This window comes from Pholis gunnellus (genome assembly GCF_910591455.1).
Source record: "Pholis gunnellus genome assembly, chromosome: 6".
In the NCBI taxonomy this organism is placed as follows: Eukaryota; Metazoa; Chordata; class Actinopteri; order Perciformes; family Pholidae; genus Pholis; species Pholis gunnellus.
This window is the reverse complement of record NC_136532.1, coordinates 22,518,966-22,663,144: the sequence shown is the minus strand read 5'-3', so window position 1 is coordinate 22,663,144 and position 144,179 is coordinate 22,518,966. Positions and strand designations below refer to the sequence as shown.

The window sequence follows — 144,179 nt, the reverse complement described above, 5'->3', positions numbered from 1 at the left end:
AGACGAGTGAGAGCAAGAAAAGCAGAGACCCCGTTCACAAGGGAGATCTACTCCCACACCAGGCTGTTCACTCCACGCCAGCAGTCAGAGAGTCAGTGATCCGGGCACCAGCTGCTTGTTGCTTCCTCGTCCTGCTCCCTCTCCTCTCTGCCAAGGAGGTCTGGACTGATAGGCCACCAGACTCGAGACCTCCACGCCCCCCATGCTCCTCTGCTCATGCAGTACAGGCCAGGTGCGTTCCTGCAAAGGGGCTTCAAAGGAGCGAGGGGGGGGCAGTACCAGCAGAGATGGGCAAAAATACATCAAAATGTATTTTGATACAAAATACCCCCAAATAAATGTATTACAACGAAATACAAAATACAAAATACTGGTGCCAGAAAATGTAACAAAATACATGTATTTTGTATTTAAAATATAGCAAATACTTTTTTCTGGATTTTCTGTTTTCTCACAATTTGGTATAGCAGAGCATTCAGGTTTATATAATGTACACAAAGCTCTGGTGAACCCCACAAAAAGGAAGAACAGTCACAGAATGTCAGTGTCACTAGCAAAGCTATTAAAAGACAACAACTTGATTGATTATGTATATATATATTTTTATTAATGGGACTTAACAGCCCATAAACTTTGGCTTTGTATCAACAAGAAAATATTCATCACATATGACATACAAGCTCCCAATCTTCCTCTTCCTATAGCTAGCTACTCGACTGATAAGTTAACTTGCTAAACACTGGCTATGCACTGGCCTAGACAGCATGCTAGCGTCATTAGCATGTTGGCATCGATCGCTAGCATGTTAGCATCGATCGTTAGCTTGATATTATAACCATCACCATGTATATACAATAGGCTATGTAGCCAGACCCAGACATAAGTTATACATCAAGCTAGTTGACATCTGTCACACTCAGATAAAATATTTAACTTGACAGACAATCCATTGAACTTGATGATCTGAAGACTGAACTCGTGAACTGTTTTTTGATTCGTGGAGAAAGTATTTTGAGTATTTTAAATACAAAATTACTCCACTCTGAAGTATTTTGTTACAAATTACGTTAGATTTTTAATCAGCCCTATCAAATACAAATGACAAAATACTCAAAAGTAATTTAAATACATATTTCAAATACAAGTAATAGAAATACTGCCCATCTCTGAGTACCAGGAATGGTGGGGAGGAACTGCAGGTTATGTAAGGACAGGCTGGAATTAAAGTGAGGCTTCATCTCTCCTCAAGGTATTTTCCTGATTCAAATTGTGCTTCTAAGCATGGAAATTAATTTAGCAAGAGGGAAATTATTCTTAAGGTATAATGCAAGTAGGGAAAAGGCATAAACTAATTATATCAAACTGATGGAAACATACCTCCTGTATAACAAACAGGAGGTTGTAGTATAAGGCAATACTGTAGCCACGCTGCAAACATTGTGATGCGTATTGAACTCTGGTAATTTTCACAACCTTTAGCTGCTACAAATCAATATTATTATATTTACGATGGATCACATTGATAAGCTTTATGCGAAAGGGTCAGTTGTAGTGATGAACCCACAGAGGATCATAACTCTGCGCTACCCCTTTATAGCATTTTGTAGGTCATTGTTCTTGCTTTAAGGGCTGCAACGTTTCTGCTGCAGGCAGCGGCTTTCATAAAGAAAACTCTATAACCTTACAGTATGCTACCTCCTCAGCACCAAACAGCAGAGACTTTGGCTGTCTTTTCAATGCCAGGAAGCATTAACTATCAAGTCTGTACGCTCCAAGATCGGCTCTAGCTTGCATTGAGATCCAATCAGCTAGACCACATGACGAGATGGTCTGGCTCGCACTGAGTTCGGATCTCGGTGAGGTGTGGACAGCATGTGGGCACAGTCCGGACAAGTTATCAAACGTATAGGTCTCCATCATCTTCCCCCCCACAAAGTAGTCCCACTCCCGAGGACAAGAGGAAAACTGAGGCTGAAGCACAACTGAGACCCGCGGTCTGATTCATGTTATTACTGCTGATTAAAACCCATTTCCTGACTCTGCTGCTTTAAAATAAAAGCTTTTCAAATAACAGGGGCATTTTATTGTGAAGAATGTATAGGAACATGTGTTTATCACCGAATTAGTGGAGCTTTGTTTTCTGCTATTCTTCAATAAAACAATTACTAGGGAGGAAGAGAGGAAGAGTAAGCGGCAGAAACAACAAATACTTAAAGTTTAGAGGAAATACAGCCGCTCCTTTAACCATGAAATATATATGAATGTACGTATATATATATATATATATATATATATATATATATATATATATATATATATATATATATATGTGTGGACACACAGCTGCGAACACAGCTGAGTTCCAATCTGACGCATATGATCACAAAAGAAAATGGAAAAGGCAAGAATAAGCACGACCAGAGTTGGTGAACACAGTTGAGCATTGAGCTGCCAAAGAACCAGACATTTCCCTCAGGAGTTGGTGGAGACCAAAACCAGAGCCAATTAGAGAGCGTAGGCTGTTTGACTTGTATTCATCGTGTTTAAATATATAACTAAACATAACTCTTAATGAATGCTAATGCTGCTGTGTTTCTGCTGAGTGTTTAATGAGCAGATGCTTGCTAGGTTCACCCATATCAACTTAAAAAGGAGATATGTCAAGTGTTTCCACTGCTCCCAAGTGACCAACACATATTTTATTGCATGTCTAAATCTGCACTCTTATTCTACTTTTATAGACCAAAAAAAAAAAGATATATCACTGAGAGTAAAAGTTCAATCTTGAGCTTGGAACAGTAGGTGGACCTTGAGTTTAGATTTTGTTGGTTATTTAATTACTTCATTTGGAAATATGTTTCTGTCCACAGTTTGAGTGAAAGCAAAATTGCCTGTAATTGTAGCTCTGTTTTGGTGCCAGGCTGGGGAAAAGTGCCTGTTGTGTGTGTGCTTCTCTTTCATTTTTTTCTCTCTCTCCCTGCCCTGGTTTCTCTCCAGGTGCTAACAAAATGATTGTTTTACACCTGTGCAGTCCGGTCATGCTGCTCATTGGTTCCCTCAGACTTCAAGCTGGCCAGTCATCCTTCGGGACTCTCGGTAAAAGGAGCACGCCCTAAGAGTTCTTATCTTTTGTTCTCTGCTCTTAGCCTGTCTGAGCTGTTGATGCCCTGTTTGAGCAAACTTGTTACAGAAGTATTTCACTTGAAAGATGGTCTTTTCCTAAAACTGGCTGCATATTCAGTAGAGAAGTATTTTTGAAATTGGTGCTACTACAAGACCAGAGAAAAAGGGCTGTGGTACAACACCCAGAATGCCCTGGGTTTGTTGCTGACACTGTCAAAGAACAATGTTATTTTTACTGATAAAACCGCACTCAGCTGTCCATATGTGGCCCAAAGCTTTTTTTTGTTTGGCATGACCACTTTGCCCCTCACATTTTGAGAACCTTGTTATATTTGCAACTATTCTGATGATCTTGAAATAAATCTCTTTCATTTTCACCTCTACACCGACTGCTTCAAATTCTCTGGGTGTCATGTTATCATCTCCGTTTCCCCCCATATTTTCAAAAAGGGAACGTAACAGTCTCTATTATCTGGCTCTGCAGCTGCTAGATGTTTGACTTCATCCACCAGCTAGTCACTACTTTTTCTGTCATTTCGGTAGAGCGGCTGAAGGAGATTATTTGCTGCGCGCTGCCTGCTGGAAATGGGGTTGATAAGAGTCAAGCCTGTGGGTCATAAAACCAAAAATCAACTGGCTAAAAGAGGTTAAAAAAAACTCAGTGGCGCTGCAGAGGTAGGGGACCTTCTAGTCTCAGCCGGGTCATCACCACGTTTGCCTCCAGTAAGAGTATATGATCCATCGAATACAGAAACAAATTACTCGTGGAGCTTAAATATACAAATATTAAATATAGTGGTGTTGTATACATATACTGTAGGAGGCAGAAGCATAACGATAGCATTGTAAGCTTCACAGAGGTGCAGGTTTATTGCACTGCTGCTGTAGTGAATTGAATTAAACTGAGCAGATGTTCATGACCAACATGGTTGGTTTGGCCAGATGCTGCGAGTCTTGTGCTTCACATTGTAGGTGTTGCAAAACATGGCTGTAACGCAGCTTTTCGGACAAGCGTGCCATGCTCGTGGCATTTTAACAAGAGCAAGGTAAGAGGTAGACACACATGTCAAATCAGCTCTGTTGGAAAACCACAGGAATTGAAAGCTTCAGTGCTTCTGCAGAGTCGTTGCTATTATTATTTTTAGGGTAAAATTTGATAGCGGCAGGATTAGAAGACAATCTTTTGTTCCTTTTTCCTTTTTGACAAAACTCGCTCCAATTTCTGCAGCTGTCTCTCAAGATACGCACTTCACTCACATACACAGGATTATTATAGGGAGCTGTCAGCACGGAGGATTATGTTAACAGCTTAATTAGACGGTTGCTTTGCCATTTTGATAATACTTGGTGTGCGTATGTAATTGTGGCCAATGATCAATTAAATCATCTATTATGTTGTGAAATTGAATTACACTAACCAATCTGTATTTATTAGAAATGAGGATACTCCCAATCGCAGGTGTGTTAATAATATAATTTCTATCACATCAGATACGACTAACTGCATTACATTACCTCATTACATTACCTCATTTTCCAACAAATGAACGCAATACGGACTGTGGAGGGTTTACGGACAGGTGGGGACAAAGAGACGGGCTGAGACAGCAAGCCCAGCATCGAGTCTTGCAAGTGAAGCTCCATCTTGCCTCATGGTCGCATGCAACCATCAATCAGTGCTTGTCCACACTGTCACATCAAGAACACAACAGCGCAGTACCTGACACCAGAGCAGCTAATAATGAATGACGTGCTAAATGAACAATGGTTCAGTAATTCTCCCAGTGTGATTTTAATAGATTAAATTAAAATAAATACAACTATGTATAAATATTATTCTCCATTCATGCCATGTGAGAGAGAGGAATAAGAATCACATCTTGCAACAGAGAGGTTCAGCTATTTCATTTGAACACCCAAGATGGGGACAGTAAGGTCAGTTGTTGTTGACAAACTAGATTAAAAATGAGCTGCAACAGATAGCAGTCGATTTCAATAAGGGCGCGTGATTGAATTAACAGATTATTTTCGTTTTCATTGCCTTGGATGGCTGTCATCAGTGAGACACAGAATGACCCCCCATCAGCACAATTACAATAATAGAAATGAAGAATAAAGACAGATTGATCATGCAGAGGACACATATTGCTTGAAGAAGACCACCAATACATCTTGTAAAAACGCTCTCATGTACCAAAAACATATATCTACCCACACATCTTTGGTCCCTGCGGTGTTCCCGCTTTGGCTTATACAGGCATACTAGAGATGCCTGGACCCCCACAGAGGATAGATGGAAGCAAATGACATTTCCTGTCAACAGAGTAACACATGTCACAGTGTCGGTAGAGGATGTCAGCAGTCTCAGGGTGCTCTGATGAGTGTCAGAGGACTTGCAAAATATTGTCAAGGGTGTTCTCACTCTCTGCATGCCTTAACAACCAACAGCGCTGTTATTTTGCACAACGAAATAACGACGCTATAAAAGAGTCTTTTCACTCCCATGCAGGAGCCTTCTTAAATGGAAATAAGACTCATTTTGAGAATTCATGTGTGTTATTCGTTCGGCCCTGGAAAGTTTACGCAGGGTTTTGGAAAAACTTTCCTCCAAAGCTTCAAAACTGGAGTGCTGAGACTCTAATCTGCATTGTCACATCGATGTACAGCCTGGAGCTGCTCTATTAACTATGATAACAGGGAGGAACCAGCTCTTTTCTCTTGTTTCTGTCTGTGGCAGACAGCACTCACTGTTCACTAATACAGGCTGAACTCTCCTAGGGCAACAAGATGAGACATTTCAAGCCTCAATACAGTGGTTCTCCAATTTCTATTCCCACCACCTCCTAAGGCTTTCACATTTCCACCATGGAAAGGTATTATTCTAAAACAAGGCTGACATTTCCAAGGCAAGAAATTTTAAGGAATGCTTCTTTTTTTTTTTTTTTTTTTCGTGATTCTTTAATATGCATGATTCAAAGTAAACTCCCAAACCCAGCGAGCCTCACTGGGAGCTTCCACAGTAAGATCGAGTATCTAACGTATCTAACTGAAATTCTCTGTCCCAGTGGCTCCTCGGAGAGGACGACTCAGCAACGCAACCCTTCCCTCAACTCTCTCGTAATATCTTTTATCTACCGTCGTAGGCACGAGTCATTAGACATTTTTTTTCTGTTTAATTATTAACTGCAAGTGAATATGGCGCAATGTAGTGTTTAAAAAAAGAATCTATAAATCAAAAATCGAAAAATCTATAAAAAAAGATAAAAATCATATATCGTAACATGTTACAAACTTCGTGAAAACCAACACTGAACATATGAGAATCATGTTTTCATCAAAATCCTGTGTCAAACATTCCAGCTAGTTTATACATTCTCCATGTGTGTGTGTTTTTTCTCCCTTTCCTCTGTCTAACTCCTTCCCATCTCCTCTTCCTCCGACATCTATATCTCCCGGCTTGTTGTGCTGTTTCCCACTGCTCAGGCCTGCTCTCTCTTTCCCTCCTTCTGGCTCTCTTTTGTCTCTTATCTTCCACTGTCTCCTCCCCTTTCCCTTCACCTCTACCGCTCCCTCCCTCTTTTAAGTCTTAAGCAAAAAAAAAAATCCTGGCTCCCATCTTATCTCCAGCCTCCATAGCGACGCCAACCATGACCAAAAACACAGCGAGGACTTACATTTCCTTGGCTGGCTGCCGTCTTCTCTGCCTCCCTCCTTCCCCACAGCTACGGCGGGGTCATGTATCTGCCTGCCAGCGAGCGGAGAGTTGCCGGAGGGATACAAAAAAAGAAAAACAGGCAAACGTTGTGCTTTGCTTCGCCTTGAGTTGGCAGATTAGCACCTTCGACACCTTATCTCGGCCGAAGTTTAAGCAGACGGCTCAGCTATCACGCATGTGTACGTGTCTGTGTACAGCGAGTGAAGATTTGTATAGAAATGGAAAACTCGGTTTTTGAGTGACCTGAGGACAGAATCCCAAAAAGTATTTTAAGTTACCCTCAGGAGTTCTTCGAAATAGCCCTAAAACATTAAAAAGAAAGATATTTCTCTCAGCACTGCTTGTAATATGCAATATGGTCAGAGTGAGCGGTTGATAGGGGGACCAGCAGTGGGATTTATCAGGCGAGACACAATGTGTCGTGTGTAATGGTACTATATCTACCAATAAGAGTCTACGGCCACGCTCACGGCTCTCTAAGCCTGGGCTTAACACAGGGGTATGCTCGAAATCGACTAGTTTGTGTGTCGTTCAATCACATCTGAAGCCAAAGTTATTGCACTTGGCTGTACACACACAAAGTGACAGAAGTAATTGTGCTGGAGAAAGATCAAACCCCGACTACCTGCACCACACGACGCCTCGCCAATCACTGCGTGCAGCGGCCGTGAGTGGAGGTTTCGGGAAGAAAACGGTGAAAGCAGCCCTACCCCCCCAATTCCCACATATTTAAGAATTAGAAATTATGCGGTTTTAGACCACCTGACGAGCACTCTGGCATACTGACACCTGCAGGGCCTGGAGCTAAATGCTAATGTCAGCGTGGTAGCTTGCTAATATTTGCTTGTTAGCACAGAACTCCAAGTACAGCTGATGCCATTAGTTCGGCAATGTTTTGCTACAAATTGAAGTACTGGGAAATACAATTCGGCATAAATGTGTCCTGGTAGTGGTGCTGGATGAAAAGTCAATCTTGAATACATGTTAAAAATGTCATGGCAGTTCAGAGATATTTCACTCAAAACCAAAAAATGTGTACCTCACGGTAGCACTAGAGGAAAAGTCAGAATCACTGAAGTCAGTAAGATTTATCCTCTGAGGACCATTAATGCCTGTACAGAATATGAATGCAATCCATTCAGTAATTATTGAGTTTAGTCTGGACCAACCAACTAACATCACCATCCCTAGAGCCACGTCGATAGCATGGCTAAAACAAATGCTAATTGAAACAGGAGAATAGCCAAAAATGTGAGTATTTAAATTACAACATAGTATGAAATAGTAACTAGTTAGCCAAATTTTGAAACACTTTCCCAGCAATAGCCATGTTGGGGATATTTTAGGCGTCAATCTCAGTTGTTTTTTTGATTGCTTTAGACTTTTCACAGATTAGGGAACTAAACGTCAGGAACTTCAATTACTTCCAGACCAAAAACATAAGCCATCTGGACGAACTGATTTTCTTCCAAATCAACCAGTTAGTTACTTTAATCTTTTAAGAATTTCACAGAGAAAAAAATGTTCTAGCCAGACTGAAAGCTAACACAAAGCCTCTTAGCTCTGACGATGGTTCCTAAGATGGAACACTTGTTAAGAGTAGGGAGAAGGATTCTTATGGAGCTTTAGAGCTTTTTAAGCAAATGTCTACAGGCAGCAGAGACGGGAGGAAAGTACTACAAACTCCTAACAACTGCAAGTTTAGAGACGTCATTAGAGATGTATTTGGGTTATACTTTGTCAACGGAATAATTCATCTTGTCATGGATGTTATTTCAACCTCGGTTTCACCTGATGTGTGCAAGCCAACAAATGAGTATTAGTGGATACACGGTACGTCCCTGCAGCGCTGTTATGTTGCGGGGGGTCACGGATGGGACGCATTTGCATCACGGCTAGCCTGCTTCCATTTAACAACCCTGCTCGCTACGGCTGAGAACCATGTTCGCTCCATTCCAAATATTTAATCATCCTAAATATTTGATGAAGATGGGATTTTTCTTTTCTGAGGGAATGACAAAACCACAATTCAATAAAGACTAAGATGTGTTGTAATGGATTCATGTGAGCGTTCATGAATGACTGTTGATCAAGAAATCTGCACGGCTCCTTCAGAGACTGAAAAAGAACAAAACGCCTCCTCAATTGAATAAATTGTGTTGCTATTTTGCTCCGAGACACTGTGATAACGTTCCTAAATCACTCCTAAGCTGAGACACCTTGCATTTGTATTTGTTAGGCAATGTCGTGAGCTCTTTGCACGTTTTCTCATGTTTCTTGAGTAAGAAAAGAAATCCTCATCATATTCATAACCGTGAGAAACATTCCTCATGTTGTGTGTAAATATCATAAATCGCTGCGTGTGCCCTGAAGATCCGTGGTGGGATGCGATGATCAATAAATGCATTTACCATGGGTGCTGAGTGACTCATAATTTCAACATAGATATAGAGAGTCACTTGCCAAAGTCAACATGTTATTATGAATAATTCTTTGTTTGGGAAGCATGAATGAATGAGGCAAAATGAACTGTTACCGTGGTGGACTGTGGGAACAAGTTGAAATGATAAATTGACAGATATCCATTCCAGGCCACAGGCAGACAGACATAGTATTTGAAAATCATGTTATTGGTGAAATGATGCAGTCCGCAGACGCCGGCTATCAGTGCCAAGACACAAGGCAAACAAATGTCTGACTCGGCAGCCCTGGGTACTGCAACACACGGCCAATACCTTCTTTTTTTTCCTGTGTGTTTGTGGCAGAACATAATTATGACACCCACGCAGTGACATTATTGCTACCCGGCTTTCTATTCTACCCAAACATTGTGAGCCTCGGCATAATAAACAAAACTGGGAGGAAAAAAGAGGAGACATAGAAAAGCCAAACCATATTTGCACTGGAAATGATGAATAATTGAATCTGGGAGGCATACACACAGACCTGCTTGCGTGCACACACGCACACACATTCACTTTCACACGCACACAAGCTCCAACGACACACGCACACACACACACACACACACAAAGGGAAAGAGTCCACTGGGTCTCCAGTGCCATCTAGAGTTGGTTTGCAGAGATGTGCATAATACATGCTAATAGTAGGATAATGATTTCATGAGGTTTTGTGGTCATGGTGGCTCAAAGCAAGAAAGAAGGCGTTTGCATGCTTTCACCAAGTTCATGTTTTTCCTCCCGCAGCTCAAAAGGCATGCAACTGTCAATAAGCGACAATCTATCGCACTGATAAACTGATATCACTCTGAAAGGTAAATAACTGAATATCTCTTTTGGGCATTGAAGCTTGTAATGGGGAAATCTTAGACGAGTATGTTGCACTCAAGAAGTGGCCGTGCTTTTTGCTCGCCCTCAGCTGTGGCACAGCAAACAGCAGAGCCTTCACCCTGTGTCCCTGTGTCCGGCAGCTGTGTGGTCTCCCCATATGTTCCCCACAGTAATGAGTAGATATGTCGCTCCTGCAGCTGGCCGCTCCTGACAATGTGGGAAGCCATGCGTGAATTTTTTTTTTTTTTATCAGCTTGTCGACGCCAGCACAGTGATTAGCCCTCAGTACATTGCTGTTGTTACATGGATTGACTTTTTCTGCATTTTTTTGAGGATGTTAACAGCTTCCACCACCATCAGTTGATGCTGACTGCAGGGGTTCTCCTGACTGTTTCACACTCCTCTGTGCCAAAACCGTTCGCTCCCTCCTCAATGTGTTTTTTCTCATCAAAAGGGATTAGTGACATATTCTATTTTCTACCAAACTGTACTTCAAATATTATTTCATTGTAAGATAATACGGATCACGTTCTTTTCGATTTTTAAATTGCCTACTACAGTTAAAAATAACCCTTTCTCCTGCAAAATTACATTCCCATTCAACTGCACTCTCAATAATGTTTTGAGGGAAACAACTTTACTCCCAGATTAAGGTTTGAAGCAGTTTGAAACACACGGTTAACCTTGTAAACGAAAACAAAACAAAACTTAAACGCAACAGCACTACTTTGTTAGATTTAGACAAAAACTCTACTACTTTTAACAACGACATTTATGATTTATATTTATTAAAGGACCCAACAATATATATATATTATATAATCAGCTCCACTTTGACTATAACATCAAGACGCTGCATTGCTTTTGTAGGGATAAAATTGAATAATAAAAAATGCTCATGGACTGTTCTGCATTGAGACCACTTTTACTTGATACTTGACTATACTTTCACTTGTAGTGGAGTACATACTGGTACCTTTCTACCACGGCTGTTTTAGAACGTTATTTTCTGCAACCAGTAGCCAACTGGAACATGCACAAACATACTTTCCAGGAACTTTAAGAAACACACATCACATCTACCGACCTTTTTCCCTATGGACGCTGGCACGAGAACACACAACGTAAGCAGCTGTTGTTACCGCCGTTATAGACGTTAATGTCGAGTTTCCCATTGGCAGCGCTTCAGATGCCATTGGCAGAACCTGCGCTCTGAACATGGCACCGCTCCAGAGGCTTTCCATCCCTTTGCCATTTAGTGGCTCTGCCTGCCCTCGCAGGTTGGGGTCATTTGTCCCTCGCAAGAGATCGACTACGCTGGGTAAGAGTAGAAAAAGGCACGGCAGGGCACTTTTAGTTGGTTATAAAAAATCACTGATGCTGTGCTTTGGATGCTCTCTCTCTTTTTCTTTCTTTTTTTCTTGCACAGTAGAGTTGGAACTGAAAAAAGAACAGCCGAACTGAGAGGCAAAGAGGTTGAAAGGAAACTTTTAATTGGCTGCACAGCTGTGTTTTGTTGTCGTCCCCCAAATTCCATTTGTCAGAAGTGCAGAGCACTGTAATAGGGAGGCAGCACCTGAAACTAATACTTACTGTAAACAACGGTGACAGGATTTATAGAGGGGCGGTCACCTTCCAGAGTCATCCATCCGATTTCCTGTGCAAGCTAACTAACCAATACAACAATACGAAAGCGGTTATTCAACTTGTTAACTGTCGCATTTTTGTAAAAATGACAAGGGACATGAAACTACTGAATGTTTGAAGGAGGCATGCATCTGACCCAAAAAATATCTGCACAGGCAGCGATCCAGTGTAACATTTACTTTGATATGTTTTATTCATTCTCCTCGCCTCCAGAGTGGGGAGGAGGGGAGGCGAGGTTGGGAATCAGACCGTGTTTCCAATCAACGACAGCGTTGCCTCATTTCACTAATCATCATTCAAATGAGATTGATTTGCTTCCCCACCCCTGCGCCGTTTCCGTGTAAAACAGTTTACAGCGGAGGGATTTGCATCGTACCCCACTCTCTGCTGAAATGCAGTTGAATGGTCCCCAAGTTCCTCACAATAAGCTCATGAATACTGGAGTAGTATTTTATTTTGCTCTGCCTGGCTCCATCCTATTCACTGTCACAAAAGAAAAGGAATCCACTTGAAAAGGGGAGGCGTTTTGGATCATTTGCATGCAAGCTTGGCCCAGTAATGGAATGAAATATGACACACCAATTTAATTCCTCCTTTAGAATCGTCTCGCCTCACAGTATAAATATTGATTCAGCCCCCCCCCCCCATTCTCTCTCTCTCTCTCTCTCTCTCTCCTTGGATTCCCTTTCACTTCTTCATCCGCTGCTTCCATCTTTCTCAAAAAGTATTCCGATCTCTTTCTTTCCAAAGCACTCCCTCCCTTTTCTCTCCGTGACACACACTCAGTGCTGCTGCCTCCTCCTCAATTTTTTTTTCCTTTTAGTCCATCCACCTCTCATCTGCCTCCCCCCTGCTACCGCCCGCTCCCCGGTCTGTCCATTTCTTATTCTGCTAGCATCAGTTGATGCATGTCAGGTTGTATGGGCAAAGGAGCGACGGATATGAGACTCTGCCCTGGGTGCTCTTCTGCTCCAAGTGTGATGATAGCGGCGGTCTATATGCGTGCCTGCACTCTCAACCGTTAACGGCCCCTGAAATTACACGCAATTTTCATAGCAATGGGCTTTATAGAAGGAAGATGGTTCCCTGGGGGGGCCTCGGACACGCCTTTACAGCACAGCGCAGGGCAGGGAAAGAGAAGATAGGCAGAGTGTACCGAAGCACAGAGGAGGAGTATTCCCCCCCCCCCCAGGCGACTTTCATAAACTCTTTGGCCCCACCTCTTATCCTCGAGTGTGTGATGGGTCAGCCTCATGGCAACGTACCTCAGCTCTTCGCCGGGAGGGATACCAGCCCAGAGATGTGGCCCTGACAGTGAATTCATTAGCTGTGTTGTGGCTGTCTGCCCGGCCAGCCGCTGCCACAAGGCAGCAGAAGAATGAGGTAGAAAAAGCTGGTAGAGTCAAACAAACAGAAAAAGCTGTCGGGAATTAAACGCATTGAGTTAAAGTTGCCCTTTTTAAGCATCTAAATGGAGAAGATCATCGGAGCATCATCGGTAAAAGCCCAGGCGTTTTTGTAAACAACAGATCCGTCCTCTCAAGGACTAAGTGTTTCTTATGTTTTCACAGAGCTCTTAACAGGCTGAATGCCTAACAGGGGTGTCCAAACAAGAGATGGAGAATTGAATCTCTTGTCGGAGGCTTTATCCACGAAACGCAAAGCATCGGCATCCTCCTAACAGCTTTTGTCTCATTTGTGTTAAATGGATTACAATTTTACAAGTCCCACCAGACATGAACTTTTTAATAAGTTTTAATGAAGCCAAGAAACAATTAAGAAGATGGATCTGTCAATGTGTCTGCCTCATACACACATAGAGATGCTATGTGGGCTATTAGGCTGCCTGCCTTTCAGAAAGCCTGCACTTTCAACCCACTCGCTTTCCTCCTCACAGGGTCATGAAAACATCCAATTTCTTAATGGCTCACTCATGTGAATCATCGCAATGTAGCCTAAGGAAATGGTGACAGTGCTGCCCGGGCTGACGCATCGTTAACACTGTGTAGCCGGAGCAAAAGGGAAGGCAGAGACATGACCTGCCGGCAGATTAATCCACCAAACAATGAATATGAGGTCAGCGCTGCAGCCACGGACACCGGCGCAATACAGCAGTAATCACCAACGCTGTGAGGCAGACAAAAATAATGTGACTAAATTTTTGGGGATGTGTCGAGAACGCAAGAGGTGTGGAAACGGGGATAAGGCCGTGAAGGGAAATTAGATGTTGGGTTCATGTGATTAAACACCTCAGGATGCAGGGTTCTCACCAGCAAAGATGCGACAACTGCAGTCTCTGATTTTTGTGTCTGTGTCAGCTTAAAAAGGTCTCATGTTGCCTTGATGCATTTGATCAATTAGCTTTTGCAGATCTGTACGATTTTAATTTGTACATAAAAGGATCATTTTTGGGAGGCAAATCTGATCAATCACAAATGTCCTTGCAGTCCAATTAGAAATAACTTGCATTTGCATTTGTGTGTAATGCTAGTAATTAAACAAAAACATCTCACATCTCAGCCAGCGACGTTGAGAATTTTGGATGGACGGAAAAGACTTCCAAGCTCACGACAAAACAGGGCGACTCATAAGAGACCCCCAACTATCCCTTTAAGGGGGCAATAACCATGTTTTTTTACTGCCCCATAGCACAAAACGACCATAATATATTTGCAGAGCAATGACGGGGTTATGCTTTAAAAACTCCTTTTCTGCCTCATACTCGGTTTTAAAGCAAAAACTTTAAATCCTCCCAAAGGCCACTGGCATTTCAAGACACTGAAGACATCATGAAGTTTATTCTTTATTCTGTAGCTCTCAATGACAAAGCACTATATAGATATATTAGTTATTAATACAATTTCCATTAGGCTATATTTCTGTGGGATATCTGCTTTAATTACCAGGCTTACCTATCTATAATGGGAAAATGTGACTTAATTGTTTTTCTATTCCCAGCCCCGTCTCTGAAAAATGATGTTCCCAAGAACGAAATTACATTTGCCAGTACGTTTGCTTTTGACGTATCACAAATAAGTCTCAGGTAAGAGGTAAGGGTGGTGGATGTGTAAAAAACAGAGCTTTAACCCAGGTATGTTGCCTAATTATTACCAAGAAGTTGGCCTACTTTAGTTGCTTTTTGCTTTGTTTCAATTTCATAGTTATTTTAAGCCTAGTCATCATGTTTTTTACTAAACCTAATGAAGTCGTTTTTCTGCCTATAGACAAAACAAAGTAGTTTTTGTTGTGTGTTTTGTTTTGCTTCAATTTACAATGTTAACCATGTCTCTCAAACTGAGAAAATGTCTTCCCCTCAAAACATAATGGAGAATGGAGTTTAGTTGTATGAGAAAGTCGTTGTGACGGTCCCTACAGAGTTTGGGATGGGTTTCGGGTGGGCTGTGCTGCTGAGATTCTTCAGTGATGCTAACACTGCTCGTCTCCACAGGTGGATTTATGGTTAATTTCTTCGACTACAAGATGCACCAGTTGTCAAGCGGCTTTTGGGGTCTGATGAAATCGTGTTTGGAACAGGAAGCCAATCAAATTTCCATCAACCCGCGACTGTGCTATTAACACTTGTTTGGCATGTGCAAGCGCAGATGGAAAGAGTTTGTTACAAATGCTGCCCCAGAGATCTCATCAATCTCACTGTGTGAGGAAATGTTGAAATTTAACAGAACCAATTAGACCGTGCCCCAAACCTTCTGTGACTCCACTCTTAAAAACAACCACGTGAACAGGGGTCTTGTAAATCTGCTGGCCAGCGATTAGTCAGGCCATTAGAAATGTGTGGGTCCCTGTGCATCTACTGCCCTCGATTATGTTAGTTGTTACAGAATGTAAAACCTAAATGAAAGCAATTACATGATAATTGAACGTGTGTAATTGTGCAATACAATTGAAGGCCTCTGCCCCATTTGCAGAGAGAGAATCCTTGTATGTGCTTTCCATACATGTGAAAGTCCATTGGGATGAAATGAATAAAGATGTGTTTGATCATTTTAAATCTTAACAGAGCGTAGGTGGGAGCTTGCGTCATTTAGTTTACAGTCCCAGAGCAGCCAAAAGAGCGGAGAGCAAACATTTTCAGTCCATAAACTGGAACAAATTGAATTCTCTTGCATTCTCACATTGAGACACACAGCCCCATAACCTTGATAAATATTTAATTTTTCTATTCAGATATATTGGAACTTGGTGTGCTACTTGGTGTGCTACAACTTGCCCTTGCGTGGTTGCAAAATATAGAAAACAAGTCGATCTGTTAGGGGTTGGAAAAAGAGAAAGGAACAGTTCATGTGCCTCAGTATTTTCATATGCACTCTGATGATTATGCTGCAAAATTGGACAACTTGTAGGTGGAATTAGTAATAACCTACTAGTGCATTTGGAGTGACAACATACACATTGGAAATAAATCTTGCAGTATATGGAATATCGGGTCATTTTATTACATTTCATAAGATCTACTCAGCATGTTTCAAAGAGTCTGAAGACAGAGCGACCGATCCACCGGATCCTCATCCTGATACAGTAAACAGTATAAAATAGTTCTTAAATGTCACAGTTTTGACTTTGTAGCCTATCTCTCAGCTGGGCGACATATATTGTATGCATGTATTCATGCCTACATTTTGGACGAGGCATCCCAACATATCTTGTTTGACAAAGTTTTCTTCATATTCCAAGCAACCAAAGCTTCAATTTATTGGAATCCCTGTTAGGTGTCGTGAAGACAGCTGTGTTTCTCCGAGGTCAAGCCAGTTTGTCACATTTCGCAGTTCTTGTACGTTTTCACACCTGGACGAACCAACTCTCTATCTCCATCCCTTTTTAAATACACGTGGGCAATGGGCAGAAAATATATTTTGGCCAGCGAGTCAGAAAGCTTGTCCGGGACATGATGAAGCAGGCAACATCCTTAAGCCTCCCAGTTACCAGCGCAGAGCATTTCTCTCTATCCGAGCAGCATGTTGTCCGAAGCAGACTAATGTCAACTCAGCTGTTACATCTGCCCAGGCCCTCCAAATCTCCTCCTTAATTCCTCCAGCAGGCAGCTGGAGTCAGCCGAGGGGACGCGCCAGAGATGGAGAAGCAGAAGCAGGTGGCAGCCGTTCACAACTCTCTTGTATATTTACAAAAAGTTACCAGTCTGGAAATAAAAGCTTTTCTGTCATTCTTTTATTCATCAAGTGTTCTCTTCAGAGCAGTAATGTATAACAGGTCGCTATCAGTGATTTCAATGGTTACGCAAGAATGTGTGAATGATATGCTTGCATTTGCTCTGCCAGACTAACCACTGTTAGAAAGTGGAACATTTAAGAGATTTCAGGCAGAGCTGTGAAGATAAGTGTAATGGCTGTAATAGTACCCAAATCTAATTACAGCTATTCCATTACATTAAATTACAAAATGTCCCTTAAATAAGGTATTGTCATGGGAGGGGGTCACGGTGAGGCCGGGTTCCCATGGCTACAGTCCCACAGACACCCACAGATAAATTAGATATCAAGTGGAATATAACACCCACGTGCACCGCACCGCTTCAAGAGTTCAAAATATTCCCCCCATCAGCTGGCAGGTATTTGTCAGGCGGAGAAAAACAGATGGAGCCACACTAGGCAAACCCACAATGCGAGTTCATGTAATTGACGCGATACGTGGAGGGTGAAATCTGTCTAAACAGGCGGGCAGCAAATGTACAGGTAAGATAAAAGAAATGAGCATTTTTTTCTGCAGAGAGAGAGAGAGAGAGAGAGAGAGAGAGAGAGAGAGAGAGAGAGAGATGGGAAAAGATCCATACTGATAAGCCAGATGAGACCATCTGCTCGGGAAAAATCATGACCCGCACTGTCAAAAGAGGCGACTGAGATCACACATAGGACCCAATGGAATGACACTGACAAACACGTCCGATAGCTCGGCTGTTTACACAAAGACCAGCATTGTTTCTTTTCATTCCCTGTAACATGAATGACTTCCATTTAGCAGTATCTGTGTGTCCAGTCCAAAGCAATCCTACCACATTACTCTTTGAGACCAATTATATTTGACAGTTTGCTAACATTGAGCGTATTACATTATTACATTTGACAAGGGGCCCAAAGAGGGTTTGTTTTTTGTTATTATTCTAATGGGGTTTTTTTAATCTGCGGTATTTTGGACAGTAATTGTGACCAAAAAACAACAATTAATTCAGAATACCAATTAAATGTAGCAGTGTTGGCAATTTTTCATCTTGACATATGGCTGAATTAAAATGATAACGCCAGTGATTCTCAAATTAAGATTACAGTGTTTCCCACTAATAGATTCAATTGTGTGGAAGATAACAGTCATTAATTTCCATTTAGCTTGGAAAAGTGTTGTGTGGACATCTGTGCAAAAGACCAAAACCCAGGAAAGCGGGACTGCCTTCTGAGCTGTCAAATGAAAAAGAATAAGATATCCTAAGAGTGTTGTTTACTTTTCAGGCAAGCCCCTCGAGAGGTCTTGAAGTAAACATCAAGTTCGTCCAGAAAAAAACAAATCAAGGGGAGGTGGCGATGTGCCGAACGACACCTGCTGAATAAGCTTCTTTTTTTTTTTCCCCGCTGCAAGTTTGACAAAATATCACGATGTTGTCTCTTCCCGTCTGAAACCTTTTTGGATGCTCGCTGGAATGAACTTTGTTAGCTTGAGATGTGTCAACAGTTTTGCTTAAGCAGCATGAAGCTGATCTGAGGACACGGTGAGCCGGCGTCTGCAAACAATCTTCAGTACTGCTGCTCCATAACGAGCCTGAAGTCGGCTGCAACTTCCTGACAACTCTGCGGATGCAGGCAGCAACCCCCCCCCCCCCCCCCCCCCACACACACACACACACACACACACACACACACACACACACACACACACACACACACACGCTTACACGATGAGTCAAAAATATCATCACATTTAGGTGTGTGCCTAATCACTGGAAGGATTGGGGACCACGGAATTACAGGATACAAGCATCATCAATCTGTCACTGTCTCTGAACTCGTGCTCTCCTGGCAGAGATTCAGGCAGTGAATTAATCAAAGGAACCGTTATTGCCAAATTACTGACATGGGTTCAAAGATAAATGTCTCCTGGCTGACGCCAACTGACAGCCCAGAGAGTGATTAATTTCTCCCTACTCTGGTGATTGGCAAGAGACTCAAACTGAGGGATGGTGCATCCTAATCGTGCCACGCGTCGTCTCACGTCGGGGTCTGGATTACAGCGCCGGTGCCCCGTTACTTTGCGAGCCGGGGAGCTGTGTTGAGATGGACAACATATTCTTGGGTGCTTTTTAGTTGAGGAGGCGCAGAGTGAAGCCCGAGGGTCAGTGGCACAGCACACTTTCTCAAAGGCCTCAATTTGAGCCGGAGACAGGATTGAGTTATGTGGTCCCTGTCCTGTCAAATGCAATAAGGAAAGCGAGGCAGAGAAAAGCCCAAGGTTTGCTTCCTTGCGACCGGAGCTTCATATAACACACAGAGCCAATAGCTGCTGCCGGCAATAATGCAGCCATGTTTTCCATAATATGGAAAGACAGGTCTGCAACTTTTCCTTAGAAGGAGATTAACCTGGATATTAGCACGGGGTCGAACGTGACCTCCCTGCAAAAACTCCACGTTGTAATACAAACTCAAAACAATACGCCAGTTTTTAGAAATCCAGTCTTAATTCTAACACAGAAATATTCAACTGTGCCTCATTTGTAAGCGGCGCAAAATCATTATCACCTTTTGATCTTTGCCTGTGAGCCTAAACACCCCCTATCAGTCTCTATCAATTCCCCGTGGTGAGAAGCAAGATCAATCAAATCCCCTTTTTCCAGCTTTTGTGTTTATCACGCTTTAAAGTTGCAGCAGGGGCTCGCGTTGTCATAGAAACAGCTGCAGTAGAAAAAAGGTTAGTTTGTTGTTGAACTTGGTAGGATGCATGGAGTAACGAGAGTCATCATTACGTGAGATCTCAGCAGCAGAAGCGGAGAGGGGACCGCTTCTTTTGTTTGCCTGAAAAGCAAGGCCTTACAAATGAATGTGCGCCGGTGACTGCAAGAATATGTTGAGGCTCACGGACAATATTGGGTAATATACTGCCACAGGTGCAGGGATTTGGCTGAATTCCTGCATAGTAATAAATCTCAATGATAGAATTTTGTTTTGAGAGCTCAGAATTGGTTTGTACTCGCACCACAATGCAATCATCTTGTCTGGTCTTCCTTCAGAAATGAATCCTGTCTGGCCCACCTGCAGTAAAGCTGAGGCACGGTGTGATATCTCTTTACTTTAAGATTGCGCATTAGCATTCACACCAACTGGTGAGCTGGCTGTGCGTCCCCGATACTGCTTACAATCTCTAAGACGTTTGTAACCACTGTTTGCTCTGCGATTCAATTTCACAAAGATGTGAGAGCGAGAGATCTGTGATGCGACGAGTCATTTTCACACATGGACGCCACATTACTGCCTGCTACGTTGATCCCGGTAGGGGAGGACACTTTGTATTTGATGCCAAAATCATCTCAAGTTCTTGTTTCCACACAAGTTTGGTTTTTTTGTGCTGGTTTTGGGGTTAAAGCTGCTATATTAATGTTTTAATAATAACAACAGATCAAACAATTATGTGATTGTGACGAACCCACAAGAGAGTCATTACCTGATTCCCTTCAGCTCTATGGAGCGTTTTAGTGTCTTTCAGCTCATTGTTTTCGTTTTACAGCCTGCAATTCCCCTTTTTCGCTCTCACCGCTCTCACCATCGTCCCATTCAGCCAAAGCAAGCAGCTGATTTTAGGCAAAAACAAAAGCTACCTGTTTTTGTACACCATGGTAACACACGGCTCGGCTCAAAGCGTCAGTGACATTACACGTAGACAAACATCGGGATAACGATAAAACATTCCACGATATAGGGGCAACGTGACGAAAAACGTCTGTTTCTTCCATCTGAATCACAGTTTGCGCTTGGTGTTGATGGCAGTTGATACCGTCAATTCGTAGTGACCGTGCAGACAGACCACAGGGTCGCTAAGCTGGTAGCGTAGCAATCTACCGCGCATTTGAAGAGCGCGTCCTCCAAGCGTACAGTATAAACAAAAACTAGCCTACTATGCCTTGACCAATTTGGGGGCCTAGACAAGATTTTAGCTGGTGCACCTGGCATCGCAGTCAATTCCACCGCCAATCATTGTGATCGTACACTCACACAGAGCTTGCTTAGCTTTATGTCTTTGACATTAAGCTTTGTAGTTCCCACAAAATCATGTTGTAGTTATTCCCCATACACCTGCATAGTCTTTACAACTTACAATGATTTTAAGGTGGAAGTAACCGACGTTAACTCCAGCTAGTTATTAGCTGTTAGGGTAATGTGCTAGGATGATGCTGCGGGCAACCCAGAAAATAGGTCTTTTATATTTGAATAGGCTACATAGTTATGTTATTGTGAGCTTTTTTTTGTCAAAACAATCCAAATGAATTTGTGTTAGTGTTAGCCTACATTTTGCATTCATTTGGGGCTCCCCTAGCATTCCCCTAAACTGTCTTTGCCTATGGCTCTGGTGTTCACCTTCATTTGGGAGTCAAATCGAAGCAAGGAATACTCAAAGTTTCTGGAGCTTTGTAAAAGTTTTTGCCTTTCGCCACTTGAGAGCCACGATGTCGGAGTGGAATTCAGTGATTCAATGCTGTGCAGGTTATTCAGATGAGATGTGAAACAAGGCCAGATCTGAACCTTGGACAATGAGATTGCTGCGAGATAGGCAGCGGGGAGTATCCGCAGCACAGAGGAGGAGATAAGGTGAGGAGTGCGATCTCACCAGAGGCGAGTGGTTTGCACTCGACTGAGCTGAAAGTGAATGACTGATCTGTTTCCACACGCATACACCTTGTTTAAAACCACTGATTCTTCCCCTTCAAAGGCTTTCCAAACTCAAGAACCACAAAGGAGCCTTTTGAAGCAATCTCTCCCGGTGTTTCAAGGGGACAGCCAAGTGCTCCCAAAAAATCCCTCTTAACTTGCAGATCCACCCGCAACCTGCTGCTTCATAGATGTTTCATTTAAACTGGACCCTTCTTTTTCCATGGAGATTAAGCTCCCCAGAACTTGTTGTAAACATTTCAGATAAATGATATTATGCTTTTGTGGGCTATTTGACTTTGTAGATGCAAAAAAAACATCAATTTGCATTCATCAGGTCTCCAGTCTTTGCATATAGCCCCACCATATAGGTAAAAGAACTGCAGCTGTAAACTATGTAATATGAAGACCCTATAGCTGGATCTTGGATTTGATTTGTGTGCAGTGTGAAACCTATATGCACACTTCTGCACTATTCTCAGCTATGAAAAGAGGTACCTTTTTTAAAAACCTGCAACCTTCTGTTAATCCTGGAATATACGCTAACATGTGGGCTACTAGACATGAATGCTACACAACAGAAGATGTGTTTGATTGGTGCAGCGTACCAGATCAAATTCATTATAATTTGGAGGAATACATGTGACAAGAGCTTCAGGAAAAGCCTATTGATATGGGGATTACTTGACAACTGTGCATTTGAAAATACGCCGGCTCTCGATTCTGGTCTGTGCAAACACATACAACCACTTGTGCACAAACACAAAAACATGTCGTGTTTAGATGAACCGGCTTTTTGCCTCATATTGCTGCGGAGAGCAGAGATTCCCCCAGAAATCTCTCAGCGTAGCCTATATCAAAAGCTTAGAGGAGCGGCTCGCCTGCTGCAGTAAGGATCACCTCTGGGAATTCTCCCTGCAAACATGCAGCCGAGAAGAAAGGCAGTTATGGTCGAAGTCTGTTCTGATTTGACTTATAATTACATTCAATTAGGATAAAACAAAGCAAAATCTGGAGTGCGTGAGATATCGCATCTATGCTTTTAATGACCTGATCCCCCATGAAAGTCGGAGATAAGATGTTAACATAAAGCAGAAGGTGGAGAGAATATTCAGAGAAAATGAATACTCACCTGCATGTTTGAAGCGCAAAAAGGGAAGAATAGTCGTATTTTATGATGCCAGCTTCTATTTTCCGATTTGCTCACTGTATAATATCACATTAGCAGACATATGAGACATGCTGGGTGTTGTGTTGTGTTATCACCAACAGCAGACAGTGTAAATAGCAGATTGCTACAAGTGCTCTTGATCTTTGTGAAGACTGTCACATCCCTCTGTCGACACAAATCAGTGTCAAAAAGTTCCAACGGGAGGATTCAGACTGAAAACCCAAATCGAGATGTGCACACTCAAAGAAATATTCAGAGAGCACATTTTTCGTCGAGTAACGGGCTTCAAAGTAGTAGTTTAGGAGCTTTGTGGGGAGGACACGACACGGCTTGGTGAAGAGACGAGGAAAACAACATAAAAACGCGGATTAAGGGCGGGAAGAAAGCCTAATAGTGGTAGATTATAATGGCATTACTACCCGGTGAGACACAAGCACACACAGCAGGCTCGAGGTATCTGTGAGATGATGGGGCCGACACTCAACGGCTGAGTCACACAGCAGCTGAGCAGAGGGGCGAGGATCATAAAGACAGAGACAGAGTTCAGTGAGTCATCCTCCACTGGTTTAGACTTTTGTCAATCAGACCTTTCATTGGCTGCTGTTCTGTATCCATAGCTGAAGGTTTCTATATAGTGCAGTCGTGTCTGTACTTCATCATCATAAGTCAAACAGTCTATAATGAGGAATTTTCCCATTAGGTTTCTGTCAGGAGTACTGCAATTGTGTTTCAGTGGCCCACCAACACTTCAGTGTTAATGTGATTAAGAGAACATTATGATTAAGACACGGGTCACGGGGACACATTAATCTTATTATGATATTTAAGTTAAGGCCATACGGAGATGATTAATACTCACGTTGTTGGAGGCTTATTTAGACGCCATAATCCATGCAGGTAAAATTGCTCTCCAGGGATTTTCCAAGTTACAGCACTTGTGCCTGGAATCATTTGTCACAGGCGCTACACATGGTGATATGCAGCCATGAAATGAGACTCCATTTGGAAACAACATCCCGAATACAAAGGTTTGTTGACGGTATGAAAACTGAAACGCAAAATAAGCCTCACTTATGACATAATTCCAAATTGATGAAAGGAAATATTTTGGTATTACTGCATGTAGACAGCCTCATTATTACTTCCACAGTGTTAAAGGAACGGTTTGGGAAACGCTTATTTGCTTTCTTGCCGAGGGTTATACATAAACATTACCACTCTGAGCTTCTGATGGTTAGCTTAGCTTAGCATTATGACTGTAAACAAGGGGACACAGCTTGGGTCTGTCCAAAGTTAATAAAAGTCACAGTGCGCCCGGCTAAGAAAACGTACAGCACATAACCCTCCCTGATACTGCAAATCGTTGCTTTTGCACTCTGGCTTTATACGGATTAAAGCAATGAGATATAAAGTAAATCTTAATAAGTAATCTTAATGCTTAGAGAACCAGCTGCAGTTTGATATTCATTGGACAGATGCGAGTGGCATACATTTTTTCATCTAAACTTCAATAAAATGTCAAATTGGTGCAATAGGACTTCTATAACTGGGTCATGTAGGCCTTTACAGAGTATTTGAATCAACCCAGTGCACCATGACCAGCGTATAGTGATCACATGTACATGTTCATCTTGCCATCCAACTCAATTTCACAGCCCAGCTGTAGTCGGTCTTTTTTTCTCCCCTTTCGTCTCTTTCAAACTCCATTTTAAAGAGTTGTGGGAGACAGCAGTGGCCACGGTGTTGGTCGATCACATTTTCTCATTAATTCAAAGGTGCCGTAGATGCTTTCCGATTACGACCTGAATAATAAATAGGCCTGTTAGTCTCCTTGTGGTGGGCACTGTTTAATTCAATGTCCATCCATGTGTATTAAGGAAACTGCCTCTCCGTGGTAAAACAGCCCGAGACAAATGACATTGTGGTTCCAGACTTAATAAACAACCAGTCACAATGTGTTACAGTGGGATGGTCCAGTGGGACACGGGAAAAACAGTGTCAGTGTAAAACCACTAATACATACTAAATGGTTTAGGTTGTCACGCTAGTGTGTGTCAAATAACATTTTTCATATGACATGTGATCCGATGGTTCCCTTTCTGCCATCAGATTAAGTGACGACCCCGCTATTCTCAGCGTGATTGCACCTGTATCGGTTTCTCGGATCAAAAGCCTCGATGTGACTGGAGCTCCAATTTGCAAAGCAATTACAGATTATAAATGTACGGTGTTTAAAAAAAAAAAAATGAAATGAGAGAGATGGTGGATTAATTTACATTCTGATGCACCTATTGGTGTGCTGCAGGCATAGGTGTGCAGGGTCAATGTGCATCAATTTATGAGCTAGAACTTTACACAGATCACAGATCTTTGGCTCATCGAGTCATCGTCATTCAGTGGTGTCTTCCATGATCATAGCGGCAATGCGAAGCCACCATGAATAATTCAACAGGTTGTCTACCCCAATACAGCACTTCGTCCTAGTTTCTTATCCAGTGTGTACAACATGCGCCTCAGCATGACGATTGTCAAGGTGTTATGTCTCCACCTAAAGGCACCCTGAGGAACTGTTCCTGCGTGCTGGATTGATAGGCAGGATAATCATATAAACACTGAGCAGAACATTTAATCAGTGCCAATTATAGATCTCTGTCATATTTAATGATATATTAGGTACAAGTGGATATGATTAGGCTCGTGAAATTAGTGGAATTCAAGGGAGATACTGCATGCATCCAATTACACCCTTGTATCTGTACAGTTTTTAATAAAAATAAATAGCAGATTAAGTACAAATCACCATTAATTCAGTTTTGTAAGATGCATTACAAGTAGTTTTATTATTCAACTTCAACAATATGTTTATATAATCTCAAGACAAATGTGCAATAATTTGTGTGCTTCTGTACAAAACTGTTTTTTTTAAACAGTAACTACAAATATTAAATAAAGTGACACTAAGGGGGAAATGACATGAATTCAGAAAGTTTTTCCTTTACTTTCTCTTCGATGTTCGCGTAGTATTTCATTTGGGCAAGCAGTGCTTTGGCGGCTTGAAGCTCTCCTGATAAAAAAAAAGAAAGAAAGTGAAAGAGAGTGCACAAGGAAGTTCAATCACTGACTCACTCGGTGACTTAAAGGAAAGCTGCGGCAGAGGTTTCAAAACAAAGGAATGAGTGGGAGGAACTAGAAAATGCTTCAATGCAACGTCTGACTATAATACCTTCAAGAAGGGCAGCGTCTATCGCCTCCGTCAAGACTGCCAGTTTCCCTGCAAGTGAGGAGGAGACAAGTTCCAGTTCTGCACGTGTTAACAGGACATGGCACATACAGTGCTTTTTATAGACGCTCATAAGCACACTCGCCCCTGAGAGTAGCTGCTTGATGTGAAGTTACACAAAGCTCATGGATACAATGAATTATTTAAGTTTACAAAATGGGACACAAATTGAACAGATCACGTAAAGCATGTCATGTCATGTATGCATCATTCATTGGTCAGAAATTGTCAACGTTGTTGTGCATTGGTTATTAACGGTAGGCGATCATATCCCATATTTGATACTATGGGCGCATTTTTTATGAATTAGCCATTCAGTGGTTCTCTAATTATCTTTCTATATGGTCGTTTGCATCGTGAGTGGCGGAGTCCGCCATTGCTGGCTTGGATTCATATTGCCTACTCATCATGCGGCAGAGTATATCGTTTTTTTTTTTTATCATTATCGCGACGTCAACTTATTCGATAAACACATTGCAAAAGTCTGATATCGCACTCTGGGATCAGTAGAAAATGGCACCTAAACATTTAACCATTTTTCTTTTTTTATTGGTGCCTTTTGTGTTCAGTTCAAATTAAGTATAGAAATAATTTCCTTTCTTTTTTTTTAATTCAAGGAGCAATTCATTGTATTTTAGCACTGACTCAGTACACCGTAATATCTATTTATTTATCGCAAGGAATATCGTTATCGCGATATTCAGCAACGTTATCGCATATTTCCCACATGTCGTGCAGCCCTGGCATGCATTCTAACAACGTGAGTTTTTTTCAGTTGCACTGTAAACCGATGCATCAATTGTTCTCGGAGCGCTGGCTTTAGTATCGAACCACACTTGCTGTTACCATGGTAATTACAGATGTCACCAAATGGACCAGAACTGAAAATCTTAAAAGATTACAACTTTAACCCTGAGAATAAAGAATGTCTCAGCCCAGTGAGCAGCCAAGACTTTTTGAGGCATGGAGGTAAAACTAGTCTGAAATATGAAATAGCTACATATCTGAAGTGTCAGTGTCAATTCTCCAGGTATATCTTCTCTCCCACCTGTTCTAATTCACGATCAACGCTCGGCTCAAATCGATCCGCCAGACTTTCACTCAACAAATAAAAACGGGCATATCTGTTTACCTTTTGTGTCCTGGCCGATCTTATTGGCGTCCTCTGGAGTCCGTGCTTCATCAACAGCTTCATTGATCTCCATCAGCTCCATCAGGAACCCGGAATCGGCCCCGGAGTCGGTGCCCTCTTCTGTATGCACCCCCTCCAGCTCCAGCTGAAATATAGGATGGAAGTTCATCAAACTCAACTGCACCTTTTTTTTTAATGCATGTTACTACTTTTGACTGACAGATGGTGGAGATGGTTCTTTAGAGCAAGCGATCAGACCAGACAGAGCTTGCAGTTATGAAAATAAACTATTCATTAGAAGTGAAGTCAGAGATTTCAAACTCACCATATAAAGACCACGACTCAAAGGCTTAAGCAGAGTCTGGTATGCTTTGTTCACGAGAGCCGAGTGGCTTTCTGAATACTCCTGTTCTTTCTGCAAAAAAGAGGATTCTGTTATGTTTGCTTCTAATGATGTTCAGTCCACATTCATTCATTTAAAAAAAAAAAAGAGGAAAGGAACTGTGTTGCTGTGAATTTTAACCAACATGCTGTGCATTTGTATATTCATATTATCCAGAGCTACACATCAAGCTGTCACAAATTGGAATTATATCTGTGCTATTTTACACCTTGTCATCCCAATCTATACCACTGTCAACTCTTCAAACACAAAATCCTTGGTGATGCTGACAATAAGATGTATGACATACAGCTCCTCTTTTGTTGTCGAGCGGTTTGGGACCCTTCAAGGGATCCAGGTGGAAGTTTGACACGACAGACGTGTGGAAACAAGACGGGGAGGAAAATATCTTGGAAATGGTTGGCAGATCTGAGTACAGTTTGCAGCTATCAGGTCTGTCAGCTCTTGTGAAAATCAATAGTCTCGAGCTCTGGCCCATGGGCCCGTCGTTTGGAGCTGTTTCTCTAATAACAACCAGTGCAGTAGGTGGCTGCCTTGTAGCCTTGTATAAGTAATGAGTTTTCTATACATGATGAAGACCCCTGAGGCGGGAAGATGTCTAATTAAGAAAAAATGGCCAGAGGTGCCTGGTAAATAAAACAGAGTCAGTACAATATTGGACAGGTCGTTTCGTGAAGAAACCATTTAGGCTACCCCGCCTCTCTCGCATGCTGCTGAATAGGAGTCGAGCTTTCATATCATGTCACGACAACATTCCGCATTTTGCTTTTGCACCTGGGTGTACAGAATAAATTACATGCGATGCATCACCCCTCCTCCCCTCCTTAGTACGCATGAAATTTCCAAACTGCCAGGCATCTTTATTAATGATCCACGAGGGGCTAACAACTGTTTACTACTTTATAAAATAACCTATAAAGACCTTCAACTTTAAACTACTCGGCTGCATTTTAATTGTTTTCCTTTCTGTGAAAGAAAATGAATAGCTGCACCCATCAAGGTTTTTATGTAAAACTGCACTTTGGGCTTAATGTAATTTACCTAGTTAGTGCTTTTTTTTCTCCTCACAGTATTCTGATGTATAAGGTACACTTGTCTGTGACAAATCAAGAGTTGTCACAGACAAGGAAGGGAATTTAATTGATTTGATAAACAGCAGTGAGTGATTGCTCCATCCACCAAAATTAGACCTGTTTCCTGTCTTTCCCCTTTAGTGTCTACCAGTATAAAGCGTCACCATGAGTTTGCTGTGTGCCTGTTGTTTCTTACTCAAAGCAGCAGAAGCTGAGATACCCTTAACTTGTAGTCCCGGTTACGGGTCAAGCGGCCAAAACACTTCATCCTATATTTCCCATGAAGCAACTTGATAGCACCTTATTTCCTTAGATCCTTCCTGCCAAGTGAAGAGCCATGTCTTTAAACTCCACTTCCTAGTTTGTAACACAGGCTTTCTGTTGGAAATCTGTAGTCTCATAACCAAAGCTGAAGTAACCCTGATGACATCACTGTGACATAATCGGGGTCATTTTATCCCACTTGACAAATTCAAGACTTTAGAGAACAGTTTTCACATTACTTGTAACTGATCTTTTAAGTGGAAATCAGTGGATGCTGGGTAATATAGCATCTCTCAGCGCTGTTAGCGCTGTTAGTAGACATGGAGGCAATAGATATGCTCTGAACCTTTTGAATTTATTTATTTGGGGTGACATTTTTTTCCTCCTCTGACCAAATATGCTAAAAACTGTTGAAAGGAATTAAGCTAATAATACCACTGGTCCATTCAAGCAGGAGTATGAAGAATAGAGAGGCGTCCACATATGTCAGACAATTCACATCTTTCGACGAACCTTCTCTTACTTAACATTGACTTTACTTGTATGCTTGTGCTTTCTAGTGTTTTTAAAAGTAATTATATCTTTGATCGTACTTTATTCTTTATCATTGAAATGGATGTCATTCTTGAATTTGGTCATTTATAAAGATATTTGATATATATATATATATATATACACAGTACATCTAACTGTGCTTAAGAGTTCACAGCAATAAAAAACATGACACGTCACACTGTGTTTTGTCACTGTTAGCATAGCAAACGTTCCCTCGGATGCAGTGACACAAAATAGATTGTTTTTTTAATTAAAAAGTGATGCTGGAGAAATCCCTGCCTTCAGGCCAACAGAGTCCCCTGTGCAAAGAAAAACATCGCAAGAACATTGTTTTGTTCGCTGTTGCCATGAAACATCTTATTAATCAGTAAGGACAGCCACTTATTGAAGCCGGCTTGCTACCTCAGCACATTTTTTAATCTATTTATTTAACCTTGATTCAGTCCCCATCATCTGGTGCTCCTATTAGTATAATATATAACATATTAATAGCTTCTATTCTGTGTTGGTTTTTTTTGTAAATGTGTACTGTCTGGATGAGATATGATGTGTTTTAATGTACCTTTGTTAATACCAGATTTTGCAAATGCAAACTTAAGCCAAATGTTTGCCTTTTTGCACGCAAAAAGTAGACAATAAAGTACTTTCTATTCTATTCTTTTACTTGTTCTCTTTCTGAGAGTTTTGGTAAACCAGGTACCAACCTGGTATTTCTACTATATTTCTTTGCAAGTTGTCCTCCTTTCTGTCTTAAAGCAATGCTTTCATCTTCTTAGTTGTTTAATTTTTTGATTCCTTGAACTTAAATGCCTGGTAGCTAAATATAGGGAAAGCTGCCTTACATGGCCTAAATTTGTCAATGTCCTTTAAGAAGCACATCTTCAACTTTTCACAGACCAAATCACAAAAAAAAAAAATCTTACTGACAAAACAAAAATGCACAGTTATGTGGTCTAATAGGGACAAAGGGTCAAACCCAATTTCCAGTGTCATACTTGTACTAAAAGATAGGCACCCATGTTACTGGACTGATCTATATTCAGGTTCCCCTCACGTCCCCCTGCCTACCACAGATTTCTGGCTGAAGTTGTCTGGATGTAGCGACCGCTGGAGCTGCAAGTATCTTTTCTGCAGCTTTTGCGTGTCCAGTGTGAATGTGAAGTCACTGCAAAGAGGCAACACATGGTGACATGAGATGTTGTTGCTCACAGACGGACTTGATGAATAAAACAGTAATGGATAGATGACAGTGAGAAATTATAACTAGGACATGATACTTACCAATCCATAATTTTAAAGTAGGATGCATCTTCTTCCGGGGGCTGAATGACTTTGCATGACATACAGAAGAATGCAGGAGTTTTATCAAGAGGCTGTTTGCAATTCCAGCAGTTCAGTTTGACTTGACCTGTGCAGTATTTCCTGATTGAACTGGCTGGATAAGTCGAATAAATAGGTTTTTTTTCTTTTCCCAGTGCGTTGATGTCCTTGTTGCTGTGCCATGTGTCCTTCTTGGGGAAGCTGGTGAACATGCAATGTGCTGCACGTGTAACAGTTGTATAAACGGACTGTCGCTTCGTCATAAGCCAGCTGTGGTGCAGTAAAGCCCGGGATGTGCACAAAATCCGCAAAGTGTTCAATGACAACATTTTCAAAAAAGTCAAACTTGGGGCTGTAATGCAGTCCCAATGCAAACACAAGATATTTTCCTTGCTGTCAAAATGTGAAATTTCTCTCTTCCAGAATCTGAGAGGAAGTGCATTCTTCTTCTGCGCGTGTTCACAGCACCACACTGCCACCCGTCGTCATGGCGGTGTAGCGGGGGAACCGTCCGATGTGCTGGGGAAAACAACAGCTAGCAAGCGGAGCCAACGCACTTATTTAGCAAACTATTTATATCAAAGTAGCGTTGGATTTGATTGCATCACAACAAAAGTAGTAAGTTGAACACCATAGTGTCTTTAATACATGTTAGAAATGTGTCACTGTCATATCAACCACAGCGTTTTGAGAGGATGTAAACTTCCGATGGGTAGTATGTTGCTAGGTTAGCTCACGAGCTAACAGCAGCCTAGCTTAATTTGCTAATGTGTTTTAACAGCAGCGATTTTATTTGTTTGTGGTCACTGCTGATAATTAGCTAGTTGTCAGATACCAGAGTACTTCCCCCAAAGATGGTCTCTCGCATCATTTAATACAATGTATGGAAATGAAACACTCGGCTTTAACTTTCTGTTAAGAAGTGCTTGCTCAGCTAACTGACCTAGCTAGATAACAAAGACGTCACATGCTAACGTAACCGGCTCTAAAGTCCATTTCAGTTAGCCAGCTGGTAGCCTGACGTTTTATGTAACGTTATCTGACGACACGGTCATGACTGCCACGATATGTTACACCATCGTTATGAAGAGCCCGTAAAGCCACAGACCTTTTATCGTAAAAATATTAGTGTTTAAACACAACTTGGATCAGTTAGCTGTTACACGCATGCATGCTTTAACGCTTTCTGTTAAAGCATGTGTCTCCCAAGTGTGTTAGGAAACAGCTGGAACCTCATTAACATCTCTTTTTTCTTGTTCGTGTCTTCTGTTTAACCCTATGGCGATGACAAAGGCAATGGTCGATGAAGAGGTATGGTTACACACAGAGTGGCTTGTCCACCAGGGTCTTCATCAAGCACTGGAACCCAGATAACGCCTCCAAACCGGTGAGTACTTAATTTACTGAGTGTGCTTGTTGTTGTGCGGCAGCATCATCATCTGCTCTTACCAGGCCACCTCCCTTGAATAGTTATGTATGCAGAAGTTTCTCTGATCTGGGGCCAGTGTAAATATGCTCATTTGGTCAAGGGTCAGACTTGGCGTCTTCAGTCCTCGTCTTTGCAGTTTCCTAACAAAGGACAAGCTCTGATGAATGCCAAGTCCCGATCCACGTTGTGTATTTGTAGGTGTGTGTGTGTTTTGGGGGTTGATAAGAGTGCAAAAGGTGACGGTGGAGTATTCCAGAGAGACACTGGTTGGAGACAGCAGTTTCTATAAGGTAAACAGGATCTGGTCCTGAAGGTCGAGGGAGGTGCTTCTCAAGGCCCCCGCAGACAATACTCTGGGTATTATTATCGGAAACGGCTAAGAATAGAGAGCACGGGAGCAAGGTGGCTCCTCTGGCGGTCATGTTGTTTGGGTTAAACGAGCCAAAACGGAACATCATCTTTTAGAAGAGTGACTTCTCAAGCTGACATGCTGGGTGTGTCACACTCACACAGGGCTGAAAGGTTGATTTGCTTTATCTCGCTCTGATGTGCAGCAGCAGCAGCAGCAAAGGAGTAGTCGTGGTTCACTCTTCACCGCTTATGTATGGAGTTATTGCGCTTCATGTTTCGGATTTGTAAGTAGAACCATTTCCAAGTGTGTTTTGAGCAGTTTGGGTTATATTTTCTGGAACATAAATTGATTAAAAGATCAAATATCCACATGGAAATATGATTATTATGCCAACCTCTAATCATAGTTAGTAGTCGTTCTCGATGCAATATACGGTTACAAGGTTTTTGTAACGAAATTTAGATTGTAGTTCAATTTGCTACAAAAAAAACTAAAAGACAATATTATGTATGGAGTGTGGAGGATGAATTCAGGAGTCTCACAGCCAGAGGAAAGAAGCCGTTTTAAAGTGTGGTGGTTCGGCAGCTGATGCTTGAATCTCTTCCCAGATGGCAACAGGATGAACAGGTTGTGCCTGGGTTGGGTATTTCCTTTTAATAATGTCACAGGCTTATTTCAGCTTTCCCTAATTAAATAAACACTAAGTATCGGAGTACTTTACACAGTTTGAATCACTTAGTTTAGGTGTCGTAATCGGCATCAGAAAAGAACAGGTGGGCTCTCTGCATCCCTGTTAATTAGGGTGCCCTCCCTGATAAAAATCAGACACAGAGGTTTTTCTTGATTAAGCCAATCTGAAAGGATTGTTCTGTTTGTTTTTTTACTGATTTATGATATGCATAGCTTGCATAAACTCTCTGCCAGTGTGTTATTTTTCTTCATGTAGACAACCCATTTAATAAGTCCGAAAGGGATTAAATCAAATCAACTTATTTTTTTATCAATTTGGCCACAACATTTTAAATGCCATGTCCAGTAGGACAAACAAGATTAATCGTGTCTGTGTAACAATAGTTCAGTCAATAGCACAGTAAAGTCAATCAGGCAATTCCTTGTCACAGCAAGCGTGAATCTCTATTTTATTACTCCTGGCAGCAATTATCCTTTTTTGTTAGCAGTGTAGTATTGATTTTTGGGTTTCGTATTGTGTTGTGGTTCAGGTGAAGGCTGTTCAGGCATTTGAAGAAGAATTTGTCTTTTTCATTTTGATATAATTAATATCTGTAGTGTGTTGATGTTTAACACGGCTCTATAATTCAGTACGTCACTGTCCTCCGTTATCAACATGTCGTCCTCTCTATTTGTTCCCCACAGATAAACCATGATCCCCATCACTGAGCTGCGGTACTTTGTAGACACACAGCCGGCGTACCGCATCCTGAAACCATGGTGGGACGTGTTCACCGACTACATCTCCATCGTTATGCTTATGATCTCTGTGTTTGGGGGCACACTGCAGGTCACTCAGGACAAGATGATCTGCCTGCCCTGCAAATGGGTGGTCAACGAGACCTGCAAGAAGAACTTCAATTCCACCCTCGCCGCGTCGTTGTTCTCGGAGCCCAGAGGGATCCAGTATGATCTGGACCGCCACCAGTACAACTACGTGGATGCTGTGTGCTATGAGAATAGATTGCACTGGTTTGCCAAGTATTTTCCTTACCTAGTATTACTTCACACCCTCATTTTCCTAGCCTGCAGCAACTTTTGGTTTAAGTTCCCACGGACAAGTTCCAAACTAGAGCACTTTGTATCCATCCTGCTGAAATGCTTCGACTCCCCGTGGACAACTAGGGCACTGTCGGAGACGGTGGTTGAAGAGAGCGACCCGAAACCAATGAAGATGAACGGCTCAATGGACCACAAGGCGTCCGTTATCAGTGAGGATGTTGAAGCAAGTGTTCCGATGCTCCAAAGGACAAAGACGCGCTTCGAGCAGGGCATCGTAGATAGAACAGAAACGGGGGTTTTGGACAAGAAAGAGGGCGAGCAGGCCAAAGCCCTGTTTGAAAAAGTCAAGAAGTTCCGCATACATGTTGAAGAAGGAGACATTGTGTACAGGCTGTACATCCGTCAGACTATTATCAAAGTCATCAAGTTTATTTTTATAATCTGCTACACAGGGTATTACGTGCATGATATTAAATTCAGCGTCGACTGTTCGGTGAATATAGAGAGCCTGACGGGTTACAGCGTGTACCGCTGTGCTCACCCGCTGGCTACCCTGTTTAAGATCTTAGCCTGTTTCTACATTAGCTTAGTAATGGTGTATGGTTTGATCTGCATGTACACGCTTTGCTGGATGCTTCGGCGCTCTCTAAAGAAGTACTCCTTCGAGTCGATACGGGAGGAGAGCAGCTACAGTGACATCCCCGATGTGAAGAATGACTTTGCGTTCATGATGCACATGATAGATCAGTATGACCCTCTGTACTCCAAACGCTTCGCCGTGTTCCTCTCGGAAGTCAGCGAAAATAAGCTGAGGCAGCTCAACCTCAACAATGAGTGGACACTGGACAAGCTCCGGCAGAGGATTACCAAGAACTCTCAGGAGAAGTTGGAGTTGCACCTTTTCATGCTGAGTGGCATTCCGGACACAGTATTTGACCTGATGGAGCTGGAGGTTCTGAAACTGGAGCTCATTCCGGATATCACCATTCCGCCGATCATCGCCCAGCTGGTCAACCTGCGAGAGATGTGGCTTTACCACACGCCGGCCAAAATCGAAGCTCCCGCATTGGCTTTTTTGCGCGAGAACCTGAAGTCTCTGCACATCAAGTTCACGGACATCAAAGAGATTCCCTTATGGATCTACAGTCTGAAGAATCTGAGTGAGCTTCATCTGACCGGGAACCTCAGTGCGGAGAACAACCGCTACATTGTCATCGATGGGCTCCGGGAGCTCAAGAGGCTCAAAGTTCTTCGCCTGAAGAGCAATCTCACCAAGCTACCTCAGGTGGTGACCGATGTGGGCATGCACCTCCAGAAGCTCTCCGTCAATAACGAAGGCACCAAGCTGATGGTGCTCAACAGCCTGAAGAAGATGGTGAACCTGACTGAGCTGGAGCTCATTCGCTGTGATCTAGAACGCATACCTCACTCGATCTTCAGCTTGCACAACTTGCAGGAGATCGACCTGAAGGACAACAACCTGAAGACCATCGAGGAGATCATCAGCTTCCAGCACCTTCATCGGCTGGTCTGCCTTAAGCTCTGGTACAACCAGATCGCCTATATTCCCATGCAGATTGGCACACTGACCAACCTGGAGAAACTGTACCTGAACAGAAACAAGATCGAGAAGATGCCCGGCCAGTTGTTTTATTGCCGCAAGCTGCGCTTCCTGGATCTGAGCCATAACAACCTGACCTGTATCCCTACAGACATTGGCTTCCTCCAGAATCTTCAGTACCTGGCTGTTACAGCCAACAGGGTGAGTACTTGGGTTATGTTTTCCATCATTTTAATCTTTTTTTTGAATATACACTGGTTTCAAAGTCCTTCATGGTTTGTTTGCAACAATTGAAGTTACAAATTCTAACACCGCTGTGTTTCTCTCCCATCATCCAACACCCTCCCCATCTCGAAACATAGATTGAGAGTCTGCCCAACGAGCTGTTCCAGTGCAAGAAGCTCCGCACTTTGAACTTGGGCAACAACTGCCTGCAGTCTCTGCCATCGCGGTTTGGAGAGCTGACCGGGCTTACACAGCTAGAGCTGAGAGGGAACCGTCTGGAGTGTCTGCCCGTGGAGCTGGGCGAGTGCCGACAGCTAAAGAGGACCGGTCTCGTGGTGGAGGAGGACCTCTTCAACACCCTGCCCTCGGAGGTCAAGGACCAGTTGTGGAAAACGGACAAGGAACAGCCTTGAAGAGGTCTGTGGCCCCGAGTGAAAACAGATGCTGACCAACAGGACCCTGGCACAGGAGGAACGCCTCTACTCTCCCACGGGGCTTGTTGAAGCAGGCGGTAGTCCCGCTGCAGTGTACTGCCAGTAAGGTTGGGTATCAAGTGCCAGTTGGGCACAATCAAATTACTGAAAGCTTCTGGTCGGTCTCTTAATTCATAACTGTGCAGTTGGTTGTCCCTTTCTTTTGCAAACAACTCCTCAGACCTTTCCAGTACAACCCAGTGATGATGCTTTTTTTTTTTTTAGCAATAATGTAGCAGTGCCATTGTGATCAGCCGCGTGGGGGGTTTCATGTCATGCTTCTCAGTAGCTGTACAGAAGTTTAAGTATGCAAAACTGTACGCCAACTTCGCTAAAGACAGAAAAATAACTTGAACACACTTTCTTGTCTAATCCAGATAGAATACATTATTGAAATAATCTGTCCAGTGTTGTTAGTTTCACACATGAGATAGCAAGCTGATCACTAAAACCTCTGCCTCATAACATGCAACGGGATTAATCATAAATCATGACTGGCTACAGGCTGTAACTCTTGTTTTTTATAATAATAATAATGCAGATAAGATCACAAAATAAGATATTGATATGTTTTATTATTATGATTATGACACCAATCACATGCAAACAGTCAAGTTAGCAATCCTATCCGTTTTAGTCAGAATAATTGTAGTCCATGCCTTTTATAACTATTGTTTTTCGGGCCCTCAAATCCCTTCATTTGTGCTTAGTTTGAAATGGATCTGAAAATGATGAACATATGACATGAAAACCACAAATCAAACGCTGAGTCGTGTCAAGAAAGGTAATGTGAGATCCTTGTGTTTGAGAGGAGACTGGTGAGTTCCCATTGGTTGGCCTGAGTCTCGGTAGCGGTACAGCATGTGGTGTTGGACTCTAGAGTGGAGGGTTGATGGCTTCTTCCTCTTTAAAGATGTGTAGTGTGTTTGACTGAGTGCTGGGAGAAGCAATCACTCTACTGAATGCTTACCCAGTGGACTATTAATCCAAAATATTCCCCCCCATACAATGAAGTTAGTGGAGCATGTTATCAGCAAGCAGATACCCAACCATTACTGCCAGTACACTATTCAGTGGGGATTTAGCAACATCGCTGTCATGCTGCATTCACACTGTTTGTATGTAATGAGCTGCACAAATCAAATGAAGGTTTTGGATGAGATGAGTCACGTCGGCATCAAAAGCATTGAATTGAAGTTCATACAGGATAACACAATGGTTGGTGACATTGAAATGGATCGTCAGTAATATGTTTGAAACACTAGATTGCTTTATTCTCATCTGGCCTCAGTTTGTTAGTAGTTTTGTTTCTGTTTAAATCATGCTGAACTGCATTAGTCAAAATATGGTGCAATTTTCAGTGTAGATGCTGAACTGTGCGTGAGATTACGGCCATCTTTAATCGTAAACTATTCACTTCCTGTATTGGAGTCACTAAGGTGAGGTCAATGTGGATACGTTTTTTTCTCGGAGAAAGAACAATGCAATAAGGTGCAACATTTCTGAAGCTTCATCGTCGTGAAAAACTAGTTACCTTAACAACACCTACACTACACTTAATGTACGGACAAATTGTAATTCCTACAAATTCTTTTCTCATTGGCAAAGAGAGATTTTTTTTTTTTTAAAGAGCCATGGCTAGCAGATCAGTTGCCTTAACTTTGATTCACTCCTGTGTTATGTATCATTTCTGTTACTTCTGTTGTGGAGTTGAAAACAAATGATTGTTTTCTTCACCGTGTTTGGATGCAGATAATTCTCCTTAAAGCTGCACTAGACTATCCACGCCCAGCTGATAATGGGAGTTGGAAACAAACAGGACAGGTTTGTTTGCTTTAAATGTGTCATTCATAACTTCCTGTGGACTCCTCGCATACCTGACACCAGTAACCAACGAGGGCCAATAAAAGATCCATATGGTGTCTCAACAGTGATTAATGACATTGTTTTCTGTTGCCTCACCTCGCCACATTGACTGCTGACTCTATTTCTCCTGCCATAGCGTCAGAAGGGCATTAGCATTATGATTTTTAATTATCCAGTGTATTTTCTACCGCTCTTTATTTGTCAAAGTGATGTAGAAATGTAGAAGTTGGGGTTAGATTTTTGGAAAACGTTGGTTGACGTTTATTGTGTAAAGGATTATTCTGTGCCAGATATACTCTCCTCTTATGGAAACACATTCCTCTTTTCTTTTTTATCACAAAATCAAAATGACAAAAGTCATATATTTTGTTTTATTACATAGCAAGCAGGTCCTGGGTTCATGCACACGGCAGTGTACATGTCTTAGTTTCTCTTTTTATTCATAATTGTGGGAGATATTTATTTTGTTGTGATTGGGCCTCCGTACTTTTTCCAGGTCCGGTCATCTTATTGTCATTTATTTCTCTGGTTTCAACGTGTGTTCATTTGTAGAGAAAAGTGTAAACGTGTTTGCCTGAGAGTAACTTTTCTGCACTTGTGTTTTGCCACAGTAAGCAGCACCATGCTAAAAATACATAATTCTGGATCAATGCACAGCTCTGACACAGCACAACACCTAACAGGCGCTCTTGTGTTTACCCAGAGAACAAAGTCATCAGTTTATGTTTTAATAAACCTAACCGCAAAGAAAACTTATAGACAGTAGCAATAGACAATACAGTGACTCGGTTAAAAAGCGTAGGAACAGTTTGAGACGTGTACATTTATTTCAGTAACATGTTTAACTATGCTATCTTGTGCAATATTGCCTTTATTTCCACTATGTAAAGGTTTGATGTAGTTTTCACATGTGCACGGGCATTCTTTTGGTCGCATTCGTTTTACTGCGGTGATGGTGAGAAGTTGAAGTTGAGAGAATGCTTTTGCACCTGTCCCACAAGTTACATTTAGGTAAACGCAAATAATAATACAATTTCATGAATATAACAAATGTTTTGTATGTATTCAGTATGAGAAGGTTTGACTGAGTGACTGCCAGCCGTGAGATTAAATTCAATATCAGGTATTTATGTTTTTCTCTGTTTCAGAACTACTCGTAGAAAGACAAATTATTTACCTGCAAGTCCCAAGTGGAGCGTTTTAAATGACATCCAGAACACCTCAGCAATACACCGCAGATTACGACAATCAGCTATTCTCAATAAGACTGACGGCAGAGAACCTTTAGTCAAATGTAAAGTGTTTCACATGCACTGCGAGTAAACGGTCACTACGGTAAACATGCATTGTGTAGGTTGCTAGTAAAATGGTATGAAATAGATTAGTTTTTGCGTTTATAGTTGTCAATATTTTTGTTCTGTTTGCCCTTTTTTTTTATAATTATGATTTTTTTTTATTTTGACACTTGGTATTATTACAATATAACTAAATTACTCAGGAAACCAGCTAGTACTCACTCCTTGTTTGAGTTGATTGCCTTTTTTTTTTTTTATTACACCTGTTTTTTATTAATTTAAACAATTGTTTTATACAGTTAGTTTTATATGCATTTCTATACATTCTTTCTAGTTTGGTGTATTTAATATGGACTGCTGGTTTAAAACTAAATGTGTTTGTGTTTTTAAAGAAACCTCTTGGTTTAACATTGATTCTGCGTTTTCCTCAATGACCATGTACAAATGGAGCTGTGTTTCAGAATTATTGTGTCTTCATCAGGATTCGCACGGATGAATGTGTGTGTGTGTGAGTGTTATCTGTGTGTATGTTGACATTATGAGACTTTCTCATCCTGTGATGTCCATCTTTGTTCTTTCTCTTTAAATCATTTTTGGGTACAAAATCCTTATTTTCAATGTTTCCCATTTGGCTTCATGCATTGTTGGTTTGTCAAATTTGTCATTAATAAGGAAATCTTCTGTGTCCGTATTAAAATGAATTATGTCACAGAGTATTCTGTTTAAATATGTGTCCCATCTTTTCCTGCACACGATCCACTAGAGGTAAAATAAACTTGATTGACCTAATTTGTCTTGTTGAAATTTGAATTTTGTGAATGAGTGTGTTCTGTTGTATGTTTGGGTTGGATAGATAATCTGTCAACTGCCCAGCCTGTGTTTAGGATTATGCACCAAAGCACAAAATCAACTGGCATGAGGCTTCAAGGTGCATCCTGCTCGACTACCTCATGCTGAGGTCCTGTCTTTAACAAGGTCCCTCTATCAAAATCTAATACAATTATTATTCCAGTTTTGTGCCTGTATGTTGCATGTAACCCGTAACAAATCTGGTAGGTCTAATACTTGAGCAGAGAAACCATAGAACAATTTGAAACATTTCACAGAATGGGAAAATTGGGGGGCTAACCCCAGAATTTCCGTCCAGGGGCCACATAGCATGTTAATTTGACTTAACAGCATCACGAGTGTTAAACCTCTGCAGAGACTGGGTGGTTCTAGCTGTTTACATCGAGCCTCTGTGCAGAGGTAAATATGTCACTTTAATTTCGTTTAGTTTTTTTCGAAGATCGTAAATTCCCTGCGGAACCATTCTTTGCTGGCCACTGCACCTACACGGACATGTTTTCCGACACACTTGTTCAAAGACGCAACGTTTGAAATGGTAAATTTGATTGTGGACATTTTCAGCAGATGTCTGTTATCTTAAAAATAACAGAACCGTTTAAGTAAATGTCAGCTAACACGGTGTTTTAAGGCCTATTCGTTTATTAGGAGCCAGGCGAGAAACTTCCCTTTTGTAAGGAGAACGTGCTTATTTTGTTAGTCCGGCTAACGTGCTAAGCTAGCTAGCAAACAGTAGTGAATGGTGATTCCCATGCCTCCTAAAAGTTAACGTTTTGGGTTAATGATTCTTCTTCTCTTCCTAATGTTACAGGCTGTTACACTTCAAACAGATCTAGGAGAAATTAAAATCGAGTTGTTTTGTGAGCGCGCACCGAGAACGTGTGAGGTAAGTGAACTAACTTTGGCTACAGTTAACGTTACGTCACACGCTGCAGCGCTTTGGCTGAAAGTTGCATTAAAGTTGTTATATTATTATAGAATATACATTCTTTCAGTGGTGGAAGGAAGTCATTTTACTAAAGTATCAATGCCACCGTGTGTTATTATTATGCTACAAGTAAAGATTAATGCATTAAAGTATTGGGATCAAAAAGTACTCGTAATGCAAAATGGGCCATTTCAGAATAATGTATATAATTAAATTATAATGATTGATACTCATGTGTAGGCATCATTAGTGTTGCAGCTGGGGATTTTGCATATATTTTGTAATCTGCCTCTACAAAATAGCAATTAACTAAAGCTGTAAACATTAATGTAGCAGAGTGAAATGTACAATATTTCCTTCCCCACTGTAATAGATTTATTAAAGTATAAAGAATCAAAATAAAAATACTCACGTACTAGTACAAAATTGTACTTAAGTACAGTACTTGGGTACATTTCATCGCTGCAGTCTCTTTAATATTCCTTGTTTTTAAAGGATTTAACTTGTTCATGTTTGGTTTAGTTTTAGTGTAAAATGCATTGCAGACATGATAATGCTACTGTCATTTGTAAAGGCCTAAAAATGGATTTACACTTCTTTTCCTCGACGAAGTCGTGGACTATCCTAACACGTATATTTCACTATTTACAGAACTTCCTTGCTTTGTGTGCCAGTGGCTTCTACACTGGCTGCGTCTTCCACCGCAATATTAAAGGTTTCATGGTTCAAACTGGAGATCCTACAGGTATGGGATTGTTGTTGCATCTGCTGCATATCGACACTGAAATGGCAGAATTCTCATCCTCACTTCTCGTTCGTCCTTCCACGTATTTTGATCAGGCACAGGCAAAGGAGGAACAAGTATATGGGGCCGCAAATATGAAGATGAGTTCAGCGAACACCTGAAAGTGAGTACCTACTAGTTCTAGCATGTTGGCCGATGTCAGCAAGAGGTTTTACCCAATATTACATCGGGGTTCATCACTCTTCAGCATTGTAACTTTTGTGTTCTTTGGCTTTCTTTTATTCCAGCATAATGTAAGAGGAGTGGTCTCAATGGCAAACAATGGCCCCAACACAAATGGCTCCCAGTTTTTCTTCACATATGCCAAACAGCCCCATCTGGACATGAAGTACACGGTGTTTGGAAAGTACGCAACCTTTTATACAGATAAATGGGTGTTACGTGAGATAGAAATAATGATTGTTGGACATTTCTTTTCGGCTCTGCAGACAGCCGCTTAGTGTGCCTGGAAAGTTAGATTGTTTAGAATGTATTTCATTGAAGCAGCTGACATCTGTCTCTCTTCCACGCGTAGGATCATCGATGGCCTGGAAGCACTGGACGAACTGGAGAAACTTCCCGTCAATGAGAAGACGTTCCGACCGCTGACGGAAACCCGGATAAAGGATGTGACCATTCATGCCAATCCTTTTGCTGGATAGACAGTTTTCTCTTCAGATATGCAAATAGGCCTTTAACACAAACTTGGACTCTGATATTTCCAATAAGCCTATTGATGCAGTGTAAAGTACCCTGCCAAAGTTAAAGTAGATAACTTGTTAGAGGCTAGAAATTAGATAGAAAGCCCCCAGACATCAACAGTGATCGTGACACGGACTCTAATATTTTTGTTGTAAACGCCATTTAAATTCTGAGTCAAACTTACTCAGTGGTTTAAATACGTCAACACTTTAATTGCTGTCCACGAAGTAGTGCAAGACTGAAGCAAAATTCACATGTATGCTCTTTCAAATGTTTTAACTTGGTGTGCTTATTGTTATTTTATGAAATTATTTGCTTTGCAATTAAAGGCTAACCCTTTTCTGTTTATCTTCATAAATTCAGAGTTTAGTCCAAAAAGAAAACACGCCTCCGACTTTTTTTTTCTTGATAGGCAATGTAAATAAACTGTCAATGGTTTGTACTAAATAAAACGTTTGTAAATAATACATCTGTGTGCAAAAATCAATATTGTTAAATGGCACCACTTCGAAACACATGATGCTTAAGGGTTAACTTTGGACGTCTAAAACTGAAGCAGCGCTGTCAAACCGTTGAGCACCTCCTACGTCATCACTAGTGGACGAAGCGTGTTTCGCTGTCCGTAGCAAGTTCATACAAACTACATTAAAACCCCGCAGAAATGGCCTCAGACAATGCATTTAAAGTAAGTCTACTCACTCTACTTCATTATGGCTTCATACCAACTGAACTTCAGTTCATCGTGAGGTGCAGTACCTGCGTGGACACTTGATGGACATTGATGTTTGTGTGTTCCAGGTGTCTTCCCTGCGGGATAAAGTGACCCTCATAACGGGTGCCAGCTCGGGCATCGGTGCAGGCACGAGCGTCCTGTTCGCCAAACTCGGAGCGCTGCTGGCTCTTAACGGACGCGACGTGGACAATCTAAAGAAAATAGCCAAACAGTGCACCGACTGTGGAGCAGCCGAGGTAGCCGCGGCTCTCACACTGAGCTGTGCACGAACGTTATATGTGACTTGGGATGAAATATTAACTAGAGAACAAACATGTCCACACACCGTTCAATCCAGTCTTTTGTGGACCAAGAGAAGAGAGGATCAAGATTCTACTCTTTTAATGTTGGAGTTTGGTGGTCTGCTTGTGTAAACAAGTACACGTATCACCAAAGCCTCGCACGTTAAGTTGCAAGTGAATATTCGTCAAAATGTGGTGTTAAAAAGTCTGCTATCAATATATTGAGCCGCAATGCATTGTTGGATGAGCACATCCACATGTGTTAAATGGGTGTTATAACGTGTAAATGCATGTAGACAATATAAAATGACCATTTCTGACACTGGAGCATACATGCTGACACATTAAAAACATGGAAACAATCTTACTTTATCATCCAAACATTACTGCCTTTAACAAAGTGATTTCTGTGTGCCTATGATTTTGAAACTCTTAAAAAAAGAAATGCCTTTTAAATTCCAAACACGTCTGTGTTTTATTAGCCTTTGCTTGTTCCTGGAGACCTCACTGACGAGGAGACGGTGAAGAGGACGGTGGAGCAAACTGTCGCTCACTTCGGCAGACTGGACGTCCTCGTTAACAGCGCTGGTATCCTGGCCATGGGCAGCATAGAGACAACAGACCTGGCTCAGTACGACAGCATCATGAACATCAATGTCAGGTAGGATAACTCATAGCATCATAAAGATATACTGGTGCTAAACCTACAGCAGTACGGGTTGTATAGTAGCTGAGATATGGCGGATGACTCTCAAGTTCAAATGGAAGTTGGCTGAAGTGATGCATGGATTTATTTCAAAAAGGATTTGGAAATAGATAAATGATGTGTTTTTATTTCAATGTTATTCGGACAACAACCATGTGCTTTAAGTGGCAAGATAAATGGAGGTCATTTGAAGGAAATTGCTGTTCTGTATGAATCTCATTGTATTTACAGTACGTGTGTACATCCTTGACTAAATCTAGATACGACTATTTTAGCCTTGTATGGATATTGGATATATGGATGTCCATTTGTCGTGGATTTGATAGCTTTGTAGTTCATATAATTTCATACAGGACAAGCTCGCTGCATTAAATTTGATGTGAACATTAATACAGAAGTGAAAAGCTGTGCTCACCCACACATTTCGTCATAAATTGAGGAGGAACACACGATAAAATCCTTCCCAAATGTTAGGATGCAACTGTCCTTTACAGCCTCGTGAGGACACAAGACTAGTAGTGATTACTCCCACACTTCATATGTAGTGTTCACGTATATTATTATATCATTTTAGTTCAAATGTCCCCTAACGTTTGTTTCATTTTCCAGAACCGTATACCACCTGACTCAGCTTTGTGTGCCCCACCTGATCAAGACCAAAGGCTCCATTGTCAACGTATCCAGTGTCAACGGACAGAGATCAGTGGGTATTAACAGCGGGCCACCTGTTCACAGCCACACCCACTACATGTATGTGTTACTTGTAGTGCTTTCTCTCTGTAGTTCCCTGGTGTGCTGGCCTATTGCATGTCCAAGTCCGCCATTGATCAGTTCACACGTTGTACAGCACTTGGTGAGTGAGCCATTTTGCTCCTTTATACTTTGTATTATGTTAAGCATTGTAAAATGTTCACAGTAAATAACATGACTCTTTTTATTTCAGAGCTGGCGTCAAAGCAAGTCAGGGTGAACTCTGTCTGGTGAGGGTTTTAATAAAGAATTCATGTATTTTTGTTGTGTTCAGTAGTTGACCTCCTTCATATTTTGGATATATACAATTAGCTAACACATATCCCATTCATTTCTGATTTAAAAAGCATTTATCAGTTGTTTCTGTTGGAAATTAATTCCATATTTTGTGTCCCTGCTCCTGCTGCATCTCTTCAGCCCTGGTGTGATTATCACAGAGGTCCACAAGAGAGCAGGACTAGATGAGGACCAGTATGCCCAGGTAACGCATATGTGTTGCCACTAAAACAGATGTATTCCTTCAGAAGGTTGTCATCTCCTTGCATCTGTGATAGCACAGGAGACAAATATAGTGTAAGCCAGTCAGCAATATATCTAAAAAAAACACGCGGTGTCTGTCAATCTGTTTGTTTTTTTCACCATCCAGTTCCTTGCAAAGTGCAAACAGACCCATGCCCTGGGTCGACCCGGGGAGGTGGAAGAAGTGGCCCACAGCATCGCCTTCCTGGCGTCCGATGCCGCCAGCTTCATTACTGGAGTGAACCTCCCCGTCGACGGGGGCCGCCATGCCATGTGCCCAAGATAAGACCGTGTGTGTTAGGATACAGCAGTCTGCTAATATAGTTCTTTCAACCACCAAGTCTGCCTGTGTGTTCGTTTTTTTTTTTAGTTGCCACTAAAACTGATCGGGGAGTTGTCATTAAAAAAAAAAAAAAAGAAAGGCACTACTTCAAGGACACCATTTTTCTCCACGTTTACAACAGTAGCTGTTTTGGATTTGACAGTTCCAGATGTGTGAAATGAATATTAGGAAGTTTAAATGCATGTTATTTGCTCACTTTGATAATAAGTTTTCCTTTTAATGAAAAGAAAACGAAAGCTGCTTATCAACAAAGGTTTCAGACTTTTATTGAATTACCTGTTGAGTCACTAGACTTCATTCACGCAGCATGAAATGTCCGCACAGATTAAACACCGTTAGCTCGGTTGTGTTCTGTATTGTAAGAAATCCTCTGAGTTTATAGATTGGCGGGACCCGTCGCCATTGCTGCACCTTTTGAGTGACAAACGCTTGAACAGTAAATGATACAGATGGTAATGTCCTAAAATACAGTTGATTGTCTAAGGACAGATTAATTGGGGGAAAAACAAAAACAGACTGTAGAACCCTTAACGCTCTAAATGACTCCTAAAATATAACATTGATGCCTGGTTTTGAACTGGAAAGCTAACCAGAATTTAAATACAATTTAAATAGAATCCACTGTAGATAGTAAAGGTTGCATACTTATAGACATTTTGACAGATACAAAAACTTAACTTATAGTGTCAGACAGTACAAAGAATATTGAAAACGTGAAAATAATACCTTGAAAATATAATTTAACAAATTTGACCTGCGTGTATATATTTTACAATCTTCCCTTTGTTTTGGTTTTGGTAAAGCACAGACGTAGCTTTTGCTGAGAGCTGACGAGAGTTTATCATACGAGTGTCAACGGTTGTAGCACCAGGTGTCTCCTCCGTGTCATCCCGGATTCACATCAGGTAACGTCTTTGTTTGCTGCGAGATGAGCGGCGCAGTACGAGGTAGCATCTTGACACACTTTTCTCGGTTCACACGGGGGGGGGGGGGGGGGGGGGGGAGCTTCCACGCATGTTTCGACACGGAGAGCGCCGCACAGCAGTTGATTTTGTTAGGACATCTGTATGAACGCGGGCGGGGTCTCTCGGCGCCGGACAGTTATTCGAAGTTCAAGAAGACTTACCTGGAGACAGTGCGCCTTTGTGTCTGAGGCACACTGCATACCTGAATGAGTGATGTTATGTTTATAATGCATATGTGGAAAAATAACTATTGCACTTTATATTACAATATACAGTACATATACATGTATAAATAATACTTAGACATTAAAATAGGAATGATTGCATTTGCAGATGTAACTGTCCCATATTTCTGTACAGATCTCTCTTAAAAACAAAACGTTTTTTTGCTAAATCGGGTCACAGCCCGTGAAGAAAATATGATACAACATAGGGTGAGACGGTCATATTACTTAAGGGGCATTCAGGTGTTGTATCACACAAACGAGTCTCTGAAAAAAAAGAAGCTTATTGTTGCTTTCCATAGGCTGATTAGTGCTAGAAGTCTTATCTCTGCATTTTCAATGGGCCTCCTTTCTGCGGTGCCCCCCCCCCCCCCCCTCTTGTTTCTGCAGTCCAAGCATATTTCGCAGGGAGAAAATGGTCTGTTGTCCTGGAAACCACAGAAGCATTAGTCTCCCCCGTCTGCCTTCCTCCATTTCTCGGCCCCCTCCACGGGAGGGCCCTATAAGAAGCACACGGGTCCAACCTCGAGGTGGAAGCTCGCGCCACGTTCTCTGGTCGCTAGGTTGTACACATCCACGATGGGGAGTAAGTTTGGGTCCTGGGTCTGGAAGATGAAGTGGGTCTGATGCCAGCGGCCATCTTTGATCTGAAAGTGAAGGTAGCGCTCGGTCACAGGACGTGAAGATGGATCGTTTTTTCAACAGTACAACATTTTTAAACGTAAGCGATGCTGCATTTTAAATATGTTTTAAAGAATTTGCTTTACAAATGTTTCATGAGGGAGGAAATCCAGGATATACACAGTGCGTTTTGGTGGATAAAATCCTAATTTGTAGCCATGCCAGAAAAGTAGCAGTGCTCACCCAGCAGTCGTCCCGGGGTATGAGCGGCTCCAGGAGGTCGCCGGCCTGGATCTCCTCCCCTGTCCAGGCCTTGAAGCTCACAGCCCTGGATGAGGGTTGCAGGGAGGGTCCTGCTGCCCACACGGGTGTGTTGAGGCAGTGAATGGTGATGTGCTGCACGGCCTCCGTGCTCAAAAGGTGGATGAAGTTCATCTGGATACGACCCACGCCCATCTCCAACTGTAAAGCAAGAATGTGTGTTTCTCGAATAATCCTAATTTAGAAAATAGGCTTGTTTATAAATGCCATAATTCCTGAAGAAATTCCTGATGTAAACAATAACTGGACTCTTGTGTCTATGTAATAAAAGTAACATTTTTGTTTTTAGTTGATAATAGACTCCAATTGTGTCATTAATTAGTTACATATGGATCACAGATTGTGTCTGATTGTCTGTCCCTATTATTTCATTTACAGTTCATGCAGACATTAAGTCTGTCTGTGTTTGTGATCTTGTGCGTTATAATTAATTACAAAATGTTATGGCTGAAGAATAACTCCAAAAACATTAATATCCTAGAGATGTTTACTTGCCAACTGAGCGTGACTTTGATAGTCTCTAACCTTGGATACTGTGATAGGTTTCAGGCAAGTCTGTCCCCCACCAGTGAAGTTGCACATCACCTCAATAGTGTCGGCGGCACAGCCGAGGTTTGGATCGATCCAGTAAGTGCCTGTTGAAGAGCAGCAGCGGAGGAAAACGGCTCTTATTTAACAAGAACAGAACGGATATGTGCACAGAGAGGACCGAGCAGTTTATACGTCTCCTCACCATCGTACATCCTCTGTTCACAGCTCTGGAGGTCTCGGCAGATCCGTGCGGGGTTGTCGCGGGTTCCCAGCGGGTTCTTCAGACTCTGGATCAGAGTGCTGAGATGATGCAAGGTCTTGAAGATCTCTGTGCCCTGGTCCAACATGAGCAGGTCCATGCTCGGATAGTTCTGCTTTGGACATAAATGTTGGCGTGATTGAATTGTAATTTCTATGGATGTTTTTATCCGTTATTGGATCAGAAAAAAACATTTTTTGAAGGACTTATTCAAATGAATAATACCCATTAGGACCCCAACAGTCAACTGTGATGTCTTGCAATGAGCCTAGTTTCCATCAGAACTAACCTCGGGCCTCAGTGCAGCATGGGAGTTCATGATGACTTGAAAGGCGACACCAAGAGCCTCATTTCTCTGCCAAAGAAGACAGCAAGGCGATCAGGGAACCACAACATTGCCTTGAGTGTGACTTTTTATGAAATATTTCGTTATGACATACTATGAATTTAATGTGACATTTGTATTGCATACTATACTTCAATTATGTATTAAATACTATACTACAACTTATCAATGACTTTTATGACATACCATTTGGACTTTTTTTTATGGCTAACAATATCTGAGTATTTAAACATTTTTTACGACATATACAATTAAGTTTTATGACTATACTTTGACTCTTAATGACATATTATAATTTAAAAATTTTTTGACATACTATACTATGACTTTTTATGACATACTATACTGATACTGTGACTTTTGAATGCCTTTTCATGGAATACTATACTATGATTTTTCGTGACATTCATTAGGACGTATACATTTTTTACAGCTTTTTATGACATACTATGCATGATGGACATTAAAGAGAAACATACTTACAAGTGAAAGTGTGGAGCTGGGCAGACCCTGAAAACCAAAGAGAAAAGCCTTCAGTATATACACCGTGTATACTGACACACTTTTGTTGTTTATCTTGTTTGCACTTTTGTAGTAACAGCCACTCTTATGTATTGTACAGTGTATAATGTAATTACTTCTATAAATCCTATTCTCCACTGTGTGTGTGGTGGGTTCTGCCACTCCCATCCAATATGCAGATATGCACAAAAACATTTATGAATGCACAGGAAATGAGGCATGAACGGACAGGGAATAAAGCATGTCAACTGCAGATAAGGGGAGCCGCTGGCTAACATCTGTTTGAATCAGAACACAGTGGGTCATTGATTAGTCTCCAAATAACACACATCATAAGCTCACAGTTTAACTAGGGTGTTCATGCACCAATTAGATTTTCCTCTTCAAATGATTTTCCAGCAGAATAGATGTTGCACCCACAGCCGAGTACTTCTTTTTCAACCCATTTTAACCAAACTTAATTCTCTTTATTTTCACGTGTTAAAACGCTCAAGTCGAGACTGAATTACATAAAAGGAGAATTTTGACATTGACGCAAAATCAAAAACTTACTGGTGGTCCAGGCGGTCCACGAGGGCCACGAAATCCCTGAAAGATTGCAACATCACATTAGCCTTCTTCTCATTATTTTAGAACTTGGATTTTATGGAAGATGATAAAGTAGGTAATTGATTTTCGTCTAGCACTGAGCAGACTACCGGCCTGTGCAAGGAATAATGATTTAGCTACAGGGGTGAATAATTACTCACCCTTGGTCCTTGCAACCCCTGTAAGAAACAAAAGTAAAAGTAATCAATATGCACAAGTGGACAATCCCACAATAACAGAAAGAGTTAGAGAGCAGACTCGCTATTGTTCTATCGTGCCCAGTGTAATGCCGTCTTCGTGCCAATTCGATAGAATGTATCTACCGTTTGTTGAATTGCACTCTTGCTTCTTTGTAGGTCTACACTCAGAAACGGTATTTCTACACACAGAAAATCCTAATTTCACAGCAGCAAACTCACACATGAATGTTGACGTTTTTGGGAGTGAGCGTGTGAAATATGCCTTTATACGAGCGCTCTTAAGAAATCTCTTTAAAAAGCTTGAGATGAGCACGCAGCTAACATTTATCACCCTGACAGGAATTCCACAGCAGCTGAGTGTCACTGTGAGTGTAAAGAACAAACAGCGGAGCACAATCGGAAATGAAAAGTGCTGAGGGCAGAGGAGGCCGAGTGGTGTGCCGTCTCCATACTAAGTATCCGATTCTGTGCTCAGGGTGCAAACAAAATGATTCATCAAAACATCACCACACACCGTCTCCCCCCGACTCCCTTTGTCACCCGTGGGTCCCTGATGGAGAGAAAGGAGACAGAGGATCACTCCATCACTGCCAAAAAGCAGAGAGAAGTCACACAAAGCTTGGCAGATAGGATGAGATATGAGGTACATACAGGATGACCGCTGGGGCCAATGATGCCAACGGGGCCCAAAGCTCCCTCCATACCCTGGAAAGCAGAAGCATGTTCGTGATTGACGACACATGTGATGGAGTATCTTATGAAGCACTGTTTATTTTTCATGGGAAGTATGCAGTTTGTGAGAGGTCAGTGCACTGGTGTCGGCTGAAAAACTGCACAGAGTTACCAAACTACCATTAATCTTCATCTTACCAACAAACCACGTGGTCCTTTTGGTCCCTGTATCCCTGCTGGGCCAATGTCTCCCAGGGGTCCCTAGAAAGACAAATATTTATAGTTTATAAGCGTGGATAAGATATGGTAAGTCTAAAGGTTAAACCCATATTGAATTTTCAATGACCTTTGTTGACAAGAAGCAGGATTTGTTACATTGACAAATGTCTCTGCGGTTAGCAAATGGCAGCCACCATGTTAATACATGACTTACTCAATGATCAACTTGCTTATTTATTGGCTAATTGTTTCAAAACCACACAAGGCAATTTAAGAAATGACACTTTGTTATGAAGATGTTCAAGTTTGCGTCTCTGAAAGCAGTCTCAGCCTGTTCCTCTGAGGAGGAGGATTGTCACTTTACTCATCCCTCCTCACCTCCTCCAAGGTTGCTCTGTTCTTTGAGAGCGGTAAACCCAAAGCCCCTTCAGAGACGGTGATGTTTTATATGGTGCAATGCTCCTATATTAATCCACTGGCAGCCTCATACAAAAGCGTTCTGTTAGGGCACATTATGAAAGATGTAACATTTTCATACACCACTGCAAACCGCTACCTCACTGCTTAACGACACACGCGCTACCAGTTTTAATCTACTCTAATAAAGCTGTAAAAATAAATGGTTTGCAGCACAGTGCTTTTATCATAATAGCGCCATAATAAAAATACACATCTTAAGTTTGATTAATGTAATAATTCCAAGTGGAAAAGTTGTATAAGAAACTAGGGTAAACAGCTTCATCTCCTATGTAGAATAGGGTCGATATTGTTGCATTGCAGCCATTCAACATCACTGCAGGACTTGAGATGTTTTGTTACAGAGCCTGCACTTTTATCTGATGACTTAACTCCAATTATCCATACTCATTGCTCCTGAGTTAGAACAATTACTCTAAACTCCACTGAACAACTAACACAAAGCTCATCTGCTTCACAGTCCTGTTCAACTCCCACAGTAGGAGAGTATCCAAGATCACCCTCAGGGTTTACATTAAAGAGCGAGACTCCAGGAAAGCCTGTTCTGTTTCTTCAGCTGGCAATAATCTATACTGCAGCAGTGCTGTAAGTAAAGCAGACTTATGGTGTAGCAGATGTCATCCTGGGGCATGTTACAGTAATACATAACAGCTTTTGTATCAATTTTTCACTGAAGACAAAGTAATGTAATGTACCTCCAGACAATTTGAAAACCTCAAACTTCACAAAAGCACTTCAACCAAAATGTGAGTTATACCCAGAAATTGCTTTTGGGCCATTCCGAGTCATATCGCCATCAACAACTTTGTTCAGACTGGAAAACTAAAACTTCATGGGTCTGATTCACCTGAAGTTCATCACTTTGGTTGCGAGTGGAGCTTAACGGGTGCACATACCTTTGGTCCAAACAGTCCCAACACCCCTGGGAATCCTTGGTCACCAGTAACCCCCTGATAAACAGTGAAAAGAAAGTATGATACTCTTCATTACTGAACAAGCAGAAAAAAGTTGTCATGTAAAGGAAATTTAAGTTATTTCACAAATCAGTGCTCACTGGTTGCCCTTCAGGTCCCTGCTCTCCTTGTTGTCCTGGCAATCCCATCCCGCCAATAGAGCCTTTTTTCCCTGAAGCACCAGTTTGGCCTGGAAGACCCCTCTCACCCTGGAGAACAAGACACAAACACACATAAACACGTGCGCATCCTCCCACCAAGTAACCTGTAATCAGACACCAGACCAACCAGTATAAGCCGCTGGTGCAGCGACAAGCTCGTGGTCCCTCACTGGCTTCCCACCACACTGATTATTGCATTAAGTGGGGTCGCAAACCTTATCTCAACTGGGCGACCTCTTGAAATCAGTTTAGAAAGTTTCTTGCCGTTTAACCAAACTACAGTTTATCTCATAACCAACCTTCCAAATCCAATAAATGTTCGCATGCTGATCAGCAACATATCACCAGATCATAATAAAACTTTTTTCCCTATGTGCAGCGAGGTGAAAAAAGTGCCTAATGCTAACAAATAAATGTATGTTTCTCACTGTTATGCTTATGTAACTATCCTGTTACATTGGCAAGGCCATGAAAACTAAGACTATGCCAACTCGTTCATATTTGCAACACTTACTTTCTGCAGTCGTTGCTGTGAAAATGAGGTCTATAGAAATACGGTGGCATTGGAGATAAGAAAACAGTCCAAACATAAAGGCGGCACTGGTGGCGCCAAGGAAGGCCACCCTGGCAGATTACAGCAGAGTTGGCACAGACTTTGCCCAACAAGCTCAAGCAACTAAAATGAAGAAAAAGTGTACAAATTGTCCACCCGTCATTCCCACCTTTGGTCCAAAGGAGCCTTGACTTCCAGGAAGCCCCATCTCACCGGTTGAGCCCTGCTGCCCAGGTTTGCCAGGTAAGCCCACTTCTCCATCTTCTCCTTGCTCCCCCTTAACACCGAAGATTCAAGGAATCAAGGATCATTTATTATCATACATTGTTTAGTGAACAATAATGAGATTTGTCATTCCTTGGAACCCTCACCTCGACTCCTTTAGTTCCATCTTTACCAGGCGCTCCATCCATGCCAGACAGGCCCTCAAGTCCCTCCCTGCCCACAACTCCTCGTGGGCCAAGAGGACCCTCGGGACCCTTAGAAAGACAATCGTAAATGTTTATGTCAAAGCTTGCATTGGTTTTAAATATGAAGCTCCACTGTGAGTCATGTCTGATTATATACTGAGTTATGTATCAAACTCACTGGTGGTCCTTTGGTCCCAGATGCACCTCTCGCCCCTGATTTTCCTTTCTGACCCTGGAGTATTGAGAGTTCATGTTCCACAGTTCTTACATGGTTGCATGGCAGTAAATACAGTCCACTAATATTGCGTTAAGTAATTGAGTTTTTCTGATAACAAAACCATGCCACTATATGTCTGTCCTTACTTGGTCACCTTTGGATCCTTTCAGGCCCGGTTGTCCCTTTGGCCCAGGGTGTCCCTGAAATGATCATTGCCGTTTGATTTGAATTACACTGATTGTGTTTGGACAATATGACACAATGTCTATAAATCTTTTACATTTTAATTATGAGATATAAATAAGATACTTACAGGAAGCCCCGAGGCACCAGCTTCACCTCTCTTTCCATCAATGCCTATTTGACCCTGAAATAAATACGTTTCTGCATGTCAATGTACAGAAATCACTTGAGTGTAATCGACACTTTACCTGAAGTCACTAACAAAATGTCCGTTTTTTTAATATTTCACTTACAAAGTGTCCGCTTTCACCTGGCTCTCCTCTCTCTCCTCTGTTTCCAGGAGGACCCTGGGTTCATATGGAAACAAATGAATGAAACAATCCAGACCACCACTAACGAATGACACAGGGAAAACAGGTTTATGTAAGAAACTCACTCTGTCACCTTGGGGACCTGCCGGACCTTCTACCTTGCTGTCGTCTCCCTGCTCCCCCTAAACAAGCAATATAGACACAGACGCACAACCACAGTCGATGGAATGTTCCCTAAAACCCAATGATTTGTGCAAAATCAATGCATGTTTTGTTTGAAAGAGTACAACAAAGGAAACACATCGCCCGCTCTCTTCATATGAATGGCAAATAATTACACGTGCTATTACCCACAATGATCCCATTTCACATAAACGGAGGCAATGTCTGTTTCAGGGTTTTTATGGGATTCATTAAACAATAACCACGGATGTGTGTATGATTGTAACAGTCACATGCACCATGTGTCGTATGAAATGAATAAAAAACGTGGAGCCCAACAGGCATCCAAAAGTAGGAGAATAATTAGTGATGGCCAGGGGCCAAGCACAGCTGACACTTACAGGGATTAAAGCAATATATTGCAGCATTAGTGCTTTTAATATAACTGTGATACAGATGTGTATTTATCTGCAGCATGTTTTAGTGCCAGGGTTACCTGTCTCACTCAATTGACATTTTGCAATGACCGGCGTGATAGCTTGATACTGATTTAATTAGAACGCAAGCATGGCCATTATTTTGTGGATATTGGCATAGAGAAAGTAACTGATATCCGCATCCAGATGGCTCCTGCCCAGGGACTACCAAAAAAAAAAAAACATGCAAATTAGCGTCTCTCTAAGCTGTAGTGCGGCGTGTTCCATTTTGTGTTGCTCCTGTCAAATGAACACAAATTATGTTGCTAATATCCCCAAAATCATGAGCAGACCAGGTGCTTGGCTAATTATATACATTTGACAGCACCGACTTAGTTGGCTGGGTCCTAGTTCATGTCATTGATCAAATTAGGGATGACTTTGCAAGGACAAGACAGACAGAGGAAGCACTAATTAGGGACACAACTGAAGCACCAATGCATCAAAATAACTGACCACTCAAAGACAATGACCCGCACGACAGTTTTACAATGTTAAGTAATGCAATCAGTACAGGTCTACATCATTAGACGCAATCAAAGTGCAGACGGCTATTAGAGACAGCACGTAAATGTGGTTTTACTACCTTTTCCCCTTTTGGCCCAGGAGGTCCAAGCAGGCCCTGCGGTCCCATGTGACCCTACGACAAGAAAAAGAGTTTGAGACCGTAACCTCCCAGCCTTCACTCCCAATTCACTGTGTGAAATATTGTGTCGGTAATGTGGAGACACAGACAGAGTCGAGGTAGAGACAGACGGGGAGAAAACTTCTGTAAACTGATAACGCACCAATGTCATCTATCAACACTTAATCTTTTGTTGCCATGGAGAATGCAATTTGAAGATCCATCAGTCAAGTCACGCTTATATGTGTCAACAATTTGATTATACTGTGGTTTCAACTCTGCCATGATCAATTTCTCCTCACCAATCTTATCCTGAATAGATTATGTGCACATACAGATAATAACTAGTTATATTGCAATTTTTTTAAATTTTTTTTTATCTCTTTTGCACAAGAAGCAAGAAAACGCATTTTGTAAAAAATCCACTGTAAATGAAAAGCTTCCCCAACGCCCCAGAACTGGCAAAAATAAAGTGACTTCTTCGCTGGTATGGTTAGTTAGAGTAGAGGTACATTCATCTAGCTGCAAGCAGACACTGCTCGCTAGAAGTCGACACGACACTCGCTTTTCTTTTCTCGTATGTCCTTGTGTGGTCTCCATGGGACGCTTTCTGTCCTCTAGTGGTCAACTTTAAGACCAACAAATAATTTAAATTGTAAACGGTTTTATCTCTGTCCACACTGCCATTAATTAATCAAGATAAGATGTCTTATTTTACCCTGGTTCAAACAGAATCATGAGAAATCAAAGTCAAGTCATTGGCTGAAGAAAGACGAGTGGATTCGATCTGCACTTAAAAAAAATTTAATCAGCCAAAACGGTGCATCAGAGTAGCGGATCCCACCGAGTGTGGAGAGAAGGAGGAGAACAAAACAACTGAGATCCAGCCTGTGATTCATCAACACCAGAACAATAGAGCCACTGTATCATCGTCGCGGGTCAATTTCACCTTTCAATTATGTAGGAAATATTTACCTCGATTAAACACCTTCCAAAAATCAATCCAAGCTTTTGGTTTGTGAGAGAAAAGAAGCGCTTTGAATTTCTCAGTGAAAAATGTGGAAATGATACAAAGAAAAAAATCCCACACACACTAATTCGACCCATAAAGATTGACTGAATACAACTAAGATGTTTCAACATGACATCTTCATCAGGTATTGTTTCTGTCAACGAGGCAACTTTCTTGTTTTGGGCTTTTACCCATCCGATATCACACTGTGCATACACTACGTGGCATAAACATAAAAGATAAGAAGTTTTGGAAAAACGTTATATTAAGGTCACGTCCACAATGCATTATAAGCAAACTCATAACACTTTACAATGCAGTTAAAACCGTTCATAATCATGCATGACTTTTTTAAAGTTTAAAAAGTACTATCAATGGTGGACGTAATGTATTATAAGTTAATCCTTCGTAATGCGTCATGGTAGTTAAAATGTGTTGTGTAAGCCACGAATCAGATTCTTCTTTCTATCACTTTGGCATGGAGGTATAACATAATTATAACACATTAAGTCCACCACTCAAAATACGTTATAAACCTTGTAATACGTTTTCATGCATGATTAGACAGATTTATAAAAGAGTTTTATAAAGTATATGCAAATGAAAGTGCTTATTATGTATTATAGACATGACATTCATATAAAGTGGTGCCATAGTTTTCTTTCAACACAATACATCAAATAGGCCTTTAATGCTTAATAATGCTGATTGTCACTGTTTTTAACATTTATGGAATAGACAGCAGATGTAAGACTTTTGTAAGGTTTGGAGCTGCAGGCCCCTCACTTTTATAACATCCCTCATTATTGCATCACTGTTCTTACCTCGTAGCCTGATACGCCTGGATCTCCTTGTTGGCCCATTCTCCCTGGAGCACCCTGGGGAAATATATATATATATATATATATATATATATATATATATATATATATATACACACATTTAGCCCACATCCATCAACAACCGAGCAAGTCCTTGAAACTATGTCTCACCACTGGCCCGATGGTTCCTCTCGCTCCCTTCTGTCCGACAAACCCCATCTCTCCCTGCTCACCAGTTGACCCGGGCTCACCCAGGTGACCTTGGTGACCCTTGCTCCCCTGGAGGGAGGCCATCAAAGAGAAAGTTTACCCCCAACAGTTATGAGGGTAGTTTGACAAAGAAAACATGTAATACTGAAAGTCTATTTGACAATGCTTACGGAGGTGACTGAACTGTTACTGTTTGTTGGAACCGTTCAACCGCTTGTACAAGACTGCAAATTTGACAGACATCCAAGAACGAAAGGTGGATTTAAGCTCCAAGCAAGTGAACTGACAAACCTTTTCTCCTGGTTTTCCTCTTTCACCAACACTGCCAGGTTTACCTTCCTGACCCTGGTAGAAGAAGAATCGAAACAGGGTTGAAAGCGGACGAAAACGAGCTGTCTTTTCATGGGAAATGAATGAAATTTGCAGTTGGCCGCCGAGACACTCACCCTGACACCGACCAATCCGGGAGGCCCAAAGGGTCCTTCCTTTCCTTGCAGACCGATTTCACCCCTTTCTCCTTCAGTGCCTTCTTGACCAGCATCCCCCTTGTCGCCCTGAGAAGAGCAGCAGTCCATTGAATAGAGTGATAGAATGTATACAACACATACAATTGAGTTACCCTAACCAGGATTTTGGCCTGTTCAGACTGGGAAAAATAGTGATATCCAATAAATATATGACATATATCAATGAAAGCTCTGTGTTCGCTTACAGGTTTTCATGTTATTCCAGATTGCCAAGTCCAGTCTGTAGTGTATGGAGCTTAGAGTCTACCAATCTGAGCAGCAGCAGGTTATGAATAGAATCTTAAACTGTATGCAGTATTCTCACTCCACAAAGATGTGAAGCAAGGACGGGGGAGCTCTGAGCTCTACAGCTGGCTTTACGTAAAACTCTTGACGCAGCATTCTGAACTAGCTGTGGTTCGTACACTGACGGTTTGGCAGGTACACAGAGAGATACAGTAGCAACATGACTGATTTATTAGTGAGACACAACTGCTGTAGTTTTGAAATATTTTCAAGAGTTTTGACATGATGTACAAGGTGCATCACTTGGCTCGGCTGAATATTTGATGCTACATGATCCGGATCTGACCATGAGGACTTCAGTTTTGTTGCAATTTCACTGTGAAGATTGTTGGCCAACCAACTATTTAGAGGGGATAAGCTGTTTTGTAGACAGCTGTCCAACCGACTGGAAATATATAGCACGGCCTGTGCGGAGTGTCCAAGAGGAAATATGTGATATAAAAAAACTGGAGAAGCAGATTGATAATTCTATACAGAAACTGAGAAACACCTGTCGGGGAAACAAAATGAAAACCAAAGAATTATGGTCCCACCGACTGAATATTCTAGTGAACAGCATGAAGTTTACGAGGCACTGACAAACCTGTCGTTCGATTTTCTGTTAAAACGTGGTTTCAGTTTTGACTTAACATTTAATTCCCTGTAGATTCTGCTGTATTTCAAGTCCTGTATCCAAAAACTCTTTGCTTCCATTTCATTTCTTAGACTCTTTATTCAACCTAGCGAACCCAAAGGAGATTTATTAAGAAACAAAAATGGGTTATCTCTGATATTGCAGATGTACGATCCAACAGGCTTTTGCTATTATGGCTCAAGACTCAATCTCAAGAATTTGGAATTGAATTTGCTTCAGACTGCTGGAGGGAGGCAAAATAATGTTTGAATCCACTAATTATTCGCTGAACTTCAGTTTTAAATGTGCCTAACTAATAAGCCAATGAACCATGACGACACACTGATTTTCATTCCCCAGTTAACCGCTAACAGCACAAGCTGCAAATTCCTCTTGGGCTGCCGGTTTCCATCCAGAAGCTGCACTGTGGCCAAGAAGCCCTCAAAGTAGTTTACCCTCCTGACTAACAGAGAACGTCCGACACTCAGGTTGAGTCTATTGTAATCCTCAGTGTCCTCTGTGCTCACATTCTACCGCCATCTCCAAGCCAAACACTGTTTGTGGGTCTGTCAGCTACACTTCCAGCTCTGTGGCTCTGCTGATCAGGCAGGTTTTTTGTACTTTCCTTCCTTTATTTTTTATTTTTTTCTGTCACAATTATTGCCAGACTTTAGAGCTCCTAAAATAGCCCCGCTATCTGTTTTCACTAAGCGTCAACACAATGCAGCTCCAACTGTACAAAAGCCAATACCTCACAAACAAACAGTCGACTTGCCCTAATTACAATAAGCTGCTACAGTGAACTGGAGAGTTCCCTGGGTTCACAGACTAGGAATCAGAAAAGAATTAATCTGTGTTGAAGTTAAAGACAGAAATTTGACAACCGGCCGAAGTCTTGAAGCATCGTTTTTTTTTTTTTCCTTTACTGTGTGCCTAGACAGTAAAAAGCACTTGGCTTTTTAAAGGGATGGATAAATCAAATTATAAGCCACAGCATGTCTTTTATTTTTTAACTTGCCTTGGCTCCATCAGGTCCACTTAGTCCAGCCTCCCCATCGATGCCTGACTCACCCTGACGGACAAATCATAAAATGTATTATGGTTGCAATAATATTTTTATGTGTTACAAGGACAGTGATCACAGGAAGCAGAAACAGATGGTCAAACATTGGCAAAACTGTATTAGAGTACATAAATTACTACATTTTGAAAAACAAAATGAACCAATTTGTTTGCTCTTTGTTGCAACAACAAATGTCTTCTTTTAGATATTTTTAAGGGTTCTTCAAAAAAAAACTCCTTCACTCATAATTTTACAGAAAGACAAAGTGTGTTCCTTACTCTCTGGCCAATCAAACCCTGCTCCCCGGTGTTGCCAGGTAGACCGATGTCGCCCTGTCAGCAGAAGAAGCCTGATGGTTATGACATTGGTGATGTTTTGTATCTCTTGATCTACAAGCTTTGCTTCCACCATTTTTAATACCTAGTTTCATGAACCTCCATGAAATTTCAATAAGAAATGTAGCTTAGTCAGTAGTTACTACACCCTCTCCTAGTGCTTCCCTACTTCCCTAGTAACCATTACGCCTGATAATAATTTCTGTACAAAATCAAATTCATGTGCATTCTTTTTTTTCCTCATCATCTGGCTCTCTGGATAGAGGCACTGATATATTTGCATCGAACAGGAGGTGCTCCCTCCTCATCTTCACCTGCTCTCCCAGTTCACCAGGCAGTCCTCTCTCTCCGGCCCTTCCCAGCGGCCCCTGTCAAAAACAGTGACAGCCTTTAGTATTCGCTGCCTTCGTAAAAGTCAGTGGCCTTCGTAACACCAGCTTGTGTGATCAAGCTCACCCACGGCCCCATCGCCCCCAGTGGCCCAATCGTTCCTGATGGCCCTGCTGGTCCCTGCGGCGACAAAGCAGAGGCATCAGTAAAAAGGTTAAGAGTGCTTTCTAATCTTCCACGAATGCCTCGGAAAGTGACAGTGAAGGAAGAAAGATTTGAAAAGAAATAAGAACCAGGAAGAAAGTGCGTATTTAGAGAGATAAGATAATCTGCGGGGCTAACAGCCTTCAAAACACTGAGCCGAAGCTTCTGTAAGTGATGGAAACACAGGCCTGCTGTTACAGAGACACATTCAGGCTACAATAAAGCTGCCTCTCCAGGACGGGGGTGGTGTAAATCAAATAGTCTCGGACTCTCTGCTTCTCTGCTTGTGTCTGTGAGACTCGGGCAGAATGAGAGAAAGTCGATTAGGTTGTTCAGGGCTTTTTGGAGCAGGATATGGGTTTCTAGGCGGCAGTGAATAAAAAAGTGTCAAAGTTGAAATTCTGAATGTATATGCGATGGGAAGGAAGAGGAGTTCACAGTGGGTGCCACATGCCACAGTAGATTATGAAATGTCATAGTATAGAATTACATTAAAGGAAATCCTAAAAGAATGTTAGAAAAAGAGTATTTCATAAAAATCCTGAGAAGAATGTCGTAGCATATATCATGCCAAAAAGACATGGCAGAAAGAATTCATAGTATAGTACGCCATAAAATATTATAGCAGTCCATATAAATAAAATCCTAAAAGAAATAGAACACCATAAAAAACATCATAAAAAGTATAGTATGCCATTAAAAAACTGAAATAGAAAGTCATCATGTCATACAAGTCATAAAAAAGTCACAGTATAGTATGTCATGGTATGCTTTGTGCTGAATGTCATAGTATTGTATGCCATAAAAAAAAGCTGCATAAAAAGTCATAGTATGATTCTCAAATATGGAAACAAAATGTATGTAATAAACTCACTGGCTCTCCTGCAATTCCTTTGGCCCCTGGAGGTCCAGAGGGGCCTTGAACACCCTGAAAAGAGTTCCAGGGTTCATAATACAGACACTATTGGTATTCACAAACACGATGAAATGCGACAACACCTACTAGAGTTAAAGTGTGACACACAGGCCTCACGTATCCACCACTGTTCCCCAAAATGAGTCCACCCCAAAAATCAAGACGGACCTAAAAGAGACCTCTGATAGCCCCAAACACTTACTGGAAATCCCTTTGGCCCGGCTTCACCTGGCTCGCCAAGCTTGCCCTGCAGCACAAGGACACAAAGGGGTCAAACTAATGGAGGGTTAAGGTGGCATGGACGGCATACCAGTGGGGCTTAGTTCACTTTCTTGTCTCCTCCTTTACATAATAACCAGGTAAGGAATGTTTGGCACTCTTGCTTGATGAAGGACTTTAATTGATAATTGGTGAGAAGTAAAGAAATACGTTGACTAATAACTAATTATTAACAGTATTTCCATTTTGTGCAATATATGTCCGATATACTTCTACCCTATTACGTTTGTGACTACATTTGTCTGGCACCCATAGTACAGATAAATGATACTTGATTATCAAAATAGTTAATCTGTCATCTGAATTATCATTTTTGCAATTATTAAATATCTCTAGGGGCCAATTAGCCATTTGGGAATACACCAACTTGTGAACAAGAAATAATCGGAAGGTATAGACAACAGCAGTTAAACCAGATGGAGAAATGAATGACGACATGCCATACCTTACATGATCATATACTATATGTGCCATTAAGCGTGCTGTATGACTGCTTCACTGTGCATGCTTTAATGAGACGGTCATTGTACTCTTCCCTAGCACTGAAGCACCACACTCTACTTTTTCCTAGATACTAATTCCTTGAGGACTTCAAAAGGTCAAATATAATGAGGATTGTGCTAATACTGCTGCTATTACTGTTATGAGGGGAAAGTAAAAAAAAGAGAAAAAATGTCTCACCGTGTCCCCGGGGAGGCCCAATTTTCCGAGTGGACCATCAGGGCCCTGCAAAGAAAACATCCAACTCAGTAAACTGAGCTCTCTGAAATCCCCCAGAGTTAAAATGTTCCCGACTGCCAAGCACTACCAGCACCATCAATATTTTAGTCCTCTTTGATTTAAGGTTCTGTTGTTGGACTCGCAGCTTACAAAGAGCGTCCTCTAAAGTATCTTTAGATGTTAAAAATAGTTAATAATTACAGTCTGCTGAACAAAGCTGCTTGTAAAAGTTCTCCTGATTTTTTTCCTCCCCCTGTTACAGAGAAAAGTGCCATTGTGTTTATCCGAGCTTGCAGTGGGACAGATTTGATGTGTGCAATTAGAGAGTTGAAGGCCAGACATTTCTCTAAGGCAGGTTTGGAATGTTATCAATAAAGAGCCACAAACTGGAACACAATCTGAGACCCTGAGAGGAAGTGTATCAATCGCTGTCAAATTCGACTTTCGGGCCACGTGCTCACCTTTACTCCAGTCGACCCTTTCTCCCCCACTGGCCCATCAGGACCTATCGGACCCTATAGAAAGAACATAAATTTGTCATTGATGAATAGCTTGGGAACATGTGCCCTTTAACAGACCTCAGGCCGACGTTGTTTAACATATTAAGTCAATGAATTAGGGCACTTAATCTCCATTTTTGTCATCCCTATCTAGGGGAGCCTGGGAGGAAGCTTTCTTTGTTTGGTGTGGTTGAGGCCACATCGCAGCGCTCTCCGTCAAAGGTTGTGGCTATTTTGCAAAATACTTGGCATGTGCGAATCAGCTCCGTTTCACAGTCCAATCCGCACTGTGTAGACTTTGTCCCCATCTTTCCACCATCACACACAGTGGCCCCCGTCTGCACACTGGGCTTATCGTAAAGACGCCTTGGGAAAAGGTCACAAATCCTGTAGCTGATTCATCCTTGCCTATAAAACTGGACCAAACTATTCGCTGTCGGAAAACATTAGAGGACTGACTGAGTCTTTTGCTGTCTGTTCGTGTAAGCATCTGTATATAATAATGATCCAAACGGAACAAGAGCAGAATGCAGCTCACACCTATTTAAGGCCTTGATCATTTCACCGCTGCTTGCTAATAACAGACTAAAAAGTTAAAGACCTTTGTTGAGAATATGAGAATATTTGAATAAGCTGTGTGAGCATCAAAAGTATTTTGAATCATTACGTAAATAAGGCTGACATTGTCGTGTCCTTTTCTGCCTGTTAATTTTCAATTACTGTTGTTTGAGACGGTAACATTTAATTCACTGAAAAACTGATTCCAGTCAATTTAATATTGAGCGACATTTGAACATAACAGTGGATAACTTTACTTTATTTTTCCAGGGCAATTTAAACAAACACTAATCAAGACCTGCCTTTGTGGTTCTGGGGGAGTGATCTCTCTTATTTCAAGTTATTGTCACTTAAAAAAAAACGTAATTTTTTTAGAGGGGAAAACAATTGACTATAAGACTTATTGAGATCGACATGTTTTATAGTGCAGACATTTACCATCTATTTCAGCCTCTATAATCAGTTTTTCTGATTAATTCGACACCAGCAAGCATCTTAGGTGGAAACTCACTCGCTTCCCCCCCCCCATGCGTTCTTTTTTCTTTTTAAAGTCCACTATTTTTAGGGCTTTTTTTTACCTGAAGAGTACAGGGACAGCCTGACAAAATGATGGAAATGACTTGTTTACATATCAGAGATATGCGTCACAATTAAATTCAGTGGACTCAGTTTGAATGAATCGGCAGATTCAGTGTGACAAAACGCTCTCGAGGTGAAATTTAAAAAACGCAAAAAGATATGAGAGAAAACAAGAAGTAGAGTAAAAGGGTTGGATACATCCTCCACATAGCTACTTCTCTTCAGTCCTCTGTATTCCTAAAAGAAGCGAGACAATATGTGCAGCACAATAAATGAATCAAATAAAACCACATTTTTAATATGTGTCCCGAAGAATAACGCTATTATCTTCTTTTTTGGGAGGCAATATCGCAATTATTATTACAAAACGTTGAGCACAGGAAACGGTTGTTACTGGTTTTTCCCCACTCCTTGCTGACAGGGAATTACTTCAGACAATGTAATGAGTAGATTGGAGTGTAACCGTGTTGGTGTTAATTCTATTTTCCAAAGCCTTGATGTAATGTTCAGCTATTGTAGTTAGAAAATATTACGCTTGTGACTGCTTGTGATATCAGGGGAGCCGTGTAAAACCAATCAGGGTGAAATGCCTTAATTATACCACTTATTTATGTAAGATCAATTATTCATTCAGTCCAATGATCCCGCTGTGCAACCATGGGCCATTTTTTCCAAATTAGAAAACTCAATTATGCAAAAGCCAGCGAACACACACACACACACACACACACACACACACACATTTCCATGTACAGAAAATCCAGCGTGTTTAGTTTGGACAAGCCTCTTAGAATATTTGAATTTACCAACACACATTCAAGTTGTTGTGACTATGTACAGATATTTAATACTTTTGTTATTTTGTCGGTCTTTTTTTATTCTTTGGGGAAGGTTGCTGAGCAATCCTCGCTTTGGTGTTTTTGCTCTGCACTTCAAAGGGATGTAATTATCTGATGGTTGCATTTTATTTCATTATTTATCTATAATAAGTTCAGGCCTTCTCTGCTTTGTGCTCACTCATGGTCTCATCATTGAAGGTGTCCGTCACTTCTTATGTTACCTACTGCAAAGTTACACAGTTCTTCTTCTTCCATTTATTGCAAATAAACAAAAAGTTTAAATCTTGGGCAAGACATACCAGCAAATGCTCACAATGACAATGCTATCATGTTGATGTTTAGCAGGAATAACATCCATCATGTCCCACATCTTTTAGTTTAGCAGTGTTAGCATGCTAACGTTTGCTAATTATCACTAAACAGTAGACATATTTCAGTGTGGACCGACCATCACACACACACACTGCCATCCCTATAGCCATGATGCCGAGTCCACGAATCGGGTGTAGATTGTATTGTTGTGTCACATTGGTTGGTAACAGACAACAGTACGTAATCACCTAATGGTTATATAATGTTTTAACGCCGATTTAAGTAGCTTACCCTCCGGCCTTTGGGTCCTCTGATGCCGATGGATCCAAGTGAACCAGGAGGCCCCTGAATGTGTGTGAAAAAATGTTCTTTGAGTTCGACTGTAGCAAACTTTACAAACTAAGATACAAGGCAAAGTTGTCTCAGTTTCATTCTCATCTTCATTAACTTTCTACACAACCTATTTTAACAGCATTCAGCAGTTTAGTTTTTTAATATAATGTTGACTATGATGGGATGCTTTTTAAGTGACTTTATAGAGGTCAGACTGATATAGTGATTCAATGAGGGATTTTTGTTAAAGAGTAATTAACACCAGCTGAATATCTCATTTTTGCTGAACTCCAGTGGTTTAACTTCTCAGCACTGCTTTGCTGCAGTAATGTAGATGTGTACTTCAGGGCGGTGTCAGTACACCGTGACATCACTGTTGGATGTCAGAAGGGCAGCACAGTACATTTCTGACAACAATACCTATAAATGATGCAGGCTGGGGTCAGAAGTGCAATAAACCACACATGTTGAATGTTAGAATGGGAGTCATAACCACTGATAATGCCCTTTGAATCACTTTATACTTCAGCTTCAGACGGGCAAAACTACACCTACCCGAATGTTGTGAAATGAAACAAAACAACTTCAGGTAACAAATCTCCTAGATTCAGGAAGAGATTGTGGTTTGGGTTAAAATAAGTCATTTTGTTTCATAGTTTCAAAGTGTTAGTTTAGAACATACAGTAGGTTGCGTAACAAAAGTATGTTCGTGTGTCTTTCAACCAGAGAGTGAAACACTGCTTTTCATCCTGGCGTTGAGTAACAGAAAAGATCCAGATACTCTGGACCACACAACCGGCCAGTGTGGTCTCTGCTTTAAATTCAGTGCACATGAAGCTCTGACAATGACAGCAGTAACTTACTGGGATCCCTTGCAGTCCAGGTGGTCCAGTCTCCCCAGGTATTCCAGTGTGACCCTGATGGATGCAACGTTACTCGAATGATATCTACTGTATGTGATTCATCAAATACGATCAGGAAGTAGCTCTCATATTTCTGACTAAACTGGATGGCCTTGTATTATCTGCCTTTTAGATGATTGATGTTTAGTAACTTTTAATCTGTCTCTCCGAACATATCGCACCCCCATCCCTTACGTAAGTCAAATTGAATTCCCCCTGGTAGGAGAGACGGGGTCCAGACTTACTCCTTACCATCGGCCCCGTTTCACCTGGCGGCCCTGGGCCACCTATTTTGCCTCGATCCCCCTGGAGAGCCAAAAGCCACAATTAGGGGAACATTGATCAACTATCGATGGATTAAATGATGAAGCGACCGGTCTACAAAATATAAAATCACAAAAACTAAGTGATGCCTTCAATTTGCTGTTCCAAATTCTGACCAACAGTCCAAAATTATTTAATTTACAATCACATAATACAGGAAAAAAAAGCAGCAAATCTGCACATCTGAGAGGCTGGAACCAGACGGCATTGATTCTAAAATAATGTGTAATTGACTTCTTGTTTCAGCACTAATCACATGCTACATCAACAGAGAGCAATTTAACACAGAGAGCAATTTAACCGATTCAAAATCAAAGTTGGACAAGAACAATTTGCGATACCAGCCAAGTGTAACAAATTGAGATAGCGCTAACCTTTTGTCCTCCGGCGGCAGTCTCTCCAACAGGCCCGACAAAACCAGGCAGACCCTGAAGGGCAGAAAATATGCTGTCTTAGCCGTCCCTTATTTCTCTCAGTTCTATTGAAGTTATAGTTCTCATAATGGGCAGCACAGCTTTGGGACTCCCAACAAAACAGACACACAGTGAGCATCAAACAGAAATATCAGCAGAAAGAGGAGAGAAAAGCCTTTACCCTCTCGCCAACTTTTCCAACCTCGCCAGTTATCCCGGTCTCGCCCTACAGCAAAGCAGCCAATTAGCATATCACAAACTTAGTCATGCCTTTCGTTTTGAGTTCAAATCAGTCGAAATGTGCTTGGAGGGCCGTTCCCCTGTGGTAACGGAGAATTAACATCTAATTTACACATATTCAGATGACACATTATCATAAACGAAAGCCGCGGCGAGAATGTTCAGTTAAGGAGGACAGTAGTTCGGGCGGTGGATGTGTGAATGTCGGGTCTGACCTTGAGTCCATCTGGGCCTGTCAGTCCAGGGAATCCCAGCCTCCCAGGCCTGCCCTGAGCAGAAAGCAGAAATGACAGAGAAGTGTACTGCAGCTCCACACTAAACAATAAACTCTCCATGCCTCCTGTAAAAGGTGCAGTCTGCCGTCCCTCTCGAGGCCGGGGGCACAAAAACAAAAACCAACTGTCGATGCCAAAACAAAAGCATCCCTCTAAGAAACTTAATGATCCATTAAACAGAGAGCCGTTTGCAGCATCAAAGGCTTCTTATTACTCACTGAAGTCATCGTGTTTGTGTTCGGTAATCGCTTGTGGGTTCAACTTTTGGGAGAGGGCCGATTGGACTCAAGCATTGGAAAATATAGAACTTCATTGGAAGAGTCTTCTCTATTGTTTAGCCTGGGATGACTCCAAACCAACACCAGAGACAAAGATAGTCGCTGTGGACTTTTATTCATTCAGAAAAGATCAAAGGCATTCTTCTTGCATGGTGTAAAATCCTAAATTTGTCTTGCACTGCTTCCTCATTTAGAATGTTTAGATGCTATTTATCAAGAACATAAATCTGTGTATGGTGGAGAAATTTGAAAAACAAACAACAAAGAGGACGATTTGAGATTTTTTTACTTTAATTACACATTTGAACTCCTGAGTAGATATCCATGTAATGAATTATTGTGTGGATTTAGGTAAAAAAATGCTTCTTAACCTGTGCATCCATCTTAAAATGAATGCTTCGTCTAAATTTGACAAACAAACTGTTTGTTTGGGGTTCTTTTTATGATAGTAAACATCATAGCAATTTGCTGACCAATATAATTATACAGCGTCCAATAGAAAGTCTTTCAAAACAGCTTTAGAACAACAAAGACATCCGTCAGCCAAAGGACTGACTGTCCATGACAGGTCCCAGTTTCTCCTCCAAAGCTAAATGTAGGCAGAGACACGTGGTGCACTTGTTGAGTTTTTGTGTGTGCATCCTAACAGATAACTGTAATTGTATTTTATAGCTGCTCTCAAGCCGCAGGGCTTATCCAATCAGCACTCACCTCGAGTCCAGCGGGTCCAGCGGGCCCGACCGGTCCCTCGTCACCCTGACAAAAGAATTGTCACTAAAAGGTCAGGAAGAGAAAAAGAAAAAAAAGCTTTCTATGTTTTATTCATTTTCAAAATATGTTAAGTCAACCTCACCTGAAGACCGAGTGTTCCTCTTAGACCTGGCAAACCTCTCGTCCCTTGCTTTCCCTGTGGATGAAACACTGAGAGTGAACTTTCACTTCATTTCCACTCACTGACAATTCATATCCAAATCGTTAACGTCGCTCCGCTAACCGTGGGTCCTTCGGGGCCATTTTGTCCTGGCGGGCCAATGTCTCCCGGAAAACCCTGTGAAATGAACCACAGCTTCATCACCATACAGTAGCACACCACATTGTGTCAACAACAACATAAATATAATGCACCGAGTCAAAACATAATACTAAATACCTCTGGGCCAGGAGGGCCCGGTGAACCATCAGGGCCCTTTTCACCAGGTTCGCCCTAAGAAATGTCACAAATGATCTTACTGTTATCACCCAGATCACAAACCTCAAAGTAACTTTAACCAAATTGACAATACCATAGCCCATATTCCATTAATGTATTGTGAGGGGAACATTTGTGTGTCAAGCTGCATCTTCTTTGTGCGTTTCTAGGTCATGCACTGTACTGTACATGCAAGTTACATGGAAATCTCCTTTTCTTTAAGCGTCAGTATTTCACAATTTCAAATCAACCAGTGTGGCTGAAGTAAGATTCTGATAGGAGGGAAGAGTATGGCCGGGGAGAGAGCGGGTTCTACATGCTACAACCTCAAATCAGATCAAAATATTAAGGACACTTTCACAACGCACACGTGCCAATGTTGGTGATTAGTCTTCAGGCTAAAGCAGCATACGCACTGGGAATTTGCCACTCTTTGCTGGGATGTTCATGCTATTCATGGAATAACATACATTTCTGAGACCAAAGTTCTCTTGAATGCATGAGTGTTTTGGTATACATTTGAAGATTTCAATTTTTTTTTGGAGTGCATCATAAGCCTTACTTTGCCCTTCGAGCACGCCACCATGCTTCAGAACAGAATGCGTATCAGCTAAAGAGAAAAGGTAGAAATAGCCTCCACGACAACATTCTAGAGGAGCTGTCTACCACTGAGTGCTCCATTGGAGAGATAGACAGCACACTTAATGTATTAATCACCCACCGAGAACAAACAAGCAACCAAAGCAGTTAGGCATGAGAAGAAACTGCTTAAATATTATCTCTAAATGAAGGAACACTTTAAAATGTAGCGATTACCTGTGCAATCTAATCAAAAACATCCCAACTTTGCACTAAGCTCTTTTTTAGGTGTTTTTAGAGTTTCTTGGGTCGTATAAGTACCTGCATGCTTGAATGGGATTTCCATGCCAGAATCTAGTTTTTTAAATACCTGTAGTCCAGGTTTTCCACGAGGACCCGGCACCCCAAGCGAGCCACGCATACCCTGCAAAACAAAAGCCAGCTCAGAATATACAAGTCAAGACAACAAGTGGGTCTAAAGTAAAAATAAAAAAAACATCCACATGAACATGCTGCTTAGATAAAGAAACACACCAACATTCTATAATAAGATTAAAAGAAACGGGAAATTGAAGCAGAAGTTTCCATTTGTTAACCCGTGCACACAAACATCTGAAGCAATCTGGACATCAGGGTGTTGCTAAAGGACACTTTGACATGCAGATAGGAGAAGCCAAGCATTGCACACTAATCCTATTATTCATGGGCGACCCACTGCACCACCTGAGCACATACAAACGACTTACCTTGTCCCCTTGGAATCCACGCTCCCCTGGCTCCCCTGCTAAGCCAACATCCCCCTGAGAAAACACAAAAGAATATAAAACCAATCCAAATGTTAGCCAAGAGATTATTCAGTAAGCATGCACCACATGAGCGCTGGGTTACACATGAGCCGTGCATGGGTTTGTGTTATCGGTTATAGCTTTCTCAGGATTCCAAAATAAGGTTTTGTGTTTTGTCACCTCTAGGATTATTGTATATTGTAGGTTAGTAATGATAAAATACATATGCAGATCACCTTATCACCTTTCAGTCCTGGTTCCCCAGGGTTTCCAGGTACTCCCTGGGAAGCAAAACAATAATGAATAAAAAAAGATGAATGATTGACCAGGATTAATGTGCAGTCCTGGCGTTTACCGAGGCTGTGGAATAAACTTGTCACTTTGTCTCATCAAAGTGAACTCAAACGCAACTTGGAGACATTCTGGTTAATCGATCAAAATGTACCCTATTTATATTGGATCCACACCAAAACCAGACACGACTACAAAACCGCATCATTTACCTTGAGTCCTGTTATTCCTGGTGAGCCCATGAAGCCAGTAGAGCCCATGTCTCCCTGCACACATCAACACACACAAAACACACACTTCAAACACTGAATGTCCAGATGAATTACGTCTTAAAGACCGGTGCTCATAATACCCCCCAAAAAAACGAGGGGGATAAGAAGAGATAAAAGAAAAGGGAGTAAGGAATCAAACTTTATTTTCATAGCACTTTTCAAATTAGTAGTTACGAGCTCATTTCTTAAAGAAAAGACAATATATATATATATATATATTTGTTTTTTTAAAACAAGGTACCAAAGTGTTTAAAATCCCAAAACATAAAGGTATAAAATCAGTGAGAAAGATACAAGAACACTTACAATAAGTCCAAGGACTCCACATGGGCCAGGAGATCCCAGCTCACCCTAAGAAGAAGGGAGAGAACAAAGAAAGATGGATAAAGAAGAGATGCAACACAGGCACAGTCAGATAAGAGGTGTAGAGCTGCAGGGGGAGGATACACATGAATTCAAACTGTGTGTTTCTATATTTTGTTTATTCACTAGTGTTTTCCTCCACTCAGTTTAGCATAGCGAGTGAGCACTTGGCACTTGACACACGGAGAGGCTTGTTCCAAAACGATCTACCCGGCAGCCACATGCCATGCCGACATCCTCTCCGAGCTACGCATCCAGTGGAGAGACGGGTGACACACAGCCCAGTGTGGCCTTCCTGTCGCCTCCTCTGTTCCTCTACGAATGAAAGGAGACGAATTCAGCCAAATGGAACATCCCCCCGTTCCCTCTGGAGGCAGAGGAAATGAGGCCTGGAGGAGGCTCCCAGAGGTCAGCCAACCGCGAGCAGAGAGGGTCAAACTAAAAGAGGAGGAGAGGCGAGCGGAACTGCTGATGCTGCCCTCGTAGCTATCAGTATGGATTATGATGGATGAGTTACTGAAAGACCGCACAGACGGACCTCACAGTCAGTCCAGTGCAGGAATACAATGTTGTTGTTGTAAAACAATATGAGTGTTTTTGAAATTAGTCTGAAATCTGGTGAAATCTCCGTCAGGTGTAATTTTGACAAGATTTTGTTACAGTGCCGAGTGATTAAATGGTGCATTCATGTACATAATATCACTTACTGGGTTCCCATCAGGGCCAGGAGGTCCTCTCTCTCCAAAGTCACCAGAAAACCCCTGAGCACACAAACAAACAGGACGGTCATGTAACCAGAGAGGAAATTGAGTGGCTTTATCATGTTCATGCTGTCAAAACACTTGAATGTATTTAGATATCACATGGTTTGTCTGTGAAGCTATCGCACCACGCACAGGGGATCAACAAAGTGTTTCCCAAAACAGAGGTCTAAGCCAGGCAAATCCCCTCAAACGGGCTCCCGGCGCTTCATTCCTGGGAGACCGGCAGGAAATTCCACGGCTGAGTGTTTCCGAGCGACCGGGTGTCCGTGTGTGCACACGCTGGCAGGGAGCGGAGCCAAACACCCCCCCCCCCCCCCCCCCCCCCCCCAGGACTTAAATCCATTATAGAGGCAGAACAAGAGGTGTGCTGCAGCCGTGAGGCCACATGCTCAACGTGTGTTAGTCAATGTGCCGCGGTCAACATGCGGCTCAGCACTCGCCTACGGCGGTCTATGGTTTACGTTCATGAGAAACAGAACCGAGAGACCTCTCATCGTCTGTCTGCAGACAGAGAGAAGGATCAAATGGAAGCATGAAGACCTCAAGAGACGGCGGAGAGAGGACAGTTTGTGTGGCAGAATGCTGATTTACAACATTAGGCCAATGTGGACACGGTAATGAGCCGTAATTGGTGCAACATGAAGCCCACAGGAAATGTGGAAAAATGTGCCTCTTTCGGAAATCTCAGTAACTGACTTGGTTTGATCAGAAACACATGAAAGTCTTTCTTCTCATATTGACATCAACTTTCATCAAGGCTGGCGAGACCCTTCTAATTATGTGATCGGTCCGACGGGAAATCGTGCCATTCTGCTACGCACAAAATATAGCTTTATTTGTTTAAAAAAAAGGGGAAAACTTGTCTACTTTTCATCCATAAAGTTAACACAGGAGGAAGGGAGCTGTTAAACACTGTAAAAGGTACATAGTCTCGGTGGCTCTCGTTGTTTTATGCTTTGGGACATGTGGATCAAACATGCCGGCTCCTTCTCTTGTGTTTTCTTTCCAGATTTTGTTGAACAGCATTACTGCTGACTCAGGACAGACAAAAACGTCTTGCGTAATGTCACTGACCTCGCTTTTCACCAGAGGAAGGGAAATGACTTGCTCATGACTTGGCTATTACGAGGCTTTTTTTTTCTTGGCCTCAGTCTGTCACTGACCGCTACTGCATAATCATTTGAAAAAAGAACATGTGCAACCAGACTCGGTCTGGGAAAACAGCAGATTTACACGAGTGGTCATGTGCTGTATTAGTATTTTCCATGTAAGCCTGGAAGGATGGGGAATTTACATCCAGGCGCCAACGGCGATAGACTCCTCTGAACTGTGGGTAGAGACTCTGAAGAGCCAAACCCGCAACTGACACATCACATTATTATATCGGTTCCATGCAAAACAAGCACAGTAATAAACACACTCTAAAAGCTATAATGTTTCCTAATCAACTTCAGCCAGAGAAGATTAATCATTTAAGATTTATAGATGAGGAGTCACTGACTTTACGAGGTCTAGACTTTCTGATTTAAAAAAAAAGGATCTGACTGATAATTTAAATGTAATCTGCTGACAAATGAACATTGTCTCCAATACATGCAGGCTATTGCTATATAGCATGTAGCTAGTAGCATGTAGCATGTGGCATGTAGCCTGCATACATGCAGGCTACATGCTATTTAGGGTGCAGTAATCTCTAGCATCACTGTGCCAGTGTGGAAGTTAGCACAACTTCTCTTCACGCACTGAGACCAGGAGGAGATTTGTCAAAGTAATGCTCATTGAATACACTTTAAAGTAGCTCTGCGCGACAGTAAGAGTCTATAGATCAAGACAAACAACCCTCACTTTCATGAGGCTGCATTACAAATGTTCTCTGAGAAGGATGTTGAGAGAAAACTTTACCGGCCTACCCATCTTGCCCTTCGTCCCATGAATGCCAGGAATTCCCTGGAAACAGGAAACAAAACACAGTTGAGACAGAGCGAGAAGATGGATAAGAGGCTAAAGTAGAGATAAAAGTGAGTAATGCAAAAACATAGAAATCATTAGAGAAGACTAAAAGCCTTTAGCTAGCAGCCCTGTGAGGCTTTGAGTCTTAGATGGAGTAAAAATGAAGAAGCAACTTCTCTATTCTTGGATCCGTATCACTTGCGTGGAAAAAGTTAAAATATTGAGCTTGACAGGTTATTCTTGATCTTGGCAACAGCAGTAGCTGTTCTGTAGCTGTCAATAATATCACATTATGATCTTTAAATGAAATAATGTTACGTCATCTACATTGATAAAAACAAGCACATAAGAATTCTGCTCCAAGTGCAGTTAAATCAAACTTTTGTCCTCATCGGATTGCTCTGCAAATATCATCAGCGTACAACTGTACGTTTTCAATAAAATGAGCAAATATTCAGTATTTTTAATTTGTCAAGAATTGAATTCACACAGAAGTAAATAAAAGTAGGTTTTCCAATGTACTTATTTCATAAACACTATTTACTATTTATTGAATTACCAGAAAACATGCTAAATTGTGATATATAGTGTTATATGAAATGACCTATATCAAGATAGAAGATTTAGTCCAGTCATACTCAGAAGTAAATGGAAATGGCTTCGTAGAATGCCATGTCAGCAATCATCTCAATGCACAGCTGTGATTGAAGGAGTTCGTCGTTAGTTTTAGGACTATCCTAAAGTCAAAGAATTACCAAAGCAATTAATGCTCTAAGGATCATGCTGTAAAGTTGAATTGCATGGAAATCCATCCCAACGTTTGTGACGCGGTTTACTTACATTTAGATCAACTGACCAGACTGTCTAATGCACTAAAGGCTAACGGTGGTATTAGCAAACAGCGCCACTTGACTAGTGTGGCCAAAAACTGCCCTAGAGGTTCATGGGAGTTTGAGTCCTGGCTGGGTTTAAGTGCATTTAAATCCAACTCTACATTTGAACTTTATCCAAGACAGTAGAGAGGTTGGGATGTAGGTTGTCTTTATCCCTATAGGCTTGATCCAATACAGTTTAAAGGAGCGTGATTTTGATAAGTGTGGCTGCAGTACTTCAAGAATCAAAACCTATTTGCAACAGGCATTTACTCTCACAGCCACTAATACTCACTCTCTCGCCATCAGGACCAGGAAGGCCAAAGCGCCCGAGGAGGCCTATGTGACCCTAGAGAGGTGAATAAAAGATGGAGTGGAGGCACAGGAAAGCCAAAGACAGATGAAAAAGAAAAAGAAGGTGGACAATGAGACTGAGCAGAGATGATGGACATTGTGTAGAACTGTTAGATGTCAACAACACCGACACGTCTAAAAAGAACTTCTACAAAGGCTTCAGCTGTGGTGCTTGGTTGTGTTACAGCACTGCAGGCCTTTTTGCTGCGGTTGAGTGGTCTTGTAGAGCCAAGCCTTGAGGCAAGTGTATATGCCCATGGACTGCATGGTGCTGGCTTCCACGATGTAGTCCAAGGGCACATACCCTCACATCAGGGATCTCTGAAGAACTCCCGGCCAAACCTGCTCAGTGGAAGAAGAGGCAAAAGTGGTCGAAAAAGGGGGCAGCGACACAAATTAGCATGTAATGAGAAGCTAACGTCTGAATGCATTACGTTTATGCTCGGCAGCAGAGCAATATAGTTTTACGATATTTGGCTACCAATAAAAAGAAGAGCAAGCACGGAAAGGGATTTCAAGAAAGCCAGAGTTAATTGCTCCCATAGTACTTCACATATACTAACAAAACCATCTGTCTTTATCATCATGGAGTTAACAAGGCCAGAAGAGTGGCGTTTATGACGCTGGCCTTTTTTTATGTACCCACACTGGTTAGGTAATTCATTTAGCAGGCATTTCACAGTTCGTTTGAGAGAGTGAAAGTTCAGAAACTTTACTACACAGAGGAGGGTCATGCCTCTGTCCCTTGTGGCCTTCAATGGAAGCCGAGCGAGGCTGCATGACGAGGAAATGAAATACAAGTAAACAGAGGAAGTCTCTCTGAGGGAGCTTTAAACACCTTACAGTGTGAGACATACACTATTTACTTTTATTCCCAAACATACTGCCTTTAAAGAGTTTAATGACACAAATCCGCTGACAAAGTTGTAATTTTTCTAACATCTACTTACCGTGACTCCTTTTGGCCCCATCTTCCCTACAGGCCCGGATAAACCCTAAATGTAATACGTGACAAAACATATTTCTATGGTTACAAACTTCATTTGTGCCATTGTCAAAGTGGAAAAACAAAGGGAAACATTTTAATGATTTACGCTATGCAACCAAGTTCAAAAATTCATTCTCACTTCTTGATTGTAAGCAAATTTATTCCGATTTCTTTTTTTTTATTCTGTCATTTGCGGTGTCAATATTGAAAGGCTGAGTGAGTAGGATCTATCTGTCGCATTCTGTAAATACAACATTTACGCTCCCTGACTCAGTTAGGGTGCTTGCCAGCAGGTGAGAGAGCCGACACAATATTCACTCTCATTTGGGAACGAGATTTGTCAACTTGCTCGCCACATTTACATTTTCATAGCTTCCTCGTGGATGCACGCTTACGATCTGGCAACTGGAGGTTTGGACCCAAAAATATCACAGCAAAATAAAGGAAATACAGACAGAAGGCTGGGTCTCTGAAGATAGAAACACAGCCACACGCTTCTCGTGGGTTATAAGTAATGATTGAGAGGTCTATACAGTTTTTTTGGAGAATCCTACTCATTCTGCCTTTCAGCAAACATCCACTAATTACATCCATTAATTTCTCAGGGACGCTGTCAGCAAATCCACCGGTGCAGAAAATCTCCTCCTGCAACTTTAAAGATCAACTCTCAGCTCAGGAGAACTCCCCACAGCAAAGCACAACGCCTTGACATAAACTCACAGCGCTGGTGATTCACAGCCCACAGATGGTAGGCGGTGCTAAAGCCCAATCCATCACACACAAAGTGTCTACAGGGATCAGAGTTCTGTGACATCGTTAGTGCGCCGAAGCAGAGAGGCAAACACTGGGAACTCTATACGTCATCATAAACATTCGGGAGTGGACCAGTGAGCAAGCAGTTGTCTTGATATTTATGGAGTTTAAGAGCTAAGAGGAAACATATTTTGAATGCAGAGAAACCCCAGTGTTACCCAGCTTTGACTTCTTAAAGGGACAGTTCGGGTGTCTTGAATTGGGGTTGTACGAGGTACTTATAGATGAAGGTCGGTGCACCCCCAGCATGGAGAAACACACTCAGGAGTACTGACACAGGAGCAAAGTCATGTACATCATATGTATTTTAGCCACCTAAAAGACAGGCTCACCTACAAAAGAAAAATCAATATCCGTTTAAGTGTAAGTTATATTTAGAATGTTTTCACTACTCAATCTTGCTGTCAGACAGCCCTTTCTGCGTGGGAACTGAACTGGAAAGGGTAACGTATCTATACTCTCTTCAAGCGTACACTTGAACCAATATAGATTTTCTTTGTTGAGTCTTTTCTGCTGCCCCCGTCCACAGCGGTGCATTGCTTGGCTTGCATTCTGGTACTCCTATCTGTTTCTCCAAGCTGGGGGGGCGTGACGACCGCCATCTACTGTAGGTGATACACTGACTATGGATGAGTACCTCATACAACCCCACTTCAAAACACCCTAACTATCCCTTTAAGTTAACACTATTCATAGAAGTGGAGCAACGAATGACGGTCTCAGTTTAGAAGGACAGAGGAAGCTTATTTGTACCCGGGGAGCCGAGGTATTATTCCCACTTTTATTACCTCTCCTTTCTTCAGAGCAGTGCTTACAATGGAAGACTTTTGACATGTTATTTCCTCACTATAGACCGGGGGCATCTGTCGCTGAAGCTCCACCACAGGTGCTTCTCAACATCTCTGTGCCCTTTCCCTTTCATTCAGCCGCAACAAAATATTTATTTGGATTGACCAAATTAGATTCTTTGAGGCTGACTGAGATGCCCATGGCTGAGATTCTTTGCCGGCATCCAATATCTTTAAATTACATTATTTTATAGCTGCGGAAAACAAACAAGGATTTGGTGTTCCCCCCAATAATTCCATATGTATTCATCATTATGACAGTGACAAAATCTTACAAGCAGTAATTTGATTTAAAGGTTGAAAATATTTTCAAAAAGCTAAATTCACAATAGAGACGATATTTATGTGTGTGTGTGTGTGTGTGTGTGTGTGTGTGTGTGTGTGTGTGTGTGTGTGTGTGTGTGTGTGTGTGTGTGTGTGTGGCCCTGCTCAACCAGCACCGCAACACTAGATTTACTGCACCTGCCTGCCAGGATAGCCTTTGGCCCCGGGGCTTCCATCATCTCCCCGTTCACCCTGTGGAGAGAGAGACGGAAGAGAAATCAGATCTAGAGGAGGGCAGGAGACCAAAAGAGGGAAAAGGAAGGGAGAAGGCAGAGAAGGATGGAGGGAGGGAAGAGGTATTCTGTAGGAAAACCATAGTTTTCTTTTGCACACGTGCTTTCTGTTGGAGCCTCAATGATTGCAATGATAAGAAGCAAAAAAACAAGCACTTTATTTATGAAGCAAAAAACAACAATCAAATGGTCCGATAGAAGAATTAACATCTCTCAGCTTTTCGATGAAGACTTTTTGTTTTAGCGGAGTCAGTGTAGCGTCCTTAGGAAAGAGGCGCCACCGTGGACACTAAAAACCACTCAATTAATCCGACAGTAAGAGCTTCTGTAATGGGGTCGAGCCACATGCTGTTAAGACTACTGTGAGCATAGTTTTGCCTTCATATGTTTATCCTCAACAACGCACAGTATAATACTTGAGTCATTCCGTCCTTGTGGTGAGACCAAACCAAATGCATCCCTCCGAGAGGAATGTTTAATTCTACACGTATGGGAAGAGTAAAAACAGTGAAGGCATGCAAGAAATGACAGGCAGTTGGTACAGTACGCTGTAAAGCTCACCACAGTCATTACACACTGGCGACAGTTATGTTTCTGCCAAAACCAGATAATGAATGTGCTGTGAGAGATCACAATGTTAATGCGGTATTAAAAATGATATGAGAAGATCTTTTAAACGGCCACAGAGAAACTGTAGTCACCGTAGCAAGTTGTAATGGAAGTACTGTTGCAATGAAAGGAATTGTGTACAGCAGGATGGTTATTATTGCGAAATGAGCCTAGAGAGGGCAAATAAACTCACACTATCGGGTTCATTAAAAGGCTGCAAACGAAATACATTAAATCACTACACAGATACCCTATTGTTGTTGTTTTTTTTGGGGGGGGGGGGTCTTTATGTTTTATCTTATGTTCTACTAGCTCAAGGAAACACAGGTGATGCTATGCACACATGATATTGTGATAATGCAAATGTTTTGTGCATGTAAATCCCCCTGTTCCACTGATCGTCAGTTGGTGGCAGTAGCACTTCAAGAAACTCAGGAATGTGCAAGTTAAAAGGCGGGGAAGAAGACCGCTATCCGTGAAAATGGACCGTTTCCAACATCACTCCCTGGTTTACACATTCACTTCTCCCGATAACAGACATTAGTTTACCTTACAGAGACACGTAAATCCAGATTTGGACACTTAATCGCCAGTGACGTGTGTGGAGTTGCACCAGAGTCGTGTTTGCATCTTTAAAGGTAATGTGCATGCTATGGAAACTCTTTTTTCCGTTCCAGTCTGGGAGTTTGTGAAGGCCTTATATAACTTTCAGTTTGACAGTCAAATAAAATGAAAAAGGGGTAACTAAGTTCCACTGAATATAAAATAGGGAATGCTTTCAGACACAATTCAAATGCAGATTTCAGAATAATTTCAGATTTGTTTTTTCAAATGATTTATGAGGAAGACTTTAGGTGCACACGATGCATTTTGGTGAGAAACACTGAAAATAAGCGTCACTTTTTTTCAAAGGAAAACTGTAATAAACTCACAGGGTATCTGTAGTTGTAATGTACAAGTTCCACCAAAGTAAGACTCAATCAGGACTGTCTTCTGTAACCAAGAAGCAATGTCCTTCTGGCACAAGGTGTCGCCTGTTATCTTCACCGGGTTACAAAACAATCAAATCAAATTGACTTAACAAAAATAACAACCCTGAGAATACATTACAGGGCCAGTCATAACTAACTGTTCTGCATTTTAAACCACGCTGCTGTTTGAGTTCCCACAGAAAAAAAGAGTGCATCGTCTCCAGAGAGCACTGGAGGAGACAGGGAAAGTTCTCTCTTTTTTTCCTTGTGACAGAGCACATTCTTCTCAAAGATAGCACACAGGATCGGGACTCAGGAAGGAGGGAGGAGAGGGGGAGGAGGAGGAGGAGGAGGAGGAGGAGGGATGACCTCGGGGTGTCCAAACTATTTAGCCCACTTGTCCCTCTGCCAAAAAACCTCTCCTTCCCTTTTTCCCGCCAAGATTCCCCAACAACTAATGTCTCTTCTCTCTTCTCTCTTACCGTAATCCCCCGCCGGCCCACACAAGTTCTTTTTCAACGTCCCAATGTGTCCGTGTTAATGTTTTCTCCTGTTTTGTAACTATAAATGGAAAGACATGGCGGAGTCTCATGGGAACGGTCTCTGGCGACTCTTGGCTCATCTATTGACATGCAGCTAACGTAGAGCAGCCGGCAGACAGACAAACAGCATGCAGTAGACTTAGTCAGCATGGTAACACTTCAAAGAGCCGGAGGAGGGATTGTGTCTGAGGAACCAGAGAATTCACTTTTAGTTGTTTTCAGGCGCTACTCTCGCTGTTCAGAAAATCCCTTTTGATTGTCTCATGATTGTTGTTAAACCCTGCGGTAACATTCACACTCTCACCTCAGACACTACTGATATCTTTTTTTTTTTTTTTTCAAGATATCAGTAGTTTTAAAGGACTAACGATGCATTTCATCTCAAGAGTTTGCGGTATGCATTTTCAAAGTTGCATAAATTACATTCTAGCACTTTTCCGTTACTCAGATTGGCCTAAAGGGGGCGCTACAATCATGATTATTGGATTAATGATGTGATTATTACTCAGTGGCCCAAAGGTGAGCGACATTACAACTTGTAGGTAGATGTAGAGTAAGGATACTGATAAGGATGTTCCACATATTGCATGCTATACATAAGAGAACAAGTATGATATACATCACGGAGAATTGAAGTACTCACAGGTTCACCAGGGAGACCAGCAGGACCAGGATGACCTCTTTGTCCCTGTTGACAAGAAACAATAAGTTAGAGGTTTGCACATCCAACCATAAGTCTGAGTAAAAACACCATGGCATCTTATCTTATTTTAAATCTAATCACAATGCCACAGGGAAGTACAATGCTAAAACGAGACTGTGTGTGTCTTTGTGTTAGAAAATGTCTGGGGATCTAATTTAATCAAATGTTGTTGATAAAAAGTTCACCTTGTGTCACCTTTTGTTCAACAGCATCTTTGTCAACAACTCAGGGGCTGAAATGATGTTGTATTTTCCAATTGCCGAAAGACTGTTTCCTTATAAAATAGAACAACTCAATAAAGACCCAAAAGGTTTACTTTACAATAGCTGTGAATAGACCACCAAGCAGCACAGGCTGGTTAACCCTGAATAAAACACTTCTTTTACGATTCCTACTGAAGACCGACGCCGTTTGTATTTAGAGTTGCAACACAGCTGCTTGGCACCAATGTACCGTGACAAAACAATTCAGAACGACCCTGCATTAATTAGACCAGCAAACCAGTCGGACAGGAGGAAGTGAGACCCAACAAGGTAATTAATGGTCACCTTCATGTGGCCTCAAATGAGCATGCCAGCTGGTTACAAAATGTATTAATCTTTTCACAATCAAGGCCCACAACAGTGTAGATAGAGTCACATGAAGTCATCTCTGAGGGAAGAAACACATCTATCCCCTCAAGTGTGAAGTCATTAGCCACCAGCTGGGTTGGCCCGTCGCTGGCAGACCAAGAGGCGTCCAGAGGCTGATGTGAAAAAATGAGTATTAGTCTAAACAAACAGTTCACCATCAACAGGCCCACACCGAGCACTCTCAGGCCTGCAGCCAGGGTGTATACAGGAGGATTAAAACGTCCCTCTGCAAACGTCCTGCGAGACATTCGGTAGTATTGACGTAAAGCAGGGCTCCACTTTGAAGGATACTTCACTGTCCAGGGTTTATGCAGGCCTGGTTGAAAGTGATGAGGAAGGGGAATGTAACTAAATGTAAGAATTTGGGCTTATTTCAATACTGTGATTGGTTTCTTTTTGTATCGATATTAAGTTGTTTACTTGCCAGGATGCTAAAATCACTTAACCCTCATTCACAATGCAGTGTGATTCTGCCTCTTGTCAAAACTCTTAAATGTGGGCCATACCCTCCGAAACCTTAAATAGTTTGCCCTTTTGGAAAATATATTCATCCACTTTCCTGCTGAAAGTTAAATGTAAAGATTTGTACCACTCTCGTATCTGTCCGTTAAATATAAAGCTACAGCCAGGAGACACTTAGCTTAGCTTAGCACAAAGACTGGAACCCTGGGAAAACAGCTAGCCTGACTCTGTCCAAAGGTTAATTAAAATAAAAAATCCACCTCCCAGCACCTATTGTCACTAATTTGTTTAGTCCGTGCAGAAACGGAAGAGATATCTAAGTGTGGGACTATTTCTTGGGCGGGTTTCCTATTTTTCCTGTTTACAGTCTTAATGCAAACCAAAGCTAACCATCTCATCTCCAGGCTGTAGTTTCATATTCACTGTACAGATATGAGAGTTTCATCACTTGTATGCTCGTCAAGAAAGCAAATATTTCCCAAAATGTAGAAATATTCCTTTAAACCTGGGCTGGTGTTTTGAATCATTTATGTTGCAATAATGGAGCATGACATTTTTGTTTGTTGGCTATGGAATCGATGGACAGAATTCAAAATGAGGTTTGAAAACTGTCTGCACAACATAACGACTGGTGGGTCAGGCAGGTTTGAGAGGCTGAAGCAGAGTGGGACTGACGTGCCTGAAGCTTGTCAGTAAAAGCATGCTGGCAGGCTGACGTCCCATGTTGACAAAAATCATCTTTACTAAGAAAAGTACATTAATAACATGCCAATGGAACATTTCTGAAGATATATCAATACAATCCTACTGCTACAAACCAGTCAGCTGAGACTGGAGCCTCTGATGTCATCATGATGTGGGAACTGTTACTTAAACCAACAGCAGGATAAACTTGTGCATTCACTAAAGTGTGTAACAGAGATGAAAAACACTCGTGAGTTAATCTTTTACAAATGCTCAGAGCTGGTTCCTGAGTCTAATAAGAAAAGTCCTGACAAAGACAGAAAGAAATATAGAAAGAAACACTTTGAATCTATTTTTTTTTAAGAGTCAAATTTTCTGTCACATCTCATGCAGCTCTTGGACGCAGAGTAAAGCCAGATGCCGGTTCATCAGTCACAGTAATTCGATCAGGCGTTTCAGTTCCGTCAAACTCATTGTTGATGAATATTTGTCTACGTATCTACTGACAGACAGCACTGAGCTTGAAGTTGGAAATAACTGACGGGATTTTTGGGAGTAGACGAGTCTCCAGCGGGAACCAAAGCGCTGCAGCCAAGAAAAGAGAATAGAATGTGGCCAAGCTTTCCAGAGAAACCAGTACAGTCGAGTACAGTGGAACTAAGAAAAGGGACACGTCTGTGCGTATCTTCATGTGCATTGTATATCTGGACTCAACCTAAATGGGAAGCTTTCACAGTTCTGTACATTTAGTGTATATTATCCGTTAGTTCTGCCTCTCTATGAAGACCAAACTGTTTTAATTAGTGCAACGTACAGCAGTTCAACCCTGCAGCCAACAGGCAAAGTGCAGCAGCAGCATCTCCGCCGCTTACACAATAAGTAACAGACTTTCCTTGGCAGACAAAAAAAAATATGTTGTTCTTTCCATAGATTTTCTTTTTTATTATATCACAAAACGTATTCCCAGTTGGCAAGCCCCGCACTCCGTTTCCTGGATAAATCAGACTCAGCAAATAAAAAGGTATAGTATGAAAACTTTATTATTATACAAAGCTGAGGAGCAGGGAGGGAAAATCTTGAGGGTTGCACAGCCAATAAAAAAAAAAGTTGAGCGTTATTCCAGTGTGCCATAATCAGAGCTGGCTGTGTAAAAGGCACACTGGTCCAGGGCTGGTAATACTCTACAGTATTTTGGTATGACACGCACGCACACACAGTCTACAGTGCAGACCGCTGACTGACTCCTCGGCAACCTCCACCGTTGCATCTCCACACGTTTCCCACAGCGAGAGAGGCTTTCTCTGGCAGCGGGCCGAGGACGGAGCACAAAACTCAGCGAAAACTCAGGGTCCATAAAGCAGCGGCTGGGTCACGGTTTTACTGGCTGCTTGGACTCGAGCGGGCAACAGAACAAACCCTCGAGCTTCCTCTGTGGCTAATGATGGAATTTCGGTGTAATTTGAATACAAAAGTGCACTGTAAGGAGTTTTGGCTTCCAGCGTCGGGAGTATTATAAGAAAAAAAAAAGAAAAAGAGTGAAGAACAGCTGCAAGCAATAAGGTGTCTGGTGGCTTTCAGAGGAGCCAAGCTGATTGCTTGTATTAGCAAACTGCGTTTCTATACTTTGTATGGCTGTCAGCGTTTACTTTCGGGGTTCCGAGTGTATTTAACACAGACGGGATCAAAGGGGCCTGGATCCCACCTGAACCGATCAGCAGAACAGGAAAAGGGGATCTGTTACAACCACTTAACCTCAGCCAGGTTGCAGGTCCACGCCCAGCAAAGAGCCTCAATTACCATAAATCAGCAGGAAGAATATCGGCTTTTTCCCATGGCTCCACGCTTCAAGACTCACACGGCGAGAAGAGGTCTTCCTCCTTCGAGATGGAGTCCCCCCCCCCCCCCCCCCCCCGTTACTACACTGAACGGAGGATCCTCGAGCACACCAGATGTTTTTTCCCAGTCAGCGCTGTCCGATTGCATAACAGATTGTCGGTGATCCCGCCGAAGCATTTTACACTCATACTTGTGTGTGTCCCAAATGAGGACGGGAGTGTGTGTGTGTGTGTGTGTCTAAGTAAGAGAGAAAGCTGCTAACAAAAGGTTTTCTCATATTGTGGGACAGTTGTGTTCTAATTAGTATTCTTCTGGCATTTGAAACTTGACCTTATACTTTATTGTACTGATGCACAGTTTCTGTTTCTTCTCCCGAGTATAATTCTGACAGCAAACCGCAAAAGGAGCAGCGTGATGATAAACTGCCGAGTCTTTTTTCCCTCAAGCTTTTGTTTTTCTTAGCAGATGTTGCCTGTCAGGTAATTCAGCAGAGATTCCCTTTGCGAAGCTTATCTTCTTCACTCTCATTTTAAAATGAATAAATACATTTATTTCAACACCACAGTAATTCATCGACTGATCTATATCTTGGAGATTCCCTGTCACTTAGTCAGTAGGGTTGAGAAGGTGATACACCGAAATGAATTTCGTACATTTGGGCTTCAGTGGAGAGTTGTTGTGTCCCACAATGTTGTTAAGTGCTATTTCCAAGGCTTTTACCCCTGCTAACAAGCATGGAAATGAACTGCACATTTGTCGCCCTGTCCAGCGTTGGGAGGTAATTGATAGCAACGATAGCAGAGTTGTTGTGTAAGATTATGTGAGGCCTGCCATTTATTGGAATCAGCCATCGCTACAGACAGCTGGTAAACATTCTGCTGGACTTGTGCTGTTGATTATGGGAGAGAAACTACAAAGACGGTGTGAAACACAACTCTTCCAGTCCATCGACTAGACAAGATATTCAATAATTATCGGTATCACGTATAGATCGGTTAATGATGGTGGGAGGCAGAGTAGTAAAAGACACATTATCCTGTTTAAGGTGTGACAAGTTGTGTTCCCACATCATTTATTTCCCCAAAAAAGCTCAAAGAGAAGGGAAGACAACTGAGCCACATGTTCATCCGGACGACATGTTCCTTTGTTACGATGAGCAAGGGCACTGTACTTCCTCCAGAGTCAATACCACCAACATCCTGCTGCTGTGAATACTCACTTAAGCGTCAAATGTGTGTTAATCCGCGCTGAAAATAATCCCTAAAACAAGAGCACTCCTGTTTGAGAAATGTTATCTAAAAACTCCAGTGCCCCTACATGTTTACGATACTCCACCAACATGAAAAATGTTCATATGTGGAAAAAAACAACTAACTAATTTGGAGGGGGGGGGGGGGGGATAACAGGCTTTGGGAAAAGGCCAAGGATAAAATGTACAAGGCCACGAAGAAAACGCTGTGCTGCTAACCATCACTCCCTGTCATGATAGCCCGGCGCATGTGAAGAAGTCAAATAACGTAAACCAACAATCCAGAGCAGGACCAGATCACAGAACTAAACCACAATCAGACATAACATGCATTTGGCGGAAGCATGTAAAACGTCCGTAAACTTCAGCTCTCCTCAACTGCCTTCATTGTTTCTTTGGAGGCCTGCGATATCGATGATGTAACAGGCCAGGCACTGAACCCACATATATTTCAACTCACAGGGGAATATAAATGAATAGAGAATATATATATATATATAGAATATAAACGTGTGGGACAGGGCCAGTGATATCTGATGGATATCAGTTACTCCCTTGTAGATTTACACAAAAAAAAACCAACACACAGTTTGAAGTTGTGACACAAATCAGATCGTCTACCTTGCGTCCATCTTGGCCATACAGTCCAGGGGGGCCCATGACACCAGGCTCTCCCTAAAAAGGACAAATCAGGTCACGATCAATACACCAACGTAATTTGAAAAAAATAAAGTAGTTCTATGAAAGGAAAGATGACAATATGCATACGTTTAGTCCTTTTGGGGCATGGCCAGGTGACTGTCCATAATCTCCTTTTTGTCCCTAGAACATATAGAAAAAAACAGAACATTTTCTTATTAATACTTTTAGAGACACATTTGCCCCAGCGGGTTCGTGATGTATCCCAGTCTGCACCAACGTTCACCGCACATTTTCTGCATTTGCCGCAGCATTCCACCTCCCAAGGCGCAGAGGAGTGTTTACATTTACACTATCATGAGTTCATCCCACTTCTTGGCGAGCCTAGCGGTTGTATTTACAGAAACGTGCAGTCCATTTATGCCCAGGCGGGGACTTGGTTTACACCAAGCCAGCGAGAAGTGATGGGTAGTGATCGTGTACATTCTTCTCCCTTTTTGGGCAGTGGGAATCCTGTCAGTGCTATCTGGGTCAGCATTCAGCGTCCAATCACACTGGTGAGAGAAGCTGTCCAGAAATCTACGCAATAATAATGTCAGAGGTCCGTGGAGAAATAGATCATTTCCTGTGTTAGCACTTATCATGTAAATAAATATGAAGAGAAACGGTGCAGCACTGAGTTGGTTTGACTACAATCAAAACAGCTGCTATTGGCTGATTGCACGTGTTCTGACACATTGCGTTTAGCGAATTAAAGTTTGGGCATGCAGAGAAATCTGTGTGGTGACTCACTTTGGTTCAATCCTGATTTTTCCAGAAATATTGGGGCTATTTTTTCCATTTTTTTTTGTGCAAAAGGCAATAGTTCAGTCAGTGCAAAGACACTCACTGCTTCACAGGAGTATGTTTTATTGAACTGGCTTACTGGACAAAGGAGGACAGGAGTTCCCATCTACAGTATACAGGCCCCTTTAAACCTACATGTTCTTGACAGCAAAGGCTTGGCATTGAGAAGTCTTTGCTCCAGGAGGAGTGCAACTCCAGCCAAGAGCAGCATACATTCCCTGAACACTGTGTCTTTTCACCATCTAAAGGTTTTCATCACAACGACATCATCTAAATAGTTTAAACTCAAAGAGAAGCCAAATGAAGTCATCTTTTCTGAAAAAGCTTATAAGCACTTGTACCTTTTAGGCCGTCATTCATTCCCTTTTCAAAGGCTTACTTCACCCACAGAATGACCAAACACGAGCATTTTCCTCCACCACCGTCTCATGCAGGGACTCGCAGAGTGCATGCGCAAGCATGAGACTGTAGTGGCGGAAGTTTTAAATCGTATGATTTGGGTGAAAATGTATGTGCTTGGGAAGTACCGAGCAGGAAAACTGGATGAACAAGACTTGGATTCTACAGCACGAGTTGTGTGTAAATGTATTTGTGATATAGTATTGCTATTGCTGGTGTTAAACCTGCCCTCCATTTACTTCAATTCATCAAGGATTTACTCGTAAGTTTTCGTGTTCTCTGTTCATCGCGGAAATGTTCATTTCAAGGGTGAAGTATCCCTTTAAGTCTACTGGTAGGCTACTCACAGTAGTAGATAATTAATCATCATCCCATCTACATTTTTCATCATTGCATCCAGATAAAATGACATATTCAAGACTGAATTCGGCTTACACAGTATGTTTTCATCCAGCTTGTTCATTTTTCTCAAAGTAGAGAACTGTGCCACACCAGACTGTCTGCTGTTTGAGGTTTGTGTGCACATGGGTCAAACTGAGCCGAGCCAGATTTGGTTAGGCTCCGCTAAGTCGTATGTACGATATAGGAGTTATGTTGGGTTTTTTTTCCATGTTAAAGCAGGCCAAATCATGGTATCAATTATGTTGTTTTAAATGTTTAAAGACACTGTGGTAAATGGTGAAATTCAACCCATTGGAATGGATTAGGTGCAGAAATACGAGCAATTTTCCATTTTATTCCGGCATAGTTTAACATAAAGACTGTGATAAAAGACTTTTTGGAGCTAAGCAACTCTTTGTGTTGACAATTCAAATCAGCTGGAACACAGACTGATGTCAAGTACTTGCAAAGTAGTGAGTCAGAGAAAGACTTAAAACTGCTTTTCTCTCCTGAGGGGAAACAAATGGCTTTTTGAGAGGCTAGACTAGTCGTAGCCTACTGTGAAGCCAAGAGCATCTGACCACAGACAAGACAAATCACAAACAAACATAGGATGAAAATGGAGAAAAATCACAAGAATTACTTGCTCTTCTTCCTGTTGTTTAAATGCCCTTGTTTCATTGGTTAGATAAGGACCAAAGAGTATGTACCATAAAACATATGGTATTAATAAATATATATACACAAGATGAGACTTAGTTTTCTTTTCCTTCCAAAATACAGTTAGTTAGCATTTGACATAAACGTATTGATTTGTACCTTGACTCCAGGAGGTCCGGGATGACCAGGGTTTCCATGAGGGCCCGGAGGACCCTGAAAACAGAGACACACATGAGGAAGACACTGAGTGAAGGTGATCGTCGGGGTCATTGAACAGGCCTCCATTTCAGCAGCAAAGAGCGGTGAGTTAGCGCTATATGTGAGGTTTGCACAGCTGTTTGCACATATTGTTGCCTTTCCACTGCCCGTCTGTGTTTCGGGACAGGTCGGCTGTGCCCCCGAGGTCCCTCTGTGTTTGTGTATAGGTGCTCTGTGAGACATGCTGCGTCTCCTGTCTGCCTCGCCTGTCTGTGTCTGTCTGCCTGCCCGTCCACGTTATGACATATGGTTGTGATTTTCCTCAACCCTACACTTTTCCACTGGTTTTCTGGGGGTCCCGCAAAGTGAAGGGCGCTCATCCATCGCGCCATATTCCCAAATGGCTTTGCGCCCACAAACTGTCGGGTGTCTGTGATATATAGAATGTGCTGAGATGTAATTCATTGAGCTTGATCAAAATGGCCTATCTCCTGCAAGTCAGGCCAGGTGGGAGGAAGTGCAGGAGCAGAGATTGAGGAGACAAAATGGGACTATAAATTCAAGCAAGCTGCAAAGAGGGATTGTTCGGGAAAAAAAATAAAGCCACAACTTCCCGAGGCGGCCAAGTGAGGAGCCTCCGGCTCAACTACACGCTTGTGTGGAGTGGGGCTGAAATGCTGAGCATGGAAAATCTTCCCTCGGCAAAACTGAAAGCATTGAAACATGTTCAGATGGCCCGAACAGGAAGCTACTGTATCTTCGGCCCGTTCGTTGAGTTGTTCAGACTTTCCAGAGAGACTCCCCCCCCCCCCCCCCCCCCCTCACATGAGGTGAAAGTGAGGGATAGGATTACTCTGAGTCAAACGGACGGAGGAAGCCAAGAGGTGTATGTGTACGGTTGGGTGATCCAGTCCATCTCTGTTATTTATCTGCACCAAATTATCAGAATGTGGAGAGGAGTCAAACAGCCCCCCCCCCCCCCCCCCCCCCCCCTTAAAACAGGCCAGACCTCTCCCCTTGGAGACGCTCGCTGCTGGACACATGGAGACACTTAACAGAAGCTCATCTACAGATTTCCTCCTCCTCCTCCTCCACTCAGAGCATTCCCCCTTTTCACCAGCTCAATATTAAAACGCATGGAAGTCGTTATCCGCAGAGAGGAAGCAAAGGGAGGAGGCGACGTAGAGGAAAAAAGGGATGCCTGGACAGAATGTTACACATTGGGTTCTAGCAGTACATAAGGTGAGGAGGCACGCCGCCGATGACGAAGTGGGCGGGCGCTTTCTGGACGGAGGCGAGCATAATGGGGAGAATGAGTCACTTTGTCCATCTATCTTCACGTGGGCGAGAAGAGGATTGAGGATCCTCTTTGCTTAATTAATGAAAAGAGCTCCTGGCAAGAAACCATTTAGACATCACCAGCAAATAAAACATACATACGAGAGTCAGTCACACCTGAGGCCTGCAGATGAAGGGCACCTGTATGCCAGAGTCGTGAGCCGGTTTACGATGTGGGCCAATGACTGTTACAGGTGTGACACATGGAGCGCTACTGTTTTTATAGGCCATTAACCCCGAACAGACACGCTAACACCTTCACTGGACTGCACGAAGGGAAAGTCTCTCTGGCCTGGTGACTGTTCAACACAATGTATATGAAGGGATCTTATTTTGGCAAGATCCTTGGTGCTAACTGGGTGCTGATTAGCGCATCTGGATTCGCAACTAGCAAGTGCTTTTATTAATCCACGAACTGTCAAGTCTATAAAATGTCACATAAAAGTCCAACACATAAAGGTATTCAAATGCTCATATTTGAAAAGCTTCAACTAGCTTGTGTCTGGTATTTATGCCAAATAAATGACTGGTTGTTTTCAGCAGATTGGTTTATTTCCAGCACAAAGTGCGATCTGCCTTTTTTATTATTGGGGCCTTGATGTTTCTGAAGGTTGGTGACTACTTGTGTTGCTGCAGCTGTAAATATAAAATGAAACATCAGCAGTCAAAATAAATAATTTTCATGATCTGGGTAATGGTTGAATGTCTGGTGTGTTACAGTACATAAACATTTTAGTAATACATGTAAAACTGTTTCGATTAAAGGACTACAAATCCAGAGATTTACAGATGCTCACAGTTTTACTGCCAGTGCTCAGGATCAATTCAACGATAATGAACAAACTGACTCCGGGCATCTTCTGTGAACCTCCTGCCACTTAACTTTTAACTCCATAAATGTGCTCCTGATCAGCTTCAGCGCAAGAAAGAGTGGAAACCGTCAGAAGAACTTAATCAAGCCTCTGAGAAGACTCATTTGTGCCTACACGTGTAATTCATTTCAGAAGAATCAAAATTGTACAATATACAGAAATCAGTTCAGTTCTCTGCAACCAATCAACCTTTGGCAAAAACAGAGCTTCCACAGCTTGAGCCTCCATTTACTCCTTATTTCATGTCATAATAGTGTCAACCATTCTTTCAGTCATTATGCAAATGTTTTACATTTCACAGAAACCCAGCGTCGCATATACTGACTGCGCGCTGGCAGGTCTGTTTCTCTGCACAAAGGCCCCTTTGATCCGCTCTCAAGCCTCTCCTTCGGGGCCACGTGAACTCCGGCGCTCTGCCTGGGCTCATGGCCGTGTCGAGGAAGGTGGACGCTCTCGCCCGTGTGAGGTGCTGTTCGGTGGTAGCAGCGCTGAGACTGTCTGCTCAGTGAGGCGAGACACCTTGCTGTCAGAGAGGTAAAGCCCTAACGGTATAGCTTTAGCACTTTTGTGATGAGTAATAATGCCCCCTACACATTGTTCCACCTTGATGTAGAAAGGTGAGATTAAAATGAGACGAGGGTCTTCCAAAGATTAATTAAAGCTCACTGCTAATGCTGACAGTTCTGAGGAGAGTACATTCATAACACACCTTCAAGTTCGTGAGGCTTTTTAACTTCACAAAACCAAAGAGATCAAATCATGTTCTGCTGTCCTTAGCAGACTTTCCAGGATATTTATTTAAACTATTTATGATTTATCATCAATCTCTATACAAGTTTCTACATTGTTATCATACAACAATGCAGCAAGTCTATCAAAACTTAAAGATGATCAAATTCAAGCACAATGGTCGTTCCATTGCAACGCTAGCGTGCTGCACTGCCATATACTGACATATATATCAAAGGACGTCAGTGAAACGTCCGCCTATAAGTGCCGTAGTAAAGTAAAACTAAATTATTTATATGCCTCTAACAAAAAAAACTGAATTAAGCAATAAAAATAGATTATAAATATGCATACTATTATAACTATTACTTATTTATTTACTAAAACTTTTGGCCCAGCTTCCCAGATGAACATACAGTAAGCAATGGACACAAAGGGAAGTTAAAAAAGTCCATCACTCTTGGGATTTTGAGAGCAATCTTAAACTAATTCATGTCCAAAATAGATGAACAATAGACAACAGATAATGGATGTATATGAGGTTGTGTCCTTGCTTTCTCTGCGTGTTAAAAATAAAATCCTCTGCAATAGTGAAAGTCGCTTTTATTCCTACTGTTTGTACAAGTAATGCCCAGACCAGAGTCCACTTAGGGGCTTTCTGTCGATCGTGTGTGTAGCTGTGAGGTATTTCTTGCTAATCACGTGAACTATCCAGGAAAACTCTGATGGTTCAAGAAAACAATCAGTGAAAACCTGACCTGCACCCACAGGTTTCTTTTTTGTTTTTTTTGCGGCCTGCAATCGGGTCTCAAGAGCTTGATGATGAATGAACTACAGAGGTTGGTGTACTACTGCATAGAGCTGCTGAGCTCCAGACAGGGTCTTAAATGCCTTTAATAAGATGGGGACAAAGCGCTCTTTCTTCCTCGTTTAAAGAGATTGGGTTCCCACAGTCCACCCTTCTGAGGCCTAACTGCAGGGCTACAGCCTCACGGTGCAGCGGCAGGTAGCTCATATGCACACTCCTCAGCAGCACGAGTTCCCTGCAGGAGAACCTCAGCAGGAGTCTGCAAAAGAGCAACCAAAACAACGCATCCCTCCATCTTTTTCACTACCTGTAAGTTCGAGCATATTTATTTCAGCTTAGGACTCACTGTGATGCCAAATTCAACTCCCGCTTTGTTAATAGGGAGGTGAAGAAGCAGTGGACTACATACACAACCATCAGCTGAAGGTCTCTGAAATTAAAATAACAAACTGTCCCTTGGGACAAATCATCTCCCGGCGTGTTCTCTCTTCTTGTATTTCTTCTGAAAACATGAGCTTAAACTAACATCTGCTCTCACTCTGTTTGGTTCCATCAGCAGCCCATGGTTGTAGACTGACATTTTGCTCCAAAATGAGAGATATGGCACCGTAGGACTGAGTCTAATACACTAGAAGCATTCACAGATGTTAGCATAGGAGCTGTGCCTAATTTAAGTGCTGGTACCTCTAGTGTACAGGATAAAAAAAAGTGCTTGCTCTGGAATTATATATTTATACATCTATACTCATGAAAGTTCCCTTATTTTCTTTAATGTCAACCTAATACCTACCATATGTGTTCAATTAATTTTACGTTGGCAACCCACAGATTTGTAGCGTAGGGTTGTTTGCTCTCCAGCTTTTACAAATGGACCTTGGCAGCAGAGAAGCACAGTTTGATCAAACCCGGAGCCAAAGCAAACTAACGGCTGGCTGAATAATGTAATCCAAAGATGTCACTGAGTGCTTGATCATGACGCACAAAGGGCTTCCATATCAGTGCGCCGCTCACGGTGTTATCTCGCTTTAATGCGGATCGGACATGATTAAAGCATCGTTGAGATACAGGGACATTTTGGAGGGGAAATTAAAAGTGGTCATGGAAAAAAACGAAGGACGGTAAATGGGGAACTGGTCACTGGTTGGGAGAAACTCACCCTTGGACCCCTCTTCCCTGGCTTTCCTGGCAACCCTGGAAGTCCTTGAAGGCCCTAAAAGGAAAATATAAAAATATGTCAATGGTAGAGAGAAGCAAGTCTAGTCCCTGCCTTTTGTTGTGTCATTACAAGGGACTCTTGAACAGCCTTGAATAGTAAAAGACAGTTTTAGTGTGCGGAGTAAAAAAATCATTCAAGCTAGATATTGAATCAGTAAATGCATCTTAAGCTGTTTTTACTGATTCTACATTGAGTGAAGTTAGCTGAGAGTTGCATGGTGATGTGCTGTTAGGAGCTGCAGCAGTCGTGTCCCTTTGCAGCCAATATCATTTGAGCCCAAACCCACGACAGCACACACACTGTCGAGTGTGACTCATTGCACTGGCAGGGAGGTCGCCACTGGTTCCAGCTACAGCCAATCACGTGAGTTGTGTGCATTAGCTAGCTTTAAAACAATTTCATACATGGATTAGCAAAGCTCTGAAAGGTCAAATCTGATGAGGGGTCAATCTGTTTGCTTTGAGATGTTTGATTGTTCCTTACTTTCCCACGGCTCCAGTAGGTTAAAGACAGAGCAAAAGGAAACGGGCATGAAAACGTCCCGAGGCGGTCCAGCTGAAATTGGGCTACTGTAATAGTGTCAGATGTATAGAGCACTTTTGTATCGACTTGGACAGGAGCAACAGCTACAATTATACTCTTTCAGCTAGCATACACAAAAGCCAAAATGCTTTCAGCGACCTGAAGACTCTTTAGACCGCAACCACTGGGCCGTCCACACACGTGATAAGCTGTTTGAGAAATTATGCAATTTGTTAACTATAACAATAGTGATTTGAGTCATAACTTGAGATTATTTTGTCCTAAATAACTATTAAACTATTAAAAACAAGATCAAATTGGAAGTATTGGAACTTTTAAACTGACGTTAGGCCTGTGGCACTAGAGAGAGGGGCAGCGGGTAGCTATGACTGAATATCTGTAACTGAAACACTGAATGTTAGAATGACGTTGACACGGAAACTACATTTACTTGTGGATTAGTCACGTCTGGCTGATAGCAGAACTGGTTAATGAATTAAGTCAGTGTCTGCAAGGATAACGACACGGCGTATCGGATCTGTGCATCTCCAACAAGATGCAATTCTGCTGCTGATCAATGTGTTGACAGCCAACAGGAACCCCACAAGGTCTTCTTTAAAGAACCCCTCCATCAGACTGAAGACATCGCTTGATTATCTGGAGATCAATTTTGATCCTCAACTCTTCAGAGCTTAGGCCTGTTGAATAATTCATCAGCAGTCATGTTATCTATCAGAGCAGTCATGCTGTCTTTAAAAAAAAAAAAGAAAGTGCAGTAGACACTTGTGAGCAGTTGTAACTTATGACTTCTTAAAAGAGACCATGGCCCACTAACGTCAATCCTTTGAAATGGGGTTCAAATACGTCTTCCAGTCATCACTAAAATGGTTCAAGGACAATATTATACTCTATACCTGACTCAGCACTCTGTTTAGACTTCGTACTAGTAGAATGGTGAAAGCCCTCAGGAAGAGAGCCGTTACCATACACCGGGGACAGATCGGTTTCAGGACTTCTGGCATGTGCAGCGCTGTGGTTTCCCTCGCTGCCAAAGCAGCAGAGCTTTACTCAAAACATTCTTTTCGGTCAGACATTACCCAAAACAAGACAGAGAAGTCCTTTTCACAATGGAAAATGTGGGTAACCATCGTGCGTTCAACAGAGGATCAGTGTCTGACGGGACCACATGGTCAATATGAATGCAGTCTACAGTCAACACTTGTTGATGAATGACAAGATTTGAACCACATTCCCCACCAACACTTTGCTGTGGATTAAAGAACTCAAGCTGATCTAATGATGTTCACCTCATTAGTATTTTTTCACTTCTCGCATTTTTTAACCCGCAGGCGTGTAGTGTGATGTGAGCAATAGCCTGGTAGGTCTCGTGTTTCTTTTACAGACATGCAAATCCAAAATATGTGTTTTAAAATGTAATACTCCATGCAGGGTTAACATCAAAGCCTGTCAGTTAAATAAGTAACTCACAGTAAAGTCACTCTTTTTTGGGAAAATACAATGCTTTAAATAACGGGGATAAAGCACTGCCTTCACATGGTATAACCCTTTGTATTCTTACCCTTAATGGTTAATTGTGCTCAAGTGCTTTCTCCTTTCTTTTCTTTTTTACCTTTGACCCTACTTTAAAAGTATCCATTCTCTGAGCAGTCACACTTTCTCTCAGAGGAATCTAACACCTCAGCGGCAGTTCCTCCGCTCAGATGAACACTAACCGGCAAAAGGCCAGAGTATTTCTACCACTGCTGCTAAAAAGGAAATCACACATTAATCGCCAACAATTGGACGGAGCCATAGAGTCTTTAACGCCACATGCAGGTAAAAATAATCATTGACGCACCAACACACTATTGTCAAATAAGCAAACATTTCAGGGATGCTATGCTTGGTGACTTCTACTACTGATAACCAGCAGATGTTCTGGACATCAAAGAAAGACACATTCAAATAACAAGCTGTATGAAACTTCCATCTCATTGTAATCCATTTAAATTGGTCGAAAGCATTGAAATATGGCGGTCAAAAGGTAAAACATGCATGTATTATAATTCAAACCCCCTATTTCACAAAGTATTCATTCATAAAATAAACACTAAACCACCAAGTCACAAGATAAATGTTCCTGCACAAAGAATCACATGTTGTGGCTCGAAGGCCTGATAAACAAATGAACATGCAAAACGTGTGTTGTGTTCGAGTGGAGCTTGCAGACTCACCGACGGTCCTGGTTCTCCCTTTAGTCCAGGTGGTCCGTCCAGCAGTGAGAACTGGGTCGGTTCCAGGAAATATATTTGGAGGCCATCTGTTGCAGCTGTAGTGATTGGAACCAGTGAGGTGGGTTCGACATCCTGCACACTGGTCACTCTTGGCTCAGGTGTCTTTGGAGCTTCTGTGGTCGACAGGTCTTCCCGGTGCAGATAGGCGTTTGGAGGAGGCCCCTGCTTGAAAGCGGCGTGGAGGTTTGGCCGCTGCTCGGTCGGTCGGGTGGAAGTGGGTAAATCCATTGTTTCGGCAAAAGGTTTTTGAGAATTAGTATCTCCGTGCTTTGTGTTCCTTACGTCACTGCCATGTGAAGTTGGTTTGGAAAAATCAAACGGACTTTCCAACTCTGGAAGAACCAGCTGAGAAAAAGACACAGCGCCAGGTTTCGGAGCGCTCACAGCCTGATACGCAGATGTTTTGTTCAGCATCGACAAACCGTCAGCCTTTTTGGATACCTCCGCCAACGACGGTTGAGTTATGCGAGGGACGGTGATGTTTGGGTCCGTGGAAATTAGAGGTAGCAGGGGTGGAAACACGGGCCGATACGTGTCGGCTTCTCTGCATTGTTTCTTAATGTAATCACAATAGTTATGAGCAGCCTCAGCAGAAGGATAAATGTCAAACTGACAGACGGCGCCTTCAAACGACACCGAATTGTGGTTCATTTTGCCCAGCAGGAAAGAGCCCTCCGAATCCAGAGCCTCCTCTTTTTTTGAACGCAAATCCGCGTGTATGCTTCTCTCTCCACAAGAAGTGTGTAAGGAAACCCGGCGGCCTCGGATATCCAAAGCCAGACTGTGCCACTGGCCATCGTGGACGTCGTAGTCGAAGATCACAGAGCTCCTCTGCCCCACGTGTACCAGGATCTTTCCCTGCAAGAACTGCACTCCGAGCTGCACTTTCCTTTTCTTGGACAGAACGGAGAAAAGGAAGGCGCCGTTGACGCGATGGACCGACAGGCTGAGGATCAGGGAGAGATTGGCGGTGCTGTAGGAAGCAGGGATGACGGTGTGCAGAGGCGCCTGGATGCGGGCCCTCGGGGTGAGGATGACTCCAGCCTTGAAGGGGATGATGCCGTTAGGGATGGATTGCGCGCCCGACGATGACGACCCGCCTGATCTTCGCCCAGAAAGCCCGAGCTGCTGCAGAACATCCACATCTTCAGAGAAACAGGGGAGAGAAGTCAGTGACTCTTAGGTTGTAGACTCCCAAGCACCCAAAGATGCCTTTATTTTTTCGCCCAAATGACTGTAATTTACTACTTTGATACAAGGCCCAGTCCACGAAGGGCTTCACAGAAGCTCATGAAGAGGAAAACAATTACAACATATAAATGTCAAAATCAAAACACAGAAAAGGCTAATTGCGTAACACTTTTAACTTCATACGTGCACTTAATAAAAACAAAAAGTGCAGTAATATAAGGGATAATTATGTTGTGAAGCCAAGCTGGGAGTTCACGAGTTTAAAGTCAGACTGATGGAAATCCTGCGGCTAAAGCAATTTAAAAAGGTTGCATACAATTTCCGTTCGGGCCACACGTCAACCTCCAGTTCTGGAGATTGCCGCAAATTATGTAATCGTTACATCAGCGTTAATTAGAACGATCTTGGGAAGCGGAGGCTGAACGGATCCCTGGAGAGGACAGCGTTGGGGTTTCTAGACATGTATTAGTGCGGAGACAGAGAAGCCATCTGACTTCATCTGGTGCTGGCTGTTGATTAAGGACGATCGCTCTGACGGGGGCCCATAAAAACATGCCGCAGTGTTTTCTGCGGGTTTTAATTGCTACTTGCATTTCATGGGAGGAGAGAGTGGGCCATTTTCACACATTACAGTCTTGTGTGTACTGTATATTGCTCCTAATTGGATCCACAGCTCTGTGTGAGGATTTAATTAAATCCACATTTCGCAGCCTTTATTTCAAGAGCATTCTTTACAATGAATGCACATTTTTCAGCAACAGTGATTATGAGCCTTTTCAACTACAAGCATCTCATTGTCTGCTGGTGACCGACCATTACAGTGTGCACAGAGAAAGGATAGCGCGCTGGTTGTGATACCGATTTGACACTGTTTTGTATTTCACGAGAAGTAAAGCTAAAATCAGAGAAAAAAAATAATTGTATTAACCTCTCATTAAGGGACGCATGATATATATAGACCAGGCGTGATAAATTATCGGCCAACGATTTTATGTTATTATGTATTATTTCGATAATTAAACTAAAGCCAATAAATAATCTGCTGATAATAAGAAGCCAAATCATTTTCATTGGTCACATCCCTGGTCATATTGTGCACCTATTTAACAATATATGCAAAAACATCTTTTTAAAATACAAAAATGTGACATCTTTTTGGTAACTGAGATGCAGATAAGTAAGGAGTATTGGTATCGGCTGGAAACAATGTGTGCATTCCTACTTTAAATTAACTCTCAACTCCAAAAGAATGATGACCTTTGAAGCTCTTTAACCCACGTTGGTGCCAAAACCCCAAAAAGAGAACCTCTGAAACAAAAACACCAAGGTTATGCTAAATCTAAGATATTATTTGTGTAACTAAAACATTCAGTCAAATCTGTTTTTGGTTCAAAACATCATAACAGACTGGAAATGTTCCAATTACCGTCCTATAGTCTATTGTTGGGCACCGGTGCAAGTCATCAGTAATGTCAAACAAAAGTGTTCTGTTTAGTTTAGTAACGTTGGAAAAGAAAGAAGAATTGATCCCCAGCCAATCAGCATATCCTGAGTACAGTACATAAAACAAAAAGCTAAAAGATTACATATAGAGCTCAACTATCCGTCCTCTTCCGGACTAATACAAAACAAATGTGTGCGAGGCTGAAATGAACTGCTAAATGATGTATCACGGAGGAGGAACAAGTATATAGACACTAGGCATGTTCGGGAGGGAGACTCTGCTCAGTGTGTGCAGACAGTGGGAGGTCAGCTCCATTGAAAAGCCCACACACGGAAAAGAAACATCAAACAGAAACTGAGAAACTCCAGCTGAATTTTCCCATATAGCACTCATTGGAATTGCTAATATAGTATGAGGAAAAGAAAAGCTAAATTGTTCTATCTCTGTGTGATTTGTGATCTGCTTTCAGGGCTTACTCTGGATATCTAAATCGTAGCGGGTAGACGGCGGGCCGCCTACGGCTTTTTCGTGACCTCCCGGTGAGGTGAGAAAAACACCAACCGAGAACCGAGCATGCAACACATGCTGGAGACAAAGCAAAGCTGGAGAACAGGACTTTTCTCACAAAGCTGGCACGTGCACGGACTAATGCATTTCAGATATTAGTAGGCCGGCAATGCAGACTCAACATTCCCGCAGCTTCAACCTTTAACACCTTGTTTTTTTTTTGCAATTTAGGAAAAGCGCTGGCTCTCAGTAACACAACTGGTTCTTAACATTTAATACAACTAGATAAACTCCAAGAACTCTGTGTCCAAAGATGTTTTTTTACGGTTACACTGTGTTTCTCAAGAAACAGGGAGTGAATTGTTGACCCCTGACTCTGCATTAATGCATCCTCTGAGCAGCAGAAATTACAAAATGTTAAAACTCAAAGTCAAAACTTTTCCCTTATCACATTCAAATTGACCCGAGAACAATCGGAAATCACAAATGTAGTACATTCCTCAGGGTGTATGCCTTTATCTTATTACATATGAATTATTTACGATCATCATTACTCAAACTGCTTTCTGCCTATCGGCATCAAGGTTGAGGTAGAGGTGTGTGTGTGTGTGTGGGGGGGGGGGGGGGGGGGGGGGGGTTGGGGGGGTGTTGACCAATAACCACAGGGGTTGCTGGTTTGATTCTCAGCTCTACTCTATACCCCGAAGAAGACTGTCATGTCTAAACGTTGGTGATCGACTGTTTTTACGCTTCGTTCCCAGCACTGATATGTGAGCCGTTACCGGGAGAAGGCAAGTATTACATCTACGGTTTGGATGCTGCACTGTGGCTGACCTCGAAGGTAAATGTATAGGGAGTATTACGCGTGTGTAGCTATGGTAACTGTGCAAAAAGACTAACATTTAAAAAGCCCGTGCACATCGACAGTTGAGTTTCTGTCTGCTGTCTGAGGTCAAGACGTAGAAGCAGTGACTCATGTCACTGCAGAGGAAAGTGTACAGCGCCAAACAAAGCGAAGCGATGGCTTGTGATCAGAGTCACTTTCCACATGCATGATTTTCACGTAGACAACAGTATTTACCTTACAAATGATGCAGAACACTATATGGCACATTCCATTAGAATATAAGAACACATCCCTGCGTATAAAAGTGTTTCTGTGTCTCTAGACACTCAGCAGTCATCATTGGAGAAGAATATCAACTGATGCAGGTAGTTATAGAGAAAATTGCCAGAAACTGTTCACATTGAGGAGCGCAGTGGTTCACGTTATCAAAGGGCATCTATCTAGAAACTGGAGAGAGCTCTGATTGAGTGAGATCTGGTAGATTTTGACTGACAGCGAAATCAGACAAAAGCATGCTCATAAGGGTCTTTAAATAGTGTAACAGGAAGCTGAGTGCAGCAGACATCAAGGCTCAGCTGAAAGTGTGTCGACGTGAGAAAAGAGTGCACTTCAACTTAGCAGAGGAGACTTTGGGAATCAGGCTAGACGGGCCATGTAAAACCTCGGAAACTTTTTCTATCATGTATTTAAGACATCAGAAAGAGGTGTGAGGCTTGTTTGGGTTAAGAGGCTTCGACCGAGCTATTTCCAATTACATCTAACTAAATAAATGTCCAAAGCAATTTAGAAATTGCATCATTCTAAAGTACATTTCACATTGTGTTCATGTACAAAGAATGCCCTACTTTAAGCTAGTTTCTAATGTTCCTGCTGAGAGTATGGGATGTCGTGAGAGCAGAGTTGCGATGCACCTTGTGCTCAATTTGCACAGAAATAAAAAAAATGACATGAATCGTAAGCCGGGGTTTGTCTACAGTTACAGACTAAATCCAGTTCAAGTGTTCAGTACACAACATCCACTTCACGGGACAAGGGCGGAAAAGAGCGGCCCATCTCCAACAAAGGCTTAACATAGTTTCCAGGGAAGAGTGAACATATTGAATCAGAGTTTTGGGGGCCTAGACAAATCAAACAGTGATGCTGACAGAGATACAGCTGACCAAGCTGTTAATGGCAAACATTGATGTTGATCACATCGGTCTGGGATAATCCCTGGATAAACAAGGGGCCCGCGCTGGGCGATGTAATTACTTACGGTGGATATTTTCATGTTCTTTATCCATTCTGGGTTCCGTACCAGTTCATATAATGATAATGTGACATAGTTTATCTTAACAGTCTGAGGTTTTTGCTTCAGAGTCTGGGAGGCACATTTGTGACACTGTCTGCTCAAACATGTGTTTGCATGTTTGCATCCTTGTCCGGAAGTTGCTTACCTTGTGCATGTGCGAGCCGTAGAGAGCAGGTGCAACAGAGTATAGTCCAAAGAATCAGAATTCTCCTGAAGAGGAAGACAAAGAGGTTAGAAACACAATGTACTATGGCAGAAAATCAAGGTACAAATAATGTTTTTCTTTACAAATTCATAAATCTTTCAAGTATGTTTTGATTGTTTGGTCTCTAAAATGCCAAGAGGAATGATCATTTCCCATAAAAAAGGTAGCTTAATGCTATCATTTATTTATTCATTCATTTGTTAAATTATTAAATTATTCATAGTCACATGAAACAAAGAAAAGCAAGATAATCTTTGCATCTGCATAATCTGATCTGCATTGAATCAAAAGTTGCAGAATTATTTTTCTACCTACCTGTTCAGGGACTACGGGCGGTAAAATAGCAAATACTAAAACCTGCTCATTCCATTATCTCTTTTTTCATATAATGATAATGATCTTTGTGTAATGTCCCTGATCAACATAACACAGTTCAAGTTACAACGTGAGAAGCTGAAGTTGACAAACTAAAATGCTCGACACTCACTTTCTATAAACTCCTGTACAGATCTGATCCGATGTGACGCTTTAATCAGAGTCAAACATCTGCTTCAAGACAACGCGCTGTGTCTTACGGTTGACCTCCAGATAAGCTGGGGCTATTGGTGAGTGCACCTCTGACAAACGCCAAGTGAAAGATAAAGAGACTAAGGTAACAGAACTCATATATCAATGCTGTATGTGATCTTCAACATGAGAACCGTTCAATAACTGAGACATACCGCCTTTATTACAGCTCGTATTATGCACTTTCTGACTGCAGGTTTTAAAAAAGTAAAAAGTGCAGATCTTTCTTGACCCATAAAAGACCATGTAAGCCTTCAACTGTAATTAGACCAACTGTTATTACATGACAACTGTGACATTTATCACCTCATGTCAGCCAATAAACAGCTAATTTTACACCATGGATTTTTCTTGAGACGTTTTTCTTCTCGAGACAGGAGTGTTGATTGCTCTTGCGTGACGATAATGTGTCTCTGAAGGTGTTGAGTGTGAACTAATCGCTACTAGGACCAAGGTTTTTTTTACACTCTCGGAGCTGATGTTTTTTGGTCGTATGCACTACGTGAAACCAGATGCCTGTTGAGCGAGCGATGTTTGAAGAAGTGAACCGGGCTCAGTGACAAGTGCCAACGCACTCACTGGGAATCTATTACATTTGTGGTTTCCCACTGGTCAACCACTGTCTGTTGGAGCTTTTAAAAGTTCCCCTACCTCCTCTTTACGACCCATCCACTGCTCTCACACTGACACCAGAAATGCAGTTTGTGATCAAGTCTCTCATATGTCCAGCAGTGGTTATATGATGCAACATTTTGACTTTTATTTCCCCTCCCATTGGGACAGCTGGGCCAACCAGCTGAGTGAGATGCACAGCTGGGAGGGATGAAAGGGGGGAGGAGGAGAGGTCTCCTCCTCTCATACATTTCCCTCAAATCAGTCCCAGATCGCTTGGCAGCTCAGTCTAGTACAAGCTGCAAAAGACACAGCTTCAAGAACAGTCCAGCAGGCTACACCGGACTGTCTAAAGAGCAGAAATGTGTTTCCATAAGCTATCCTGCAACTTATTAAAAAGTACAGGCTAACCTGTTCAAGTTTAAAACGGACTCATTTTTTGAATATGAACATGTTATTTCTCAGTATATATCTTTAAACATGGCGACTTTGTGTAAAATAACACAACTTATATCATACGTGCATCCTAACATGTCAAAACGCACGTTAATTCAGACGCAGGTGATGTACACGACTTCATATTAAACCTGTTTAAAACAAAACAAGACAGGGAGACAAAAATAGCAATTAAAGTATGAGTTAAAAATGGATCGACTCACCCCCCGACTCCAGTGCCTTTGAGTTCGGAGTGCGGGGCATTGTCCGGCTCCATTGCGGTTACTTCATTCTTTCTTGGGAGTTTTTACAACAGTCCGGACGAGGCAGATAAAGTTTTTCCATTCCAGGTGCAAACACTCCGGGAATAACCAGCAGTTATTCGACTGCTTTCTGTCATTGTCTTGTCTCCTCTTGTCCCTGTGGTCTCCTTCCAGAAGATGACTTAAAAAAAAAAAATGTAAAAAAGGACGCTCCGGAGAGCTCCACCTGTGCGCTTCCGATGTTTGTTCCGTCTTCCTTTTGCGCGTTTTGTAAAGTACAATGAACCTCAAGTCAAGTCTAGTGCAGCTTTCCAAGCGAACCGTTGCAGGACAAGATGACGGCCGCCGTTATGTGTGTGTGTGTGTGTATGTGTGTGTGTGTGTGTGTGTGTGAGTGTGTGTCGACTTCCCCAAAATGAAAGTTTATTGTGGACTGAGGAAAATCTTGAGCACCGGGAGAGGGGGAACACCTCCCTCTGTCGCCCTCAGCTGACATCGAACCTATTTGTAGCAGAGACGCTGCAGCCTCAGCTCCTTCAGCTCAAGGTGAGTCTTTTTTGGGGGGGGGGAAGAAGCAGGAACCAGGAATACATGTGTTTATGTTTATGTGATGCTGGTCAGTCAGCTGGCACGCGTGTTAATAATTAAACGGATAAATGTGCATCTGTCAGCCACGAGCACTTTATTTTGGCATTTGGAGTTTTTTCTGGGCTGCAGCATTTTTTTAGAAGATCAGGGTTTGCTTAGTTTTCTGTGCCACACATGACACAACCTCAGCTTTAAAGACAACACGGCCGAGAAATCCTCCAAATGTTTTAGGTTTGAATACCTACAGTACCAACCGAGCAAACTCTGCTGATGAAAACCTTGTGATATGGTCAAAAGGCTTCTACAGCAAGCAAGTAAGTGGACCTTGAGTTGAGATTGTTTTGTCAAATTAGTGAGTGCTCTCCTGTGGACAAACCATGTAATGGCATCTGTGATAACAAAAAAGATGGGATATAACAAGAGCATTTTTTTGTGAGTCCCAATCACAATAACCTCCATATAATCACATCACCAATAAACTGTCTTTCTGAAATAAATTCAATTTCTTTTGACAGTTGTGGTATATCTTTTACAGTATAATCAGTTTGACAGATGATGATTTCCAGTGTTAACACTCTGATTGTTTGTACTATTTTCAGCTGTAACAAATGACCAATTCATTTCATCAAGTGAAAAGTTAAACCGATGGACCAGCTTTTTGTGACAGCCTTTCTTCATCTCTTGCTTCACCATCATCCACTTCCGTTCTCACCAGCGATCTGGGTTGCAGGGCTGTGCCGGTTTCAGTGTGTGTGTGTGTGTGTGTGTGTGTGTGTGCGTGTGTGTGTCTGTGTGTGTGTGCTGTCGGGTGCTGTGAAATTCCTCTGCCAAAGAAAGTCCTCATTGACCCGCCTTCAGCAAACACGCGGTGACAGTGTCCAGGGGAGACCCAACAGAGCGCCGATTCAGCTGCCTGCAACTGGATCCCTCCTCCCTCACACAGAGCCCCCTCTCAGCTCGTCCTCTCAGGCCCAGGAAGGAAGGGAGCTCACCACCTTGAAAGAGCACTTCCCATGTACCTGTCCGAGCTACGTCGGATGTGGGCTTTCTGTTACCACGAGTTTCAGTTCGCGGACAAGAAGGGCAATGTCCTCACGGCCCCGTGGAAGAGTGCAGAGAGGAAGATCTCCAATCTGGGGTGTTAAGTTTCATGGGGTTGGTAATGATTATTGCAGCAGCCTACGGAAGCGGTTCTCAAACTGTGGCCCTGGGACTGAAAAGTGTTCTTGAAGGCATACCGGGGAAGACCCTTTATGGGTTTAAAGGAGTGGTTATAGACATTTGGGGAAGTAAGCGTATTCGCTCTCTGCAAGAGAATGACAAGATTGACACCAGTCTCCTCTGCACGTTGGTTAGCGTAGCTTAGCATAAACACTGGAAACAGGGGGAAACTGCTAGCCTGGCTCTGTCCAGAAGAAACTAAATCTGCCTACTAGCACCTAAAGCTGACTAATTAACACATTTCTTAAATCCGTTCACAAGCCAAAGTGTAAAAAGGATATATTGTGGCTTTAAGGGGAGTGAGGAAGTCACTGCTCCCGGCCAAGTAAAAAACAGTCTGGCATTTACCTCCCCGTAAAACCACAACTGGACGTTCTTACACTGGTAGCGTGTGAACCTGACCCGCCAGATGGTTTGATACTCAGAACCATCTGAAAAAGCCATCATTGGAAACGGGGCAGACACTTTCCAAAAATACTTGGCAGGTGATTGAATGAATAATCTGTCAATCAAACTCATGTCGAAGCCCGTCAGGTGAAGAACGGTAATATCTTTATCATCGAGAAACGCCTTCAGTGCTGTTCATTGTTCTTCTTTCAACTTTACAGCAGAGAAAAAAAACATGTTAACAGCCTGGTACTAACAACATGTTTTGGTCTCTATAGTTAATTCCTCCTTCCTTGAATTTTTGTATAACTCTCCAGTTTGAATTATATTAGTGCTTAAAGTTGTGTATAATTAAGGGCGTAGTCTCTTTGAGTGACAGGCAGACCTGTCAGGTCACTTGCGTGAGGCTCTGTTGAAACTGCTAAGATGGCGACGTCCTGAGCCGCCCACTTTGAGTTATGTTGAGTCTTACGAGATATGGTTCCTTTGGACGTGTTTGTAGTCTGATTATATTGGGATGCTGCAGCAAGAGCGCCCCAATTTTATGACCGATTTCCATCCTGACAGCAGTTCGGTCTCCTTCTTTTCCTCTCGTCTCCATCAGAGATTTTCTCTATCGAGGCCAAAACCCTGTTTCATGGAACCCCTGAATGAGCTCTGGTGGAAAGAGAAATTAAAGAGTATATTTTGTTGAAAGACATCCTGGGGCAAGTTTTTTTATTAGTGTTTTATGAGTTGCATTTCTTCCACTCATCACATATGACTGCCATCCAGGACCACGTCTATAACCAGTGACAGGTGTGGATAGGCGCTGTGGCTGTTTATACTCCAGACCAGCGGTGGGTAATGGAAGTCAGCTGGCCTGTATACTCCGACATAACGATGGATATTAGAAGTTCAGTGTCTGCAGGAAATTGGAGGATTTTCCTGCAGACAGGCAGTGTCATTGTAACAAGTATCCCCATACCATATGCATATAAATCATCTTTAGTTACACAATTTATGAGACACATTTGACTGTGCACAGTCCACGTATTGTGGTGATTTAATCCTTTACAAAAACAAACTGATTATGATCATTTTAGGTTATCTCTCTGTCTTTTCTACTTTAATAATAGCCCTCAGGAACTTTGAATATAGCACACATATTCTTTCATGTCCTGCTCTAGCTATGGGAGGTCTTATCTGATAAACACGGAGTCTTTTGTTTTACTTCCATGTCTTGGGGATTTGGGGCCAGCTGAATGCAGCAACCTCTGTCCAGGCCCAGCTGGATCCAATAAGTGCGTGCCCCGGTGCTGCGTTTACCCATTCCATACATTACAACAGGACATTTAGAGAAAAGTGCTATTCATTCACGTTGGGTAAGTCCAAATTAGAGCGATATAATAGCGTCTCTCTGTTTTTAATTTTCTGCCGCCTCGGGAGGGAACTGTATAATTTAGGGGAATGTTTTGAATTAGTTTTACAGCTGCAGAAAAGTTGCTGATTTCAAAAGACCAACCAAATGAACAAATAAATTAGAGCAGAAACAATAGTCAATTTAATATCAATGGCAACAATTTAGATTGTTCATAGGAAATGGTTTACGTAATGTTTCACATAAATAAATGACAAAGATCCACTGCTTCTTTAGATGTGCATCTTTTCTTTATTTTCTATGATTTGAAACTAAATATATTCGACATTTGGACTGTTGGTTTGGAACAAACAAGCAATTTGAATACGTGAACTTTGTGACTCTGCGGTCTGGTAAATAGAATTTCTTATTAGTTTTTTAATTAATCCATTTTATGAACATATTAAGGAGACTCATCAGTAATCATGAGTTTCTAATATAGACTTATTGTTTCTTGAGTGTTTCGTAAAGAAAAGTTTGAATCTGCTTATAATGTATTCCCAACAGTAAAGCCTTTGCTAAATTAAATTTGTGTTTGTGTTGATAATGTTACACAACTGCTACAATCACATCGGACTGGGAGTCAACATTAGCTGTAATGCATACAAGAAATGTGTAAATCTCTTCTTTAAAGCTGCTTTAATGAATATTCTTATATTATCACATTTCTATGTCTAAACGTCACAGTGGTTGCTAATAAACAAACAGAGAATAATCCCCTCAGCTCTATGGAGCGTTTTAGGCTAAATGTTTTGATTCATCAAAGTTAGGAACTAGCTATTAACATAGTGGAGCATTTAAAGGGCCTCATATTTCCCTGAGGAGTTGGTGGAGACAGTAGAGATAATGAAAACATCTAGGTGAATATTGGACTAACATTCGTCGACTGGCCCGAAGCACAACTCCAAATGAATGATAAGGTCGCTCTGTGTTTGGTTGTTGTGTGAATGGACCTCTTTTTGTTTGGACATGCACAATTTGAACTTGCATATCGTGCTACGCCAAGTGGCAACCCAAAAGAATCATTGAATGTAGATAGAAAGACAGATAGAAAACATAATTTACTTTACCTGCGACCCGGTCAGATTCTGCCTTTGCAGCCAGAAGATGGAAAGCCTTCTTAGTGCCGATCAAAAGTTTTCAATGGTTGAGCTTTACAGCTGAAATGGAGGTTTCGTGAGGGTTTCGTCCATACAAATAATGAGAGACGAAATATTAGGACATGTTTTGGGGTTAAGCTACATGTTAGGTAAACCTTTTTTGTTATTTTCCTTGTGGCCACAGGTCTGTTACAACCATCAGTCATGTGAGGCACTAGGTTATGCTGCAGCAGTTCACACATTTCCTGCTTTAGCCATCCGTACAACTCATTCACAACACATCATAAGTCAGAGCATGGAGCACAACATCGTGCTGTGCTCCATTCTGTGGTAAAAGTGATGTGGTAAACCACAAAAATTCTCATTTCTTTTTATTAATTCTCCATAAAGTGGTCATAATTATCATTTGAAAAGCAAAAGCGCTTGAACACAAAGTCTGAATCTTTTTCCGAATGCCACATTAGATGTGGTAATTATTGCCAATTCCTCACCCCGCAGAGCAGCAGAAAGGCCGACGCCGCTGCCAAGTCAGAGGCATTGTTGTGGTGACATTTGAGCGGAGGATCAAACCGCTGATGAATAATCCACATTGAAAAGCTGCTCTTTCTGCCAAATGTCAAACAGCAACATGCTCCTTTGTTCATAGAGCAGACTCTACAACTCTTCATTCATCGTCAGCGCGATGCTGTGTCACATACTGTAGTGGTTGTGGCAATGCAGAGTGCACTGAATATACAGTTGTTTATCATTTGAGGAGTTTAAAGGCTTTCGCATTTGACTCACAAGCTGTTAATCTCATAATTATTATAATGGCCCTTCTTCACTGACTATACCCTTTGCCTTGAAATCCATTATTTCAATTTCCTTCCAGTTTCACTCTAATAATCCCACATTAAGCTTGATTTGTTGTGTTCTATAATGGTCTAAATCAGTGGCTCCTAAACTTTTTGACTTAAAATGAAGCAACTTTTGACTCATTATTATAAGTTTAATATGTGTAAACCTGCGAGAGCTTTTAGTACAGCTGTAACTGTACTAATAATGTAACTGTAGCTTCGCCTGCGTCATCGTCACGGCAGTATGCAGTCTATAAATTTCTCTCCCATGCTGGACAATAAAGGGAGATCTGTTATGGTGAGGCCCCACAAAGAGATCTCGCTACAGCGCTACATCCCCCAAATCTAGAAAACCTTCACTCTCATCCTCAGCCAGGCCTTTCCACACTCATCCTCTCCTACACTGTGTGCACCAAGTGTGAGCCAACATCAACTTCCTGCTCCCTTCGTTTACTGTAACAGTTGGGAAGATGGAGACATTAGAAGATCTTAATACTGCTGCTAATCAAGACCGCATCATAGTCTCCTTTGAGCGCTGTTACCTGGTAAGCTTTCATAAACTGGCAGCGGGGTGATCGTATTTATCGAGCCACAATGTTTCAAGTCTCCATGTGAAAAAGAATAGTCTTGAATTAACAACAAACGGCCTCAAAGATGTCTGATTTTGGACCTACTAGACAAAACAAATGAGCATGTGCCGGCAGTGAATACAGAGCAGATGTAAATGGTCCCAGCTGAGGGTTTGCTGTTCCGACCGAGGTCCGCCGCCCCCGGGGCTTCCGTAAACACATAAACACCACCTGGCTTTCTAAATGTGGCCTGAAAGCAGGTCCACAAACACACACACATGCACTTCCGCCCATCCATTCCCTCCTGTCATACACTGACTCAGTCAGTCCCAGCACACTTGGGTGTTATTGTTGGTGGTGGTGAAAATAACGCACCTCCGTTAAGAAACGCATGCAAACACATCCTTATCTAGACTTCCTCAATAAAGGCTGTTTTGTCCCAGATACCATTTAGAGGTTTTTATAATACATATACAGATATACTAAAAGAGTTTGATTGGTGGAACCTTACGGACTAAAGGAGTATAAATGATGGAGGTGTGGACAAATATTTGAACGTTGTGACCACTTAAAAGGTAGGGAGCATAGACTGTATTTAAGAAGTGGAAGTAGTCACCGTGAAGTCGCCCATCTGGAGTTCGGCATTTGAATCAAAATGGTGGCCCAACCAACAGAACTTGAAAGTTGATAAAGTTGCACCTACCTCAGTTTATCCATAGCTACAAGATTACAACGACATTGAAAGTTAGTGGCCCTTTATTTCATGTACTGAAATAAATTGCATCACACTGCTGAGGAAACTTAAAAGTCTTAATTGCTGAACTTCCCATGAGGTTGAGTAACCATCGTTCACCTCATCTGTTCAGTTTTTGCCCCTAAGTCACAGTCAAGAGACTGACTTCCCAAGACTTCCCTCTCTCCATATTGCCCACAGCACGGCATTGTTTGTCTGAAACTCAACCCCTGTGTACCAGATGTGTTTAAAAGCTGTTTAAAAAAGAGAAATACCTTGTTTTACAAAGATTCGGATAGCTAACGGTTCAGCTACTAGAGGTACAGTTCTTATCAGTTTAAAACTGACGAATGAGCCTGGTTATTTCTGGGCTGTACAACAGTGGATACTGCAGCACTGTACAGCCAAGAGCAGCAGGAGATACGATACAGTAACCGACAAAGGCCTGAAAGGGGAAACTGTCCCTCAACCAAACCTGTAAATTCCTAACAGATTGAGGTACTGTGTTTGAAAGCCCGTGTTTTTTTGGAAGAGCAGTTGAAAGAAGCTGGTAACACAGCAGGATTTGTTCCAGGCCAAATACAGTTAACATTAGCAGACGGACAATGGGGTCACTGATCAGAGTTCTACTTGTAACAGAGAAGCACGGAGGCCTTATCGGAGGAGTCGGGGAATTACAGTGCGGCTCTTGTTTGCCAGCTTGTGCTCAGCCAGGCATGATGGTGTACCACTTGGTTTTGTGCTAAACCTACTGCAAATGTGGCTGTTGAGATCTTAGAGGTTCAGTAGTCAAAAAGAAAGAAACGTGGGCTCTTTTTTTTGTTTTTAGTGCCGATAACAAAATCGTACCTGTCTCATCTGCAAGAATTTAGATAACAAGAATTGACCTCAGAAAATAAAACACCCTAAACTCGACATGTTTTCTTTGCTGCACAGAGTTTTGATTGTACGCCGCCACAGCACCGCAATTAGAGCTTATTCAGTCTGATACGACGGAGCAGATGTAATCTTCAGGTGCGCCAGTCTCATTTATCTGTCATCCTCCCGGGGGCTTCGGAGAACGTCTTTATCGGGGTTTCACGGAAAGGAATCCGCAAAGACTGGCAGATGAAATATGGAGGGATTGGATTCAGCGCAGTCACTACTGGCAGCTCTGAGAGGAGACCATAATTACCACTTTGACAAGCTTTGATCACAGGTACAGTTATTCTCAGAATGTCTGTGTTGATAGAACAATGAGATGACGGCCTCGAAATTCACATGAATTTGCCCTAGTTTTTCTCTTTCCTCCCCCCCTCCCCGTTGCTTTGGTTCTGAATAGAAGCTCTGTCTAGCACATGAAGAGACAAGAAGGACAAAATGAAGGTAGTTGACGTAGCACAGATTAGCTGTCCATAACTCTTTTCATTTGAAGACGTGGAGAAAGGGGATCTGTTGATGGGTACTGAAGGAGGGGGGATTCGTGGGTAAACCATCCAAAAGACCTGTAAATGTTGTGGGTGGAATGAATCACTGTGGTTTCTGCTTTTTATTTTGTCAGGAGGCAGCAGATTATTCAATAAAATGACAGAGGGATCAGTGTGCTGGAATCAGTTTTAGCAAAGTAGGAGGTGTGGAGTCAGGAGTGGTAACGCTGGTGGGAAGAAGAAGAAGATGAAGAAGGAAAAACTCAAGGTGAGGATGAAACCTCACCACAAAGAAGAAAAGCTCGGTTCATTGAGATCTCTTTGAAAGCGCATCCAGACCACAGCGCGGCCCGAAAGCAAACATGCCTCCTACACCACCTGCCTGGGCTAAACAAAGATGCAGCATTTGTTAGCGGGGGCCACCCACTTATAGGAAGGAAGACATCTTTGTGTGTGAAGGTCAAATGAGTCAGGTTTTTTTTCGTTCTCTCTCTCTAACCCTCAAAATGTAGACAGAGAATCTTATGAGCTCTCAAGTCAGCGCTTTGTTTGTTACGTTGCGTAGGTGTTCGTGGTTTGCTGGTGTATTCTTTCACTCCTGCAGGATTCATGTATATTTTACCTCCTCCTGTATCCTGCTCATGAGTCCTGCACTGATGTTGTTCTCCTGAAGGCTCAGATGCGTCAGTGGGGACCGCGTCCTGCAAAGCAACGCCCCCATGATGTCGTTTCCTCCCACGTCGCTGACGCCGTTCCTGTCCAGATCCACCTGCCGCAGACCCGCGTTCTCCCTCAGCACGTCGGCCAGCAGCCTGACCCCCGGGTCTCCCAAGTTGTTCTCGTCCAGGATGATCCGAGTCAGCGAGCTGCTCCCCCTGAGGCTGTCGAAAAGCTCCTTCCACGCCGCCAGATCGGCGCCGACGGTCTGCGCCAGCCCTAAGTACTGAAGATAGGAGTGGTGCCTCATGTATGACGCTAGCACTTTTACCCCGTCGCTGCTCAACCCGTTTCCCCCGATATCCAGTTCTAAAAGCGCAAAAATCCCGAAAGAGCTCCACCCGGTGGGGGGCGGCAGAAGCGCGCTCTGCTCCGGCGGGAGGAGCACGGCCTGCCGGGCGGCAGCAGCGGCTCTCGCCGTCTGCTCCTGCAGCTCGGCTATTCCATTCAACAGGGTCAGCACTCCATGGTCACGCAGTTTGTTTCCAAACAAGCTGTAGAAAGAGAGAGAGGGGGGGGGGAGACCATGGAGATTTATTTAGATTCCTACATGAACTGCTCACTTCAAAGGGTATGTCCTTGCACCATGATTTCGTTTTTCCTTGTGCGAAATCAAAATTATGAGCGACAACATGCTTTCTATTTCACACTGAATCAAATAAGTGATTTGTATCTGTGTGTTCTGCACACAAAATGATTTTATATTTTATGATGTTTCCCTGTTATTATGGAGTCGGGTATATGAAGGCCTCGAGATGTGAGCAGTTGTCAACATGTTTGAAATGACGTCTCCAGGGTTATTGTTGAAATTCATATGTGCATATTCATCCTTGTTCAGCAAATACTTTCATTCCTTACAGCGACATGTTTGATCAGCTGTACACACTAAAGGAACAGTCCAACATTTCATCTTGGTTGAATCTATACAAAACTGCAAACTGCAGTTCAGGGTTATGTGTCTCTTGGCAGAGACCAGTAACCGGTAGCCTTATATTTAATGGACATATTACAGATTGGTATTAATCTTCTCGTGTACCTCTCCAGCAGCGTATTTCCCAAAGTGTTGATCTATACTTCGTTAAACCCCCCGTTATTCTTTTGATCTCACACATGTCAGCATGCACTGTGAGTCTCTGCATCTGTCAAACTGTCTCTGTCAGAAAGACGAGTTCTTGCACATTCCCTGTGTTTCGTGGGGGAAAAGAAAATAACTCAGAGAGGTAAGGCACTTGAGGCATTTCTTATTCACATAAAAGAGATGGATTGAGTAATTCAACAGTGAAAGGCAAAGATTTTATTCTGCAAAGACGAGGCTGGCCTTGGATTAGCTGCGTCTTTTTACTGTCTCTCCAGTTTTATTATGTTCTTTCCTAAAGTCCTTTTAGAATACTTTTTAAAAAAAAAAAGGTTCCTGGATCTGCTTGTTATTCAGTAGTAGTTTCTGAATTCGGTATTGTGGATGAGCGGCGCCCGGGACTTACTGTAAGCCTCTGACCTGAGGCTTCGCTCTCAGAACGTCCAGCAGGATGTGAGCGCCATATGGGCCAATGAGGTTGAGGTTGAGGTTGAGCAGCGTGACCTCGGACAGGCTGCTCTTCAGGGCCCCCGCCAGGCTCAGCAGAAGGTCGTCCGTCAGGTCCGTGTTCCTCAGGACCAGCTGCTCCACCTCATCGGACGCGCTCAGCACCGTCACCATGGCGTCCAGCTATACAAACCAAGAGATGGACACAGAAGTACAGTGTTTGCTGTTATTTTGTATGGATTTGGCTTGGTGCAAGGTGTCAGTAGAAACTCCGAAAGGTTATCCTATCACAAAAACAAAAGAAATGATGGCCAAAGGTTGTAGGGCTATATTGTTGGAGTTTTTTATATTCCATAATCCTTACGGTCTTTTCGTAAAATACAGAAATCCCATTTTGTAGCACGGACAGATAATCTTTTTTCCCCCCAGACAGAAAGAAATGTTGCACCACAGCCCCGAGAAAAGAGTATTTCCCTCTATGCGTGTGATGGCAGCACAGCTTCAAAAGGTTGGCCGGGACCGAGACGTGAGCGGGACAGGTGCTGGAGGTTTTCTAAACACAGGGACGGGCTGAGAGTCCAGAGAGACATATGGTCTGGCTGACGGCCACATCCACTGTGCCACTCTGCTAGACCTTGAGGAATTTTTGAGGTGCTGTTGGAAGCTTTTTTATCATGATGGGTGCGAGCGAGCCAAAACGCCTGCCTGTCCCTGATAACCTCTGTGACCATTTGTTACAAACATGTGTGTACCAACCTCCCCGTGATTTCCCTTTGAATCAGAATAGAGTTTTTGTGAATAAATCAAGTAAAAAAAAAGTAGCGTAACAATGAGGTAATTCCCTTTCCCTGTTACTTTTGTAGATTTGATATTTAAATTTGACATTAAGAAGTGTAAAATCATAAAACAACTCTTTTTAACTGCATTCCATCCTAATATGTGAACAGACGACATTTGCATCTTTAATTTCACTTTTTCATTTCTATTCCATCTTTTCTTCTGCGTCATTGAGGGAAAATGTGTATTATAATTGTCCTATTAAGGCTGACAGCTAAATAGTGATCGTCCTGCAAAAAGGAAAAATACTGCATAACTACTTAACATCAATGGGAAATGCGTCACTTTAAAAGGACAAATTGTTTGGCTATTAACACTTTACATATGTTATTGGCACTTAAATTACAAGTTCTGACACAAATGAGGGCACACACTTCTGCGTAGTTCAAGGATGCGCTTATTTCAAGGGCTTAAATGCCAGTGATTCAATGCCAAGAGCTTTTCTGGCCAAAACACAGATTCACCCCAGTCATTTGTGTTGTACGAACACACCTGCGCCTGCAGGTCTTGTTCTTTGACAGGCTCTTCGTTGCCAGCACTCTGGCTAGCCGTGTCCTCTTCCTCCTCTGGCTCTCCATCGGGCTGCGGGACCGTGTCGCTTTCTGCACTACGCTCCACATCTGAGCCCGGAGTTTTGGGGAGCGATGACAGCCTCCTCTGGAGCCGCCGCCTCTCCAGGACTTGGCATAGAAAAGGGGCACAGAAACAACTCAGGCGCAACGAAAACTGCCTCTCCTAAAGCCAAGTGCACACTGTGATACTGACACCCGCTGTTGATGCGGGGATATAATAATCTAATCTAAAATTCTGTTCTAGCATCCGTGTTCAATAGAGATACAGATAGTCTGCGTTGAGCTTTATGCATGCAGGCATATGTGTGTGTGTTTGTGTGTGTTTGTGTGTGTGTGTGTGTGAACACTGTCTGCACAACCTGTCCCACATGTCATCCATCTTCCCTCATGCAGACATAGCACGATGCATCACTTTTTTCCTCTTCTGCTAAAGTGTGTTATGTAAATCTGTTACAGCACTCCAGGGGGATTCCAGTGCGTTTCCGCTGCGCTGCCGTTTCTCTACTCACTGTTTGCCTTGAACCAGTTGTGTTTGTTTGGGCCCCGCTCCAACGCGGCGCTCATTTCCACGCATTCTTCATAGAAGTCCTTCAGTCTTTCCCCATCTCTGTTTTTCCCATTAGATCCCAGCTCCTTCTGCTTAGTCGGTGCTTCCTCATCCTGCAATGAATCTTTGAAAAAAAAAAAAGAAAACTCCTGTTCTTTCCCATTGTTTTTCCCCCAACAAAGAATATTAAATGGAAATACCACATGCAGATGGATTGACGGTATCTTCACATGAAAGCATGGAATGTTTTATATCCTCCTCTATTTTTCTATCTTCTCTGTTACAGGAATGAAAGCAGCTACAAAAAAACAGTGCTCACCAAAAACTTTGCTCGTCTTGTTTGATCGCGGCTGCTCTGTCTGCAGCGCTGTGACATCGCTGGTTGTTCTCGGCTGCCTGTGTTCTTGTCTGGCAGACGATACTTGGTCTTCACATTTTGCTGTCCCTGTTGACCTCTGCGAGACCTCCGGGCCCTTGCTGTCTTGTTCATCTTCCCTCTTATTTACGGCAGCTTTGCCTTTGCTCTCCTTTTGATTAGTTTGACCCTTGCGCCGTTTCTTCTTGGACGCCTCTTTAATTCCAGCTGCAGCGGGGTCTTCGCTGTCTGTCGAGCCTCCGCCACCTTCCTTGGTATGTTTTCTTGTCCTCCTCGCTGACTTCTTCTCTGGTTTGGCTGGGATAAACAGAGGGGATGATGGACATGACTCCAAGGTGCCTGCATTGGAGACAGTAGACACAAATGAAAAAGGAAAAATAAAGGCTTTGTGGGATATTTTGTCTTTAAAGCAGTCCATTGAAATCAAGGACTGGGCCTAATGTCAAAAAAATGTTGATGAATGAGCTTTAGGAAGTAATGGAAAATTGAGACACTCATTTCCAGGCTTTGTACCGTTGCCAGGGCTCTGCTCTATAGGGAGAATGAGGTTTTCCTTTGTGCCGTTGTTCAGCTCCTGGCAGGAGCTGTATTTGTTTCTGAGACTTGTACATCTGAAAAAGATGAAAAATGTGCTTTTGTTGTGACTCACATATCCTCCCCTGTACCAACACCAACACTATTCCCTCATGCCATGCAATATGCATACTTTCCCCTCAACAATACATCATATCTGCAGAGCAGAGGCTTTTACCCGATCAGTTTTGACTGGTCATTTGCTGCCAGTTTTCTGCCAATTCTTCGCTGTCTGTCTACCAAAGGCGGGCGTCTGACCTGTAACAGGGGATCCCACCAGCCAGCCACGCCAACCGGAAGCAGCCCTTCCTGCCCTGCTGGAAGCCGGGAGCGTAGCGGTACTCGCAGCAGGAACTGATTCTGGCCACCATGATGCCGTTAACGTACAAGGTGGCGCTGAAGGGGAAAGCTCTGTGTCTCTGAGAGACAAACTGGAACTGCTCTGAGGGACACAGGGAGGAAAATATTATTAAATGCCCAGTGGAATAAGGTAGTTATAACGGGCCCCAGTGCACGCTAGTTACCAAGCAAACCCCAAAACACTTTTCTTACTGCACGCTTTTAATGTTTGAAAGGAGTGACTGCTCGCTGGGCTAGCAGATGTGCTGCAGCTTGTCAGCTTTGCAGATAAACTTGCCACCATATATCGTATCATCACATGATCAAATGGAGACTTTACATCAGACAACATCAACATATATATATATAATACCCAGCAATCATTGCATATATGACAAAAGCACCAAAGAAAATAAGAATTTATTCACGTGATTGCATAGTTTTTTTCTTTTACATTTAGTTTTTATAGTTTGTCTAGAATAAGCATGAAATCATGTTATATATCGTTACTGAGTATTTTACAAAAAGAAGAGCCATTGTGGAGACGTGTTTGCCCTTTCCGAGGGATGATATTGCAAATGGCACCCATTAAGTTGTGAGTGCTTCTGTTACACACACACACACTGATTATAAGGTTAACAGCTCAGCAACCACCTATTTGCAAAAGATGTATCACATCCAGATTGTTTCTGTGATTTTCACAGTCCTTCAGTAAGCTTTTAAACAAACATCAACAACCTGTATTTCACTGTTAAGCTGACAATTTCAGTCTGCGGTGAGAGCAAGCTAAAAAGCCAGTGATAGTATGATTAGTTATAGACGTAAAGATCCAGTAATACATGTACTGAACATTTGTATTGTGTTATGTCTGTGGGCTGGAAGCACTACAACCAAATTCTTCTGTATCTAACAAGATAAAAAGCAAAGATTAGAAAACCCCAGAAAGAAAATGAGTCACAGGCTGTAAAATGTGAGATCTGAGTCCAATTCGTTTTCGTTTTGTTGCTCTGCCATCATGTTGAGTCATTTGTAAACTATTTTCAGCTAGTTATTAATTAATGTCCTGGGAAGTTCTAGCAAAGGAGAAAATGTCCAGAGTTTTTAGGCCGCTTCACCCAGATCACAAAAAACGTGCATTTTGTCACTTAATTTCAGTGGTCATGTTAGTTTTATTTGTCCAGTTTTAGAGATTTCTGTTTCCACCGCAGTCCATTGAAAATGAATTAACCTTTGTTTGTGGTGCTCACAGCATTGAAAAATGAGGATACACAGAAAATCATTTCCAGGCAATATTTCTTCTTTAAAAATGAATGGAAACTGTTTCCACTCTTCACATCAAAGTCACACACCACTCTAGCCAATATCTGTATGTATTGAGCAGTACATGAAGTGTAAAATCAATGCAATAAAAAAGTAAATATAAAGACACAACAAATAGAACTTTGCTAAATCATATATCCTGTTTGGATCCTTTGTTTTTTCCTTTATCAAAGCTACAGGTGATTTTGTAAACAGATCACACACACACACACAGTTCCGAGCAGAAATCCATAACCTCTTTCTTTCTATCCCCTCCCTGGAGTGGCGTCTGTACAGTGTGTATCATGTACCGGCTGCAAAGATGAAAGAGTCTCGGCTTGTCTACTGATTATTTTATGTGATGGCTGTCTATCACGTCACAAATCAGCTTTCTGTTCTTCTTTCGACTCAAACACGGCCTCGGGCCATATCATCATCCTTTTTTACAGCGTGGCTTTGAGGGCAGATGAGTAATTAAATGTGTGAAAAGAGGAGGAAGCCTAAACACCTCTAATTACACTCACCTATTATTTTGAACTTGTTTAACCCCTCAGGGTTTTCCAGAGATTTTTCATAATGACTCTAATATGGGGTCAAATCGCTGTCAATATCTGCGAGCGCAAATGAGATGCGAGCACATGCAACTCAAACAGCCGCGCAAGCAAATTATATCTCTGTTCACTCTAGCAAAAGTGAAGTCCGCGAGGAGAAAACTATGCTTTGAGGGTGAGGAGCGTCTCCTGGTACATGACTTCTATCACTGCTTTTCTGCTTGCAAAGCTTTCACCTGCTCGCTTGCGAGCGCTTTGTCTTTTTTGACAGGCGGATACGGTCACCATTGTATCACTAGATTTAATTGGTTACAATCCTCGTCTTTGGATTGGCCGGATATCACTCCCGACACAGACCTCTAGGTGTCGGTATAAAGGTCGTTCTCATGCGCTTGTGTGCATGGTAAAAAAGCATTGAGAACCAACAGAACGGCTGGAAAAAAAGACTTATGATTGGTTGATGCTTCACCGCTGAAAAAGTTGAGACCAGCTCAAATTTGATTTGTTAATTTGTCACTTGTTCATTCGTTGATTCCCGAAGTAACGGATGTCAGATGAATTTTTACCAGCCAGCTTTGCTGGTATTGTGAGTCTATGTGTGAGTCATCATGACAAAATGTAGTGGGAACTACCGCTAAAGAGGTTTGGAGAAGGTGTTTAAATGTCTTGGTGACAGATTTTGTCACTGCGACAGGATGGAAAACCATGCAAGATTACATTTTTCCAATTCAATTTATTTTGTGTAGCCCAAAATCACAAATCATAAATTTGCCACGAAACTTTAAAAGTGAGTAGTTGAGATATAAAAATTAAAGCAGAGTTTTAAGATAGCTGTGGTCTGAGCAATGGCAGCGAAGGGACCATAGTACCTCCACTTTATGCCCCACTATATACCCAAAACTCTACAAGTGTGTAGTTAAGATCCAAATGAAGGCAGACTTAAAAGATGGATGTTTTCCAAGCAAGGGTGCCGGAAGAAGCCAAAGGGGATGCCCCCCCCCCCCCCCCCCCACACACACACACACACACACACACACACACACACACACACACACGTTGCCCCTGGCAAGAGTTACTCAAGTTATATTTTAAAGCCTAAATACTGTTTCAACCATGAAACAGCTTTAAAAGTCACAGCTCTTACCTCCTGGAGTCACCACGCCTTTGAAGACACAGATATTCTCTCCTCCGTTGACTTGCTGGAGTACTTTCAGCTCATCCTGAGTTGACCCCAACCCCGACCCCCGACGACCTTGTCCTAGGTAGGTCATCGTCACGGTGACGTTGGATTTCTTTGCCTCTTTCTTTGCCTTTAGGTTACTCTGATAAGAAGGGAGAGGAGGGTAGAAAGAGAGAAACGGTTTGACTTAGATAGGAAGTTTCAACATATTTCCACCGGAGGTTTAACAGATTACCTGTTTTTTAGGCTGACTTGCAGTTCTCTGAGAGGCAACGGAGGAGAAAGATCCTCTTCGTTTGTCGTACAGATACGGACAGGACTCACTCAGAGACCCTCTCATTGAGTTCAGACTTGGCGCCTTCGTTGTGATGGCTGGGAGGTAAACATCGTCTTTACCACTTCTGCCACGACTGGCTGTTGCATCATCCAGCTATGAAGGTACATGCAATAATCAAAGGGGTGAATTAATCATACATCACTTTCAACCCTAATGTAAACCTGAATAACCCTCTTTAACAGCACAAGAAGTCTTTCTATTACTGGTTATAAGTCCGCCAGGTGCCTTGGGTTGGGTTAAAAGGAAAAATATCATTCTGTAATATGTTCATATCTGTTTTGTAAAAGAAAATTGTCATAAAAAGTAATTATTGTCAAATGACATAAATATTCTCTAGATATTAGGTGTTGGAGAGAATCTTTGGTAACAAATATTTACTCAATTTAAAGTTTGATTTCAGATTAGTTTCAGTTATGCATTTTGTATGTCACATGGAAAATAAAGTAGAAAGAAAGTATCAAAATCGACAATGTTTTAGAAATAATTGGAGCTCTCAACCTGTATTAAAGTTAAAATACCACTCCCTGTAATATTAATAATAATAACAATAAACTGTTCAAAAGCTGAATGCTGACCTTGTAGATCTCCACAGTGTCGGGGTTCTCGAGGAGGAGGAGTTTGCTCTTCGCTCTGATCAGGCTGGCGATGGAGTGGATCATTTTAGCATCTCTACCAGGCTGAGCTGGGATCTGCGAGATGAACAGTCATCAATGAAGCTGTGGAGCTGACAGTCAGACACCATAAACATGCTGAACACTTACAGGAGTATCTCTGTCTCCTCCGTGGACCCCCCTATAGAAGAGATCCTGGAGGAGAGTCTGGCTGTTTCTCCTGATTCTTCTCATTGAGTCCTCCTGATACAGAAACATATCGATTTATACAGCCCTTAAAATATATATATTTTACTATAACTTTAGAGTTTAGTTGAATACAGAGTTATCTGAATGAATGAATGAATCCCCAAATAGATAATAGTATAGTATAGTAATAAAGGGCTGTATCAGCAACTATTTGCATTATATATTGTGGTAATGACCGAGGTAATAACCACATTTAGCCAAAATTCATTTATTATCACTCTGCACTTATTCAATGTTGGTGTAAGTGGAAAAATAACTATCTAAAGAATATATTTGATCTCTCGCCAAAAGCAGGATCAGAAGATTTATACCACTTTTATGTCTCTGGGTTAAATACGAGTTAGCTTAGCTTAGCATAAAGAGTGATAGCACGCGAAACAGTAAGCTTGGCTTTCACCAAAGTTTAAAAACGTGCCTATCAACACTTAAAGCTCACTCATTACATAATGAAGAGTATAAGGTTGAAGAGGTTTGTTGTAACTATTTAGTCTATTTCACTCTGCCTCTGGTCTATATGCTAAGCTAGGCTAAATAACAGACAAAACTATTTTCCATAATGTCAAACAATATCTAGCACTGACGGTAAGAAGCACCTTGACCCGGTCATCTTAACAGTAACAATGAAAAAGATCTTGGTTTCATTTCTTGCAGTATAGTGTCATAAAGGAGCAAAACTATGGGGGAAAAAAACATTTGATGGTCGGCATGGTCATAACAACAACAGGATGAAAATCATACTTTTGATGATGAGCTTTTACATTAAGACAATACCTGTCTGCTAATTAGGAAAAACACATGTGATGTGACATGTGGATGAAACCAGGATTATATTATTACCAATATTATTACTTTTTGTAATTCAACCAGTGATCAAATAAGATACGTGTGAGGGAAAGCTTAGGTAAAAAGAGCATGTGGAGCATAATTCAGTCTGGTGATGATAGAGGTACTGAGACGTTATTGTACAGGTGAAGATGGGTTATGTCCTCTGTCTATGGTTCAATTCCCACCTGGGCATCATGTTAAAGTCCACCTTGGAGAAACTGCATTAAGACGACATTGATCTTTTTTTTCTCCCACTGTAAACTAACAAGCCTCCATTGTTCCCTTCACAGCCCGTCAGTGGCTTACAGTTTCTGTAACCTAATCACTTCATCCGCGGCCATGTCATCTGCTGGGCTGAGTGCTTCTGGGACAGGAGGCAGCAGGCAGGCAGCCATGTCCTGAGATTAGCAGCCTGTATGTACGCATGCATGAGTGCACCTCAGCCTCAGATGGTAAATAGCAAGAAAAGTGGGGCTTGTGTGGTCAAGGAGTTTGTTGTAGCTCCCCCATTTTAAACCCTTTACTGCAGTTACCATATACAGTTTCTTGCACCCTTAAGTTGCTGTGAAGAGAAGCTTTTCTACCAGTAAATAGAGCGGCATGTGTTTGTGATCAATCTGTAATCTAGTCTTTCTTCAGTTTAAAGGCTATTTAATAATGTTAAAACTCTGTCTTCTCAAATGCACAGTCAATTTATTACTCACCTTTTTCCATTTCCAGTGGTGTAAGAAGTATTCGGATGCTTGACTGAAGTAAAAGTAGCAATACCTCACTGAAAAATACCCCTTTAACATATAAAGTACACATGTATTATCAGCTAAATTTACTTTTCAGTATCAAGAGCATCTTATTGAGCGCATTGCTGTAGCTGGACCAGGTAGAGCTGTTGTTACCGGCTTATTAACCTGAGTAGTTTCATAATTAACAATGCATCATATTTAATACGCAGATTAACTGTTAGTCTGCAGCAACTACAGCTGTTGAATGTAGTCAAGCAAAAAAGCTCCTTTTGAAATGTAGTGTTGAAAATATTACCTAAAAATTGTACTTACGTACAGTAGTACTGTTCATTCCTTAGTCATCTTTAGTAATCACCATTTAAAAAAATAAAAATGTTTATTTCAAATTAATTAATGAACTATTCAACTCCCGAATAAAAAATAATTTCAAAATGCGTTCACTTTTAAAAGTTTATGAGTTACTGAAATTGTCTCTTGTTGCTTTTTATACCTTGTTAAAAACAGAATTCTTTCTAATAGCTATCTTTAATAAGGTGTTTCAAGTCTTTCTTTCTTCCCCCGCTCACTAGTTTTCCATCAAAGCCTCTCAGGACAGATCTTACCTGTTGTCTTGTCCGGGTACGGAGCTGAGTGTGTCTTTCCACCAGGTGATCGGATACGTCCACAGCTGTTGATCTCCTGTTCTCTGCTCTCTCTTCACACGGCCGGCCAGTGACCCCTGAGCAGACGACACCTTTGGCACTGCCCCCCCCCCGCCCCCCCCCCCCCCCCCCCCCCCCCCCCCCCGCCTCCTGACACTGTTTCCTCATCCATCTTTAAAAGTACCGGACCTTTGCTCGGTGCACTCTGGCTGTTTAATGAAGCTTTTTTTAAATTTAAGAAACATTAGAGATTCACCATTTGATTGATAAGAGTGTTTTTGTGTCAGTATCTTGATTTCAGCTCCGTATTTACTGCCCTTTTGTTTGCTTGTTGGTAGGCCGATGCCAGTATTTTGATTATTTACATTTTCATTAAGCATTCAACAGGAGGAGGAGACAGGGCCCGCTGTTTACACGTCATGCATCTTTACAAAAACTAAAGACTGTAACTTTGGAAGTTACCAACTTGATTTTTGACATAAGGAATGAGAGACCGCCAGTATGGACAGGAGGAATTTTACAGCGATCTTCATTTGGGAACCTGACTGTTGTTTTTTAAAGTAATGGAACTATCCTATGAGCAAAATAATTCGTAAAAATATAAAAACTTAAACAAATGTGATCAACAAAAGGCTGTTTGGCAAAACAATCCCAAATCAAGGTATTTACTGGCTTTTTCCAAAGCTCTCAGCCATATCACACAAGGCAAAGCTCCTAAACTCCTATTCCACGGATAAAATCAGAAGAGCTGTACTGAGCTTGCATGTCAACAGATCCATGACCAGACCTTGTGTTACGGATGAAATCTCTGGAAAAAGCCAGTAAATGGAGTTGGGATTGTTTTGTCACGCTACGTTTTGACAAAAGACCTATTTCCAAGGTTGAGAATGAACTTTCACGGCAAAAAAACGGTGACATTGCTGTTGTCAGAAAGGGAGCTCACTCATGTAACGGTTGAATGTTTTGAACTGGCTACAAAAGATTGTCAGGTTTTACCATAGTTAGATCCATAGAAGTTTTGACTAAACATGGCTGGTTGACAGACCCACTCAGGAAAAAATACAGAAGTTCCTCATTTCATTCATCTGAGGGATTAAGAAAAGTCTTACATGTGACCATCATCAGTAGGCCATTTCCACCAGTGGATATGAAACATGTAAAACAATGAATGTGTCATTCTTTTGAAAAAATAGAAGGTTGTCGTCCTATAAATAGAGACCACTAACGTGCATCTCTCTTCAGCTACCCAGAGCCTGTGCAGGCCCTGCCATCATATGGTGTTATTGTTATATAACAGACATTTTCCTGCCGTTGCCCCATAAAGACCTGCTCCTTCTCTCTTCATCTCTCCTCTGTGAGCTGTCTGAATGGTTGCACCGAGTGCACGCCTCAGCTCTCACAAAAAGCCCGACCCCTCCGTGCGCTGCAGTTTCTTATGCGCATGGTGCATCCAAAGGTCCGCTGGAGGCCAGCGGGCTCTACGTGCCTGCTGGATCCATTACATCCATAAACTGATAGGGGGTCTGAGCGTATTTAGCTTGGCAGTCCAGTACATCCGTCCTGTCATGTTCACTGAAGCAATGTGTCACTTTATTACACACCCTCCGCCCTCCGGCGTTCATCATGTGACGCATTATGTGAGCGGTGCTTAGCAGGAGCCGTGATTTGTCATTTCCCTTCGGCTCAGCACCTTTTGAGGGCCCGGGATTTGCAAGAGTCATCGGTGATCGATGTGGAAACATAAGTTGCTGCAGTGATTATTTGGAAGTGAGGCCAAATTGATAGCTGATGTCGGAGTTTATCAGCTGTGTTAAAGCCATATATCACTGTGTTTATAGACAACTCGTGTAATATCCTGCTCTCAGGGGACAGTTTAGATTACTGACCATTCATCCTGCCTCTCATTGTGACAACCAAAGAAGCAGGATGTATTTCATTTCCTCCTATTCTTCTTGTCGAATGATGTGTAGCTAATACAAAACAGCAGTGGCCCGTAGCAGTGATTGCCAAACTTTTTCTGGCAGACAATGTGGCCTTCATGGAGCAACATTTCGCATGTCCACAGTGTCCACGTCTTCACGTGGGAACACATGATCCAGTGGAGGAGTTTGCATTCATACTATGAACCCTTGGAGTCGCAGAAGTTTCATCCATTTAATCTGTCACTTTCAGCAATCCATTTCGATTTTTCTGCTAACTAGTTTTTCTACACCCTCGATTGCAACACTTAGCGTGAAGCTGTTTGATTGATTCTTAGCTGAGCTACCTCGCAATCTCTCCGAGCTCCCTTGTAGCTGCAGAAGTAAACAAGTACCCCAGGTTGAGGATTACTGTCAACAAAAGCAGGACTGTGTGACGGTAAAGTGGCCGGTTCATTCTCTGGACCAGCAGGACAAATCTGTGGAAAATAAAAGACTTTGCCACATTCAGCAGGGCCTTTAGCCCCCGGTGGAGAGAGTGGATCTGCTCAGTGGCCAGTGGCTTTAGCCTCCGAGTGTGAATGTGTGTAATTATGTCAGTGTAAACATAACATTCCTGCAAAAGAGAGCAATGCTTTCAAATATCATGTACAGTACAGTATATCAAATACAAGTTTGGTCCTGAATCATACGATCCATATCGCTTATTTAGAAGCCAAAATATCTTTAATTGCACAGTTGAAAACTGGTATTCTTCCTCCACTGAGGTTCAAAATACTCTGGAGGAAAACAGATTGTGAGCTGCCTGATTGTCCTATTTTCTTTTTTACTGTGCATGCTATGATGATTGAAGTGAGTTGATTTTCCATGAAATTGCTCTACAAAACCCTATTATATGCTGTATTGCTGCATGTGCAAAAAGTAATGGTTGCCAACTTTGTCGCAAAGACCTGGAAAAGAAGGCAAGATGGAGTATTTAGTATTTTCTCTGATTTCTCCAGTACTATATAGCCAATTTGTTTGCCAGTGATTTATAAATACTGTTTTAGACAAAATGAAGGTCGGAGGATTTGATTGTGAAAGTTGATCGAGTTGGTTTCATTCATTTTTGTTCATTATTGTTCATAATGTATACACAGCTCTCTAGTTTGGGCTTATAAGAAGTTGTGCCATCTTCATTCTTTCGTTATGATTTTTTCTTGTGACACGCAAGCCTCTCCAGTCATTTATTTTTGTATGATTATGCTAAAATTCATTAATCACAATTAATAAGCCATTCAGTGATTGTTTATGGAGCAACTTCAGGTCGTTCATCTTTTGCTTGTCTCAGACTCAAATTTCTCACTTTCTCATGCCAAGTGGTGTTGGACGTTTCAACTCTTTTCTGTCCGGTTTAACACAAACTGCAACACACATGGTGTATTCATAGCAGAGCTCGGTTGCATCATTGCCACAGTGAAACAAAAAAAACATCAGCTGCCGTGTCTTCTCGCTCATGTCAGCATCTCACCACTTGAGGGTGCAAGAAGACCAATCAGACCAATCACATCATGCTACTCTCTGTCGTATCACTTCATTGCACATAGGAGCGGGATGTCAGCTCTCCTCGAGGCTCTTCCAGTGGTCTGTCGTTAATCAGCTCTCTGTCTAGAGGGCTGCATCATCCCTCCTTGCTGTCAGACACACTAACTCAGGGCTGCTAACTGGCAGGTATAGTTGAGTTTCCACAAATTACTGGACCTGCAGCACACACTACTGTTGTTGCCAAGCAGTCTGGGGATGTATCAAATCACTGTATCAAATTTCATGTTTTGGTTTAATTCATTTAAGACCCGTAAGAAACACAACATCACACGGAGGAATTTTCTGAAAACTGGGAATTGCGGAGCAGAGAAGCAGCGTTTATTGCACGCTGATTTCACACATTAGGAATTAAACCGAGCATGCCAGCACACACAAACACATGTAGAAATATCCTCTGTCATCAACTTTGCAGTGTTGCACTTTGTCTGGTTTCATTTCTTTCACATAAGAAATTGTTTGCTGACAGGTGACCTTTACCCTGTGGCTTCAGCTGTTACCTCCTGGGAGGGCATTAGGCTAATAAACAGTGCTGCTAAAGATTGATATCTTTGCATGAATTAAAACTTGAACAAAGGACAAGTTTATAATGACTTCATTGTGTTGTAACTGCTTCAGTTTCAACAAGGTTGGATTACTGACCATGCATATAGCAGCAACACATGTTCCGCAGATGCATTTTTACTATATTAAGCACCACATATGTATCCAGTTTAAAACTGACTGATGCGATATTCAGAACATTAATAGCAGCAAACAACTATTTGATATGTGAAAATATAATGTCAAACTGAGCAGATAATTAAGTCGTGTTGTAATCCAAGCTTCTCTGAGCTTTGTTGACTGAGCCAGGCCGTTCCATGCGTGCTCTTAGTGCATGTTAGTGCATGTGAGCACGGCCCACTGGCTAGCTCACAACTGCTGCTCTGCACTGCGCAGCTGACAACGCCTTCATGACCGGCGGGTTTAGTCGAGGAACCACTCACCCTCTGGTTACCCTTCAGGTCAACACTGTTAGCTCTGTCAGCTGCAAGCCGCCGGCTCAGCCGTTGCCATGTCGAGAGGCAATGTTGTATTTAGCATATTTAAATAATGATAGCAGTGGTTTATTGGCTAGACCTATGCAGTTAAATCGATTAAAGTTTTTTTTTTTCTTGTCCAGGTGATCACAGCTCCCGCTATAATGCTATAATGCCTATTTTCTCAACTGTTCAGGTCAAGATATCATGTACTGTATATGTGTCGCCAAAAATGTCAACTTTAGATGAACTAAGCTAATTACATTAGAATCCCAATCCCATAGAGTAACACTTTGAGTCAGTTTAAATGATAGAAAGAACCAACACATTTGGACGTTTTTTCAGTATTTGATCACAGAAAGAGTGAGTATCACACCCTTGTCATGCATCGTTGCTGCATATCTTTAACATTCCCTTTTCTCTTTAGAACTTAGACAGACTTGCGCTTCACTGGACTGGATGTATTTTAAGAATTTCTACTAATAACCATGCATACGGTTTAACAATGGGACCTCATGGGATACCACCCGTCTGGGATTTTAAGTTAACACCATATCCATGTACCGTGTCAGTAGATGGCACAAGTGGCCCGTTCCATCTGGTCCCAGCTGGAGACTGGCAGAGCCATGTGGCAAGCTGGCACCTCTTTGACTGGGAGATGGTGCAGGCTGTGTGTGTGAGGGAGCTGCTAAAAAGGGAAATAATGCATTATTCATTGGACATAGGACATGAAAAAAGTTTTATCAAAGCATGTGAACGTGGAGTATGAGAGCTGGTTATAACGGATGTTGAAAAGAAAGTACCCAGTAGTGTGTTGTTAGTATGTCGCATGGCAAAAACAGATTATTGGATTGTTATTGCTTCGCATACTTTACTTTGCTGAGATTCGTGTTATTTCATGTGAAGTATTTGCCTCACAATGGATTTTCAGTTTGGCGGTTCAGTTCTTGATCATCATACACTAGGGGCAGCATTCACGGGTTAGCGCTGCTTTCTCAACACAATGTCCTGCGTTTGAACCTGACTGTGTGGGTAATATTTATTTGCATTTGCGTAATTTGCATGTTCTCCCTGTGCTGGGATCATTCTGATTTACTCTCACAGTTCAGATGAATAGTTATTTTTCTTTATGTGAATTTGTCTGTCTGACCATGTGTTAGCCCTGCACAGGCAACTAGTCCGGTATGTTTGTGTGTGCTTTTTGCATGCTTGGATAGCCAGGCTCCTGTCCCATACGAGCCTGAACAGGAAAATATTGCTTCACTGTATATAGATGAATTAAAATATCCTGTGTGGCCTCGTAAGCTGTGACTCAGTGAGTTTGGGGTTGGAGGTCCAATCCCAGCTCTTCCTGACTACATGTTGATGTGTCCTTGAGCAAGAAACACTGACACTAAACCCTGACTGCTACTCCTGATAATTCTGACAATTGTATTAACATAGTTTATCGTATAACATCACGGAGAATGGAGGTGGGGATGAAGGGAGGTGGGGTTGGAGAGGTAAGGGGGGAGGAAGAGGTAGCTCCGGATGTTCAGCCTCAGCTGAAGAAGCAGCCTCGTCCACCTTTCTGTCGCCGTCACACGTCTTCTTCTTTTGCATCCGCCTGAACAAACCTGTCTCCTTCTTCTCCTGCTTTTCTTTCTTTTTCATATCCTTCTCCGGCGTTTTTCTTTTTATCTTCTCCAACTCGGTCTGTCTGTCCTCCATCTTCTTGCCAAAGAAGCCTCTCATCTTCTTCTTCATTTTCAGACATGTCTTCCAGGATCTTGTTTTCGTCCTTCAGCTGTTGGACTTCCGTCTCCGAGCTCTGTTGTGTCTGGAGCAGGTCCTTTTGTGAACTTCTTCTCCAGACCTTCACTCTGGAGGAGTTGATCTTCTTTGCTGCTCCGCTGGTTTCTGGTCTCTGTGAGGATCTGAGACAGACCCTCATTTGTCTTGAAGAGATCCAGGAGTTGGTTGTTTTTTGTCAGAGTTCTCCTAGTTGCTGAGGCGCTGGGCATCTTCCATCTTTCCCTCTTGGAGTTGGAGACTTTTCTTAAGATGGCCGATTTCTGACTCCTGTTTTTTGATGGTCTCATGGCTCTTTTTCTTTTCAGCTATGGTCTCCTTCTCTTTGAGCTCTTGAGGAGCCTCCAGATGATTTACTCTCTGTTTAGTGATCCCTACAAGCTTCTCCAGACAGCTTGTTTTTTCTTGATCTCCGCGGGCCCTGCAGAGGAAATTCTCCCTTTCAATCAGAGTTTGTTTCTCAAATTCCTCCGGGTAGTTTACCTTCACTGTCAGACGGTAGATCTCGTCGTTAGCACGAGTGAGAGACATCTTTAGATGATGTACTTTTGGGGGAGGTCCTGGACGGCCCTGAGCACCGCCAGCCCCGTTTCTCTTGTTGTTTCTTCCATCTACAGCATGAGGCAGAGATATCGGTTTCTTCATTGACACGGACTGCTCTGACAGACCAGAAACCAACATTACAACAGTGAATTTTCTCAACTGGGAAAAAAAATAATTTGCAAAATTCAAGGTATTATCTGCTGGCAAAAGCTATTATGGGACACGGAGGAAAGTGCTAGCTGAAGAAGATCATATATTGAGATGGAGAGGGCACAAGTGTTCCAACTTCCAACACATCGTGCAGTCTGCATCATATTTTTAGAAGGATGCTTTTTTCTGTAATCTCTCATTAGACCCCTGTGAGATGTAAGCTATAGGTAACAGCAGCGCAGAGCCTTGTGCAGGTTTATAGCGGTGTGTGGGCTGCATTCTGAATAAGGCCCTTCAGAGACCTGTCTGAGAAGCCAATAACGATGTGAATCTGACTACTAAGCCCCTGTTTTTCAGGAATACACTAATGAACTCCTCATTCTGGTTTGCTGTGCAGCATTAGAGCTGCCCACTCTCGGCTGTAAACAGTCTGTCTGCAATAGCTTTTTGTTGATGAATGATGTGATTATTACAATCATAATACTTCCCCAGTGTCAATTCATATGTGCATGCAGACAACAGAGTTCGGGGTATTTATGATATTTTAATGTGGAGGTTATAGTTAGGTTAGGGAGGTTGGTGAATACCAGGTCAGTGCTTGCAGTGATATTTGCTCTGAAAATACTGTATGATTTTGTGGGTTTGTGTCCACATGATCAAGCTCTGCCTGTATTTCTAGCTGCGCGGGCCTAAGAGAAAGGTAATAGAGTGCTGCAGCAGGGATGACATATTTTTCTAGGCCAAAGTTAGCAACGTGCCCTGGTTCCCTCGACAAACAGCCAGTGGGTTCATTGCAGAAAGGAAGGTCTTTGGCAAACAGACGTTTATGATACTTTTTGAAGTGTAAATGCAATTGCCGGAAGTAGAAAGAAAACTTTAGGCCATAAATAAACCACACCACGGTCCCATAATTTCACTTCACCTCCACAAAGCTAATGGCGGACTAGTGTTCTGTGTAATAACGTGTTGTAGTCTCATTTAGCCACTTTTTTAAGACACGTAAAAGCTTCAAAATTTACAAGAGGGGTATTTACTGACGTATGTTTTATCATCGAACAAAACGTTCAAATCTCTCTCAAGCTTGTGTTAACCACAGACCTTATTTCAGGCATATTACCAAAAGCATATTCAAAAAACCCATTGACTTCGAGAGGAGGGAACCGGAAGTCCTTACTCATTTCCAGGTTTTAGGACTCATTCCTACGTCATGCACACGTGGCTACACTTTGACCACAAAATATATCCCATCACAAAGCGATCAGGCCGGTCGCATTGAAGAGTCAAACGTGGACACACATGCAGCTGGGTGTCTGAGTTCAGATCTGGCAAATGTAATCACGAAAGACAAATGTAACTGCGGCAAAAGACGCATATTCTTGGTGTTCCCTTTCATTTCAGATTTGGAAGGAAGGTTGTATGTTGCAACCCACCCATTGGTTGGGAAAATGAAGCAACTCCATGTCTAGAGGACATCAGAGAAAACTAAACCTCTAAAATATGTTCATGATTTCATCTGCAATCCATTTACGAAGGCGACGTATCGCGTAGCTACACTGTCTGATGGTGTTTTCTGCAATCACATTTGACTGAAATTTTGCTGTAAATAACAACACATCATGTTGTCTAGAATAGCTAGTATGCAAGCCCAATTAAAATTTGTATTTCCTATATTGTAAATAACTTTTAAAAATGATTCTGTACATCATGGCCATAAAAACAAGAATTAACAGGACACATGCTGATTATCTTTTAGGTGATGAAGGTCCAAACATTTACAGATATGTTTTTGTTTTTTATGTGTTCGCTCTCCTCCAACTCCCTTAAATATCCAGCGCATACCAGATGCTCCGTCTACAGTGACACCAAGTCAAGTCGGGCAGCTGTTAACTTTATAGGGTCCTCTTATTGAGGTCTATTTCACGACCTCTGTATCACTTTCCCCTCAACTGGGATTTGGTGTCAGCATTTGGTTTTTCACAACAGCAAAATGACATGTAACATCTCCACAACCTTTAAAGACGAGCACAGGGTCACAGTCGCCCCACCGCTGGCTTAGTTTGTGTTTCTTTAACCGGACTTGGGACGACTTAAACATGTTCGTTTTAAAAGGAACAAGGACTGAAAATATGAACTGTATATGATCACTAAAGATACTGTTTATACATCACACACATTAACAAAATGATATCCATTAGTAAGCATTACATCTCAGGAATCCATGCGCCAGTTTTTGCATTGGCACTGCAGGGGAGTTTGAATGTGAGGTTACATCAAGGAAAATGTTTTTAGTACTGAAACGCAGTCTTTACCTTAGTCAGCACTTACCCTACTTTTCAAAATGTACAGTTCGTCAATGAAGTTTTATTTATACAGCACCTTTTAACCAAATCAAATGCAATTCAAAATGCGTTACAGATGATTGACAATACAAAAACAAGACAAAAATGCAAACTGAAAACATGGTGTGAGGGTTTTATTTAAGTAGATTTATGGCTGAATTTATATCATACTTTGGACATGTAATGACTACAGCACGGCCGCACTAACTGGACCCAAATCTGATGTGATTTAGTAAAATCACCTTTAATAAACGATATAAAGTTCAGCTAATGACCATTGGAACATTTTCACACAAACTAATCAAGTCGTATATAATAGTTACATGTTTGAAATCTTCTCCTGGTGGTCATAAAACCATGCAGTATAAGACATGCTTTGAAAAATGTACACAGTTCAATGTATTCAGTTACTAAAAAAAAAAGTTCAATAGAGTACGGTTTATGTACCGTGTATGCGAATACCCCAAAAAGAATAAAAAAATAAGTAAATAGATTAAGATAAATTTGACAGGAGAAAATCACTAAAAGTTACCATAACTCATTTCAATAGAAGTCCTGGAATGTCAAAATCATGGTTAAAAACAAAACCCTCTGCAGACCTGCTATATTTAAGACTTCCAGACTCATCTCTTCACTTTCCATTTCCTTTTAAGAGGTAAATCCATTCATCTAATCCCTTCCTTGTCCTATGAAACATCTTCCAACCTTACCCAGCAACACAAACACCCAATCAGCATCCCCGTTCCACCGCTTACACCTCGGACACATTCCAGTGTCTTCGCCCACTGTGAGTGGGGGATGACGTGTTAAGGTTGAAGATCACTTACACGCCTTATTGTTATGACTTCTGATTGGCAGAAAAGTCTCCAGAGACAGCTGCCGGACGGCTAGCGTGTCATCGGCCGGCCGGGGGGGCAGACGGGCTCTCTGGCATGCGAGAGGTCCAATGAATCAGGAGTCAGCTGCGTGAAGTCTTCCCTCGCGCTTGACCACAATGCTGCCACGCAAACTACGTCACCTGTGTCTTGAAATGATGGAGGGTCACCTTCAATGCCTAATGCGCACAATAAGTATGTTTTACGCACATTTTCGGAACTTTCCTGGTCCCTCAACCAAAAAAAAACATTTATGGTGAGGACATTTGTTGCATTGACACCCATAAAAAAAGCTCGCGGGATTATGATCAAATAGCAGGACTTCCATTTATACATCTGCATTGGCAAACTGTCTGAGGTTGACTTAAAGGAACACACTCAGACATTCTGGGAATTATGCTTGTTTTCCCTCAAACCCTCGGCAGCAAAGTTCAAAGACAGTCGTGTCACAGAGGCATTCAAGAGTCACCGGGCTTTTGTTCAGATTTATGAGTGTGAGGACGTTTCAAACCCGCCAGACCCAGCTGTTGGTCAAGAAATAGCTCGAATGCATGAGTTACATAACATCTCATCCTCTGTTTCTATGTGGTAAATACACAATGAACTTATGAAAGTGACAGTTGTGGAGCTGTTGGATGTGGCTTATTGTTTCCCTTTGCTTCCCGGCCTTGAGGTCTCTCTGTACCGACGGTGAAAAGATGGAATTGATATGCTTTAGGTGCTCTTATTAGCTTGAGACTTTATGTCATCACTACCGCGACATAGACGCTGAGAAGATTAAAGAAATATCTCACCACCTGTTCCTCTGTAAAAATGTCCGTTGATTCATTTCCACTGACTGCTGTGTTTAGTTTGCCCTCCATGTCTGTTACGCAACGCTTTTAGAACAACTACTTTTCTGTCATTTACCTCTTTTGCTCCTCATTGTAAATGCCTTCTGTACCGGACTGAGGTACAACTAATGCCTGATTCATGACACCACCCTTACTTATTTGAATGCCTGAGTCGACACCGTTTATTGGAAAAAGTTGTGGAATTTGACATTAACACAAAAAGATATTGTGCTTTGATTAATTATCAGATGTCCTCCTGATTTCTCCCACTTCAGCAGGTTTGAAAAGAAATGTTCTACCCAGTAACCCACTTCCACTGATATTTTATACTTCTCCACATTGATGCGGGTCATGGAAGGAGACACTGCAGACACTTTACATGAAGAACCTGTTTATGGTCCAGAAGGCAGCCTGTCAGCATTTTTTTTAAATCCTCACAGACCTAAATAAACACCTGACCTCCCAAAAATCTGGGATTTTACAGCCAAATGGCTCAAGTGGCCGCAGGCGGGCGGGTGTCCCCAAGCTGCCAAGTTCACAAAGTGGCAAAATGAAAGCTGCCAGCCAAGTGTTTGGGTCTCACTCTTGTACGTTCTGGACATTTCCGAGGAGGAAACTTAAATCATCTCAGTAGGAAAGTCTCAGCTATACTCATATCTGGATAATTAGAGGGATCTATTGTCTGCCTTTATACCTCAAGACCTCGCACTCCTCTGTTGTTGGGTTAACTCTGAAGGCCTCGTCGTCAGCAGCACAGCAGCTGCTTCTTCTGGTGTGGGTTTGCCTCTATCTATCCATCCATCTATCTATCTATCCATCGATCTATCTATCTATCTATCTATCTATCTATCTATCTATCTATCTATCTATCTATCTATCTATCTATCTATATATCTATCTATCTATCTATCCATCTGTTTATCCATCTATTTGTCTGTCTGTCTGTCTGTTTGTCTATCTATACATCTAGCTATTCATCTATGCATCTATGCATCTCCAGTATATATCTGTATACCTATGTATTTAAATCTTTTAGTCACTATACTTGCTACTGTAGTGTCATGCTCAAGATGAATGGTATAATCTCGAAAGGGGACAATTCAGAAACCAAGGAGCAAAGCGAAAAACGAAGTAAACAAAAGTAAAAAGAAAATGTCAAGTCAAAAATGAATTGTGGCTTTAAAGTGGCAATAGACACATTTTGGGCTTTAACGTATCATCATGAAGATAACAGTTGCTTGCACAATCTGATGGCTATAGAAATTGACTTGGTTCTGTATAAGTCTCGCTTTCCCGTTATGAAATTCTGTCTTGAGATCGGTTGAGATTATCTGTTTCTTTAATCTCTGTTTCTTTAATCTCTGTGTTAGAGAGTTTTCACATCATTTGATTGAGTGAAAGCAGTAAGGCACACTTCTAAAAATCCTCCATTATGTTGCTTTAATGTTGCAGTTGGTTGAGGAAGAGCTAATAACAGCTTCATGTGTTGGCTAGTTAATCGATGTTTTCTTTTTTTTTTAAGTGACCATATGTCTATTTCCGAAAAGTAACTGGTAACTGTAGCTGTTAAATAACTTAAGTGGAGTAAAACTACAATATAATGTCATTATATTCATCTATTTAAATTCATCTATCTATTTATTTATCTATTTATAAATCTATTTATCCATCTAAACATCTCTTTATTTGTCTATTTATCCATCTATTTATCTCTTTATATATCTTTTCATTCATCTATTCATCTCTTTATCCATCGATCCAGCAGTTCATCTATCTATCCATCTATCTATCTGAGTCATCGGCATAATGCTAAAGAGTGAAACAAAATGTGTTGGTCAGCCCTTCAGAAGCGATGTACTGACGACAGAACAGCAGTGACCACATAGAATTTGCATTTGACCTCTCTTCCTTGACCTACATGAGGTGAGTCACCATACCATCTGAGGCGTTTCCGCTGGAATCAGATATAAATATAGGCGTCCTGCAGCATAGATAGTCACGCGAAGACGTGATGGAATGGCTGTGGAGATTTGCAGGAGGGAGCTGACGCGTTCCTTTGCAGACAGTAACTAATATCTGGAGTCATGTGGGGAGAAAGTGAAATGGTGAAGACTAATGCTTCTGTCACCACTAATGATGCATTCAGAGTCAAATAGAAGGAAAAGCCTCTCCGGTAACTAGTACCCTCAACCTCCACAACACATGGTTGCCTGTTCCTGGTCTAAACTCACTCTCATCCGAACCTAAAATTAGGCACACGGGGACAATTCTTTGGGCATGACAGTTGTCAAAGGGAGGCTGGAGTTAGGGTGTGTGAGAGCAGGATTAGGTTTCAGGCTGCGGGATTGGTGGGATAAATCATTTGGGGAATTTGCATGGGGGTTGGTGGTGTTGCTAAGGGGAGGAGGTTTTACTTCTCGGAGCGGACGAGTACAATGCCGTGTCAGTAGTGGCAAGGTGGAAGAGCGGCGTGTGGTGATAAAGCACAGGAGGCCCGAGACCTGACTGACACCAAGGTGCTGCTGAGAGGCAGGAGCACAAATCTTGACTGCAGAGCAAAGTTCTGAGGAGATAAAACATGGGGGTGTACAATGAACAAGGGTAAGATTGTTAATCCTGATTAAAAGCCTCTGTGCTGGTTCATTTAGGAGATGCAAAGTCGACTTTGAGGAATATTTTGCATCATTCATCATCGTTTGTGTAATTGCCGCAATACAATTAACACTTGGAAGAAACACTTTGATGTGATATTGTTGATTTGAAATTAGATTTACAAATGATGTTACTTTTTAGAACATATATAAAAAGTTATACTGTCACTTTGCTTTTTTAACTTTACCTAATGTTTTACAAGCTGTTTACATCTATATAAATATGCATCTATATAGATGTAATATATATATATATAGAGAGAGATATCAATACTTCTCATAACGCATATGCATTTAGTACTTGCTTGATACATTTTTTATATTTTAAATATGTATATTTTAGCCCTATATCTTAACTTCTGCTCTACGTCTTACGTCTTACGTCGTATGTCTTAAATAAAAATAATTTACTTACGTGATGTTCTTTTCATGCATATTAAATGATGATTGTTGGAGGGAGCCTTGGATCTAACCTATTCATTGCCAACAACTGCTTTTCTGTAACTGTTAAAAAAAAAAAGTATATTGTTAAAAATTGTAAATCTCTGAAATTGCATAATGATAAATCATATGCTGAATAGTTCCCTCACGAATAAATTGTGACTTACATAATAACTGCAATGTGTCTACTCTATCACTGAATGTTTCAGGGCGGCCCTGGAACAACCAGAATCCCACCTCAGGATGATCAAAGAGAGCAAAGGAGGGACCTCCCGCCGTCGCGGCGTGTCAACCCCCCTCTCCCTTCAGTTCAGCAAACTTCCCCCGAAAGACATCTTCAATGACATGATGTTTATGGGTCAGTTGATGCATTTGGTTTTACATCTGACAAGCAGACTTTCTGATTATGCTGAACTTTTATTTATCTGTTCTGCGTGGTGGACAGAAAATGAGCAAAGTGTCTACTGCAGTATCACCAGAGCTAGGAGCATTCTTTAAAAATAATGATCATATTTAAATTATCAGCTTATACGATATATGGACACGACGTCAATAAATGTAACGTTATTGACTTATCGTACGATATATGGACATGACGTCAAAAGATTTAACGATATTGACTTATCGTACGATATATGGACATGACGTCAAAAGATTTAACGTTATTGACTTATCGTACGATGTATGGACATGACGTCAATACATTTAACGTTGTTGACTTATCGTACGATATATGGACATGCCGTCAATACATTTAACGTTGTTGACTTATCGTACGATATATGGACATGACGTCAAAAGATTTAACGTTATTGACTTATCGTACGATATATGGACATGACGTCAATAAATTTAACGTTATTGACTTATCGTACGATATATGGACATGACGTCAAAAGATTTAACGTTATTGACTTATCGTACGATGTATGGACATGACGTCAATACATTTAACGTTGTTGACTTATCGTACGATATATGGACATGCCGTCAATACATTTAACGTTGTTGACTTATCGTACGATATATGGACATGACGTCAAAAGATTTAACGTTATTGACTTATCGTACGATATATGGACATGACGTCAATAAATTTAACGTTATTGACTTGTCGTACGATACATGGACATGACATCAATAAATGTAACGTTGTTGACTTATCGTACGATATATGGACATGACGTCAATAAATTTAACGTTAGCGACTTATCGTACGATATATGGACATGTCAATAAATTTACCGTAATTGACTTATCGTCTTAAACCACGCACAGAGAGCTGCTGATTACATACTGTATCACTACAATAATGTTATATATATATATATATATTATATTGTATCCAGGCAAAAAGCAAAGACCATTAAAAACATACTGACAGGTGACAAATTAAAAGACAAACCTCAGTGAATGAGTGAAGAAACATAACACATTCTCTCACACAGGGCCCAAGAGGGCACTGCATTTCCAGGGAAAATGATGTGAATCAAATGACCTTTGCAATCAGTGGATCTTGACCCGAGACAGCACTCTCTCTACCACGACCATCAAAACACAAAGGCTCGTGTAGGCTTGTGGTGGCCCAACACCTCACTGTACTTGTTTTTCTATTTGTCACCCATCTGTGGCATTTGCAGTCTTATTAATAACTCATAATTTAGAGTTCACTTTGGTGATTTTTCACTTTCCTGGATTGCACATCTTTCTGCCAAGCATTACCATGAAAACCAGACAAAACAGCTCAATACTACGGGATCCAAGCTTTAATGTGTTTACTGCTTCTACAGCATATAGAGAAATGCAAAAAAGTGAGATATGATTGGTGCACGAGAAAATATATTTATTTTCCTCGCAGCACCATAAAGAAAGGCCCGGTGCTCAGTCATACGTTTTGACAGAGAATTGTGATAAAATAATGAGCGCCCTGTTTTGTGTTGGCAGTCGGGGGATGGACCCAAGGCGACCCCTCCTGTTCGGTGGAACAGTTCTGCCCCGAGTACAATGAATGGAGAGCAGCGGCGCGCATGGTCAACAACCGCGGCAAAGTGGCTGTGGGTACACTGGATGGCAAGATCTACACAGTGGGTGGGGAAGATCACATCAGATGTTACAGCAGTGTGGAGAGGTGAGAGACAGGACAGCTTCTAATTGTCTTTTGCTAACAATATGTGCATAGTGGTCTTAATTTGTCAATCTTTTTTTTTTATCTCAAATTGTCTAACTTTAAATTCTCTCCCGTGGTTTAATCACTTCAAGCTCTTTAAGACGGGAGGATTTCTCGCTGTACAAAACTCATATCATCATCTGAACACATGTTATCACATGCCCCTTCTTGTTCCAGTTGAATGCAAAAATCAAACTGCTGGCTTCATGAGAGGCCGTAACTGAAATAGTTTATTTTGGATTATGTCCATTTTCTGGTATAACGTTATTCTTACTGACATTTAATTTCCTTCACACCGGTTATCACAGCGGGAGGAGGTGAAAGCAAGTTGCAGCTGGAGTGACAGATTGAGATACCAGTCGTATTTCAAGGTTACAGTCCAAACCAGGGAGCTGATGTACTGCACATGGGGCAACCTCTGTCCTACTGCTTAGACAACTTTATTTAACCAGGAAATGGGCCTCGCTGATATGCAAAAAAAAGCAGCACGTTAGAACTGCACAAGACGTGAAGGACAGACTTATATTGCCAAAAAGATGGCTATAAATCTACCCTCAATATAAAGGAACATCCACATGTTAAATGTGGATGTTGACATGTGAATATTACTGGAAATGAATAACATATGTTCTGTAGACACAGAGGAAAACATAATAAGGAGAGCAATACGTCATGTAAAACAGATTATATTGAAAAGAAAAACTTATATGCATTTCTCACTTTCTTCAATTTTCTTTTTTGTCATACCAAAGCCTAACTCCTGATGTTATTAATCTAACTCTCAACATCACGTGACTGTAGTTAATGTTGTTTACATCAATGACCAGCAGAGGTCGGCATTGAGGCAGAAATGAGATGAAAACCTTTGAGACATTAAACCACAAGCCATCTTTCTGGTGAGCAAGAGACCACCCAAAGTCCTATCCTTTGCAGGATTTGCTTTTTTTTTCTCCAAAAGCTCTGATGCAACACGATACACTCATTTGTTTAATAACTCAAAAAGTGAACTGTTGACCACTTGCAGCATTTGTTGACCTTTCTTTCAGTGGATAAAGCTAAAAGAATCCTCTCATGTTACCAAGGTATCTATTCCTCACAAAGTCAAGCCTTTTTTTTCTCCTGTTGTACATTTCCTCCCATTTCCTCTCCCACTCGAATGTCTCAAAGGAGCTGGCTCTGTACCCACTTCCCACAGTCAGCCACTACTTAACTGAATTCCAGCCAGCTGACCCCATCATGATCCTCCCCAGCTGGCTGCAGAGCAGTATAGGGAACGACCTGCTCCAGACTGATCTGCTGTAATTGACCCGAACTAGCTGTAGCTCTCATTTTGGTTACCAGAGTGCATCTAATTTCTGAAGGGCGGTCGCGGTGCTAATATTTTCTGGGAACTGCTCACATATGTGCCAATTAGGAGAAAGTGTTTTTTTGTGGGATGTGGGTTTTCATCTAATGGCCTCAGGTGGAGAGAAAAACATGTTTAATAGCCTTCCAGTGGAGAGGAAGCACTGCATGTTTACACAGAAGCCCACACGACTCAAATTCATTCTCCCGGTGCGAACGTGTTCCTCAAAAGCAAACCAGCATACGTCTCTATGAAGGTGTGTTTGTGTTGGTTCTACTCAAGTTGTTAATAACAGCAGCACCTGATCTAACTTCCCACCAACACACTCCCCGTCACTGCAGGTACAGCTTCGACACAGACAGCTGGAGTACAGATGTAGCACCCTTGAGCAGCCCCCGCAGCGGAGTGTGTCTGGTGGCGATGGACGGATACCTGTACGCTATCGGGGGACACGACGGCATTGCTGCCATGAATACTGTGGAGAGGTACAGAAGCATGTCTGCAAAAGGTCTATATAGTATTTTGAAATGAACTGTGAATCATCTTCATGCATA

The 144,179-nt window shown here is 42.0% G+C and overlaps 5 protein-coding genes across 6 annotated transcripts; 3 read left to right on the top strand and 2 right to left on the bottom strand.

Moving 5' to 3' along the window:
• Positions 1 to 25,612: 25,612 nt before the first annotated feature.
• Positions 25,613 to 31,269, bottom strand: hscb (HscB mitochondrial iron-sulfur cluster cochaperone). Its single transcript, XM_079160831.1, has 6 exons — positions 30,813 to 31,269; positions 30,600 to 30,696; positions 27,562 to 27,651; positions 27,237 to 27,381; positions 26,048 to 26,095; positions 25,613 to 25,888 (listed from the first exon to the last, which is right to left on the bottom strand). The coding sequence occupies exons 1-6, from the start codon at positions 31,178 to 31,180 to the stop codon at positions 25,782 to 25,784; spliced, it is 855 nt and encodes a 284-aa protein (XP_079016957.1). The 5' UTR covers positions 31,181 to 31,269; the 3' UTR covers positions 25,613 to 25,781.
• A 63-nt stretch (positions 31,270 to 31,332) lies between these two features.
• lrrc8ab (leucine rich repeat containing 8 VRAC subunit Ab) lies at positions 31,333 to 38,556 on the top strand. 2 transcript variants are annotated; one of them, XM_079161257.1, is made up of 4 exons: positions 31,333 to 31,469; positions 32,145 to 32,238; positions 34,007 to 36,125; positions 36,287 to 38,556. In XM_079161257.1, the coding sequence occupies exons 3-4, from the start codon at positions 34,014 to 34,016 to the stop codon at positions 36,560 to 36,562; spliced, it is 2,388 nt and encodes a 795-aa protein (XP_079017383.1). In that variant the 5' UTR covers positions 31,333 to 31,469; positions 32,145 to 32,238; positions 34,007 to 34,013; the 3' UTR covers positions 36,563 to 38,556. The 2 variants fall into 2 exon arrangements, with proteins under 2 accessions (XP_079017383.1, XP_079017384.1); XM_079161258.1 differs by lacking the exons at positions 31,333 to 31,469; positions 32,145 to 32,238 and adding an exon at positions 32,829 to 32,915.
• Positions 38,557 to 41,132: 2,576 nt separating this feature from the next.
• On the top strand, positions 41,133 to 43,468 carry ppil3 (peptidylprolyl isomerase (cyclophilin)-like 3). The gene is made up of 6 exons (XM_079161233.1): positions 41,133 to 41,167; positions 41,441 to 41,515; positions 42,209 to 42,302; positions 42,398 to 42,465; positions 42,590 to 42,708; positions 42,877 to 43,468. The coding sequence occupies exons 1-6, from the start codon at positions 41,165 to 41,167 to the stop codon at positions 43,001 to 43,003; spliced, it is 486 nt and encodes a 161-aa protein (XP_079017359.1). The 5' UTR covers positions 41,133 to 41,164; the 3' UTR covers positions 43,004 to 43,468.
• A 174-nt stretch (positions 43,469 to 43,642) lies between these two features.
• Positions 43,643 to 46,372, top strand: LOC306697537 (3-oxoacyl-[acyl-carrier-protein] reductase FabG). The gene is made up of 8 exons (XM_079161517.1): positions 43,643 to 43,728; positions 43,842 to 44,012; positions 44,540 to 44,718; positions 45,373 to 45,466; positions 45,547 to 45,616; positions 45,707 to 45,743; positions 45,931 to 45,994; positions 46,160 to 46,372. The coding sequence occupies exons 1-8, from the start codon at positions 43,705 to 43,707 to the stop codon at positions 46,316 to 46,318; spliced, it is 798 nt and encodes a 265-aa protein (XP_079017643.1). The 5' UTR covers positions 43,643 to 43,704; the 3' UTR covers positions 46,319 to 46,372.
• Positions 46,373 to 47,990: 1,618 nt separating this feature from the next.
• On the bottom strand, positions 47,991 to 105,830 carry col27a1b (collagen, type XXVII, alpha 1b; the record flags this gene model as incomplete). The annotated part of the gene is made up of 61 exons (XM_079160793.1): positions 47,991 to 48,211; positions 48,429 to 48,647; positions 49,032 to 49,141; positions 49,240 to 49,408; positions 49,586 to 49,651; positions 50,126 to 50,152; positions 50,717 to 50,752; positions 50,914 to 50,931; positions 51,467 to 51,502; positions 51,604 to 51,657; positions 51,823 to 51,885; positions 53,217 to 53,270; positions 53,375 to 53,482; positions 54,157 to 54,264; positions 54,359 to 54,466; positions 54,576 to 54,629; positions 54,761 to 54,814; positions 54,928 to 54,981; positions 55,091 to 55,144; positions 55,234 to 55,290; positions 56,333 to 56,386; positions 58,208 to 58,261; positions 58,376 to 58,483; positions 58,706 to 58,759; positions 58,861 to 58,968; positions 60,858 to 60,911; positions 61,181 to 61,234; positions 61,552 to 61,605; positions 61,694 to 61,747; positions 62,646 to 62,699; positions 62,890 to 62,934; positions 63,648 to 63,692; positions 64,148 to 64,201; positions 66,766 to 66,819; positions 67,671 to 67,724; positions 67,962 to 68,015; positions 68,408 to 68,461; positions 68,628 to 68,672; positions 68,902 to 68,955; positions 69,951 to 69,995; positions 70,093 to 70,146; positions 70,234 to 70,287; positions 70,390 to 70,443; positions 71,378 to 71,431; positions 71,754 to 71,807; positions 72,029 to 72,073; positions 72,296 to 72,349; positions 72,662 to 72,706; positions 73,426 to 73,479; positions 75,385 to 75,429; positions 76,600 to 76,653; positions 77,609 to 77,653; positions 79,770 to 79,823; positions 82,630 to 82,674; positions 88,174 to 88,227; positions 88,321 to 88,374; positions 90,637 to 90,690; positions 95,579 to 95,632; positions 98,395 to 99,599; positions 103,880 to 103,944; positions 105,778 to 105,830. 61 exons carry the CDS (start codon positions 105,828 to 105,830, stop codon positions 48,065 to 48,067), a joined length of 4,998 nt encoding a protein of 1,665 aa, XP_079016919.1. The 3' UTR covers positions 47,991 to 48,064.
• Between the last annotated feature and the right edge of the window lie 38,349 nt (positions 105,831 to 144,179).

Excerpts from the sequence above, each read along its gene's own strand:
- hscb (XM_079160831.1), bottom strand. The coding sequence starts at position 31,180 with ATGTTGTCATTGAACACTTTGCGGATTTTGTGCACATCCCGGGCTTTA. Across the intron at positions 27,652-30,599 it reads ACTTCAGCCAGAAATCTGTG|AAAGAACAGGAGTATTCAGA; the intron begins GTAGGCAGGGGG and ends TCTTTTTTGCAG. Across the intron at positions 27,382-27,561 it reads TGAGTCGTGGTCTTTATATG|CTGGAGCTGGAGGGGGTGCA; the intron begins GTGAGTTTGAAA and ends CCTATATTTCAG.
- lrrc8ab (XM_079161257.1), top strand. The coding sequence starts at position 34,014 with ATGATCCCCATCACTGAGCTGCGGTACTTTGTAGACACACAGCCGGCG. Across the intron at positions 36,126-36,286 it reads TGGCTGTTACAGCCAACAGG|ATTGAGAGTCTGCCCAACGA; the intron begins GTGAGTACTTGG and ends CTCGAAACATAG.
- ppil3 (XM_079161233.1), top strand. Across the intron at positions 42,303-42,397 it reads TCAAACTGGAGATCCTACAG|GCACAGGCAAAGGAGGAACA; the intron begins GTATGGGATTGT and ends TATTTTGATCAG. Across the intron at positions 42,709-42,876 it reads AAGTACACGGTGTTTGGAAA|GATCATCGATGGCCTGGAAG; the intron begins GTACGCAACCTT and ends TTCCACGCGTAG.
- LOC306697537 (XM_079161517.1), top strand. The coding sequence starts at position 43,705 with ATGGCCTCAGACAATGCATTTAAA. Across the intron at positions 43,729-43,841 it reads CCTCAGACAATGCATTTAAA|GTGTCTTCCCTGCGGGATAA; the intron begins GTAAGTCTACTC and ends TGTGTGTTCCAG. Across the intron at positions 45,617-45,706 it reads CACACGTTGTACAGCACTTG|AGCTGGCGTCAAAGCAAGTC; the intron begins GTGAGTGAGCCA and ends TTTTTATTTCAG.